This window comes from Uloborus diversus, chromosome 3 (assembly GCF_026930045.1).
Source record: "Uloborus diversus isolate 005 chromosome 3, Udiv.v.3.1, whole genome shotgun sequence".
NCBI lineage: Eukaryota > Metazoa > Arthropoda > Arachnida > Araneae > Uloboridae > Uloborus > Uloborus diversus.
In genome coordinates this window covers 204,408,034-204,520,869 of record NC_072733.1, presented here as the reverse complement: position 1 = coordinate 204,520,869, position 112,836 = coordinate 204,408,034, and the positions used below count along the sequence as shown (strand labels likewise).

At 33.0% G+C, this 112,836-nt stretch overlaps 2 protein-coding genes across 2 annotated transcripts; one reads left to right on the top strand and one right to left on the bottom strand.

The window, feature by feature from the left end:
• The first annotated feature begins 17,054 nt into the window (after window positions 1-17,054).
• LOC129218523 (protein CREBRF homolog) lies at window positions 17,055-51,908 on the top strand. Its single transcript, XM_054852812.1, has 5 exons — window positions 17,055-17,289; window positions 19,872-20,244; window positions 29,922-29,995; window positions 40,413-40,532; window positions 49,692-51,908. Exons 1-5 carry the CDS (start codon window positions 17,091-17,093, stop codon window positions 49,796-49,798), a joined length of 873 nt encoding a protein of 290 aa, XP_054708787.1. The 5' UTR covers window positions 17,055-17,090; the 3' UTR covers window positions 49,799-51,908.
• Window positions 51,909-61,200: 9,292 nt separating this feature from the next.
• On the bottom strand, window positions 61,201-103,911 carry LOC129219181 (microtubule-associated protein 9-like). The gene is made up of 7 exons (XM_054853500.1): window positions 103,268-103,911; window positions 91,795-91,855; window positions 90,910-90,970; window positions 78,788-78,974; window positions 73,047-73,196; window positions 67,583-67,728; window positions 61,201-62,284 (listed from the first exon to the last, which is right to left on the bottom strand). The coding sequence occupies exons 1-7, from the start codon at window positions 103,736-103,738 to the stop codon at window positions 62,065-62,067; spliced, it is 1,296 nt and encodes a 431-aa protein (XP_054709475.1). The 5' UTR covers window positions 103,739-103,911; the 3' UTR covers window positions 61,201-62,064.
• Window positions 103,912-112,836: the final 8,925 nt, after the last annotated feature.

The window sequence follows — 112,836 nt, the reverse complement described above, 5'->3', positions numbered from 1 at the left end:
CCAACATAATGTAGGTATTTGTCAGTATCACGCAAAAGTATCATTTCTTGATTGTATGCTTCAGGCCTAACAGTGTGAAGAGAATTCATAGAACTAGACTTACCTGACTGGCATGGCATCTTTAGTAGAGTTGTAATTACAAACTTTACTGACGTGTCCAATTTTTTTACACGATCCACATTTTAATTTCTGTTTATCGGTTTTACATTCTTTCACTTTATGGTTATTCCTGCCACATCTTATACAAAGATTTTCTATGCCTAGAGCTTTATAATCTGGTTTTTGCCTTTGATAGTTAAAGAACTAAAATGATTTTATTGACGTGTATGTGCAGAAGAATCGGAAATTTTATTAGTACAGTGAAACCTCTCCGAGTGGCCACCCCTCTCAACAGCCACTTTTTTGCTGCACGGATATTTTATCCCATAGACTTAATATTAAAAACACCCCCTAGCAATGGCCACTTAACCATTCAGAACGGCCGCCGATTGGATGCGTCCATTCCATTTTTCAGGAAAATCTATTCACTTTCTGTTTCTAATCTGCAGCTTTCCAGTTCAAAGAGGAGAATTCTTATTGACCTTTAATGAATTCCAATAATTTTGGAGTAAAAATGTCATTCATGTTTATTTTATTAGTTGGTCAGTGTGTACATGTAATCTGGGTTGCAAATAACACTGTGGGAAATCAGTTTATGAATCTCAAACTACATATTGAAATTCTGAGCAATATGAACATGGAAAATTCACGAGAGAATTAATAGAATACGATTTTGAATTCTTTCCAGCGCGAAATAGCAATGTAATGATTTAATAATTACAGTGCTGACTACAATAGATTCTTGTGCTTAACAAATCAGTGAAAATAAGGGTTTTTCAATCAAATCTAATATTAATTTGGGATTGGTTTAATTAACTAGGTCACTCTTTTGAGCAAATACATTTTTATGCCTTTCAGGCATTAATTCGGCCTCTGACAATCAATTTGCATTTTGTAATCATGAGTACACTAAACTTTCAACTGAAGTGATTTTGGGGATGAAAAATAAAGTCATCGGAAATTCAGATGCAATGACAAATAAATTGCATAGAGCAGTTTATTTATCATTTTGAATTGCAACAAGCAACATCTTGATTTCGATTTTAAATACAACTGTTGGGGAAGATTAAAAACTTAAGTCCCAAATTGTATCCTCTCTTCGAAAAATGTAAACAATAATTAAATTGTATTCTATTTCCCTTTTAGAATGATCTCAAACTTCATTGTGTGTATTAGACTTGCTTATATTGTGTATTATAGAATTAAATTGACACTGTAACGACCCCCCCCCCCCCCCCCCGAAATTTTGCAGAACAGTGGGGTGGCCGCTCAGAGAGGTTTCACTATATCACATGTCGTTTGACGTGAAGAATTTTTGTGCCTAAGTTCTTTACTTTCAATTTTTGAAGCTTCGAGCGCAATTGCTTTTAACAGAATATCCTTGAAGGTTATCCGACTGTGATATTTGTTCACACAACCAGTCCTCACATAGGCCACGAGTGAACGTAGGAACACATCTGCAATTTGGACAGGTTTTTCACATTCACATTTTACTGAGAATTCACAGTCGGCTGCATTGCGCTATAAAGCGGTGACAAATTTTGCAATCGATTGCCACTCTTCTTGGTAAATACACTGCTCGACATTGAAAATGCAACACCAAGAAGGAGTGGTCAGAAAGTGATGAAATTTGGAAAAAAGACAGACACAGCAAGGAATAATAAATGATCTTAATATCAAAATGATAGGCAAAATACAGAGCGAGAACGGAGTCGACTCAGTAGGATGTAGAACCACCGTGGACAACGATACATGAAGAAACACGTCTAGGCATAAAGTCAATAAGGGTGCGGATGGTGTCCAGAGAGATGGCTCTCCATTCCCTTTAAACCATTTGCCACAATTCGTCTTCTGAACGAGGCAAGGACAAAGAGAGTATGTTGGCCAGAGAAGCATCTGTGTGCCTTGGAGAGCATGTTGGCAGATGCAAGCACTGTGTAGTTGGGCATTATCCTGCTGTAAAATTGCATTAGGTAGCCCTTGAAGGTAAGGGATGGCCACTGGCTGCAGCACGTTATCCAAGCATCGTTGGGCCGTCCTACTGCCCTGAATACGAACTAGAGGTGATATGGAATGTACGCAATTGTGCCCCAAACCATTATGCCACGTTGTCGTGCGGTGGGACGTTCCACGGTTACTGCCGGATTAGATGTCTCCACGTCAATGCGCCACACGTATGCGGCGACTATCACTGGATAAACAGGAGTGGGATTTATCTGAGAACATGACATTTCGCCATTCTGTCATACACGTCGCTCTAGTCCTGCAGTATACTAAACGTTGCTGTCTATGTTGTGGGGTCAATGGCAGTCTTCTTAGCGGACGCCATGATTGCAGACCACGTGAGACCAAACGACGGGAAATAGTTCTGGTTGACATGGGAACGTTCAGGGTATCTTGCACCTGCTGCAGAATCGAAGAACAAGTGACTTGTGGGTCTGCTACAGCTTACCGGTGGATGCGGCGATCCACGCGTTCTGACGCCACTCTGGCTGCCCCTGCACTCCTCAATCTTGCCACATTTCGCTGTTCCAACCATCTTCGGCACAGCCGATGCACCGTGCTCACATCCATGTGGGTGTCAGTTGTGATTTGACGTACGGACCAACCTCCCCTTCTCAGTCTGATCACCATACCCCTCATAAAATCATCTATCTGCTGGAAGTGCCTTCATTGACCTCCGCCTGACATTTTCTCATGTTACACGTATCCTCCAACACAAAAACAAAATTTCTTCAATAATTCTCCAGTCAGAAATAACGACACGAATATTGCCCATTCTGCAAATTCCTTCTCTTATATCTTACTTCACGTGCGTCGGAGAGCTGCGCATTTCACAAAATTTACATAACTCAGTGATGTACGTCTACTATATATAAAATTGGTATAAATTTCTGAACACTCCCTCTTGGTGTTGCAGTTTCAATGTCGAGCAGTGTATTGAAAATATAATGCAACAACATTTCGTTTAGGTATCAACATTAGTTTAAATGTTTTGACTAAATTCTTTATTCAAGCTGTTTGACTGGCTTTTCTGGTCCAAGAAAAGCTGCTAAGTTGTTGTAGTGTGTCAAAATTATGGAGACGCATAGAAGTTGTGAGATTTTTTTTCATTGTCATTTACGCCTTTCACTGTGCAGAAATCATCAAAATGTTCCAAATAACATGAAAATTTTTCATGCTTAGAATCAAAAATCTCTAATGCAGATACATTTGCTAAATTTATTGAAGTTTAATTCAAATGCTCTTTCGACAAGTGCTTTTCGATTTGTGCTAACATTGCCTGTTGCTGCTGGTTAAATGCTGCCATGAATATATTGAACTGTTCAGCATCCATATTTTGAAAATAATGTCACAGTTTGAAATGAAAAAACCAATAAGAGTACCTGGATAATCTTCAATGTTGAAATGAATTGATGGTTGCTTTCAATTTCGCCCAATCGTAAAACTTTAACCATTCTTCGGTCATTTGTTCTTTATTTTCTTCCATTGTCGCCAACTAACTGTGGTGAACATCATAGAATTGAAGAGGCAATGTTACTTGATTGCACAAATGTGATAGAAACACTTAATTAATTTATTAGAATATACACGTATTTACAGTATTTAACATGGCGCTGCTCTGCGTTCCGGAAGCACAACATAGAAGTTACAGTACATAGAGAAGGGGGAACACTAGCGCCGCCAAATAGAGGAGAGTCCTCCTCCTCACATTAGATATACTTAACAATTTGAGCATTAATATTTGACATCTCGAGGATAAGCTTTTGTGACTAAAATACGGATTTGTGCTGCTTATGTCAATGTCAGACTTCAACTCTTTATACTCTCTTTAACGATGGTCAAGGGACTGGAAGAAATTATCATTAAATCAAGGAGTATAGACATTCAATACAGTCAAATCCTGACCAATGAAATGTATTGTTAAATTGAGGAAGTCATTAAATCGAATATGGTTAAATCGAAGTGATACTGTAATAACATGAGAAAAATATAAAAAACACAATTGTTACTTCAATTCATCATTCTTTAAAACCATATACTGATTCATGGTTCTTTAGAACCATGTACTGATCCTATTTTATCATTTTTCGATCAGTTAATTTTTAAGTAGAAAAAGAGAAGGGTCAAAGCCTCTTCCCTTTTGAAAATGAGGGGACATTTGCTTTCCTTTCCACCTGGTACGAGCCGCCTATGTTACCCAGGTTCATTCCATGGAACTATTTTCTTGGTAACAGAGTTGAATTTGTTCAGGACATTTTCTCAAATCAATGTCTTGAGTATTGCTTCTAGAGAAATTTAAACTGTTTCAAATGTTAGTTGTATACTTTTACTTGGTTCCGGAACAGAGCCGGTAATCTCAGATGAATCACAAATGTCTCTCCCGCATATGCACCTCGTATCTAAAGGCCACAGTTCACAATGCCGCTTCCCTTCATAGGCGTCGGAACGGGGGGAGCTGAGGGAGCTTGAGCTTTCCCTGGAATATTTCAGACCGGCTTAGCTCCCCCGGAAAATTCTTGCACTGCTGCTTTTTGCCGTACATTGTTTACCTCAAACCTGATTTCAAAAATGTGATGTGCCTTTTTTGGGAATTTCGGAATTTCTACCAATGAGCAGCAAAAGCAGTGAGCAGGCGGAGTGGTTAAGTGCACTTGAATTCACCTTCACCTTTTTTTTCACTGTTTAAACACTCTTGATTGTCGAAATGCGGGAAAGTGGACTCTACTCCGCGGCCTGCGAAAATCATTACCAGTCAGAGGCGTAGCATAACCAAACATTTTTTTGGGGGGGGGGAGGGCACCAGAGCCATCACCAAGAAAGGTTTTGCTACCCCCCCCCCCCCCCCGCCCAGTTTTTCAGAAATGGCGTCACCAATTTCATATTAGTAATGAAAAAAAAAGCAGAAAGGAAACCTTTACGATTTTAAGAACATGTAATAGAAATGATAAGTGAACAAATAGAATAAAAGTGTTGAAAAGAGCTTTTTCTGCAAAATTTGAAAGCAAATGCAATCTCTGAATATTATTTAGGAACATCCAAGCAAGGTTATGCATTATGATTTACCTCTGAGGAGAGCTGAAACGAACGTTTCGAACATTTTTTAACGAAAAGAAAGTATTCAGTGTTTAGTACAAATCTATGACAAGCGTCAGTCAAGTAAAAAATGAAAACGTAAATAAACATAACTTCATAGGGGCTGCCGGCATTTTTAAATTTCTTTTTTTCTTTTTCTTTTCTTTTCTTTTCTTTTTTTTTTTTGTAAAAATATCATCATGAAAATAGTGATTAAGTAGAGAAAAATATATGTGCCACCAAAATACATTTTAATTAGAGAAAAAGTTGAAACAGAGTAAGGCGAGATTTAAAAATGTCATGACTAGTCACACCACTGCTAGTGTGCCAGTTCTAAGTTTTTAAATACAAAAGGCGAAATTAAACGAAAATTTTATCGCGATGTTCTGGAGACATGACATCTAAAACAAAAGAAAGTGTAAAAACTAAGATAAGTCTGAACTACCAGAAAATTCATTTTTTTATTATTATTATTATTGACGTGGGCCGCAAATGCTTGTATTTCAAACAAATAAAAATATAAGGCTAGAAATTGAAAATTTCATTATGGAAAAACCAAACCACTCAAATAATTTTGGAAATGAATAGCACCTGAGAGCGAAGACACATTGGCTTGGTTGGATAAAGCAGCGTGCTAATGAGGGAAAGGGTGGGGGTTCAAATCTGGGCCGAAAAATATCGTTTTAATGGGTTTTTGTTTTTTAGCAGAATTTTAATCCAAGTTTCTACTAATACGCAAAATTCTAAGCTATATATCTGTTGTTGTTAAAATCAGGAAACAAAACATTGATTTTAAGAGGGTAAATCAAAGTTTGACTTTGCAGAAGGATAAATTTCAATTTATTTTGCTGCTTTACTACGAATTGCTTTGGTATACAGCATCTCGAGGTTGTATTGAAGTCAGGAAATTCTTCCTTTGTACTCGAATGCTTCGCGTGGGTCAACTAGTCATCTAAAATTGCGTTTCTGGAATTTCACTATCGGAAAATTGCTGAAGATGGATCCTGAACCTCTCCTCCCAGTAACATAGCCAACTATCATCTAAAACTGCGTTTTGATAACTAACTTCGAAAATTTTATTAATGAGCTTCAGCCCCTCCACCTCCGCCAATATAATTTAAAATAATCTTAAATTTCGTTTAAGGTCTTACCTTTCAAATAATTACTGGGGTAAAGCACCCGAAAACTCACCCCTAACATCATTAAAAGTCAAATAAAATTGTTTTTGGAGCTCCAATTTGGAAAAATTTCCAGTCTTCATAATGATATCAAAGATGGCACACAGCTGCGTTTCTTAGATTGTTCATTTTCGACAAATTTCTGGGAGGGAGGCCCGGATTTCTCCTCTAATTATCATCTCCGAATAATGTCTAAAACTGCGTTTTCTGAACTACGATTTTGAAAAATTTCCAGGAAGAACCCTAAAATACCAACCTCCTTAATGTAATTAGAGAAAAAATATAAAATTTTTCAAGTTTCAATTTCGAAAAATGCCGAGGAAAACGCTCCCAGGCCACTTTCCACATTAGCATTAACAAAGATCATCTAGAATACATTTTTAAGACCACACAAATTAGAAAAAACATCCTATTTTTGATTTTTGGGCTAATTTCTTTATAATTCTGGAACAAAAGATTAAGTGTTCTAGCAAACTGGGGGTGATGAGTCAGTTTGGCATTTAAATATGAATAGCATGGGTGCTCCAGACATAACTAAAAAAGATTGCTAAGGTTGTTTGTACTTGTTCAAATAATTTCAACTTTCCAAAAACTTATCTCATTTTAAATTATCTGACGCCTCAGATTACACTTTACGAAGTTACAATTATTCTTGTTTTTTTGCTTTCTAAATTACGGTTTTTTTCGTCACTTACAGCTATATTTTCATGACAAAATTGTTACTTTTCATCTACTATTGCAGAAAAAAAATCCCAACAATATTATTATATTAATATTTTATAGTTTCTATCAAAGACTTTTACAAAAACTTATCTGAACAATATAATATATAACGAACACTTCATTTTAACACATTTTCAACGTTCTGTTTCTCCGCCCATCTGTTTCATCTATTCCCCTTTTTCTAGTTCTCAGAAAATAAGAAATTCTTCTAAATGCTACGCTGTCAAAGCCTCCCCTTTCCTCCAAAATTATTACAGAGCACCTCAAATTTTGTTTTCAAGACTCCGACTCCCTGAAAATTACTGGAAGGGAGTCCCTCGATATCTTGCCATCCAACAACATGGGAGATTATGTAATGTTCCGTTTTTGGAACTTCAATTAAAAAAAAATTGCTGGGCCCCTAACGCCAACAAATATGATCCACAGTCGCATGTTTTAGCGCGATTACAATTTCGAAAAAAATAACGAGAAGGAATCTCTGAACTTTTTCTGATAACACCATTGAAAAACGCTCTCTAGTAGAACTTCAAGTTTAAAAGTTTCCAAAGTAGAGCCCTAGTACAGTCTTTTCCTCTGACATCTTTGAAGGTTGTCTACAATTACGTTTAAGACTTCAAAATCGAAATATTGGGCGGGAGATGTAAATCGATTCGAAAAATCAATCGAGGACAATCCTTTGTGTCATATTTTCACTAAAGTCAACAAATATGGTATACAATCGGGTTTTTAAAACATTAATTTCGAAAAATTTTCAGGGAAGGTATTCAAAACTTTTCTCCCCTTAACATTACCAAAGATCGCCTAAAAATTCATTTTTAGAACAAGAATTCTGAAAAATTTCCGGGGGAGGATCCCCGAAACTCCTCTATTTCTACGTGCTCAAGATCGAGTACTGACTGACCTTCTTTCTAAACCAGAAGTTTTATCACCTCATTCTCTCCACAAACAATTGATACAAGATAAAAAAGAGATGGAAGCTTCGAAGCTAATTTCATATGTAGAAAAAAAAAATTAAAGTCCCCCCCCCCAATTATTTTAAGGAGCCACTGCTTCTGCCCCTTACATACCAGACACTTCTCATAATGTGTCCCAGCTCCCCCTACTTCTACAAAGTTCCTACGGCTCTGCTTCCCTTGCACCCTCCAGGGAACTTAGAACAGAAACAAATGTAAATTTAAATTATTGGTTTCTGACGACATTCTTAAAATTAAACTTTCTAGTTTGTATTATGTTTTTTGACAGTTAAATGAAGAATATTGTGTGTACATATTTTACTGAGATAGGGCTTAAATTAGTTCTGAAAAAATGTTTAGTTATTTCTTATTTGTGAGCTTATTTTTAATTCAAAAAAATTGCAGCACTAAGCCCCGGTGTCTCATGCCTAAATTCGGAAATATTGACTTCTGTGTTGTTTAAGATAATATTTTATGATTAAAATTTTATAACTTTCAACTGTGACCAAGTTGTAGTTTTTTGACAAGATCTTTAATTTGCTTTTAAATACCTGCAAGCAGTGGCATTTACAAGAGAGGGGTGTTGCATTATATTCCTTCTGAAACGCTTATAAAATTTCAGAGTTTTTACCTTTAGTATGAGTCAATTTTTTCGTTCTATTATTATTTTTCAATGTTTCCCTAAATATAATTATGAGGAACTAGAGGCCATATGAAAAGTTAGATCTCATTTTTTTTTTTTTTTACAATTTTTCTGCTTTGCTTCAAACTTTAAATGTCCTTGCTGTCCATCTTATTTTGACTATTTTTGCATTTCAAAGTATGCATCTAGGACTAACAGTTCAGAAAATAGAGGCTGTGTCAGTTAAACAGGGATACACTTCAGGGGTCTGGCCAGAGCAAATTTGAGTCCGTTAACGGACCCTTCACAAAAATCCGATCAACCAAAACGGACCCTTCACAAAATTCTGGTAAACAAAAGCGGATCTTTCACAAATTGTTTATTGAAAGAGCAAATCTCAAATTAGAGGAATCAACTTATACAAAATCAGCTAATTTTGCAAAAGGAAAAAAAATCGGCACCCTTGTGATGCTCCTGCAAGCCATAAATAATTACTACCGCCAAATAAATATAATGCCTGTTGTTGGTTTCTTTGAAAGAAATTAACAGCTGAAAGTCGTTTTTTTTTTTATAATTTTGCTTGTTTGTTTTATGTTGTTGTAAACTTTTTTGGAAAAGCGTCAACATTCTCTGAATAGGCGTAGTAAGCACTTTTCTCCCCACTCATGATTTAATCATCAATAATATACAGCAAAATGAATTTAGAACTGCAAAGGATAGTATGGGTGGGGCGGATGTGATCGCTTCAGATAGGGTTACAAAATGTAAACTTATCGCCACTTAGTGTCTGGTGGTGCGATGTTAAACTGTTATTTTGGGAGAAAGCTATATGGGTTTGGTTTTTCGATACTAAAAAGGATAATTAACTTTAAATAAACTTTTACTTACCGTTATTTTTTTCTATAGATGTCTACATTTTGAAAAACGCAATCTTTTTACATCCAATATGAGAATCATATTTTATTCTTTTTTTCAAGCTAACTTCGCTTTATTAGGATGCAGATAAAAGAAAAGTCTCTTTATTTTTGTAGCAAAGCTTATTTCAAGTTTTTAAAGGGGAATTCCATTTTCTTTTATGAGTCAATAATTAAAATGCTGAATCGATGGTTTATTTTTTATTTTATTTATTTATTTTTGCTTCAACTGTGTCCAGATATTAATGATATGTTTATCATAGGACACTAAAATGCAATTCAAAAGTAATTTTATCAAAAATATTTATTTTACAAGCCGTTTTTATACTTTTGATTCCTTCACTTTGAGGATTGCAATCCCTTTGCATCCGCTGTGGAAATCTGATTTTTCGAGTTTTCGATGTTTAGTACGCTTATTTAAGAGGTAAACAAATAAAATATTTTTCTATTTTTGTGAAAATCACGGAGTTTATAAGGTTTGAACGAAACTCTGTGCTCTTAAACAGTGTCTTGGGTTAAAAAGTTAAATGCTGAACCCCGGCCTAATTTTTTTTTCTTACAGTTATTTTAAATACTATACAAAAAACATTTCTAGTATAATTTAACATGATGTAGAATGGTGGATAAATATTGATACTTGAGGGGTGCCCATCTCCCAGGGAGCGATGCCTAACCCCTCTCTTCAAATACTAGAAAAACACTCAAGAATGATATTCTCAACAGAAAAGAGAGAAAACACTCAACGTTCAGTGTCAATGATGCAGTTTCCACCATCTCAAGAGTCTAAACTTTTGTTTTTACAGTGAAAAAAAAATTTTAATTATTTGATTTTTCTCAAAAATAATTGGTTTTTTCACAAAATTATTTTATTTTTCACAAAAAACGGACCCTGTGAAAAATCCTGGACAGACCCCTGCACTTTATATCTGCTGTTATTAAGTCGGAGGCAATAAAATAATTTATTTTAAAAAATGAGGCAATTTAATTTGAAAGAATATGGAATATAGTTTTATTTTAATTGATGACTAACTGCAGGTTTCACATCCCACATGTGCTGACTGCATAGGCCCAAATTCTTGCAATACCTTTTTGCCCAAAACACATAAACAAATATGTTATTTAAGAAACTATGTACTTACTATATATGTTTAGGAATGATCTTAATGTATATTTTAATTATTTAATTTTATGCTCAAATATAGGCAAAAAGCAATTGTGGACCAATCTATTACTGAAGCTACGGAACAGGAATATAATTCCCTGTTCCATGGATGCAATATGGTTGAAGAAAACTCTTACAGTAAGTTCTTTTATCCCTTTAAACTCTGCTCAATGTTCCAAGCATAAAAAATTTCGTTGCATCATAAAAATAAGACTATTTAGAGGTCAGGCTAGAGGAAATTTGTGTCCGTTAATAGACCCTTCCCAAAAATCCGATCAACCAAAACAGATCGGTCATAAAATTCTGTTCAACCAAAACGGACTTTCCACAAGTTATTTATTGCAAAAACGAATCTGAAATCAAAGTAACATATATTTCCCGATATTAGCCGATAATTTTTGGAGCCTTTTTTGAAGCTAAATTAGGAGGATCAGCTAATACCCTGATCTGTTAATTTTGACAAAAAACATGTTTTTACGTTTCATATAACATTCCAGTTGATATTTCCAGTATAATTTAAAATATTGTGGGATGGTACTTATACATAATCCCAGTAAGCAAAATATCTTGCCTCCTTATTGCATAAAGGTTGACATGCAAGAAAAATCATCTTGCATTAATGCTGCCTCAATATTGTTATGTTACTCCATTTATGCGGTCAGCAGGCTGCCACAATATTGACTAACAAAGTGTATGTAGCATAATATCAGGAAAATATCAAGGTAAGCTGCTTTTGTAATCCTGCATATGTATTGATATGACAGGATAATATCAAGATGTTGTCATGACAGCATGAAATCGAGGTCTAGGCAAGATGATCTTGCTTTTGTAATCTTGCATATGTATTGATATGACAAGAAAATGTCAGGATACATTGACATGACAGTATGAAATCAGTACGTTTGCAAGGTGTTTTATCTATTTATTTATTTGTATTATTTTTCATTTCAAACTCGAGAATTAAAGTTCATTTTTTAATTATTTCTGTTATTCTTCAAGACTTCAAGAGCTTTCTAGCCTAAGAATATTTTCTTAAAGCTGACATCTGATTGGAAATTCATACAAAGACATTAACAGGGGTCTGGCCAGAGGAAATTTGGGTCCATTAACGGACCCTTCACAAAAATCCGATCAACCAAAACGGACCTTTCACAAAATCCCGACCAACCAAAACGGACCCTTCACAAAATTCTGATAAACAAAAACGGATCTTTCACAAATTGTTTTTTGGAAGAGCAAATCTCTAATCAAAATAACGAGATAATGTTTGGAACCTTTTTTAAAGTTAAATTAGAGGGATCAACTTATACAAAATCTGCTAATTTTTCTAAAGAAAAAAAAATCGCACTCTTGTGATGCTCCTGCAAGCTATAAATAACAACTAAGACCAAATAAATATAATGCTTGTTGGTTTCTTTTAAAGAAATTAACAGCTGAAAGTGAGTTTGGTTTATAATTTTGCTTGTTTGTTTTATGCAGCGGTGTTGTAAGCTCCTCTGAAAAAGCATCAACCTTCAGTCAATCCAGTCGTGTAAGCACTTTTCTCCCCGCTCATGATTTAATAAACAATAATATAAAGCAAAATGAACTTAGAACTGCAAAGGATAGTAGGGATGGGGGGAAAATGTGATCGCTTCTGATAGGGTTACCATTTTTAAACTTAACGCCACTGAGCGTTTGGTGGGAGCGATGTTTAACTGTTTATCGCCACTTAGCATCTGGCGGGGCGATGTTTAATTGTTATTTTAGGGAGAAAGTTATATGGGTTTGATTTTTCGATGCTAAAAAGGATAATTAATTTTAAATAAACTCTTTTATTTCTCGTTTTTATCTTTATATGTCTACATTTTGAAAAGCGCAATCTTTTAACACTCGATATGAGAATCATATTTTATTCTTTTTTCAAGCTAAATGCGCTTTATTAGGATGCAAATAAATGAAATCTCTTTATTTTTATAACAACGCTTATTTTAAGTTTTTAAAGCGGAATTCTATTTTCTTTTATAAGTCAAAAATTTAAATGCTGAATCAAAGGTTCATTTTTTATTTTATTTATTTATTTATTTTTATTTATTTATTTTTTTTTTTTTTTTTCTTTTTGATTCAACTGTGTCCAGACATTAATGATATGTTTATCATAGGACTCTAAAATGCAATTCTAAAATAACTTTGTCAAAAATATTTATTTTACGAGCTATTTTTATACTTTTGATGTCACTTGATATCACTTGAGGATTGCAATCTCTTTGCATCTGCTATGGGAATCTGATTTTTCGAATTTTCGATGTTTAGTACACTTTGTTAAGAGGTAAACAAATAAAATATTTTTTTATTTTTGTAAAAATCACAGAGTTTATAAACTAAATTCTGTGTTCTTTAACAATGTCTTGGTTCAAAAAGTTAAATGCTAAACCTCTGCCTGAATTTCTTTGTTGCAATTATTTTAAATACTATAAATATAACATTTCTAGAAAAATGTAACATAATGTAGAATAGTAAATAAATATTGATACTTGAGGGGTGCCCATCTCCCAGAGAGCGATGCCACCCTCCCGTACCCCAATACTCGAAAAACACGCAAGAATGATATTCTCAACAGAAAAGAGGGAAAACACTCAACTTTAAGTGGCAATGATGCAGTTTGTGCCATCTCAGAATTCAAAAATTTCGTTTTTTTTTTTTTTTTTTTTTTGCAAAATTTGATTTTTCACAAAATTAATTAATTTTTCACAAAAATAATTGATTTTTCACAAAAATAATTGATTTTTCACAAAAAACGGACCCTGGGAAAAATCCTGGACAGACCCCTGATTAATAGTACTCACAATTTAATTTAAAAAATGAAAATTTCTTCATTTTGCGTAATACTTGACTTATTTTTTTTTAATTCATGCTTCTAATTGTGTTATAAAGGTATAAAATGCTTTGTTAGGAATAATTTCGGAAGTTTTTATAGCACATAAAAGAGTAAAGATAGCAATAAATAAATAGATTCAATAAAGTACATTTCCGAATGAACGTCAGAATTAAAAATATAAATATCCCCTGGACAAAACATATGAATTTGTCTTAAAGAATAACATAAATAATCACAGCATAAAATTAATCTTACTCGTGAGACTGAAGTGATAATACGAAATTCTGGGCTGTGTATGTCCTTTGTTTCAAAGTCTAGAGACTGTCTCGGCCATTTCTGTCATTGATCACACATCGTCTGTGATATGGCTTGTCTAGTACTATATTAATAAACAAATGCAGTTATCAGTTATTCATAAGTTATTCCTAAAACAATACTATTCCACACTAATAACTAAGGAACCAACTTAGCGAAGCCTAAAGAGTGAAAAGGCCATGTGCAGCATGGCTGTTGCACAGCTTAAGCAAGTTTTACATAGCTTAAACAAGTTTTACATAGCTTAAACATGTTTTACATAGCTTAAACAAGTTTTGAAACGTTATTCCCAATCTGTTTAGAGTTTTTGTTCCAGAATTATTAAAAATTGTTTTTCTTATCAAATTAATATTAATAAAATTTCTAATTAATATTCTGATTTAAGTCTCAGTTCTATTATTTAAAAAATTATATTGTTTTTAGCATATTTTTGAAATCCAGCCAATTTTCCTCGTTTTTGCTGGCAAAATGACCAATCCTAGTTCCAGTCCCTCCGAAATATAGCTTACTATAACATCTCGTGTAAAATGCAGCAATAACTAATACATTTTTTTATTTATCGTTTGCCAAATTGAACTTCTTTTTTTTTCAATCAATCTTATTTTCCAACTACTGTATTACAGTTGACGCTCATTATAACGACCACACATTATAAAGACCGTCCCATTATAACGACCAGTGGTAAAAGTCCCAACTTTGTTCCTATGAACTCTATGTTGATTTGCCTTCGTTATAACGACTGTTCTGTATCGTCTAATCCAATACAACGACCGAATTCAGCGAACGCTATTTCTGGTGTTCTTTCCAATAAAACAAATCTGTAGCTTGAAATGACCTTGATTATTTTTTACGGACATTTGCCTGAAGTTTTCAATGTAAAATCCAACTTTGAGAGGGGGTGGGGGGCGGGAGAATTACCATTCACCACAGCTAGCAAAAAAAAAAAAGGGGAGGAAACATCGAGAATTTTCCAGATTGCTAAGAAAAGGGAGTTGACAGATGTGTTGGTAGTTTTGTGTTTGAATCTAGTGGTTTTTAAGATTTGGGGTCACCGAGGGACTTTTAAATGTTTCTTTGAAAAGCAAGAAAAACATAATTTATCACCTATATCTGAAACGGAAAATAAGGTTTTGCAAAAATCACGTCTGCTAAAAAGGCAAACATCTGTTTCTGGTCAGAAAATGTAGTGGTAGCAATAGTAGTAGCAGATTTGTAAGTGTGTAACATTTTCCTCCCTATATTTTCTACTTTAAAATTTGTTTAATATTCTGTCATAGTATTTTGCACACGATTTTTCTAAAAATTCCTATTAAAAAAATAATTTGAGCATTTAACTGGAATGTTTGAAAAAGTACCATTTTTTTTTTTTTTTGGAACAGGGCATGCATGATGACTGTGTATATATTTTTTAAATTATACCTCTTATAACGACCACTCGTTATAAAGACCTTTTTTTCTGGGACGGAGATGGTCGTTATATCGAGCGTCGACTGTATAAATAAATCCTTCTATTCTACGGGATGCATTACCAGTGCTTGAGAACTAATACTAGGAAAGTGATTTTTTTAGGACAGGAATATGACACTTTTTTTAGGACAGGAGTATGATATTTTCTGTACAATTTGCCTGTTGCGAAAGCCCAGGATTATAATTAAGGCAACTTATGTTATTTTTCGGTTCTAACCTCTTAATTCAACCACACACTATGAGTGAAATTATTATTTTTCTTTTATTTAACATAGAAATTTTTTCCAGGAGACTGACAGCAAAAATGTTTCATACCCATTGTTGAACTTCTAAGTTTTAGTAAAAACAGCAGACAAATTATATGAACTTAATACTCAAGGAGTCTAACAAAATGGTTATAATAAACAGTGTTGTTGCACAGCAAATCAAAAATTCCTTTTTTTAATCGATAATAATTGAACTCATTTCTAGGACAGGAGAATGACATTAAACCTGGGGACAAAGTTTAAAACAATGTACGTTGATGATTTAAATAATTTAATTTATTTAAAGAATGCTATTTTACACCTTTAAGTATGCTTAATTTTGTACTGCAAGTTGAATTTGTAGAATGTTGATACAAAATTTTTAAATAATTTAAGTTCATTCGAGAAACAAACAGGGACACGCCAAAAGTGACTTTCTGGTTATTTAAAAAGTTTTGTAAAAAAACTAAATGAGTTTTTGTTTTAATAAGAGTAGCATAACGTCAGATAAGTTATTTCTAACTATTAAAAAAATGAAAACGCTTTCTGAGTTAAACAATTTTTGTGTTAGGCTACTGGGACACAATATTGTGAGAATTTTGGAGAATCACCCATACATTGATTGAAAAAATAATCAAAAGGAAAGTTTAAATTTTGTGTGTCTTTTCTCTTCTAGCTTCTGGAGTTTTCTCAGGTTTGCCTTATACAAAAGTTGCTGGTAAAGTGGAGGATATCGTTTTAGCACTGCCGGTGAATGATTCCTCCTCTATGAAAAATTGTGATGGCTCACACAACATTTCGTTACAAGGCAAAGAACCTACCTTTAATGAAAATCAGCAGATTTATAGCATTTCTGCTGAAAACCTGGAATACACAGGATCCTGTTTATTGCATGAGGACTTATCTCCAGAATTACTTAATGTATACACTCTTACTGATATCACTTCTGATAATTTGGCTGGATCAAATGACAGACTTCCTCAACCAAAGCCTGACACGCTTTCATCAATTTTGGAGCCATATCCTGAAACCAACAGCCCACTTTCATTCTGGAGTAATTGTCCTTTGGACTTAGAGACAATGAAAATGGATGATGTTTTCCAAGTAGACAAAGATGATCTTGTCCAAAGCCCTACTTTAGCTGAGCTGAATGCCAATGATGAATCTCTATTTGATTCATTTGACAATTTTGACACTATTTTTCCATCTGAACAAATGTCTCAGAGAACCAAATGTGTGTCTTCAGCATCTGATGAACAATATGGCTCTGTTTTTGATTTTTCTGCAGTGTGTAATACTAATATACGCATCCCTTTAGATGAAAAAGAAAAATTTCAAAATGTTCCTGGAAATGTTAATCTTTCTTATTGCAAAGAACTTGAAACAGCAGAACTGGATATTAAATACAAATCTGAATCTAGTCTTCAAGGGGGGGAAGTGAAACTCCAAACTGTACCTACTTCAGCACAGTCTTATGAAATGCAATCAACTACCGACTTAAATGACCTGTCTGATGTTCATGACCATTGTAAAGTTAAGATGGAAACAAGTAGTGAGGAATCAAAAACCATAGCAGCATTAACAAAAGAGCATGAGCTAGAGCAGCAAATTTTGGTTCAAGATGATCCGGAAAGTGATGAAGAATCAGAACTTGATTGTGATTACTCTACAGAAGCTGGTATGTTTTTCATTTTGTCATATCTCTGTCGTCTCTAAAATTTTAGTAATTTAACTTGAATGTTTTGTTATATATTGAGCCAAAACTGTGATTACTCACACTTGACTCATTTGAGTTTTTGCCATATCTATAAGGACTTCAAATGATATTGACGATTCCAATTTTATGAATGCCCTCAAAGCCCGGAGTCGGTCTTAGCTCATTTCCTCAGGAGAGAGATGCCTTCCTGGAAAACTTCTATATGGAGTAAAACTTTTTATGTGGTCCCTCCCTTTTTTTCTGGGCTCTAAAAATCATTTTTCTCTTCAAATAGATGTATAATGCTCTTTTGTTTTTATTTAAAGAATCCAGGTTTTTAAACAACAAAAGGATACTTGATAGTTGTCCATAAAACATACTTCAAATCATAAATTATTTGTATCTCCCCGCCCCAAATCAAAGTAAAACAGTAGTTATTCTAGTCCTTGATTATTTAATTGAATCAGTGATCCAAAAATGTTGTGATTCCTGTCTTGAAGCAAGAAGTTTATATGCTGGTTGTCTGGGCACCTGGAAAGTCATGGATTTCGACTATGATCAAAAATGGTCATGGAAAGTCATGGTTTTCAACAAAAAATGCTCAAAAATCATGGAAAGGGACAAGTGGTCATTTATTTTGAGTTCAAGAACATGTATTTTTATGTTTATGATTATTAACTTTTTCTGTTTTGGAAAATATTCTACAAACTGATTTTTTTTTTTTTTTTTCAAATTAGACTAATCCTGGTGTAAATGTAACTGTGCTTGATTAAAGACTGGTTGTGATGAGTGTTAGTAATTATATTCCTTAGTTAAGTTTGAATTTTATTCCTTAGAATGAAAAACAATTTAAATTTTTTAATAAAAACGAGAGACTTGTAGAGTTTCGGCATAAGGAAATTTTTTTAAAAAAAATAAATGATTCATTAAAATAGCTACAAAGACAAGCATTAAATTTTAAACAAGTTAAGAAATTAGTATTTCGAAAAATAGCAGCTATGAGCAAATATGAACAGTAATAAATTTATGATGAAGTGAAGTTCTATATAAAAATAAACAATAGTTACCATAAAATATCCATAACATTTCAGAAGGATGTCCAAAGTTTAATTCAGTCCTTTGGGATACCACTACTGCATTGAAGAACATGCAAAAATTTATGCATGTCTGACCAATGATTTTGATGAAGCAGACATTGGGCAAAATGCATGAAAAACTAGGATTGGGAATGGTGGGGACTACCAGCTTGACACTAGGTACAAGCAAGTAGTTCACTGGAGACTTGATCTACAAAATTCCAATATCCTGATGTTGCAATTGAAACTTCCGAGTTGCAATTGTTGTAGTATGGTGACTTGCAATTCACTCATCTGGAACAAAACTTTCCTTAATATATCCTAGGGCTGGTCGATATAGGAATTTCTACATTGTGATGTATTGCCAATCTTACCTCATGATGTTGCAATGCATAGCAATGTAATTCAAGCTGTTTGAATTTGAAAAGTAATATTGCTACATACTCAGTCATTGTTACTATAAAAAAACTGAATTTGTTTTTTAAATAAAGTCATACAGTTGGTTCTCTGTTTAACGACTTTCAAGGGACCACAAAAAATCGTCCTTAAGCAGAAAACATCTTTAAACAGAATGCTTTTAACACTACGGTGGACCATCTAAAACCGTGAAAAGCCGTCGTTAAACAGAGAGCCAACTGTATATTGAAAAATTAAATGGGTAATATAAAAAATATTTTTGTATTTTCTTATGAATCAAAATAAAATTTATTTACAGTAGCAAAAATTCTTTCTAGATATTAAACATTTTAGTTGTACTTAAAAATGGCTTGATTTTTTTTACAAAATATATACAAGATGAATATTACAATATGGTTCAAGATACTTACCAAAAGATTCTAGTAGAGCAAAGTAATAGACCTTAAAATTAGCGTTTTTGTGTATATAACATCACAACGCTTCGCCAAGTGATGAGCAGACGACAAATGCCAAGTCATAATGAGCTGCGTTGTTCCTCCAACGCATCGCTGTGTTTCAGGGAAGACGGTCCTTTGGTGAACCACGACGTATCCTGAATTACATTACACCGGGAACTGAGACTTATGACCTCAGTTCGAAAGGGTTACCGTGATTAATCATTGTTTGATACCAGAGCTGTAAAACGCAGTTGATTTGACTCGTTGAATATCCAATTGCCTTACCTTAATTTTCTCAGTAAAAAGTTTTGGAAAATTATCACACCATCATAAATGGTCGATATACTGGATTTGGTTTGTCTCGCTGCCAAGAAAGAAATTCAGCATTAAAACATGCCAAATGAACCAAGCCATGTGGCTATTGACACCAGAAAGCTGCATATGTTGCTTTTGTAAGTTTTCTGTCTCTTCTTCTCTTGAGATCAGCTGTGGCATTTTTTCCCCTTTTTAAATGAATGGATTAATGTATGTAATAGTGCATTGTTGATTTTATTATCTTATTTATAAAGAAAAATGGTGATCTTTTTTAAAAAAAAAAATACTATTTGAAGAGGAAAGTCTTTTTTCTTTATAGAATCGGAGGATGAAGGGGGGAAAAGGGACGAAAATGCAGATGAGGTGTTATTGGAGAAGAAGAAAAAACGCTATTTTTGGCAATATAATGTTCAATCTAAAGGACCAAAGACTATGAAACTAAGTATCAATGGAAAATGTGGAACATCTGATCCTGTTTTTAATGCTGAATGCTCTGACAAGGGTGTGAAGCACGCTGGCAAGGCACGCCGAGGAGATGGAAATGACCTGACCCCAAATCCAAAGAAACTTTATCACATTGGATTAGAGCTGAAGAAGTTGAATTCGGTAATTGACGAGTTGATTCCAGCAAATGAGTTGCCCCTTAATGCAAGGATAAACTCTAGAAAGGAAAAGAACAAACTGGCTTCAAGGTAGGTAGCTGTTTTGCTGTTTATATTTTCAGTAGTTTATCTATAAGAATCATAATCTGTGACATCTTTCCCTTTAAAAAAATGTCAAGTTATAGACAAAAAATTAAATAAAAATATGTTATTTCAATGAATAAGTTTTCAATCAATGTGTAGTTATTTCTCATTAAACTGTAAAAAGGGATTTGAAACTTTATAGGGGAAAGGTTGGCACATGTGAGCATGGGGCACATGTGAACATGGTATGTTTTACTAGGATAACATCAAGCAAAAAATCTAAAATTCTCAAGTAATGGAAGTACCAATGCTACCCCTTGGCCAAACTTTTAGGGAAAATAGCCAGTTTATGTTTATGTGGTGACAACTTCTTTGTTTTAGCAGGTGTTGTATTATGATTTTATCGCTGTCATCTTCACGTGAAAACATATTTTAAACTTACTAATAAGTTAAACTTGATTGTTACAAAAAATTATATAAACGTAAAAGTAAATTTAGGACAATTTAAATTTTTTGATTAAATTAAGAATTCTGTATTTTTGAAAGTTAGTTCTAAGGTAAATGATGGAGCACTTGTGAACATAACATGTAGAGGCACATGTGAATAGTTCCCATTAGTGTAGAGTTATAAGTATTGAAAAAGTGTAATGATTTATAATTATTTTGCTACAGTCAATTTAAATTTATTGTTAATATATTACATCATTATTAATTACTTAATTATTTATTTTATTATTAATTTTTTTAATTCTTTCATTACTAAATAGTTGGCCCACAATTTAGTGTTACATAATTTGCACATGAAAAAAAAAATTCCGTTAACTAAAAACTGAAGTTTAAAATGAATCATCATATTATGTATGAAGATTAAACGCACTATACAACAAGAATAACTTTACATGGTAAAATATTCTTTGTATTGTGTTGTCTTATAAGTTTTTTTTCTTGTAGATCCAGTGATTAGAACATGTTACAAAACTTTTAAAATATGACAGTTAGCAGAGTTTTATAGTTCAGAAAAAATATTTTCTTATTGACGGTTACCGTACAACTTAAACTAACACAGTATAGGTTACAAATCAAATTGGTCTCAACCAATGGCAATTTTTGGCTGATGGGCTGATGGCAGATTGTTTTTTGTTTCAAATGGCCGATGGCCAATGGAAGCACTTTCCTAATGACGACAGAAATGTAGGTTTCAAACATTTTGCAAGGAACAAAACAGTATTCATTATGTTGTAGAAACCAATGGCAAGTCATGTTTAAGAAAATGAATGAATAAATAAATATAATAGTTAAATAAGGTCTCTGACATTTCTCATTCTTTAATGAAAATATTTTGTCGAAAATCATAGCAAAGTAGAGAAAATTATGTCTGCTGCAAAAATATATCTCTAACAGAAAAGATGAAAGAGAGGAATTTAAAGAATTGTTACGAAAAGTCACACCAATATGCTAGTAGTTAGATGTTTGAAGGTAAAAACGAAAGTAAACCAAACTTTTACCAATGATTTCTTGTATTTCAACAAATAAAAGGGTAAAAATCTAGAATATTACTAAAAAGGGTAAGTGCTCCAATATTCGGCCAGTCTCCAGTAGTCGACCACAAGGACATAAAACTGCTTATGAATAGAATATATATAACTCAAAATCTGATATAATGCATTCCCACATTCCTTTACATATCCTCAATTATCATTGAATAACAGTGAAGTTGTAATTGCTTTTCATTAAGTAGTAATGAGTCATTTTATTTTAAATGGTGTGCCCATCATCCTAGTTTACGATTCTGCTTATTTTTTTGCTAAGAAGACACATCATCTTTAAATATTAAGTGCCCTTCTTTTTTTCGTTCTACTGTAAATTTGCTTTTACATATGTTTTAATGGATTGTATAACATAACGTTTCAATAAAAAAAATAAACTCCTTTTCAAACTCGATTATTTTTAGAGGTGTGGCCGACCACTGGGTTCTGAATTCATATGCATTTCCAATTGTCGGTCATGGCAGATTGATCACTGGTTCTATACTGTTTGACTGATGTACCCATTAGTTGACTATGTACTTAATATGGATTTTCTAAAGTTCATCAAATGGTAAATAAAATAAGGTATTGACGCAGTGGCAATTCGGCTGTTTTGAGTAAAAATTTCTTTTCTAACATCATTTCTTCAAAAGAAAATGTTTTAATTTTGTGCCTTAACTTTTTTCGACAAATAATCGTTTCATCATTTTACTGCTTCTAATGTTGATTTTAGTGAAGACTTCTTGTAAACAGGGTAGAAAACAGGTTGTAAATTCAGTTCGTCTTTGCGTTCAGAATATAAATTCTAGTACTCAACTTGTCAATATGAAATGGTAATTTATTGGGTTTTTTTAATCAAATCATGATGTGCTGATGAAAGTGATAAAAGAAATCATTTGACTTCAATTAGCATTTCATTGGCAATAAAAAAAAATATTCCCATTGCAAAGAATTATGAAGTAATACTTCAATAGTTACGTTAGCTCAAATTGTTTCAATGAGGGTTAAGCATATGATTATTCTTTCTATTGCTCATTTTGCTAAACTATTTGCATCACCAAAAGTTCAAAAATCTTATATTCTATTCAGACTAATTATTCCAAGTATTGGTAACACTTCTTATTACTGCTTCTGACCAAATATTTAATTCATTGGGTTTTCTTCACAAGGAAATCAAAATCTACTTCTTGTTTAAAAGTATACCGAATTTGCGCATTTGTTTTAAAATAACATAGTTTCAAAGTTGCATTAGGTTGTTACCCACTCCATTTTAGTTTATTCATTATTTACTAATGCTCTTGTTCAATGCTGTAAGTGTACCTTCATGATGTCCCCCATTTCTCAATTTCAATTTACCCACATACAGGCCCGTCATTTGAGCAATTTAGGGTGAGGGGGGGGAATTGACCCTCTGTATTTTCAAAGCATAACTTAAATGCAAATTCTTGTTTGTATTTTGATGCTTTTTTTCCTATAAAATGCAATGAATTCATATCCTTTGCCCCCCCCCCCCCCCCCCGAAACCAGAAAATATGGACCTGCCGACATAATTCGTATTACTCCAGTTTGCTCACAATAAAAGTACCCCCATTTTTACGATAAATTTTGTTTTAGATGTGCCTACGATGGCCAATATTTTAAGTGCTTTTTGAGCAGATTTTTACTTGCTTTGTTTCGAAGTGAAATTTTTTCCAAAACTACAATTTTAATTTTATGTAGCATATGTTGAAGATTCGTTCTAATGAACATAGACTAGTCTAGTGTCAATGGTATTCATCATTAACTCACTCATTATTGATTATGAATTCTATCGACTCTTTTATTCAGTCAGTATCTTAGTATACACACAGTTAAAACTTTTGCTCCATGGGTGGGTGGTTGGGGATAGAATCTACATTCTCATGCTTTCAAAATTCCTTTCCTGAAAAATCCGGGTCTTTTCCATTCTTTAATTTCTATTTTTGCAATATATGATACTACTTTAGTAAGTGATGTAGAATATAAATAATAAAAATTTATTGCATGGGTGATGCATATCCAAACTGATTAAAAATTGAAAAACAATACAAAGATGGATGTTACGAAGATATCAAGAATACAGAATTCTTTTGAAATTGTCATAATTAATTTTGTTTAGTACAACGCTGTGCTGTAAGTTTCCCATTAAATTTTGTTTAAATTTATTCACTCATGCCCAATAAGAGTAATGAAAATGAAATGGCGGACTACTGGGCTCATACATGGCGAGAACAGGATCTCTGTGGCTGACTACTGGAGCATTTTCTCGTGTTAACAATAGGATAGGTTTTTAAACAAAAATATTTTTATTTTTCTCACAAATTAGTGAATCATTATCAGAAAGATATAGCCTAAAGCGTTACGATGATTTTGTTGTATTGATTGCTGAAATTTATTGGTTAACAAAAAACAGCAATCGTTGTCTTAAATGGCAGACTACTGGAGCTCTTACTCTATCTTAGTTCAATTTTGAAAAATTACTGGTAAAGAGCACCCCACTCCCTAACATCTTCGGATGCCGTCTAAATTGCATTTAGAATATTCCAATTTGAAAGATTGTTACGGGAGAGTCATTGAACTCAATCCCTTTCTTTAGCGTTGCTAAAACAGCTAAGAGTCGCATTTTAAGAAATTTTGTTTTGGAAATTACTTCTTATATTAAGTTTCTGTCGAAGAGTGCCTAAATCCTAAAACTTCCCCTAACGCTTTCAAAGATGGTTTGTGATCGTTGTTTGAAGACAAACTGAATATTAAATACTAATAATAGTAGTAAATCTAAGTTTCTAAGAAAACTTTCAGTTATCAATATCTCTATAACTAATATTCATTTCAGAGCAAAATCCAGTTCTATATACACACTATAACACAACAACCGTTACACCAAGTCTAGAGCTTTTTTAACATACAGAACGTGAATATACTTACTAAGTATCTGAGCTGGCCTTAGGCGGATTAGAGCAAAAGAGTCCAATCGGGCCCCGCACCTCCCGCGTCAAAAGAAAAAAAACCTTTTTTTTTTTAATCTTTTTTTTCTCTTTTAGATAAACAAGAGAAAAAATTTATGAAAATAAAAAGTTCAAATGTAATATTTAACTGATGATTAATCTGGAAGTGTCGAGCTATTTTTAGTCCAATCAATGGAGTAAAGGAGGTTCCTTAAACCTTTAGCTAATTTTAAATTCGCTAAAAGCATTGAGAGTTAAAGTTAGCAAAATATTGTTCCAATACTACTTGTGTCAAGTAAATTTCCGGAAAAAAGTTAATTACAAATACAACAAATACAAATAGGATTACAAATTACTATTTTCATCTAGGTCTTATCTACAGTTACTGCTTATTTATTTTCTGAGTTTGAAGGTTATTTCACTAAATGAAGCATTTCCTATGAAAAGAAATCAATATCAATGTGCAATATTATTACTTTTGATTCTCTATAATACCAGGTGTGCCCAACCTTTTCTGACTGAGGGTCAAACCTCATATTAATATGATTCTCGTGGGCTGGAGCACATATAAAAATGTAAAAATATTTTCCTCCCTAGATTGAAAAAAAAAATTGTGGAAGAGAAAGCAGAATTACAGAGAAGGTTGTCATTGTTACTAATATTGTTAAGGCAAAGTTTGAATCTGCTTTCTAGAAAACTTTTTCTGCTTCTGCTGCTGAAAACATTTCGCTCCAAATTTGTAGCATTGTGACTAATAGTGGTTTTCTTTTTGTAACCTTAAAGAAAACAGCGGGCCACGTTCAGCTTTGCAAGCCGTATGTTGACACTACTGCTTTATACGGCGCAACATACAAGAATTGTGTTTTGAGTGCTCTTTCATTACTTTATTTTCGAAATGAGACAAACAATATTTTCAGCAGTATATTATTACTATGAGGCCAAATAATATGATGGGAGTAAAATTTTTGAGTCCAATCTAAAAGTTAAACGTTTTAGCCTAGAATTAGTCGAGAGAGACAAGTGACTGATTGAGGACGACTTTTTAGTCCTGATGAGGCACCATATCTCCAAGGTGGGACTTGCCATCCCATCCGTCTCCTCGCAGTGAAGGAGGACTGTTAGATCACAGCCCTACTTAGAATATAAGTTGTTACATCGCAATAAATAAGTTTTTAGAACTTCAATAAAGAACATTTCTGAGCAATGGGGGTTCAAAATATCCATCCCTCTCGCTAAGTCTAGATTTCGGATTTTAAAAGTTCAATGTCAAAACATTGATACTGGCAGCCTCCAAACTCTGCTTTTTCATCTAACCTGATTGTCAGGAGTTCTCTAAAGATTACCTCAAATTGAGCCTTAAAGTTTTCTATTTCGAAACATTTCCAAGTGGACATTTCTAAAGTGGGAGATTCCGTCTAAAATTTTGTTTTTAGGTCTTGTAGCTTTTCTGCCAAAGCACTAGTTTAACACTTCTCAGTGTTCAACTTGTCTAACATTTTTTAAATTCACTCATTCTTTTTCTGTATCTCAAATTAAATTCATTCATTCTGTAAATGGCTCCTCCAGAATTCCCCATTGATGCCCAACATTTGTTGAGGCCGGCTCTGCTGGGTATGTTACGTACTGTTAAACATTATTAAAAGCTGACTTATTTTTTGGCTAAATGAGTTGGAGTTGTTTGAAGATATAATTGGTTTGAAAGAATAAAAGCATTTATGTAAGTTTTCAATCATTTTTTTTTTTTACATTCAATAATATTAAAATTCATTAAGTTGAATTTCTTAATTTTTTCTTTCTTTAGCCATTCACCTTAATAGCTATGGAGAAATGATTTTCTTAATTAGTTATACTAGGTTCGAGGAAAAGTTAAATATAATATTTACAGGAATGTATTTTTTTTTTTTTTTTTCATTTTTCATTCCTAAAAATTATGTTCAAAAGCTGCAGTGAAAATAAAATTACAGCATGCAACCATTTTTTAAGGCAACAAGCCAACAAAAGTATAAATAAGGATCTTAGTGAAAAAAACTATTCTATTTTTTAGGCCTCAAAAGTAAAAAAAAAATAATTTGGGATTTTACTCACCATACATACCCTGAACTTGGCATTTCCCGCACTATTCTTATGATTGAGTGTTTACTGCAGTTAGTCTTCAATTATTAAGGGTCAGAAATATTGAGGTTTTTGATTTCTGTTCTGGAAAACAAATTCCAGCTATATTGCCCCATGACATTGGTTGATCCCCCAAATTTGACCCTCGTTTTTGTACTAAACTTCTCCACTAATATGCTAATACATACTGTAATTATTTCAACAAAAGAGCATAAAATTCTTAACTCAAAGTGAGTGTTTGATAAGTGTCTGCTGTGTTGTCAAAATTTCGGTAGTGATCTGACCTCGGCAATCCAAAACTGGTGTTGGTACTGTTGCTGCCCTATTTCGGGCCCTATGCTGTACTTACTTTTAACTATGAAGATCTATTAATAGATCAATAAAAGTTAGATTTTTTCCTTTTGAATTTTCGAAAAACATCAGCATTTAGATGTGTTCCAAGGTTGATGGGCCGGTATGATGAGCCGCGGATGCCGATTTCTAAAATTTTGAACTATCGGCCTTGGTGCATTGGTCGAAGGTTAAAAACCTTCAATGTAATTGGTACATATGTGTATGTTTTATATTCAAGAGTTTCGTTTAAATATGATGCTTATCCTGCCTTTTTCAAGTAAAAAAATATTTTTTAAAAATCTGGAAAAATTCTAGGGCACAAAGAAAAGACTTCAATCAGGACATTTTTGCTTTGAGAAACTGATTTTAAACACAGAATCTAAACTTATTTAACAGATATATATTTAATTTCTTATCAAGAAAATTTATTGCATTACATTTGAGAGCTTTTGCTATGCATTATTTTTGTAAGTTATTATACAATAATGATGGTACAATCCAATTAACAAGCACCCAACAAGAACGTTTTTTTGATCAGTTAAAATTCATCATAAAAATTTTTGTTATCAAATTTTCCATTACGTGAGTCCGGATTAACTTGACTCAACTTGTGAACAGAGCCGCCTTCTTTTTAGGGTGGGGTGAAAAAAAAATGAATTGTCAAATTTTTAAAACATATAAATGATTTTCTTTGCAAGTGAAAAAGACCAAAAAGCATATTTTAAACTCCTGTCAGATATTATTATACTCTGGTGTGAGAACCAGAATCAAAATACACAGGACACATAGCAATTCCGTGCAGAGAAGTTGAAACTATAGAGTATAACATTATTAATTTCTTACCATTAGCAGCCACTTGACAACATGGTTGTTGTTGGTTGCGATGGTACAAATACTGGTGTGGCAGGTGTCATTCATCATCTAAAGTTAAAACTAAACCAACCAATTTGGTTGTTTGTTTTTGGCTCTGTATGCAAATGAAAAGGGACCGCAAAAAGCTTCGAAGAGAAAAAACGTTTCTAAAATATTAGGTAACATTTAAATAATTATTTTGCATTTGAAAACGAGATTTCTTTTTCTTCTAAGTTTGGAGTTGTCCATTGAACACTACTTACTGAGATTAGGAGACACTATGTTGCAAGATCATAATGCATAGGTCGTCAAGCCGTTTTCTTTTTCGACAATATCCACTGCCTGTCATCATATGAATGAATGAATGTTTGATAGACAAAACTTCAGACAGAGAGAGCAAATTGAAATCTACCTTCCAGGATACTTATCCCATTTTTAGCTCTGTCTATAAAATAAAAAATATCGACTGCTCGTTTTCAAAGCAAAGTGCGTTCTTATATTTTCCACAACCTACGCCTACAAATCCGAATTTTCAAACTAATGCTAAAACTAAATATGGAAGCTGTATAGATGCTGAACCTGATATTCAACTTAAGCCATAAAAAATTAAATCCAACATATTAAATTATGCCAGCAAAAACAAATTCACTATTCCCATTAATTCAAAGTTCAATTTTGAACTTAAATACATGTGTGACCCTATTGATTTCTGTCTGTGCAATTTGATTTTTTTTTACTCCAGAATTTGTAAGTAAAGTTAAGCAGTGTGAAGCTCTCATCTAATTGGAACTGGTTAATATTATGCAGGCTAATTAAACTAGAAACTACAAGTATGTATACACTTTGATGGCACTGGTCTGCCCTGAATATTGGTCCATGAAAGGGGTCCACTGGCACTAAAAATTGGGAAGTCCTGATGTAGAGTATATATAGGGGAAGTATGATGAGATTTTTTTTCAATTTATTTTTGTAACTTACAAAAAAAGTTTTTGAAGAACTTAGTCATGCATTCTTATTTAGTCATCTTTTATTTTTATGTTTTAAATAAAGATTATAAAAAATTATTGAAAAACATTTGCCCAGTTATTCTGAATGTTTACAAGTATATCAAACCTAACTGGGAAGGATTGATGCTCTTGCAAGGTAGGTTTGATGCAATGCCATGCAAGTTGAAAAAAAAAAAAAACACACACACACAGAAAATTTATGTTTGAAGCAATTCAGGGCTCGAAAATTATATTGTCCGACATGCCCGGGACTTGTAAAAATTCCGATTGGGTGGGAATCTTGTACCCTTACATGCCTGGCTGGGCATGTAATTATTATAATTTTTTAACTGAGTATTGGTAACTTTAATGGCAACTTACTATGTACTATTTATTTAAATTTCTATTTCTGTTTTATGCTGGAATTATTCTTGATTCAGATAATAAAGCTGTTAAATTTTTGTCTGATTAATGCTATATGACAAATTCAAATATTTTTGTATGCAATAAAAAGAACTGAGCATGTAAAATTTTTATATTTCGAGCATGTATTTTTTAGACAAACATACCCGGGAGGGCATGTAAAATTTTTATGATTTTTCTAGCCCTGAAATTAGGAAAAAATTCACACATTGGTGTATGTTTCAAAAAGTTTTATTACAAAAAATTTATAATCCGCCACACACTCAAATATAAGGGGAGGAAAAACTAGCTATGCTAGCTAGAAGCTTACGCATCAACACTAGAAACTATGCATTGTTTTTTCATGTTTACTGCACATTACTGTCCTAAAAAGGTTGGCAGCTCTGATCTTTTATGCCTGTGATGAAACAATTTGATTTATAGCACTTTTTACATTTGTTTTGATTATATGAATATATTTATTTGTCATATGTATTTAATATGTTTAGAGCGTGCCGACTGAAAAAAAAGGCCCAGCATGAAGCCAATAAACTCAAATTATTTGGACTGCAGCAAGAACGAAGTACGTTTACCTTTTCCTTAGTTTTAATCTCATCAAATATGAAAATTAAATCTTTAAGTGACTTAGTTTTTCATTCAAATAACAAAACAGTCATGTCATGAGTATGTCATAGATTTTACTATTTATTTATTTATTATTTTGTATTCTAACAAAATTGTAAAATAGCTCATGGTGTAAAAAAAAAATGTTCGATATTTTAATATCCTTGCTTTTTATTAAATTTGTTGCAATATTTCTTAGCCTCATATACTAGGAAGTCTAAACTAATCTCAAGATTCTGAAACACTGTTGTAGTGCATTAAAATCATAAAAGAAAGCTTTATTTTAGCATGGTAAATCTCAATATATTTCTTAAGAGTTGTTGTTTGTGGGTGCTTCCTTAAATACTTCATAAAACTACAAAAATAAGGCTTCATTTTAATTTATTTTTTCATCGCCGTTGACAAAAATAAACTTACATTGTGATTGTTATTTGAAAATTGAATTTACAAAAATGTTTTTTCAATTACCGTTATCAACCACCAATGCTTTGCACCGGTCAGCTAGTATATAGGGGAGAAGTGGGTACATGGAGAACAGTGAGACAACAGCAATTTATTTTTTGTTTGGATATTTCCAGCCTGATAAAACTTTTTGAAGGTCAAACTGACATGTAGGTTGGCAAGTTTTTGCTATGGGTGGAGAAACCATGGGAAAAACTTTTTTTTTCCCACCTGGCGAAAATAGGTTCTTGTCAAAGTAGCAAAAATAGAAATTCGACTACTAACTTACAAACATGTTTTTTAACTCAGCAAGTTAATAAAAAACATTAAATGCGCTTTAATAAAATTTTAATTTTGATTTATTTGTTCTCTAGTTTAAAATCAGTGCTAAATTTAATTTGCTTTAAAAGTTACGGTTTTAAAACTTTTATGTTGAAATTTTAACATCGAAACTATGTATACTTTGTATTTAGGACAGAGGAAAATAATTGTTTATTTACAATATAAAGGTGATTTATTGTCTTATAAGACTAGAAATATACGGGTACCATATATACTCACTTATAAGTCGACCCCCCTACTTTTAGGAGAAAAAGAAAAACATATGAGTAGAGTCCCTACTTTTAGAAAAAAACTGGAGCGTTTTGCCGCTAATTTTAAATTTAAATGTTATGAAAAGGAGGAAAATGAAATGTAATGAACATTTTTATGTTAAAAAACGTTAGATTATTCTTTTGCTTCAAAAGGGTTCACTTTTGCAATCACGACTTTTGTAAAGAGTTTGATTTCGCTGTTATGACTTTTTTAATTGTTGCTTTTATTTTGTCAATAAAATTTTATGCTGTAGCCATATTACATTATTTTTAAAAAATGAGCATTACTTCGCAACTATCGGGAAAATTCGCGAATACTGCGATAACCCTCACATTTCGCCTAGTCGGTCGTTTACTGTAATTATTTATTCTTTATTTCACATCACCCCCAAGAACCCCCTATTTCTGTCACTTGTCGTGACTTGCCCAGATGGGAAACCTCGGGATCTTTATTTCAAAGTCAACTTACTGAATAAAGGTGATGGTGTTTTTTTCTTTATTTTTTGTTTGTATCCGATGACCAGAAGACTCTATAGCACCTACAGCCCTGAAACTTGGCACAAAATTCAAACCTACTAGGCTAATTTTTGATTAATTTCAAATTGATTTTTCTGTAGTGAAGTCAACTTCGGCAGACGGCGTGTTGACCTAAATCAACCGGGGGGGGGGGGGTTCTCGATTTGGTTTTAACGCTTTTTAACCAGTGGGTGATGAGTCTAGACATTTTGGAAGGAACAAACCTTGGAGACCTTTTTTTTTTCTTTTTTGTTTAAATCATTGTGTTTCCTTTTTTTTTTTTTTTTAGAAAAGCAAAACTGCACATGGAGGGGGAAACTAAACCTTTGTAAATGCTTTCCAAGTAAAGCAGAAAATGTTATCCTTCTTTTTTTGGAGGGAGTGGCAAATGAAGAGGATCGGAAAATTTTCAGGTGAAGGGGGGGGGGTATATTCAGGATTTTAAAGTGATTTCACTTTCCACAAAAAAAGGGGGGGGGCTATAATCGATAGGGGGTTACTTTCGGAATTTTACCATATATATATATATATAAAATAATTAAACTCATTCCTAGGACAGGAAAATGACATGAAAACCTGGGGACAAACTTAAAAAATATGTACCTTGATTGTTTAAATAATAAAATTTATTTAAAGAACAGTATTTTTCACCTTTAAGTATGCATAATTTTGTACTACAAATTAAATTTGTGGAATGTTGATGTAAATTTTTTTAACAACTTAAGTATATTTGAGAAACGAATGGGGACGTGCCAAAAGAGTGACTTCGTGGTTCAAAAAATTATGTAGGAAAAAATAAATGAGTTATTGTTTTAATCAGAATGAAATAATATCGGGAAAAGTTATTTCTAAAAAAAAAAGATAAAAAAAATCTAGGTCAAACAATTCTTGTGTTAGACTCCTGGGACATAATATTGTTAGGATTTTGGAGAATCACACATGAGACTTTTTCTTATGTCTGACGATGATTTTCAAATGTTCCACGTCCCGCGCGTTTTTTTTTTTTTTTTTTTGTCTTTTTCCCAAAAGATGGCTTTTTGGACATTTTTTTTTACTTTTTTTAAAAAAACATTTTGGGGAAGCTGTCATTATTTTTTACAGGTCTTTTACTGTTATTACTTAAGGTTAAATTCATTAGGTGAATGTTAATTGATTTTCCTTGAAAGGGGCTTGGTGAATTTGGCGATAAACAATTTAGTTGCGGAACTATTTTACATTTGAAAGCTACTATTAATATAATTTTGATGTATTTCTTTATTTGGCAAAATATATTAAATTGCAAAGGATTGTATTTAGGTTTTTGAAGTGTGTTTAATCATTTTGGTTAAAGAATATGGTTATTAATTATTCTATATCAGAAGGAGGGGGTGGGATATTCTTTTTCCTAGATGTACCATGTTTTTTTATTTACGTTGTTTTTCTGCTGGGGAATTTTCATTTAAACATTTTCGTTAGAAAGATTGGATTGCTTATCAGCCTGAATTCACTTGGGTTATTGGGTGGGTTTTTATAGTGCGGTCGCTTGGCGAGTTTGCCGATAAACAATAAAGTTGCAGGATTATTTTACAATTTGAAAGCTACTGTCAATTTAATTTATTGTCTTTTTTGTTTATTTGGCGAAACATTTTGAATTGCAAAGAGTTATTTGAAGGTTTTTTAGCTCTCCAATGGTTTTGCATGTCTTATCATGCCATAGTGAGAACATTTCAAAAGTGTTTTGCTCATTTTTTTAATGCTAAATGTTTGTTGTCAAATGGACCAAGGCGCAGGGCCATAGCTAATCATTGATATAATTGCAGGTTACTCCAAAAAAAAAAATTTCACTCTTCTTACTCATGGCCTAGGACCATCAAAGGGTTAAGGGTGTTGTCACATTTTAGTGAAAGAAAATGATTATTTTGCATCAGAGGGGGGGGGGCGATTTCCTTTTGATCATTCAACTTTATTTTTCTTTGATCAGATCGCTAATTGATCAGAGTTCGCTTCCCTCGCTAATCAGCTGAGTTGACTTTATTCAACAGACTTCCTTTAAATTCTTAGCACGGGCATAACTGTGCGGGTACTGCTAGCTAATAATAAAATTGAACAAAAGTATTTATTTACAGTGCATCATTTATATAATTCCCATTCCTTAATTTACTGAATTCAATGCAACTTTATTTGTGGTTAGGTTTTTGCCATTTTCTCCCATTTTTGCCATGGTTGTGTTTCTACTGTCCTGGCAAAAATGCATTTTTTACCGGCAAAATTACCAATTCTTTTTAGAAATATACAGGTAGTTTGTCTGTCCTTGACTGCTTTACTCAGATATTAATTCCCTGGTAAATGAAAAAAATGGTATGTTCCTTTTGTGAGGAAAAAATCGTAATATTTCTTTGTATTATTCTGCTACTTTAATCAAAATTAACTATCTTAAAAACCTTAATAGAATTAGAACAACAATCGAAACAATTTCACAATTTTTAGTAAATTTACTGTTCTCAAAGATACAATTTCTTTGAAGATTAAAAGAATGAGACTTATATAAAAGTATTTAATGTGTTGCAATATATTGTATAGTGGAGATTTAATATCACTTGCTATTATTATTATGATATTTTTATATACATAATTTAATATATATAATAAAGAAATTGATAATTGAAATATTTATTTACAGTGTATTATTTATATTATTGCAATTCCTTAACAAACAGAGTTCAATGCAGTTTTATTTGTAATTAGATTTTTGCCATTTTTGTAGTTTTTTTCTGTTCTTGCAATAGTTTTTTTCCACTGTCCCAGCAAAAAATACCCTTTTTTTGTCCTCAAAATTACCAACCTTGATGTGAACAATATTATCGAAAAGAGGTTGTTTTCAAGTCTGATGTGCGAAAAATCAACTGTGTTATCCTAGTTTTACCCCACCGTACTAAAATATCTGCATTGTTAGTTGCATTATCTCTTAGCTGTTTGATAAACTAAGCTAAGATATTGGGTGTTATTGATCTTACATTAGCCTATTAATTAACATCATTTTAGCAGTAGAATGGTGCTGTTAATTTTCTTTGAGAATGGCAGCCATTGAGTTTTTATTTTGCAATAAACGACATTAGACACCATAAGTAACCATTAATTTGTTGCCCATAGCTTCCATGGCAATTTTATAATTAAAAGTGGAGAAATTATACATTGAATTTAATTACACTGCTCGACATTGAAAATGCAACACCAAGAAGAAGTGGTCAGAAAGGGATGAAATTTGGAAAAAAGACAGACAACAAGGAATAATAAATGATCTTAATTTCAAAATGATAGGCAGAATACAGAGCAAGAACGGCATCGGCTCAGTAGGGTGTAGGAGCACCACGGACAGCGATACACGAAGAAACACGTCTAGGCATAGAGTCAATAAGGGTGTGAATGGTGTCCAGAGGGATGGCTCTCCTTCCCTTTCAACCGTTTGCCACAGTTTGTCTTCTGAACGAGGCAGGGACAGAATCTACAAATGGTGTCCAATCACATCCCACACATGTTCGATTGCTGATAGGTCACAAGAGTATGGTGACCAGGGAAGCATCTGTGTGCCTTGGAGAGCATGTTGGCAGATGCAAGCACTGTGTGGTTGGACGTTATCTTACTGAAAAATTGCATTAGGTAGTCCTTGAAGATAAGGGATTGCTACCGGCTACAGCACATTATCCAAGTATCATTGGGCCCTCATAGTGCCCTGAATATGAACAGGAGGTGATATGGAATTGTATGCAATTGCGCCCCAAACCATTATGCCACATTGTCATATGGTGGGACGTTCCACAGTTACTGCCGGATTAGATCTGTCTCCACGTCGATGCCACACACGTATGCGCCGACTATCATTGGATAAACAGAAGCGGGATTCATCTGAGAACACAACACTTCGCCATTCTGTCATCCACGTTGCTCTAGTCTGGCACCATACTAAACTTTGCTGTCTATGTTGTGGGATCAATGGCAGTCTTCTTAGCAGATGACGTGATTGCAGACCACATGCGACCAAACGATGGGAAATGGTTCTGGTTGACACGGGAACATTCAGGGTATCTTGCACCAGCTGCAGAATCAAGGAACAAGTGACTTGTGGGTCTGCTACAGCTTGTCGGTGGATGCCTCGATCTACGCATTCTGCTGTCACTCTGCTTTATTATTCATTGCAATATGCTAAATGTAAAAATATGTATCCACATTTCATAATTTCAACATGTCTAGAAAAAAGGAAGTCAGATAAGCTATTTGAGATTTTCTGAAACAGACAGGAAAGAAGCTATTGTACTAGCGGTAGAAAAAGGTTACAGTGAAAGCATTCCATTACTATCAAGTGCTATGTCACAAGACAAAACTTTAAGCCAATTTACTAATCCAGAATCATATCAATTTATCTCAGTCTTAAACAAATATGCATTAGGTGTCACTACTGTGTGTCAAGACGACATGAAATTTACCTTTGCTAAAGGCAATAGCTCGTACCAAAATCACACAACAACAATCATTCATATTTTTCCATGTATATTTAGATTGTATCAAAGTTCACTAATTCAAAAAGTATGTCTCATTGTTCCCACTTACTGAGGAACAGTGAGATAAAATTACGTTTTTTTTTTTCTTTTTTTCTTATATGTGAATTCATAGTTTTTCTAGATCCACTTTTATGATACTCATTACAGTGATGAACATTGTATCATTTGAAAGAAATTTATTTCTGTGCTTTTCAATAGTAAAAAATGCACTTGAATTTTTGTGCCTCACTGTACCCACTCTTTTCTTATTAATGAAGATGCTGTCTATAGTTGACGGCATTATTAAATGACTATATATTAAAAACTGGAATGATTATAATTGAGTGAATTGACCCAAAGAACTCAAAGAAAATTTTAATGAATTAAAAAATATAAAAAAAAGCCACTGCTGCTTCATTAAATTCAGCTGCATTTTCATCACATGCTGAAGTTGCTGATTTTGAAAATATTTTTCAAATATAAATGCATCTTTTTATCTTGTAAAACGTAAATAGTAGTATACCTTACTATATGGGTCATTTTCCCTAAACAGCGCAATTTGGACAGGGCAAGGAATGGCATTCACTGTGCCAGGGGAATGACACTTAGAGGGAATAATGCGTTTTACTGACGATATTATAATTTATGTGGGAAAAGGAAACACTACTTTTATGAAATTGAAAAAGATCCAATGTCGAGGTGTCCAAAAAGTAGTTATTGTGGTTATTTGTTTCCTTTACATTTTACAGGGGAAGGACGACAGGGGAATGACAAAAATTAAAGTTAACTTATATATTGTCATAACTGCAAACAACAAATATCAATGTCACTTAAAGTAAGGGGGGAAACTCGATACAAACAAGAGTCAATCATTCATTGAGCGATTATTACAAAATTAAATGAATTATCAGAGACAGGGTAATGACAGTCATTAAAAATACTTATCAACATTTAACTTGAGATCATCCGAATATACTTGACACTATGTATTTATTCAAAAAGAACTAATTAAGATTATTTCTATGATGAGACCAGAATTCAAAGATTAAATTATGAGTTAATACAACTATTACCAGGTGTGAGAAACATTCATTCCATTCCTCGACAGGGGAAGGACAAAAAATCAAAGGACATGTTTTACTATTTTTTTAAGTAGTGCAAACCTTGAAAAGTTTTTATTTTTCTATTTTACAACATTGCATAACACTTGTTAAGAGGTTAAACAACAATTTCTGTACAAATATGCATGGCTTCCTGAATCTTTAGAGCTGATTTTGCTTTACGGTGGAGGTAGGGACACACAGGGGAATGACATTTATCATGTCAAAAAATTATTTAAATGTATAATAATAATAGAGCGTTTGTTTTAACTTATTTTACAAGCATAAAAACATGTTGTTAAAGCATTCTAGCGTCAGTTTTATTTCTATACTAGTTAGTTTGTTATTTTTGGAGCAAGGACAAGAATTTAGTAGTTTAGAGAAAATGACCCATATTTGTCTTCTTTTTTTTTTTTAAATTTGAAGCATCATCTAACATCAGCATTTGTTTCATAAAAATTTGCACAACAGAGTAAATTGATATGTGGTTTCTTTATTTGATGCATTATTGATTGGACTTGAGCTTCTAAAACATTTTTACTCCCAATGGACTTATGAGAGATTGAAAAATTAAATATCATTCCGAGAAAGGGAAACTGTTTCAGGTTATTATTATACACTTCAAAAAGATTACTACAGTCGAGTCCCGACTTATGCGAGGAATGCGTTCCAAGACTCCTCGCGTAAGTTTAAATTTCGCGTTGTGGAAAAATATATCTATACAATTTTTTTAAGCATACCACACTCTTTTAGACTTTTATAAACACCCCTCTATGCTTTAAAGCATTCCTTAACTATACACTACAGTTTTTTACATAAAGAACTAAACTTTTAATGAGTTTACAAAATAAAAAACTGTTTTATTCATGTTGGGACTCGCGTACTACCGTGGATGAAATACTCGAAGTTCGAGGAACTAAAACGGGTTGTTGCAAGCCCAACAGAAATTGTGGTGTGATCTGCTCGGGGGGAAAAATGGAATTGAAAAACACATTTAACAGTCAAAAACAATTTTATTCAATAACGATAAATATATCTTAAAATTTGTAATATCAACATGGGTAAATAAACTACTTTTAAAACCCACAAACATTTTGACTGAAAATAAAACCCCCCACAAGAACATTTATAGGAACACATTATATAATACTGTATCGTTCGATTCCAAAACTTAACGGACTAGTCAACGCTAGTCCACCTTGAGTCCATTGCCTAAAATGGAATAGTCCTGATAATATTCAAGATGAAAGTTCATACCGTTCAGGATATTCACTCTTTAATACTTAGCATATCAAAACTTGAAGGCCTGATCCTTCCATAGGATCCTACGTGAAAGTTGATTGCAGCCCGTACCACTCGTGGCCAGCCGCCATGCTGGACCTTCCATAGACTTGACCTCTCGGACACCAAGAACCGCCACATCCGGTGAAGAACCCTTACACGCGGACATCCAGTCCAGCCAGACTCCAGGACATATTTTAATACAATCCAGCGTGAACCTTCGACGGTCTTGTGAAGCCTACGTCCAACAACATCAACTTCCGTGAAAGAAACTCCACAATCTTTCACCTTTTCATCCTTCACCACCAAAATGCCTCAAGGTGACCAATGGAACCTGCCCGCTCTTTTAGCCAGGCACAACGAACTTATTTTCTACATTTTTCTAAAAATAAAGTCCACTCGACAACATGGAACTGATGAGAAACTGGAGCACACCGCTCCCAGTAACACACTGAACTGCAGTTACGGCGACATCAAAACTGATAAGAATAATAAGAGTAAGAGATTGATTGATTGGGTGCACTCACTTAAATACATTTCCCAATTCCACCACGTGATGATGTGTCGTTTATCGAATCACATGCATAAATTATCGCTGTGAAACAACACAACACCTTTTATTTTCTAACTGTGAAACCTTTTAAAATAGTTGTTCACCTGCACTCAGCAAAACGTTACTCAACTCGGTAACAGTGACGTCACATCATCGCGTTGTGTCAACAAATGCATGATTCTGTTGGAGTTTCTACTGTGGGGAACAATTCGTCCGCCGGTTAGGTAGTGGGATAATTTTCAATGTTTGTAATACAATAAATTAAGTTACTAGAACTTCTTAAACCTTTGGGAATTGTCTTCAAGAACTAAAATTTCATATTTTCATACAATTCAACATGAAATACTTTAAGATGCACAAAATGAATGATCAACGGGAGAGAATGACATAAAATAAAACAAACACCGTACGCTCAGTATGTATAGTAATAGTAAAATGCTGCAATATAGTAGTACTGTATGGTAGATACAGTAACATATTTATGAGTTAAATAATGAAGATAATGGTGATTTTTGCTCTATGATCAGATCGTCATTCTTATGTTATATATTTCTAAATACGGTTGCTTCGCCTTTTCTTTTATGAAGTTTCAATTTGTGGCAACAGATCCTCTTCCTAAACTCTTAAATCCGTAATACAAGAGCAGCTTCCCTTCTCATAATATTTACTTTGTTAGACTGCTCTGCAAGCTTAAATATTGAAAATAAGTTCTGAACCTTTACGAATATCTCTTTGTTTTGACTTTTAATTGTACGCATGAAAGATTCAATCATATTTATTGTCGCAGGCCGTCGACGTTTTGTAGTTAAAGCATCTCGAGAATCTTAGCTTTTTTTTAATCAGAAACTTTCATTTTCTTCCTATTTTCACAAAGTTTAAATGAAGATACCACCAAGATACCAATATATTTCATCAATATTTAGAATGAAAAAAATTAATTAAGGATGCTGATGGTTATTTAGTGCACTAACAACTCGATGCGTGTGGCAACTTTCACTCTCAGTGATGCTCAAAGGGATGTAATAACATTCTCGAAATCAATATTTAGTAGGCAATAACAAAGCCAATACTTCCTTCTAAAAAATTCGTTTTGTGACCGAAAAATTCGCGTGAACTCTAAAACTCGTAACTTCACGTTATAGCCATTTCGCGTAAGTCAAATCGCATTGCAGCAGAAGTCGACTGTATTGCCAATTTAAATATTGCAATTACATAATAAATTTTATCATATTCTTATATTGGCATTACACCTGCATAATCTAATGTTATATTACATCGATTAATTTTTCTTGGTTCGAGAAAACTTTTACTGATTCTAGTTTTGAGAAGTTGGCAAGTCTGATATGTTTTTATATGTACATTTATTTTTCCTTTATAGAACACTTGTTGCTGGCAGTAACAAAAGCCAAGAAATTAATAAAGAAACGAATACAAAATGGGATGCAAAAGGACAATTTATTGCTTGCAGATGTTCTTGAATCTTTCATCATAAGCGGAGGTGAGTCATGCTTTTGAATGTTTTGAAATGTTTTTGAATAGTTTAAAAAAAGGTATTCTGATGTTGTCTATTTCTCTTCATTCCTATAATGAGTTTCTCCTATTCGCTTTTAATGTGAAAATTCATTATGGAATAAAATTTAAAAAGGTGATGAAACTTGCCAGTATTAAAAATAGTACCATATATTTTGTTTTTGTTTTTTTGAAAAACAGTGATATATACATAATGTATTTGTAGAAGTTTTACATAATTGAAACAGCTTTTCTTTGATTGTTTCCTAGTACAGTATACTCTCGATATCTCGAAAACCTTCATATGATGAAAAATTATTTTTCTCCTTGATTTTGTGTTTTTATCTAATGTTATTTTTCATTCTAATGTCGAAAAGTTTTTGATCAAAACCTTTTTATGACAAATATTTCTCAAAGTCAAATATATTTTTTTCTAAAAAAACCGCAGTTTATAGTCTTGAAGTGTTGAAGCAACGCGAGGAATGTTTCCAAAAATTTCTCACACCCTTCATTATTTCTCACAGGGGTTAAGAATGATTTGGAGAAATTTAACTACTGTCACTTTCATTCTAAAGCCCGGTGGTGTCAGAAAATCTTAGTCCTGAGGCAGGGAGGGATTGTGCCGCAAATTGCGTCATCAAAATTTTTGGGGGGAGTTTTTTTTTCCTAAAGTTTTTTCATCTTTTTTTTGAACATGAAATATTTGGAAGGAAAAAAAAGAAACTTATCCAATAAGAAATGTATACATCTATTATCGTTTTTTTGTACTTCCTAAATTTAGTAGCGGTGTCTCTTTTTCAATAAAGATAACCTCAAAGACGGGATGGAGTCAGTGTCCGTTACATAAGAGTCAGATGATTTGATTTCTTTTTAATATATTATGAATTTTCTCGAAGTACATATAGCACGCTTCTATGTAATGAATACGTGTGGCAGCGGTGAGATGGAGAAGTGAGAGGGGGAGAATAACTAAAATAAAAAAATTCTTATTGTTTATTGTTTTTTCTTTATGAATTGTTTGTAAGAACTGTCTACTATGCTCTAGTCTTTCTTGGATTTATTTCCACTGAGAAAATTGTTACGAACTGAATTTGAAGTTTGCAAATAACATATTTTTTAACTCTTTACATGAAAATTAATATACTTTTTTCATAAAATAGCTTTCGTTCGATTAGAACTTTTAATTTCATTTTATTGTCATATTTTCTACCACTTTTAAATTGACTTCTTTCAATAATTCATTAGATGATTTGTATCAAACTTTCAATGATATCGGATTCTGTTAATGGAAGAAGGACAGTCTGTTCTTAAGGAATTTTAATTATTTTTCTCAAATCGGTTTTACTTTCTTCTATATTTGAATACGTACAGGAGAAAGTTTTAGATTCATGAAAATTCTTTAATTTTGAATTTCCAATGTTCTTGACTATTCCGCAAACTATCTGTCTCTGGTGGCTTCTCATGTTTATTGGCTAAGCGATTTAAATTTCAAAAAACTTCCAGAAGAGCTCCCCCCCCCCACCTCCCTATCATTAAGACATTAAGAGTCATCTAAAACTGCTTTAAAATCTACAATTTTCAAAAAATTACCCCTCTCCCTAACATATTCAAAGACAGTCTACAATAGCTTTTTTTGAGTTTTAATTTAGAAAAATTGTTTGGGAAGGGGCACCGAACCTCTCCTCCCACTAACATTAACTAAAGATCTTACTCTTGCCAAATAATTGGAGATCGTTTTAAACTTGGTTTTCATGGACAAAATTTTGAAAAACTTCTGGAAGAGAACTTCCAAAAACTTTTTCCCCCTAACATCATCGAAAGTCAGCTACAATTGCAATTTTAAATCTTCAATTCCGGAAACCGCTTCCTGTCCCTAATGTGTACCAAAAATAGCCTACAATCACGTTTATAAGACTTAAATAAAAATATTTAAAGTTTCCAGTGGCTAGCTCTTGAATCTCTTCTTTCCCGAACATCAACAAAAGTGGTATAAAACCGCGCTTTTAGAACTACAATTTTGAACAAATTTTGAAAAAGAGCCCTTTAACCTTCTCCTCTTTCCATAACATAATCAAAGACTAAAATTGCGTTTTTAGAGTTTCAATTTCGAAACACTACCGGGGGAAGGACACCGAGACTCTCCATACCCTAACATTACCAAAGAGTGCCTAAAACTTTGTTTTAAAACTACAATGTCGAAAAATTTCCCGGGGGAGAAATGATCCCCCCTTTCAAAGTGAATATACTTACTACAAATGGCATATTGCTAAGATCTAGTAATAACATTCTGTATTTATTTATTCATACACTTAAAAATATATACAATAAAGTGTCACATGAAATTGAGGGTCGTCTCCAATCAGTGGCGGATCCACAGGGAAAGAGGCGATTAAAGCGATCCCCCCCCCCCGAAAAAAAGGTTTTTAATTAGAAAAACTTGCAGGAAAAGGTCACCAAACTCTCCCCTTCAACCCATCACAAAAAATCATCTACAACTGTATTTTTATGACTTTAATTCCAAATATTTTCCAGGGGAGAGTACCTCAACCCCCTCTCTCCATTGTTATCGAAGATCGCCGAAATTTTGAATTTTTAGAGCTTCAATTTCAAAAATATCAGCAGTATTGGAAGCTTTTTCAAAGATGTCATTAATAAAGGCCTTCAATTACATTTTTAGAACTTAGCCCTTCCACTAACATCGATGAAGATCCACTAACATTTCAGTTGTGAAGCTTCATTGTCGAAAAGTTCGGGGACAGCTTCTGACCCCAGCCGTTCCCTTAAAGCTACCAAAGATAGCCAACCATCGCATTTCAAGGCTTCAATTTCCGATGGAAAGTTCCAAGCCCCGTTCCTCCCCCCTACGTAATATAGATGGCTTACAACTGCGTTTTCAGGACTTCAATTTCAAAAAATTTCTGGAGAGGAGCCCCCATGTCCTTCTGCCCTGATTTTTCAACATCATTTAAAGATCATCTAAAACAGCGTTTTTGGATATCCTGCATTGAAAAATTTCTGGGGAAAAGTACTGAACCCCCAATTTCAAAAAATTTGCGGAGAGGAGCCCAATATCCTTCTTTCCTGATCTTTCGACATCATTGAAAGATCGTCTAATACAGCATTTTCAGATCTCATGCATTGAAAAGTTTCTGGGGAAAAGTTCTGAACCCCATGCCTTCTGCTATGTCTTCAAAGGTGGCCTACAATTGGATTTTAGCATCACTAAAGACATCTAAAATTGTATTTTTGAAGCTCTAATATCAAAAATCGACTGTGAGAGAATTCCTGAATCTCACCCTTTCCCTTCAAGGAAATAAAGATAGCAAACAATTGTTTTTTTGAAAATATACCCATAAAATTTTTAAAATGTTCCGGAGGGGCACCTGCAGGCCTCCCCTTTTCTTATTAACCACCAAATAGTCTAAATCTTCTTCTATAATTTCAAATCTTCTTCCTTTTTGAATCAAGGAACCCCGTAAAATTTGAATGGGCCCCGACTGTTGATCCTTCTATTCTGTTTTTGAATTTATGATATGTCTTATCTGTGTACGAATATAAAACTATTTCAATGGTGCAGTTATTCAGTAATACTTAATAGCATTCTAAACTACTGGGCTTATACATTTTTCTTTTTAGTTTTTACGCAGTCGGGTATTTTGTTTTTATTTCATAATTATTTTTATGTTTTTATTCTTTTATTTCCCATTTTTTAAATCATGCTTTTCATGTTTTGGAAGTGTTTTATGATTAATCTCATCTCTTTGCATCATTTTACTACCAGGGTTTTTGAGATTTGAGACTCTTCCTCCTCCCTTCCCAGTTCAAAGCATTAACCAAACTTTTAATGCTTTACAAGATTTGTCTTAAACAATGAAATCTCGTAAATTTGGTCGATTTATAGAATTGACAACTACTTAAAACCTCCATACTTCCTCTCCATTGCTTTTTAAACCTTACAGTGCTAAAACAAAAGTAAAAATTAACTATTGATGCATTGAAAAATGATTTTTAACGAATTAAACAAATTTGTATGGAAATTACTTCATTTAAATTTGTTTTGGTGTAAAAATTATGATACAATTATGATTACAATTATTTTCATGAATTTTAAAGATCTCAAATGTTTAAGTTGGATAAATTAATTTTGAATTTTACTTTCTACCTTGTGTTACTAGAAACCTGTGTTTTGGAAACTTGACAAAATTGAAAAGATGCTTCACTGAAAATTGCATGCTTCTGTTTCGGGTTTCAATATTTCTACTTCCTGCAAATATTTCAATTGTTTTGGAAATTGGAAGTTATTTTGACCTATGCTTCTTCAAATTAGCTTATTTTATTTTTTTTTATTTAATTGCTTTGATTTCAGTTATTTTTCAATTATTTGTATATTTACTTTTTTTGGGGAGAACTAAATTTAAAAAATTAAGGTCTTAATTTTTCATTTGTTTTCAAACCAAGAACATTTTATTCAGCTAGTAGAGTTTTTTTATTATTATTATTCATTTTTTTAATTTGTTGTTTGACATTATTCCTTTTTTTTGCTTCTAAAGGGGGTGCATATTGACTGTATGCCATTGATAGACCTAGAGCACCCATCCATTCTTTCTTGTGGCACCACTGTCAGCAGATTGCAAATAATCACTTGAGAATTTCGACACCTTGTTTCCTGCCAGTTAGAGACAAGAACAGGCTTTCATAATGGAGTAGTTAGACTAGAAATTTAGCCAAGAGTGGCTCACCTTACCCACCTGCTGCGGGTTGGTGTACACCACCTGCTGCAGTGTATGTACACCACCTGCGGATGTTTGGGCCCTATCTTGCCATGTGGCATAGAACACTAATGTCTCACTTAATCTACTTTTGCTCCAAGCAGGAGTCCTGGCATGCAGCCAACTGCTTCACCTCACACTCAAGCCATTTTCGCTCAAACTAGAAGAATTATTGCCAACATGCCAGCTGCTTACCTAGATTTTGTTTGAGCTAAAAGGCAGCCAAAAAGCAATGTTTTTAATTAATGTCTCTGCTATCTAAAGTCACACACATATCAGAGTAGCCAATCAAGTTTTCCTGAAAAATCAAGAACCTTTCAGTGTCCAGTCCCTGAGCCCTAGTTTACAGCCGGTCTCCCTGAGATGAGGTTACAAGCGAACAGATGCCAACAGGTTTTAATAATAAAGAGAATACACTTGTTCATTATGGGAATTGGATACAGAATAAGAGCCTATATTTTTCGGTAGAATATTGCATTATATTACGATCAACTACGGATGCACCAGATAGTATTTTTGCTGGATACCAGGTTCTGGATATCCTGCATCTCTTCATTTGTTGGATTCAGATATTCATACCAGATATCCTGTAGGTTTCCGGCTTTACAGTTGCTTTTAGTTACATTGCTTGTTCACGTAATTTTATGTAATGCTGCATCAAAGTAATAAATCAAACTTGTTTCACACATCATTTCTTTAAAAACGTATTATTGAATTATTACTCACACTTATCTTAACAATAAGTCATAATTATAATTAAACTTGCATGATGTAGAAAAACAATAGTAGAAACAAAATAACCTTGTTATAAAGTAATACAGTTTTTTGTTTCTAGTTTTTTATGACATAAAAAAAATTTTGCTTTGAAATTCTTTTTATTAAGAAAAGTACACATGTAAAATTTTCTAACATACAAGTAGAAAAAGAAAATACTAAAACAGGCCATCTTCACTTTTTTAAAAACACATAATAAACTTATACTTAAGCAATCTGCTTAAAATTTTATTTTAATCCCAGAAAATGAAGTTTCACATTCATTAAAGGTGCAAATCAGTATATTAAGCTTATAATTAAGATTTATGATAAGCAAAAAACTCACTTTCTAAAAAACAAATTAATAAATTTATACTTAAATAATAATTTTTAAATGTTACTTTAATTCCAAAAAATAGAGACACACAGTTTTAAAAGAAGCAAATTAACATCTTAAAATTATTGAGAGCTAATATGCTTAACAAGTTCACTTCATAAAAAACAAATTTCAAAACCTTATACTTTAATGTATTAAATCAACTTAATATTTTTCTTTTGCTCCAAAGAAAATACTGTTATGTATATTGGAAAGATGTGAAATAATATCTGAAACATATTATTAAGAGTTATGCTAAACATTTTTCCTTTTTTAACAAATTAGTATTAGTAAACTCATACTTAAATAATCAACCTGCAAATTTCCTTTAATTCCAAAAAAAAATCCTGTACACATTCTTAAAAGGTCCAAACTAACACCTAAATATTATTTAAAGTAATGCTAAACAAGTTCACTTTTTAAAAACAGATTATTGAACTTATACCTTGATAATTATCTAAAAACTTCCCTTTGATTCCATCCAAAAAATACAAATACATAGTCTTAAAAGATTATAATTAATTATCAAGGGTTATGCCAAACGCGTTTACTTTTTTAAAACAAATTAATTAATTTAAACAGTAAACTTAAAATTTTATTTAAATTCCAGAAAATAAAGTGCCAACAAATTGGTAGCTACCATTTTGATGGAGTTCTCAGCTTCAATGAGATGACATATATTTCCAGCTTGGTTATTCACTATTCCAGATTGATGAGTCCATAAGGAGGATCAAACTGCAATTGCTGGATGTGACAACCGGTCTGTCAGTATATTGCATGTGTCGCTAATGCTATTCAGCATTAACGAATTGTCAATGAGCTCAAGCTAGGATCAAAATTGAATATGGCAGTTAGAATTTCATGCAGGGTTGCCACGCACCGGGAAAACCTGGAATTGTCAGGGAAAATGAAAATGACCGAATGGTCAGGGGAGATCAAAAATAACTTAAATTACTGGAAATGTCGGGGGGAATTTCTTTCATTTTCCGATTGCTCTTATTTGCCCACTTAGCGCAACGCTATGTGACGCTAAAAATAATTTCTTTTTGATGCCCTCCCTTCCCCTCGGCGCCATCCATTCGGATTTTATTTTATTTTTCTTCTTCCCCCTGAAGTTCTTTCTTTCAGCTCTCTGGCACTTGGGGTGCGGGGTCCCCCTTGAAAAAAATTCAAAGCTGAAGCGTTCAGAACTCAGCTTTAGATAATCTTTGAGGGACTTAAGAAGAAGGAATTCAAAGACTTTCTCTCAATTAATTTTAGATGTTAAATTCTTAAAAATTTGGTGATGAAAAGGGGGAACTGCAAATTTAAGTCAAATTTAGTGAACTTCGGGGAAGGAGTTGGGGAGGAGGGGGGGGGCTCTCTCCCCCGAAAATTTTTCCATGCTGAAGTATTGGAAGGCTATTTTGGCATTTTTTGAGTGAGTTAAGAGTTGGGGAATTCGGGGGTTTTTCTCGGAACATTTTCGAAATTTAAGTATTAAAACTTTGGGTTGTCTTTGGTGATATGAGGAGGGGAGTTATGCTCTTCAATAGAAAAATAAATCTCAAACACAAACTTACACTGCCCTTAATAAACACAAAGAGAGGGGGGCGCGGGTATTCCGCCGCCCAACCGGAAATATTTCCGTTTCTGAAATTTTAATACATAGCTCTGTTTTGGACTATCTTTAGATGACTTAAGGGGGAAGGGAGTAGGAAGCTTCTTTCAAAAAGTTTCCGAAATTATAGTATTAAAACTTTTAGGCGGTCATAAGTCATGTTTATAGGTAAGGAGGGTACCGTTCCTAGAAAAAAAAATTTTTAGAAACTAAAGCCTTAAAACTCAAATTTAGGATACTTGTGGTGAATTCAGAAAAAGGGGTTCGGGAGTTCTCTTCCAAAAATTTTTTGATGCTGAAATATTTAAAACGCCACTTTAGACTATATTTGAGTGCCTTAAGAGGGATGTGATTCGGGGGCCCTCCCTGGAGTGAGGATTCAGTTCCCCTATTGCTTTTTTTAATTAATGAATATTGGAAACTGTACCTCGTTTAAAAAATGTATCTACTTTACTGAAGTGGTTTTTTATGGCTAATTTCACCTCCTGCTATTTTATAAAAGAATTCGTTTTCAAATGAAGACTATTGGGGAATGATGCCAGTTTATAATAATTAGTCACGCATACCCTTCCCCCACCTTTCCTTCTTTTCTGGTTTGTTGGCGCTACCTTGGGTAGACTCTCCGATCATAACTGATGTTATGTTGGAAAAATGAAAATCTTATGTCCCAAGCAATTTTATTGCTGCAACAAAAATGTTTACGATCGGCAAAAAACTAATGGCGGGTAGCCCCGAACGCTTTTACCCTTAACATTATCCAACATTATCCAATTGCGTTTTTGGAACTTCAATTTCGACACATTGCCGAAGGAGACCTCCTGAACTCCATTCCTTCGATAATGCATTCAAAAAGCGTATAAACGTTATGAAAGGTGGAGTACAATTTCGTTTTTAAAACTTTAATTTCGGGGGGAGTCCGGAGCGCCCCCCCCCCCCATCCTTTCTCTAATGTTTTTGAATGTCGCCCAGTATTGTGATTTTGGGACCATCGGCTTGAAAAAATGGATGTTGGAGTCCCTGAACCCCTCCTTTCTCTGAACTTTACCAAAATAGCCTACCATTGCGTTTTTTGGACTTCAATTTAAAAAAAATTCTGGGGGAGTACCCACAGACCCCCCGTTATTGGCGGTTTTTTAGGTTTTGGAATTACGATATCAAAACGCTTAAATATTACAATTTTAAACTAAGTTTATGTTGTTAGAAAAGTCAAAAGCTTAAAATTCAAATCAAACAGATTCCAAAACTGGCATATTCAAAATCTTTAACATTTATACACATAAATTTTTCTTTAAGTACACATGCTTGGGGGGGGGAGCTGAAAATATTTTCCGTCTTGAACACATCACCAAACTTGCACCCATGATCCCCACATCAACACCAGATAACCACCCTAACAGTACCAGATAACTGGCTGGATATCCTGTCCAGAGGGTAGCGGTAGGATCAGATATCTCCGGATACTGGATAGTAAAAAAATGGCCAGATACTGGATAGCTACCGGATATCTGGTGCATCCCTACCATCAACTGTTATTAAGGAATATTATCTTTCATTGGCTAAATTTTAAATTATTGCATCACAGTGCTGCATATAGATATTAGCATTATTTTTACCGTAAGAATAATCATTCTCCCTTTTTCCCGCTCATAGATACTCCAAAAGTTGCTGGATGCTCTGCTGATTTTGTAAACAATGCATTGAAGAAAGTGGGCACTGGTGATGAAACTGGAGGATTAAACCTAGTTGAGTCAAGTTAGTTCTATCTTCAATATTAGTGTATATAGATCTTAGATCTATATATACACTGAAGCATCTTGATGTATCTCTGATTCTTTTGCGTCTAGCAAGTATGCATTTCATCAGTACTATTGTTCCCCATTACCATGTTCTATACATTCATACTTTTCATATGTAAATGTTAGTTCATCCACCAGTGTGAATATAGTGTATATTCTAAGTTAGTTTTCATATTTGAATTTGAAAATTGAGGTCTTGCAAATTATATTCTTTAAAAAAAGTCAATAATAAGAAAAAAAAATGATAAAGTGAAATATGAGTGAACTTTTATGTGTCATAGCTTTCACATGCACCTTTGTTGTTAAGAGATATTTTTTGTGCATAAATTTCCCTTTTTCCCCTCTATTTTTCTTTTTTTCATAAGATGCAGTATATGAATTTTTTTTCCTCAAATGTTAAGGTTAAACCATTCAAAAAGGCATGAATTTGCTATAGCTTTGTAAATATTTGATTTATTATTATTATTTATTTATTTATTTATTTTTTTGAAGGTCAGATGATAAAAAATAATTTTATACATAATGCTGAAAAAGGGTATTACATCATTAACACTGGAGAAACTGAAAATTGCCATGAACCTACATAGTCAAAAAGGACCACCATGGCTCCTTTGTATCTTTTGAGGGAAATTCTTTTAACATTTCTTCATAATAAGTGGATGTGCCTAACACATCTCGGATACCTCATTAAAAGTTAAGCGATAATAGTGTCTAACACTGCTATCTGTATGCCAAAATTTAAAATTTATTTATTTATCAAAGAGCAATTATTGCTCAGCTGGTCAAAGGTCTCCAGTTTGTAGCATTTTGAAACTCATACTGGCTGTAAAAAGGAAAATGTCAAGGTGCAACTAGACTAAATGTTGTATTCACCAGCTAATTGGAACTTTAACCAGACACCTAAACCGCCAATTGAAACCTTCCTCTGCTAAGAATTCAATAGGCAGATTTGATGCATGATAGATGTTCAAATCAGCTTTTGAATGCAATCATAAAGACCCTTATTATGTTACAGTAATTAAGAGAAGATTATCATGATTTTTTTCATCAAAAGATTACATTTTTCCAGTGTTAATGTATAAATGACTCAATGATTCAAATAAATTCTGATGATTACAGAAAAACAACAAATAAAAGTTTTTGAATTTTATAATTTGTACAGTATGGTAGCACTACTGTAACAATTCCTTCAATTTAAGATACTTTTCAGAGACATAGTTTTCAATATCTTATTTTACCTTAGTTCTGCAAAACAAAGTGACTCCATTGAATACTATTTTCTAAGCATTTGACTGGTTCACAATAGAATGTTAAATCTTTTGGATGCTCTAGTTAATTTAGAGCATATGTAAACCATGCTTTACAAAATTAAAATTATTTGATGAAAAAGTTTTAAAAGATCTTGTCCGTTGAAATCAGTTGACCAATTTTTCTCAACATTGAAATTTTAAATTTTTTCTTATCTTTTATTGCTTCTCTAATTAAGAGATGTACCCTGTATTATTTAAGCTCTTGTACTGCTAATACTATATTAGCTATATACTTAAAAATGCAATTAAGATATAATTCATACATGATTTTCTCTACAAAAAAGATATTTTATCCTGTTTTTCATAGGAGTAACCTATAATTTCCTTCCTTTTTTTTTATAAAAATAAGAGCCAGGTTTATTTCGAAAATAGATGTAGCAATTTTTGAACATTCTCCAAAGAAAAAGAAGTAAGATGCTTTTTTTTTTTTTTGCTAAAGCACTTGATATTTACATCATGTGCATTCTTGTATTGCAGATACTTGAGATTGGAGCTAAAAATTAAGCTAAAGAAACTATGATAAAAAATTTGAAACTGTATAAAACAGCAAAATTATCAGCAATAAAAAAATTTAAAAAATATACAAAAATTCAAAAGTGAAAAATTATTTACAAATACATGAAATACAAAATAATTCAGACAATAAATGTCATAATCTCCTCTCTGGCATGCCAATATCAGTCGCCAAGATTTTCTTCTGTCAAAGAATATTTGAATAGATGTTCTTTGTCTTTCTCTATGTTTTCATTGCATAAAGTATAGTCGAGACTGTTATATACGCCAATGCAGGTTAATTAAAACATTTAATATAACTCTGATTATTGCTTATATTTTTTATGGAAGACTTATTTTATTTTCTCTGATAATGAAAATACTTTCATGCATACAATTTATTTAAGTAAATGAGTGAATTTCAGCAATGTAGAAAGAAGTAGTTAGTATTTTCGTAACTAGAGATACAATATTACTTTTTCGGTGTCACAGATTTTAAATGTATGATCTAATGTTTCCCAATCATGATGAATTCTGATCCAAATTTTGTTTTTTTTTCTATAATAAACAAGAACTATGAGAAATAAAGAAAAATTTGTAGGTGGTTATGTTATAAACAAAGCTGTTGAGGTGAACTAATTTTGGGGTAAAGGAATCGGAGGTTAAATTCCATGAGTTAGTTGGATTGAATTTGAGGCAAAGGAGTCAGAGACTAAAATTCAAGGAGTATAAGTCTTTTTTTTTTCCTCGTGGACCCTGCAGCCCTAGTTCTAAATGCACTCTAAAGTTTCGACTTTAAGAATATGTAAGCAATTGAAATTAAATTTATCCATGAATGTTTCACTAAAATGATCTTTTCACCAATAAAGACATGCTCTTCCTCTGTTAAATATTGATAAGTTAATTTATATTTTTATTTCTGCACTGGAAGTTATTTGACCTATTAAATTATCTCGATGAGTATACCTGTAGTTTGTTAAATTTTAAATTACTATTCAAATGTTAATATTATAAGTATGCAAAAGCTATGGTCATTTGTTCCTACTTGGCAAAAATTATATTATAGCTTTACAATTTCAATCATTTAAATTTAGTTATTGTACATTGGATGAAAGCAGCAAAAATCTCCTCTGTCAATGGCCAAACTTTTTATCACCCTTTCATTAAACTTCAATAATGTTATTGCTATTAATCACTGCAATTTATTTTATAATGGATAATATCTTTAAAAATCCACGATTTGTAAAAATAAAACAAAAAAGAATGAACTGGGAATGAAGTTGAGAACGCCTAAGAAATTTTTTCAAGTTTAAAATCCAGCATAATTGTTAAATGTTAGCAATCAGATAAAATAATGCTGTCGAAAAAGATTGCATTCTCATGATGGGAGTTATTCTGCATTCCTTACTTTTATGTAGATAAAAATCACTTTTTTTCTGCAACACGATTTTATTAGTATACAATAGTTATTAGTTCACTAATTAGGAAATGTTTCCTATTGAAATTACTCGTAAAATCTAAAATTGAGCATGATATTTTGCTATTCCAATTGAATGGCATCCTTTTATTACAGTCAAACTCGCTTATAACAAGCCCTGATTTAAGGAGAACCTGGATTTATCGAGGAAAGCAGACAGGTTTGGTTGGTACAATGTTAAGTCTGTGAGAGCAAAATTTGCTTTTAATGAGCAAACTCTGCTTCAAACAAATGATATTCAGTGATTCACAAAATTTACATTGGCTTCCAGCTGACCTCATCTTTTCTTGGAAGAATCCTTTGAATATTCCAAAGTCAACGGAAAGTTAGCGATGAGTCATATATCCTGCGGACAAGTGATTTAAGGGTTCTTTTTAAAAATTTGTGGATTAAAGAAGCATTAGAAAATTACATATCTGTTGACGCTTAAGTTATTGCTTCTGAGTTCGAGGTAACCACTTCAAAAAATATTGTTGTTTAAATTCAAGCTAAGGCAGGTGAAAAAAATAGACGATAACGACAAATGTTAAGGATTTGAAGTTGGACTACCCTCAACATGGCTTTTGATAAAGAGAAAAAAAATCAAAACTTTTCTCGAAGTGCAAATAATGATGTTTTTTTGGGTTATAAGTATTCCTAGGAGGAAAAGTAGAAAAAAATACTAGAAGAAGACAATCAAATTCATACACATTAACCAACTTTTTTGATACTGTATAAAAAAAATAAAGCAAATACTTACAAATTTTTATAATTTTTTCTACAAACTCGATTTTTAAGCGCACTCGGTTTTAGCGATGAAATATTGTGGTCCCTTCGCTCTCATTATCAGCGAGTTCGACTGTATTATTATAGTTTTCACAGTATAGAAGACCCTTATAATTTTTAAGAAGTGCCTTTAGTTTTTAGGATGTACTGCGTTCATATGATTTAATCTATAGTAGAGTCTCAAAAATCCGAGCTAATTGGGGCTCACACCACCTCAGATTACTAAAAGCTTGGAGTATCCGGAAAGCTCTGCATACAATATAAGAATGTGCACTTTTTACTTCCTTGTGCAATGAAAAAGAAGTATTGACGTCACAAAATATTTACGACTCGTTTTTCAACATAATTTTGCATTCTAATTACCCCTAAACAAATGTGAATTAGTTTTTTCATCTGAATGTATCTATGTGTGTAAACTTGGCAGCCAATTAAAAAATGCATTTTGAGTGTCCTCGAATCCATTTTGATAAGTTTTTCACAACATTTGAGTCCATGTGTGCGCGGTATGTACCTTACATATCACAAAAAAATAATCATAAAAGGTTCAAATTTTGTCCATAGGATTTGTTTAGCATCAACTTGTGCACTTCTGTTTTTCGTTGCAATCTGATGTTCCAAAAGAGCTATTCTTTGTGACAAAACAACTTAATAATAGTTTTAAGTTTTTTTTTCTCCACATATCAATTTATTGTCTGCAAAGCATCTCCTAATCCATCTCTCGTACTTCATGAATATTTCATGCTACTTGGCAAGTGTTGTTGACATTGGCCTTTCATAGCTTTTTATTACTTATATGTAGTTCAAGAAATTTGAGCGTTGCAAAAGATTTCAATTTTCAGATTTTAATGCCAATCATTTTTTGCTATAAGAAACATACTTTAAAATAAAGCAACTCTAATTAAAGGGAATCTATGACTTTCGAGGCTTGGATTTTTGAGACCCTACTCGATGTTAAAGTTAAACGTGTTTAGTTAAGAATTCATGTATAGAGTTTTTGTTAATGCACAATGAGAGAATTTTTGTTAATGCACATAGAGCTTGCAATAATCTATCAAAACTAAATGTTTTATCACCATGTTACTTAAAACTTGGAAAACATTTTTGCTTGGTCTGCATAATCTAGTTTAGAATGAGCTTCTGTGTTTGAATTAGCTTAAAAGTTCTGTGTATAAACATTTCAGAATTTTTATTCAACATATCAGTATTCACTCTCTTGTTAGCAAATGAGGGGAAGAATAGTTTTTGACTTGATCTTTTGGGGGCTCATTATGAAAGGAAATGTATGTCAAACTGTGAGTACACTTTAAAAACAAATATATTTTAGATACAAATAATGGCACAATATTCTATTTTCATTAAAAAAATATTTTAAACAAAAGTACTTTTGCAGAAAAAAGGCTTTAATTCGTTTTTTTACTTAAATTATTTTTTATGAAAATGTAAATGCATTTTTTTTCTTTCTGTAAATATAAATTATCGAACTGTGATACTTTATTTCTGGTAAACTTTGCATTTTTTTTTTTTTTTTTTTTTTTTTTTTTTTTTTTTTGTACATTTTCAGTAGCCCCATGCAATTTAAAATTTCTGTATCCTATGAAAAGATGAAATTATTTTATTTGTTTAACCTCAGATATTCCACTTTTTTAGTAAATTTCACTCCTACTTATGATAATCTTGTTTTGCTTTTCTTATACATTTGTTCTCGGATTCAAATTGGTAGTGCATTAAATGTCATGATTTTTTTTTTTTTTTTGCTGTTCCTTTGAAAAGTTATTTTGCATGTGGAAATGTACATTTGTAAAGAATGTAAATATGTATAAAAGCAGAGGCATCTGCAGGAGCAAGCAGGTGTTGTAGTTAGTTGATTTTTCTCAAAATTGGAGAAAAAAAAATTTCTTAACTGAAATTTGTAACAGGAAATTAGAAATTATGTTTTGGTTATAACTGTAGAAAAGTAAATGTTTAGCTTAAAAAGATAGGCAATGGAAAAAAGGCATGAAATGGATCATTATTAATTATACATTGTACACTAAATATTAAATAAAACATTATGTACAATATTCAGAGGTTTAGAGTTCAATGCTCAATTTGTATTAACTCTTATTGTTAACTGACAAGTCATTTTCTCTTTCTGTTTGTTCATGTAACCTATGATGTCATTCTTTTTTATATTTAAGATATGCATTTCTTCAATCTAGAAAGAAGAAACTGATAGGTACTTAACATACAATCTTTGAATGCTAAATTTATCTCTCTAAGCTTAAATCTCTGAATGGGTGGTATGTTGGGGTTATTCTTACTAACAGGCCAGAAATAAAATATATAGTGAAATTGGGTTTTCAATTTATCCTTTCTTTCATTGCCTTAATTTTGCTTTTCTGTAATTTACTTTTCTTGCGAGACTTCTTAATGCTTCATATGCATGTTACAGGTTTTTTCCCAAGTAATGTATTTTCCCTCAATTTTCTAACCTGTATTATTTTTTCATCATTATTCCTTGTGAAATATTTAGCACACTTTAAGCATTCAGTGAGTATGACTTAACAAGATCGTCCTAGTCAACAGCTGAGCAATATCTTTTTTACAAGCTATTAGTTACATATAAAAAATCCTATTTTCATTTTTGAGAGTAAGAGCTATTAATACTTGTCTCCAGCTCCCTACCTTTTAGTCCTGGGATTGGTTATAGTGCTGGAGAAACCTGGGTATAGTTGGGGTAAACCTAATGTGGCAGCATCATAATTCTGTGATTAGGATCTCTGTAGCCTTCACAGTACTGCCAGGTTAGGTTTGCCCCAACTATAGTTAAAAGTCAATGTCCCAAACCAATAGACCACATGGGACTGCAGACGCATCAATTCTAGACCAAGTTCAGTAATATAGAGCAAAAAACAAATCAAAACATTGTGTTTATAATGCATATTTCTTGTAGCAGGATTTTAGTAACCAATTACAGGAAATAATATAGCTGTAAGAAGTAGTTTACAATCATATGTTAAGTTTTATTAAGTTTAGTGGTCTTAAACGTTATAATAATGTACCAATGGAAGCATTTGTTACTGTGTTACTTTCAAGTAGGCAGCATTGTAATCAAGTACAGCAAAAGCTTTTGTGTTAATTTAGTGATATTTATTTTTCTGTTTTGCCATTAAAATGCGTCTCCCCCCCCCCCCCCAGATGCGGTTCAAGTGTCCATAAAAAAAGTGATGAGAAGCAGCAACTGTATAGTTGTCATCAAAATGTCAAACGTTTTTACAAAACTTCTGAAAGGTTAGGAAATGCTGAGTTACCTAATTCTGAAGTAGTATCAGGTTCTATGGCTTGAATATCGTTGATATAATGTCGACAAAATACATTTGCTCATCATATATCTACAAAAGTTTTCACATATTTCAAGTTATAAACAATATGATGACATTTTCATGTTAGTCACGTAAAATTTTCTGATGTGGTAGAAATGGAAAGAAAGTATATTATTTAACTCAAACTTTTAACTTTATCCCTCAGTTTTATCATGCTTTTAGCATATTATTGTTATTTTACACTTGTTATTATTTTTTTTTCTCATATTCTAATTTCATATGTATTTTTTAATCATTGAGAGATTTTCACACTGTAGAACCTATTATACATCTAGTGTTAAAGCTGTATTTTGTTAAATATGCATTTAATTTATTTAATAATGCATTTTCAAATGTAAAATGTTTTGTAATGTGATGCATAATATTTTGTAATTGTTTTATGTATATCAGTTTCTAAATGTAATTAAGCTGTACAATTAATTTGGTATACTACAAGTTCCTACATGGCTTTTAAATTGTTGTTAAGATCAAAATGAATATTGTTCAAATTTGACATGAACCAGGATTTTATGCAAGGAAGCACAATAAAAACGAATTAGTGCCAAGAATTGGCTTGTATCAGTTCTGTGTGAATGACATTTAATAAAAGGCGATTATTTTTTCTTTTTGTGTATCCCACTTAAAGAGCATTCTTCCATATATGCTGGAATCTTGGATTTTGTTGTAGGGAGTTTATATTCTGGTAGCATGTTAGATAAAATGTCAGTTAACAGTAGATGAGTTCTGTGCATCAAACACATAACGCATTTATACCCTTTCTTCCCCACGCTTAATGTAAGACATTTCAGCTGAGCAGTGGATGGACCTTAGTTTCCTAAACTAATTTCATGTCTATGACTTAGAATCTTTCATTCAAATTTTAAAAAGTAGTTTTCCCCAAACAAAAAACTTGGTTCATGATACAAATTTAATGCAAATAAGTCAATCATTACTTTTCATTTATATGTTACTTCAAAAAGTCTAGTGAGATTTGATGCATATTGTATGCTGAATAACTTGTTAAAAATGTTTTTGAAATGTTGAATATTTTACAAGTTTTAATCTTTTTATGTTAATGTGCTTTTCATGTGTTTATACTTTTAAAGCATTTTTAATTTTTATTAAAAATCACAAACATGTTTCAAGATTTGTTTTCCTTCCATGTTGAACTTGATTATTGTTTAATAACATCAAATACAAATATTTTCAGAAATATTGTGAGAAGTAGATTTACAAAATTGTTGATATGTAATTTCTAGTTGTAAAATGACTGGTCTGTGATATGTTGAAACAGGTTTGTTTCTGATGAAAAGTGAATATGAAACATGTACATAGAACATTTTTCTTAGTGTTTTAAGGTGAAGATGCTTGTTTATTTTATGTAATATTTTAAAGAAAAAAAGATTTTCTTACAACTGTTATAGTTGAAGATGCCCTTTTGTATATTGATTCTTCCTAAGCTAAAAAAATCATAATAAAATATTTAAACCAAATGACTTTTGATTGTATGTTTCTTTTCTTCTTTTAGTTAAAGGCATTGTAGTAAATGCTTACCTTTGTGCAGAGGCTGAATCGCTGAATGTGAGATAATGATGCAATGCCTTGCATTTGAGAGTTGGATCGAATGCTTATTAACCCAAAAAGTGAGCTGAAGCACCTACTTGTCTTACTTTCACTATGTTTACTTAAGAAATTGCCCTTTACAGGGCCGGATTTAGGGGAGGGCAGGTAGGGCTACTGCCCCGGGGCCTCCACAATAAAATTTTTACAAAATATCCGAACTTTCACAGGTCAGCAAATTAAGTTTTTTTCTCCCCTATGAATAATAATAATATTTAAAAAAAAAAACTAGCAGTAACTACAGGATGTATTTACTATTAAAGTGCTGATCGAAAATATGGGATATATATCAAAATATTCGGATATATATCAAAGTATCTGATATTTTCGAAAATATGATGATCTTTTCGAACCCTGATTAGGGGCTTCCACTCCTTCGTTGCCCCAGGGCTTCCACACTTCCAAATCCGGCCCTGAATAAATCACTGCCAGTCAGCAAATGAACATTTTCATAAATTCACATTTTTACGCATTTCTTGAGAAATAAATAACAGATTGCTCTGTAATTTTTTTCGCATAAAAGGTATACTCCAGCTGCCATTTTCCAACAAAAGTTAAGTCTACTATTTATTTAGGGGACAAGCAACAAATTGAGGGGGAAAAAGGTTTTTGATCATTTTTCATTGTAAATAGCAGGGAATAAGCTATAAATTTCAGAAATGAATTAAAACACTATCTAGAATTTATTTTTATACTTTCATGAAAGTATCTCTTACAGCCATGGAGTTATAAGCATTTCTTTCCAAAATGCAATTTTATAATTTTTTTTTTTTTTTTTTTTTTTTTTTTTGAGCAATCACAATTGCTTATTACTTTTATTTGACTGTTTTGATGTGCTATCATTTTATTTTCCCACCAGCAGCCTCACCGTCGACCGGATCCTCATGATGCTGCTCATATAGCGAAAACAGTCTCCAGGTTGCATCCATATACTACACACACACACATATATATATACATCTACACACACACACGCATACATAGACACCTACACACAACTACCCACACACTCATGCCTGCACACAGACACACATATCCCCCACACACACACACTTATGATTGCGAAAAACATAATTTGAATTCAAGATGTCAAAATTCAAATTAATTTTTTTTTTTTTTTGAAGGTTTTTGGCTCATATCACAAAGAGTTTTTCGTCAAATATTACTAAACTTTAAGAATATTTGACAGCATACTAGAAAAACATAATAAAATTTTAAGTTAAAATATTGAAAATTTAATGAAATATGAGCGTTTAAAGCGATTAATTTTTCACTGCACATGCGCAAAAGATAGCAATTAATAATCTTCATAATCAGAAGTCCAGATATATTCTACAACTTATGAAAAAATTCGATCTCGATATCTTTAAAATGTAAAAAGTTATCAGCAATTTAATAAGCTGCATTTTAATTAATTTTGGCTAGACGACGAATCGTGAGGCATTGTTCGCAAATAATCGGTTCTTCTTATGAATCTCTCTGCAGCGAATAAGACATTTCTATTCAGTAAGTTACCGCCAGGGTTAAGGCAGAAATACATGAAATACACTGCCGCTGGAATTGACTGAGCTGGCGTTGCATTTCATGTAAGACATTTCTAGTTCATTTTATGCAGCCAGTCTTTTACTGTTGTCTTTAGTTAAGTCTGACAATGAGAAATGATACCAGAATGTGTCAGTCTTTCAAAAGGGTTGGAAAATCTGGATTTTTTTTTTTAATGGTTGTTTAGGGAAAAATTTCAGAAAAATATCCTTGTATAGGTTTAGCCCCTCCAGCGAACTGTCATGTTTACATACTACACAGCCAAGATATGTCTATTTATTGAAGTACTGTCACATTAATATGAGAAAAATGTGATTAAAAAAAGGGGAAGACTATTTTCTGCACCTGGTGACTACTTTGAGACTATTTTTCTTATTACAGGCTACTACAGCAACCAATTTGAATATCGGAACTCATTGGCTACCCTGAGTACTCGTTAAACTTATTTTTAAAATACTGCAAAAAAACCACAAATTGGTACTTTTCACCATATGTAACCATCTTCTATCAAATCCTAAACATAATGTATGTTCTGCTTAAGGTCTTTAAAAAGCTTGTGACATTTTTAATTCAAATTTTAAAAAAATAATTTCTGCTAAAGACTTACAATGACACATAAATTGAAAAGCAAGTGTGAAATGTTATAAAATTTTGTCCCATTTATTTTCTACTACACTGAAACCAAATGGGAGGTAGGAACTCAAAAAAAATATTGCCTTCGGATTTTTGAACCACGCTAGTACACATGTTTTGGATTTTGCTTTAATTTTTCTTCAATGGATAAATAAATTAATATATTTATTAAATACTGTTAAGGCTTTCACGGCTGACGTCAATATGAGGAGATAACATTTCCGTGCTTATTGGCCGTGGTCTAATTGGAGTAGAAATTCCAGACGTTTCGGCTGCTTTGCTGCAGCCATCATCAGTGGTTTGAGTTTGGTGAGACGGATTCCTTGCTTTGGTGGCTCCGATATTTAAGCAAACTGCTGCTGCGCTACTGGTCCTGATTGGGAGGCGTTCTCAACGTCTGGAATTAGGCCGAAACATCTGGAATTTCTACTCCAATTAGACCACGGCCAATAAGCCCGGAAATGTTATCTCCTCATAATATATTCATGTTTACAATATTCATTTTTTTTTTTTTTTTTTGGAAAACTTCAAAAGAGCAATCTTTAAAATTCTGGTGCTTACTAAGTAAATTATTAAAGTAATTATTATTTTTTAATTTCTATTTTGTTAGTAGGATCCTGAATTTAAATATATTCTGTTAAACATATTTGTAGGGATATTTTTACTGGGAGAATGATTCAAAGCTTTTACAATGTTAACTAAAAATAAATTGTTTACCATACGAAGTCCTTTTTTTAACTATAAATGATCCTCTTCTACCCCCCCCCTTTTTTTTTGCTTAATATATCTTGGAAGTCCCGATTATCCTCCATTATGAATTATAAAATCATCATTCTATTTCAAAAACCTCAACATCCATCCCATTGATTCAGATCGAACTTGAAAAAAATCCTTTGGTCATATCAGGGCATTACAAATACAGTAAAACACAATGTCTCAAAAAGTAAATCGATATAGCAATTTTTACAAACAAATACAAAATTGACAATCAGTAGCAGCACCCAGCTAGACTGATCCTGGTAACACTCTAAATTTGAAATACGTTTTTTAAATTTTATAAGGAGGATACCATGGAACCTTCTGTTTTGGATCTTCAGCAAATGTTTCCTCTTGTGTATAAGTGTCTAAATAATTCTTTTTCTCTAACCATTTTAAATAGGCTTCTTCATTTCTTTTCTGTTGTATCAAGTTCTTTTCTCTTTCTTTTAATTGCATCCAAGCTTGTTTCTGCTTTTCCCTCTTTAGAAGTTCATATTTATGGTATTTCCTGTAACAATAAAAGGAGGGATACAAAGGAAATGCTTTTATGTATAAATATTAATCCTGCATAACTATAACAATAATAATTATTAAGAGTTGCTGTTGTCCCTGAGTGAATTTTGTCATTAACCACAAAGCTTACTTCAAATATTCTAAGACGGACAGAAACACATAGATAAGCTCCTTTCAAAAATCATATGTCATTGTTTTCTTTCTATTTTTTTATTTTACTTGTAGTTTTAGATTGCTTCAAATACATTAATTATTGAATTAAAAAGGTTTGTTTCAGAGAGTCTGCTGCTAGGCTTGATTTTAAGAACGTTAAAAGAGGATTGTGAAACCAACAAAAACGAAATTCTTCTCTCTAATTGCAAAACTTTTATAATTAATAGTGACAAAGCTTCAGTGAATGCCAACACAAATTAGTTGTTAGTAAATTAGCTAGATAGATGATGCATATTTATGGAGAGAATAAAGCAGCATTCATTGAACAGGTAGTTTTTCTTTCAGTTTTCTGACATTATATGAACCATTTATTTTGAAAGTGGCGTAAATCCATTTTTTGCTTTATGAGATATTTACGGGTTAGGGTTTCAATATTTATAAACAGGGCCGTTTTTATGGGAGGGCAGGCGGGGCTACTGCCCCGGGGCCTCCACAACAAAGGGGCCCCCACAATAATTTTTTACAAAATATCCCAACTTTCACTGGTCGAAAATATCGGACATACATATATATATATATCAAAATATTCGGCTATATATCAAAGTATCGGATATTTTCGAAAATATGATGATCTTTTCGAACCCTGATTAGGGGCCTCCACTCCTTCGTTGCCCCGGGGCCTTCACACTTCCAAATCCAGCCCTGTTTATAAATATTGGTAAGTATTATTTTTTGTATCTTGTGGCATTAGATAATTTAAGTTTATAACACAATAGAGCTTATAGTCCTGGCTTAAAAAACAAAGGTTTCATAATTACTGAAATGGGATTGAATCACAAATTAATGAATTATTGTAATTGTTAATTTAAGTGGATGATGTTTCAGTTATATTAGAATTTTTTATCAGCGAAAACAAAATACAGTCAACTCCCACTACAACAGGATTTAACTTGCGCGAAACGGCTGTAATGTGAGTTTTTCCATGAGTAAAGAGTTTTGGAGCTAATGCCAATTTCTCGATGCAACTCAAAAATTTTCGTTAAGGAATTGCTGGGTATTGTCTTTGATTCTGGCAACTAGATATTGGTTTCGTGAATTTACGTCATCCCTTTAGCATCACTTAAGCCCAGAAGCTCCCACACCGAACTAGTCGAATCATCACTTTGCTAGTCTATATTAGGGGTGCAACATCAATGTCGATGTTTTGGAAGCATCGATGTTTTACTCTCGATGTTTTTAACATTGATGTTTTACTCTCAATGTTTTGGTTTTGATGTTTTTCCGATGTTGATGTTTTTGCATTTTAATTGAAAATTATCATAAAATTTGCTCCAATTTTCTCCCTAGGTAATTAAGTTTACTTATGGAGTTGCCAAAAAAACAATCCTTTTTTTGCACCCATTTTATAAGATTAATTTTTCTGTGTAGAGGATGATTTTTGGGAAGAGATCACTACAAGATAGTAGAAGATTAACTAGAGAATGAGGAAGAGGACAAAGCTAATGGAAGAACCTGACACTGGTAGTCTGGTGCCAGAACTTGCAGTCTGTTTCAAGACTCCTGTTCTTAAACTAAAGGAAAATCGTACGGTGAAAATTATAACTTTAAAAATTCAGAGCTGGTAAAAGTTGCTTTAAAGTATTTGATAGTGATGGCAACTTCTATTTCATCGGAAAGAGATGTTTCTCTGACTGGTGGGATAGTCTGAGAAAAGAGAAATGTGCTTGTGAAGGGACAAAGTAAACAAACTTCTTTTTCTTCAAACTGTCAAACACCAATATTCGGGGTTATTTATCGATTTCCCCCAACAAGTCGTCCCTCTATTACTTACGATTTGTGTTTAATTATTAACTAACAGTACAACACATATTTCTTTCTCTTAAAAATAATTGTTAGAATTAATTTTGCATTTTTAAAATAATTAGCACAACTTTTTCTCATCATTCAACTAACGGTAAGTGTTGGTACATTTTTTCTAAGATTCTTTTTTGATGTAAATTTACTTTTAGTTTCATTCAGTTTGAAAATATTTCCTCATTACTATAGCTAGTTTTTATTAATCGGTGCTTGTCTTACTATCAATTTTTGTCCCACTATAATACCAAGATATTGCGAAATTATTCTTATTAAATTATATTTATTATTTCAGGTTCAGTATTTTCACTATATTTGTGGGGTACGCATTCTTTTGTATTGCTTAAATTAGTGTAGTATATTCAAAAATGTATGTTATACATTGATAAAAAGATCGATGTTTTAAAACATTGATGTTTGGAAACATTGATGTTTTTTGGTTCGATGTTTTAATACTATTGATGTTTTAATTTCTAACATCGATGTTTTGCCATTGATGTCACACTTCTAGTCTATACAAATAACCATTCTGTATTTTCCACTCTAAAAGTGCAAGTTCATTTAACATAGTAATATTCAAATGTGCTTAAGCTAGGGAAGGAAAGTTCCTTAAAACTAAATAAAAGAATTATTATATTTCTTTTACTACTGTAGAGTAAGTGTAATAGGGTTGCATTTCACTATTATTATCAATGTATACCGTACAAATAGTACTACACTCAGCCTTACTCTCCCATTGATCATTGGTTTTTGCATCATACAAGTATCTATTTTATATTGAATAACATAGGTTTTCTTAAAATGCAGTATAAATTCAGTCCTTTATGTGGAAAACATTGACAAATACTTAAGGAATGGATCAAAGCAGTTTGAAGGGCGTTTACAAGTGTCTAGAACAATTGTTTATGTTTATCAAAAAGTTGTGTATACGTACCCTATTCCACAACGCGAAATTTCGATTTACGCGAGGGGTCTTGGAACGCATCCCTCGCGTAAGTCGGGATTCGACTGTGCTATTTAAATTTATATAAATATTTGTTCATTTAATAAAAAGTAAAATAAAACAAAACAGTTTTGAATGTTATAGGAGAAAATATAACATAATAAATGTACTTATTATTTATGAAATGGTACTAACTATTTATAAAATAATGCACAATAGGGTGTCCAAAAAAAATGTAAGTTGATTTTTATAGTCGCACAGCCTCTTAAATATTTTTCCTTTTGTGTCAAAACGATTCTTAAAAAAAGTTTCATATTATTTGAACTACAGCAACCAGTGCCGACTTGCATCTGAAAGTGTGAACCAGCATTTGTGTGCTATGCCAAATTGAAAAAAAAAAAAAAAAAACTTTTTTCAGAAAATTGAAATTTCCTGTTGATAAAATGTAGTCAGCCCCACATGTACCACAAAAACATTCATTCAAATTAAAAAATATTTAGGTATCCGTCACTAGCCATAAAAAATTAGCGAATGCATTTTGAAATCAACATTTGCAATAATAAAATTATAACGTATTTAAAATGAAAATTTTAACTTAAACTTGAAAAAAAAATCCATATTTGTGAGTACTATGAGGGATACTTAATTATTGCATGAGAGTAGAAACTTCAATTTAATGCTAATCATCTACTTTATTGTTTATATTTTTTGGCTTGAAGATTTCTTAAAATCTGTTTTCTACTTTTAAAAAAATGTATAGAAAAAAAATCTATTTTTGAAGTAAATTATATTTTGGCTTAGTGTGGGATGCCTTAATATTTTTTTTTTTTTTTTTGGATAAACACTCTTCCGGTACATCAGTCTATTCCGATTTATCTTAGTATACACACAAGTGCTACGTTCACACTTTCAGACGCAAATTGGCACGGGTTGCCATTGTTCAAATAATATCATACTCTTCTTACAATTGTTTTAACATGAAAGAAAAAATATAAGAAAGTAAGCAACATGAAAATGTGATTTTTTTGGGGGGAGAGGGGAGGACACCCTAGTGTACAATTACTAATATCTAAGACCGATAGGTAAAAACAACTTACATTTTAGATATGATGTTAATCCCTTGAGGTCATTTTAAAAAAAAAAAGGTTTTCCTCCTGGTAAATCCAAAAAATTAAGGATAAAATGTAACTGGAAAATGTTATAAGTCATACACATACCCTAAGACTGTGCTTAGGACTAGAATGGCAAATTTTTACCGTCAGACTGAGTCTGACATAGGACTGCAAATGGTTAAACCATTGCATTTGCTTCACCATACAGCAACTGGATTAAAATTTTGCCTTATGCATTAATGATTTCAACCTAAGATGGGCCTGCATCACTTTCAAATTTAACATATTTACAATACTGCCCAAATATTAGGATAATGGATTTTTGTGGGGGGGGGGGGTCAAAATTATTTACAGATCAAAAATCATTATATAAGTTTCATCTATAAATACCATTTTTTTCATTTTTTGAAATATTGAACTTGTTGTACTTTCCAAATATAGGGTTGAGGCAAGTCGAACATCCGTCGGAGAAGTCGCAATTCAACCAGTTTCGTGCAGCCGATTCCAGAGTCGGTGAATTCGAAATTCGAAGACATTGGTTTCGTTTACGATATACCGCCGGCTGTGATATATCATGGGTTCAATTTTGAAAAAACCGGTTTTTATGATGTGGCTATGAAGCCGGTGTTCAGTGGTATATTGATATATCGTCCAGCACTCGTGGTGGCGCTTTATAACCTTCAACCCCTGCCTTGTAAATACCATCTGGCTCATAACCTTCACTTTGATGACAGTAGATGGTTGCACTGTATTCATGAGCCACAACAACATCAGTTTTACCCGTCTAAAATTCTTATTATTTAAATCCCTGTTACTGGACTCTTGTCTGTTAGTGGTGTCATTACCCTATTAAATGTAAATCGACTCTTTTTCTAGTTTGGTCATATGAGAAATAGTCTATCACAAACTCTTGCCATTAGTTGCTTGAACCAGGGTATGAAATTCCTCAAAAATTGGTGCAAGGATAACTGGGAAAGCTTACTATGCAATATAGTTCCAATGATAAACCTTAATAGCCAACATAAGAATTTTAAACAAACATGATCATTTCCAAAAATATCTCAATGGGGTTGCTGTGAAAGGCATACCCAATTCCCCCTGAACTGAATTTAAATAACTTGATAATTTGGGCTACTTTGGCCTGTTTTACTTGAAAACGATATTTCAAAGGCTGGTTTATACTTGGCTGCAGGAAAGAAAATCATCAATGCAAGCCAAATATAATTCTTACCAAGCAGCATAAGCCAGCTCTGCTTCTTCTTTTCGTAGTTCTGCACTCATCAGTGAATTTACATTTTGTTCTTGTTTTAAGCGACTTTCCTCAAATTTTCTTTTCATCAGTATTGCATCTTTGTTTTTCTTCCACATTTTAAAAACCTTCAAAAGAAAATTTAGAAATCAATGAAGATAATACTAAAAATTTGATATGCTTTACTAACTCAAAACTGCTCTGCTGTTAGTTTATTTTGAAATAAATGCCCGCACACAAAACATCAAAAAACAATTTTACACTAACTTTGCATGGTATAAAATAGGTTAGTAAAATTTTCAAATCTCTTTCATATGTGAGCAACAATGATTCTCATCAGTACACTTCACTTATGTGTCAAAATTATAGCCTTTCTTCTCCCATTAATCAATGAGTATTGGTTTGACCTCTGAAGATGAGACAGTGTTTGCAATATTCAAATAAGGAGCACAGAAATAGCATCTATTGTCAGTTTTAAATTAATACATGACTTGCTCAGAAGCCAATGAGGTAGAGCTTATTTTTTGATATCCCTGTTCTACATGATTTTTGGCCCACAAACAAAAATATTAGCTTCTAATAACATTTTTGATGCTGAACTCAAATATGCAGTTAGAATTTTTCTATCACCCACCAATTTTTTTTTTAATGGGCGTTTTTTTATTAGGTATATTACACAATTTGGCCAAAATTGCTTACATATTAGCAATATAAATTAATTTGTTAAAAAATCAAAAATACCTCTTTCTTTATATATTTAATAATGAAAAGTTTTCTTTTTTTTTTTTTTTTTTTTTTGTCAAGTCACCAGTCAGTCTAGACAGGGTGGCGCCACAACGCTTAAGCAGACGTTGTGATTATGTTTTTTGGATACTTTAGTTTGAATGCAGATCTTGCTCGAAGTGGATGCAAAATAAGTTCGTTTAGTTTTAATTGTAACCAAATATTTGTTTGTTAACATTTTTCACAAAAGTTAGTTCGAAAAAGCCGTGGACGTGCTCCCCAATTATCCAGATAACTTTTGTTATGTATGTGGTGAAGTTACGTTTAAAGCACAACGACGAAATTTTACTACGCTTTTTGAAAAGTATTACAAACTATATTTCGGATGTCAAATTGGTGATGAAGATAAAAAGTGGGCGGCTCATATTTGCTGTTGTACCTGTCTAAGATGACTCACCGAGTGGGAAAAAAGAAAACGTCATATGAAATTTGCAATACTGAAGGTGTGGCGGGAACCAGCGAATCATATCACAGATTGTTACTTCTGTTTAACGAACATCAAAAAGCGTAAGTCCTTTATTCCTGGAGAAAAGAATGTACAAAAAGTTCCACTTGTAAAATCGGATCAAATTTTATTACCACTGTTGCACATCAAGTTGGGGCTTTTTTAAAATTTTGTTAAGGCTATGGATAAAGAAGATCCTTCATTTGCTTTTTTAATGAAAAAGTTTCCTCAAATTAGTCATGCCAAAATTAAAGAAGGAATTTTTGTTGGTCCTCAAATTAGAAATTTAATCAAAGGTGCAAGCTTTGACAATGTGTTAACTCCAATTGAAAAAGAAGCATGGTCATCATTTCAAAGTGTGACCAGTCTTGCATAATATAGACAAACGTGCGAAAAGGCATTCTCAGAAAGTTTTTGGATATGCAGAATTTTTTTTCAAACTGCTAATGTTAATAATATCTTTTTTTAATCCCAGTTCATTACTGTTAAAACCTTTTTCCAAAAGCCTTCTATAGCGCATGTGTGAAAAAAATAATGGTTTTGGCAGTTTTCTTCAGTTGGTGAAAAATAAGCACAAACTATGTTATTGTTTTAAAAAAGTTAAATGATTTGGAGCATTTTTTTTTTTTTTTTGTCTCTTTCATATTTGAATATAAATACAATTCTTTATTCAAGGGTGGGTTAGGCAAAATAATTATTTGCAGAAAAATTTCCAGTTAGGATTTGTGTTCGCAGAAAGCTTTCTATTTTATCTAAGTCCGAGTGCGACAAAAAACTTTTTGGGAAATTATAAATCTGAAAATTACGAGGAAATAGTCAGTGTTCTCCTTCGCTCATTTAAAACGATGGGATGTAACATGTCCTTAAAAATTCCTTTTATGCATTCTCATCTCAACTTCTTTCCTGAAAACCTTGGTTCCGTCAGTGAACATTTTCACCAAGACATTTCAGTTCTAGAAAAAAAGGTACCAAGGAAAATGGAATGTGAGTATAGTGGCTGATTATTGCTGGTCATTTAAGAGAGATGTTCCAGAAGCCAAATATTCCAGAAAATTGTCATCCGCACCTATCTTTTAATCAAGGGAATTTATGATACAGGTAATAGCTTTATAAATAAATATGTGCATATCTGTAATGTAGGGCATGTGTGTCACAAAAAACTGTGGGTGATAGAAAAATTCTGATTGCAGATTCGAGATCGGCGTCGAGAATACTTCTAGGATCACATATTTTTGTTTGTGGGCCAAAAAAAAAATTGTACTTGTAGATCAGTGTATTTTGTGACTTTAATAAATTTTATTGGACAAAATAGTACTTCCTAGTTAGTTACTCGTATCAACAGATTTCCTCATAACTTTATTTCTTTCAGTTGAGCAGCCATTTTTTCCTTTTTAGCTACAACAGCTGCTCATAGATGAGGCGCCACATTTGCAGTGAGTCACTTGCAATGGGTGTCTTGGGATGGAGAAAGTCTAATGTAAGAAACAGTAGAAAGATCTCAGCAGTGAAAAGGTTAAATGCTTCTGAACACATTCTACAATAAAAGCATGGGCGGAATTATGGGGGCCAGAGGGGGGCAATGCACCCCTCCCCCAAATTTGAGAGGACTTTATGTAGTAACAACACATCTTCCAAAAAATAAAAAATATATAAATTATTATTTTTTCTTTTTGAATAGTTCAGAAGGGCATGGGTGGATTGATAGGGGGGAGGGGGGATAGGGGGCTATGCCCCCCAGTTTTGAGAGGACTTTATATAGTAACAACACATTTTCCAAAATCTTAAAACAAAAAAATCATGACTTTTTCTTTTTTGAATAGTTCAATGAAAATGAAGAGAAAAGCGAATGTTCTTTTCTGATGGGAGAAAAGAAAAGGGGGAAAAACGAACATTAAATACAAATAGTACAGCTGTCACTGGGGTGCTGAAAATGTGTCTAAATTCACCATTTTGGACTGAAAACCATTTGGGCAAGTATATGAATGAAAATATAGGCTAAACGAGCTATACATAATAGCTGCAACACTTATAATAATTGACACTTATTTTAACAAATTAGAACCTAAAGCAAAGGGGAAACCCCCCCCCCCCCCCATTCACGCTAACAGAACGATCTACTCGTTATGATTTGTGTCCACATTTCAAGTATATTTGTGCATAATATTTATATTCTTAGTATAGATTAATTGGTCTTTTGAGAAATTCTAAAAAACATAGTTTTTTTTCCTTCTCTCTCTCTCTCTTTTAAAGAGAGAGAAAATAAATACTACCGCAAATTGAATAAATTTCAGATATCTGAGTGTTCTGATTAAATGAATCTTTTTACTTGGAGAGTACAATTTTACTTACTTTAGAAATACTGTTTAAAAAGTAAGGTAAGTCATAATCATCTAAGTCTAAGTGAGTCAGTCGTCATTATTGAAATCTAAATAATTGAGTCATCAAAATTTTTGCAAAAAATTGCTGAAATTTTATAGAAGTCTATAAAAATATAAAAAAGATTGGAAAAATCGTAAAAATCCTTTAACTGTAAAAACTGACGAATTTTCGTAAAAATTACAAAAAAAATCAAGCAAAAATTTGCAGGTAAGAGTGAATTACAAACAGGGTCAAATTTGTCTATAAGTTAAACAAGCTATTGCTTAGGGCCCTTGCTTTAAAGTGGGTCCCTAACTCCCAAAAAAAAATTCATGATTCGTTTCTTAAAAAATGGAAATTGCTTGAAAAAATTAATTTCATTTTTAAGTGCTTGAAAACCTTGAATATTTGGAAACGTGTGGCTACAAACCTTAAATTTTAAAATTTCTAACTAATGGTAGAGGGGGAGGAGTGCCAAAATATGTAAAATTCAGCTCCTTGCCACATCCTGTACTAAAAATGTAAAAATCATGATTCTCACGTTTGTAACATATTATTTGAAATAAATTTTTGTGACTCACATGTTTCATCATATCTTGTTATTTATTCATTCCCGAATGCAGTATTTTGGAAATTCTTTTGTATTGATTGCTTTTATCTTACTGCTTCTGCATATTGTCTATCTGTTTAGCACAGAAAAAAATATACACTGCTTCTATTTCTTTTCATTTTCTGCCCCACTTGCAACTGAAGAAAACTTGTTGTCATGAGAAATCTATGGTTTTGTTTTTCTTTTAAATTTAAAATAGCTATTTCTCACAAAGTTAGAACAGGACTGTAAAAGTTTACAATCAAGTACTAAAATATCAGAGACTGGAAAGTACAAATGAAGTGCGTTAAATAATTTTATTTATTCTAGAGTCCTTGAAAATAATTAGATAAGTCTTTGAAAATTCTAAGCAAAGTGGGCCCCAATTACTCTACTGCATATTGTTAATCTGTTTAGCCAGAGAAAAAAATGATACACTACCTCTATTCCTTTTCGTTTTCTGCACTACTTATAATTAAAAAAAGGATGTTGTTAATGAGAAATCTATAGTTTATTTTTTCTTTCAAACTTAAAATGGCTGTTTCTTACAAAGTTAGAACAATACTGTACAACTGTATAATCTAGTTATCAATTTCTATGTCTGTCCAATTAACCTTTATAAGGTTTCAAAATGTAGAATTTTATATTCATTTTACAAAATTTCCTCCGGGGGAGAAACCCCCAGCCACCTAAAATTGGAGATATTCTATTTCCCACTTTAAAGGGAGCCCTGCGTCACTCTCGATACCAGCTCCCTCTCTTAAGTTAAATTCAAAAAGGGACAGCATGAAAACACACATTAATGAAAACGACACACAAAAAAGTAAACATGGACTTATACTTCACAGGAAACACACAAAAACATGGGAGTGGGGGCAATAAAAATGTTGCTAAAAAAAACCTGCCCCCCTAGGAACTCAGTCCTAAATCCGCCTATGAATAAAAGTCCATTAAAACACCAATTTTCTTTATTGAATTTATGGATTTTTCCATGTGCAAAATTTTAAGGGGCGGGGGAGACTCAGATATTTTCCCCATATAAACTGATTTCAGTACAGATTAGAGTTATTAAAAAATTAGACATTTTTAATAACTTATTCATTAACTGCTGGAGAAGAAATATTTTTACATTTTTGCAAAGAAAAAAGAACTAAACGCAAGAAAGTTCTAATTTCAAAGGGAGGGGCTTGAGCCCCTATTTGCCCCCTTTCCCATATTACTTTCTAAGCGACTCATCTTTAAAAAAGATATATACAAACTATTAAACATACTGCCTCAGATTCTTCTTTATCTTTCTGAGTAGTTGCATCTGAACAAGACTCTGGATCTGTTTTCTTCGGCATATTTTTTCTCTTTTGCACTCTTTTGGATTTTTCCCACTTCTTATAAGCAGAATCAGTATCAGGTTTTTCTTCTGTTTCCTAAGGAATATATATGTACATTATATATGTATTATCAGTAATGTTACTAGAAGCCTGTAGGGGGCGCGGAGAATGGTCTGCTTAGGATGACATCCTTTTGGGTGATGACATACAAAATGTACTAAACAGAGTATGCAAAATATATTTTCTTTCTTCTATAACTCCTTCCAATGGAAGCATTTTACCTTTCGAAACATAAAATTGTTAATTAGTTCTCGAAAAGATAATCATTAGAATTTAAAAAGAAATTGAAACAATGTTGGATTTTATATTGGAAAGAACAACCCCCGGTTGGCTTTTAATTTTTTGACTCCCACTACATCTCTTAGCAACGTGGTTTTTAACGAATTTTGGTTTTTACTAAACAAAATGAGCACCCAGATTTGTTGCATCAACTGGCTCTTGAAGTCATTGTCAATATCCAACAGGGAACAGTTATTATTTATTATATGGATTGAAGCAAATCAGATTTTAGAAGAACTGGAAGTGGTGTTTTCATGAGAATTGGAGATAGATCCTTTGAATATAGTTTAGAAATCCTGACTTTAGTTCTGTTTTTCACTCGGAGCTCATTGCCATAAATGAGGTCTTGGGCCTCACCTTGGACTCTAGTATTCATGATGTATGGATCCTGACTTATAGCAGTAGTTCCATTTAATACTTGAGAGGCTGGCCATGTATTTATGATCAACTAGGGCAAGATATTGTAGCCAAATTGGCTACATGGTCCCAGACAGGCTCGGTGTGTTTACAGTGGATTCCCTCTCATGTTGGTATCCATGCTGCTGACAGACTCCCCGTGGAAGGTAGTAGCCTCTCCACTCCCCTAACATCAGTTTTAAGAGTCTTGGAGGTTCATTCCATGTTTATTGACAAAGTAAAGTCAACTTGGAGGATTCCCCCTGAACACGATTGGTGTGCCACAGAGTATCCTGAATTGTCTTTGCAGATCACCCGCTCCAGACTTGCCCAAACTGCTTTAGCAATGCTAAGGTCTGGCCACATTAGAAGTCTGGTCTTTGACGGTTTCACAAGGGCCTAGTCTACATACCCTTGGGTGATTCCATGTCAAATCATCCAGCAAAAACGTGATTTGACACCCGAGGTTGTTAGATTTTGATGAAACTTCCTGATGCTGTTTTATACATGGATATAAGAATAACTGGAAATTTTTATCATAATATAACAATTACTTTTTGAATGACAGCATTTTAAAATTTTCCCAAAAATTTGTTTAGCAAAAATCACATGTCCAGCGCACAATCGTACATACATTTTCACTATAAAAGATTTATTTTTTAGATAGAGAGTTAATTTTTCTTGCATTTTGATCGATATTGTACTGTAAAGTCAAATTTATAATTAGATTTAAGATTTAAATCAGTTAAAATAACTAAAAAAATCATTAAACAGCAAAATTGAGTTCAATTTCAGACATTGACTTGTGCTCAGAAAGTGCTAAATAGTATTTTTAGCCCTTCAAAACTTCCAAAACGCAATATATTCTCTGAAACTAGATTAAAAATGGTACAAACTTATACAATAAAATTGGTGGGGTTTGGAATTTTATTCAAGTTAGAGATGATCAAAAGTGTACTTTTGAAATGCACAAAAATCAACCAAAGGTGTTCTCTACTAGATCAAAGAATAAACTAATACATAAAATCAGGCATTCGGCACCTTCAGGGCATGATAGTTAGATAAACTAAAGTGAAGAAAATATATTAATATTAATATATGAGCTTTGTTTTGATAATATTTAAGAACGACTGCTGAAGTTGAGAACTCTCAACTTTTGAGGTTGAGCTCTTCTATCACTCAAAAGATATGCAGGGAAATAGCCAGTTTTTAGGGTGAAGAGGATGCATTTATTAGCTCTTAGAGATGCCAGCTGCGTCTTCACAAGCTTTAATCATGTTATGTGTTAAAACTTACAATTATTTCACAGTGTTTTTTTTTTTTTTTTTTTTTGGAAGTCCAAGCTCAAATCACCACTCAAAATCTGAACGAGTGTTAAATTTATATTTTTATTTTAGTAATATACTTTAACTCGCTCATATGGAATTCTGAAATCAGAAACTCCTTTAATCTACGTTGGTTTCCTTTTTTTCTCTTTTGTTAAGCAAGTAATATCAGTTTAACGTCACAATTATCAGTCAATCGTTCTGCAGGTGCCAAGTTATAAATGCAATTATTTCACTTCGAATAATTTTCGCCTAAAACCACTGGTAATTTTTTGGGACCCTAAAAAATTCTGTTTATGAAAATGCCAGGCATTAAATTCGAAAATTATCTAAAACTACGTATCAGGTACTTGTATTTAAAGTCCAAAAAAGGAGAAAAAACAAAAAACAAAAAAAAACGTGTATTATTTTGCAAATTAAACTATTATGATAAAGTGTACAAAATTGTGTTAAACTAATTTTACTACATATTTTCTGACTTGTATTTCATTGTATATTTTTTAAAACTTAATTATAATAATACAGTAGAAAACATCATATGTAGAAGTCTATTTGTGAATGTAAACATTTTTAAGGCCTGAAATAGTTTCTGTGGTTTTCTGACAAAACATTTTAAGAACTCTTTTTCACCCGGAATTTTAATTTTCGATTTACAGTAGCAAATGAAAGATCACCTAAAACTGGCTGTCCGAAGGCCTCAGAAACTTATTTCAAGTCTTAAACTTACTTTGTTTTTCAACCTGTATCATGTTTTTAATTAAACTACTGTAATACTGTAACAATAAAAACTACTCAATGAATGTCATACGAGTCAGAAAATGCAAGAACAAATCAAAAAGACGAAATTTTGAAAACATGAACCTTCATAGTTTTATTAATGATACAATCCACAGCATATTTTCCTTTTCAGCTTTAAACATGAATACATAGTTACAAAATAATCACTAACTAAAATAATTTTATTTTCACTTTTGGTCTTTTTCTAATTTATCAGCACTTTAAAAATTAGATTTCTTACCGACGACGTTAACTTTTAAGTGATATTGTACGCTTGGCAAAAAATAAAGTTTCGGTAAACCGTCACAGATGAAATAAATTTTCCATTGAAGATTCAAGTGTATTAAAAAACAAAAACATAAATCTGACAACCAGTCACATTTTGTGTTGTAACTATAGAGTCCAAAAAAAAAATATATATAATAGAAGAAAACAAGGGTCAAGCAGACAGTAATAAAGATACAGCTTTAGTCTGGCTTTTCACGTGGACAATTGGCAAGCAACCAGTGAAGACAAAACCAAGTGACTGAGTCCAGTAGAGGGAGAAAATGTTCTTAGTTCATAAGATAAAATATGGTTCTGAAATTTGTGAGTTGGTTTTATGACAATAAATTTCTAAAATAAAAAAACAAAGTAGTTGGGACTAACAAAAACCGTTGTGAAAAAATTGTAAAAATTTAATTTATAACAAGATTAAAACTTGTGAAGATGAAGTTTTATCATCTCTAAGAGCTAATAAATGCATAGACTTTGCCCTAGAAACTGGTATTTATTTGTATACCTGATGAGTGATAGAAGAGTCCACCCTGCTGAAGTTGAGAGTTCTTAACTTCAGCAGTCGTTCAATAAATATTATCAAAAAAAAAAAAAGCTCATATATTAATATTAATATTTTTTCTGCACTTTAGTTTATCTAACTATCATGCCCTGAACGTGCTGAATGAATGATTTTATTTATTAGTGTATTCTTTTATCTAGTACAGAACACTTTTGGTTGATTTTTGTGCAATTTAAAAGTACACTTTTGATCATCTCTAACTTAAATAAAACTCCAAACACCACCAATTTTATTGCATATGTTTCTACCATTTTTACTCTAGTTTCCGAGAATATGTTGGATTTTGAAAGTTTTTGAGCGATAAAAATGTTATTTAGCACTTTCTGAGAACAAGTCAATGTCCGAAATTAAACTCAATTTTGCTGTTTGAAGATTTTTTTAGTTATTTTAACTGATTTAAATCCTAAATCTAATTATAAATTTAACTTTACAGTACAAATCCGATCCAAATGCAATAAAAATTAATTCTATCTCAAAAAATAAATCTTCTATAGTGAAAACTGTATATGTATGTACGGTTGCTGGATATCTGATTTTTGCTAAATGGCAAGTTTTGGGGGAAAATTTTAAGTACGGTCATTCAAAAAGTAATTGTCGTATTAAGATACAAATTTCCAGTTATTCTTATATATATTTATAGAACAGCATCACGAAGTTTCATCAAGATCTGAGAACCTCAGGTGTCCACCCCTGAATGATTTGACATGGAATTACCCCCTTGCTCGGCTTTTGCTTCTCCCTCTTATATTATCTCTTGTATTGGTGCATCTGTGGGGCAACTGTTGGATGAGAGTGGGAGTGTGTTTGACCTTTTAGTGTGACATGATCTGCTGGACTTGGTCGAATGGTCTGGACCAAGGGGATCAGCAACAACAACACAATCCAGTTTGGAGGTTATAACAGACATTAAAATAGCCTTACATCTATTGGATAGCAAACGGACTTCATGCACTGGTGACTATAATGGAAGGATCACAATAATGGGAGGTCTTTCTCAAAGGTTGTTGACTGAGATTTGAAAAAAAAGTTTATACTTTGGACGAAAAGTTTATCAACTATTTGGTCTGAATTGCTTTGCATAAAAAACTTTAAAGGACGCATAATTAAGCATTTTGAAAATTCAGCACAGAAAAATGTATAATCAATTAGCAATGCAATAATTTTAATTATTAAAAGAATGATCAACTTATTACAGTCGGACCTCGATATAAGGTCACCCCTCGGGACTACGAGAATGTGACCTTATAACCGGTTCATAAACTTTTATCAAAAAGCAAATTCTGAAATATTATGTTTTCAAAACTATATCACTTGATGAAGTTATGATGTTTTCATTAAGGTGAGTCAATTAAAATTAATGCAATTAGTTAGAAATTAGGAAATTATTTGTTAAAACCTTAATTCAAAAATTAATACAAGCAAAAAACCAGCTGGAATGAGATAATTTCTAGTGATTTGCTGGTCGAAAGTGGACTTGTGCTTACAATGGACATGTGACATTATGGAGCACCGGCCTTTGAAATTTATGCATTGCTAAAAGCCTCAAGGCAGTAAGGCCCCCATAGGGATTCTAACAGTAAGCAGCCAGGGGAAACAAAACTCTTATTTTACCTGCATTTAGGGGAGTGAATATCCCTCCTACTCACTCCAGTCATCTTTTCTCTACAGCATTCCAGTGTCTCTTTTGCCTAGAATTTGAGGGGATAAAGGGTTTCGTGGAAAAGTTTTCTTAGCATTCGTTGGGTCGATGGCATTTTGTCGATAAAAGATCGTGTACTAGGGAAAATTCATGGAACTGAATAAGTAAGACATTGAATCACTCAAAGAAAGTCAGACAAAAATGACCTTACAAACGATGGCGGTATTTGGGACCTGACCATATATCCGATAATCCATAACACAGAATCCCTATTCAATGAGTCTGGACTTTAGGAAAGTGACTTTATATGCGGGGTGACCTTATAACGAGGTCTGACTGTAATTGCATGTATGATATATAGAAAAAAACTTACATTATTTTTATTTGTCAAAGGGTTATTTTTTTCTGTTTTTTTCATTTTCTGCTCATTTTTCACTTCACACCAAGCTTGGAAAACTGCTTTTTGAAAATCAGCAGCCCGAGGACAGATGAAGTTATATTTTCCCAATAAAGAATTAATTTTTGACGATTGCTTTTCAATTATAGACTTCTTCAATGCCCTATGCAAATAGTTAGGAATTAATGTTCATGAACATCATTAATATTTTGAAAAAGTTTATAATGTTTCAATAAACATGCTAGTTCAAAAAGATAGCTATTAATCATTTAACAAAATGAGCAGGATAATGTTTTGCATTGGATATGAAATGTTCAGGAACATTTGAAATGTGAGGAATATTCTTTCATATTTTTTTTTAAATGTAATTATTATTAGATTAGTTTTAAATTAATAAATATTTCAAATCAAAATTGTATTAAACATCTAAATTAAGCTTTAATGAAATTTAACTTCATAGCTCATAGCTAACAACAGATTCATCAACAGTTAAGGTGTTTCGCATAATGTTTTCAATAGAAAAACCAGATTTTGACTTCAGACCTCATGCTGACTGAAACTTTAAGTTCAACTGTTGATTCAGCCATGTTGTTGACATATGTTGGTCAAATTTGTATGTTGGTCAAATAGTATGATGCAAGTAACACCTTGCTTTCTTTATATTTTTTCATTAAATAAAAGCACATTTATCTTTACTGAAAGTACTTCTCTTCGTAATGCAAAAATTTTAACGAAATAGAGTAGAGTACAGCAAAACAAAGAAATTTTGAATTTTCGACATGCTTTTCCCAATCACAAGTGTGTGTGTGTGTAGGCACTGGCCCCGGGTGACCCTCCGATCCCCCCCCCCCCCACCCTACACACACACACACGAAATTTTCGTTATCGATGTTGTAATATTCCATGTAAAAATGACTTTGTTTTAAGTCTTTGTGTGGCGGTATAGTCAGGAGGGGGAGGGGCACAAAATGTTCATTCTCCGTATAGTAATACTTCATGTGGAAATGAGATTGTTTTTGAACTTTTAACCTTTTGTATAAAAGCAATGGCATAGTCAGGGAGGGGGGCACGAAATTTTTGTTATCAATGTAATACTTTATGCGGATATTAAGTTTTTTTCATTTTTAGTCTTTGTGTGACAATGTAGGTGTAACCAGGCAAGAAGCACGAAGTTTTCATTATCAATGTGTAGTAATACTTCATGTGTAAACAACATTTTTTTTTTTTTCAGTCTTAATATGTGTTTCCAAGTTTTACGCCTACTTATTCCAAGAACAAAGGAGACAAAAGCACGGTATCCTTGAAAAATAGAGGCCCCAATAACATAACAAAAATTGAAATTGGTTTGTGAAATCAACCTCTTTTTTTTATTTCCCGTCCTACGGCGACAAGATCGCCAGCTTTTACCCAGCCACACAACAAGGAAGGGGCATTTTGATTTTAGGGCATCCTATGATAACAGTGATTTTGGGGGCATAAAGCAAGAACGACATTTCAGGCTTTTCAAGGGGTTGGCAAAGGCTAAAGCCCAAAATATGTTCTCAGTATACTCAGAAAATATATTTTTAAAATATAAATGAACAAAAAAAAACTAATAGCAGACACACACAAAAGTACATTATATTTCGATAACTCAAAGGGGAAAGGAGGCAATTATTCCCACCTAAAATCCGCCCTCCAGTCTCTGAGAAACCAAGGCTTCGACTTTGTCATTGATTAGCAGGAACATGTGATACAGTTCCTTAAATGGAAAACTTTTGCTCTCACTAGAACGGATTCTTCGGTCTGCTATTGTGAACAGCGTGGCCCTTACGCAATGTGAGCTCCAGGAATGGAGACGTCAAAATTGATAATGGCCAAAAGACAGTTTTACTGCTCAGTTATCAGTCAGGTAGATTGCCCTTAGTTCTGTTTCGGGCCACCGGCACTCTGCAACACAACTCCTACCTTCGGGCAGGACACTACTACTAAACCGATCACCAGGGACATCCAAAGAAGGAAGCTAGTGGCGCAATTGCCCAGGCCGCCAAGATATGAAGGGGCGTCATAAATTAAGATTTTTCTGCATTGCCAGATTTTTAAATATTTTTTTTAATGGTTTTTAAAACCTAACACATTAGATTTCAGATTACAGGTATCCCTTGTATAGCATGGTTAATTCGTACAGTGCTATATGGAAACCGTGTTATGTGAGATTTTTATATTTACTTATTTAAATTATTTTTATGTATTTACATAGCATAAATCAGGGCAACATTTATCATGTTGTATCGAAACTGTGTTTGTGTTACATCGAAAATGTATAATACAAAACTTTGAAATAATGTAAATCAATGCAATGTGTACCGAGTTACATCAAAATCAAATCTTTTGGTGTTAAATTTGATGATAACTGAAATTTCGTTTCAGTAAAACCTACAAAGCACACTATTAACAGAAGGACATGTTTGTGATATGATTTTCAAGCTATCATGTTCTAATCAAAAGTTCAGCTAAACTATAAAAGGGGAAATTTTACAAAAAGTAGAGCACATACGGGAGTGTTCAATCATTACAATTTCACCTCTAGTTTTAAAAAATAATTATTTTAAGCATATAAATTATGTATTTGTTAAGGGTAATAGAAGGACAGTAACGGAAGGACAAGAAGTCCAAAGCAATTAAACTCGGTAAATTTCAACTAAAAAACATTTATTCAGCTAATACATCAGTCTGAAACAATGATATCTAATGAAATGAGCCCCATCTGTTACAATTATGAATTCTTTAAAAACTCGATATTTTTACCAGAATCCATAGAACATTTATCTTCTTTCTCAGGAAATACAAAGATCATCCCCACTTATGCATTCTCAAACAAGCTATTTCTATTCCTTTATCTTCTATATGAAGTACCTGTCCAATATTGCTCTTTGTTAGTTTCTTTCCCTTCCATCCAGCTAACAAAACTTGTCCAAATGTTAATGAACCAGTTGGCTTCATGATTTGGTGTTTTTTTTTAAGTTGTATCTTCATTTTTAACATTATTTGCAACCGTCCTCAATCTGTTGACTTTAAAGTGAAATCTCCTTTGATTTGTTGAAGCAGATTTGTTGAAGCACTTATTATATTCAATAACATAACTTGTTACAAGGTTCAAATAGTGCATATTTTGTGTGTCAGGATGAGAATGGATATTTCTTCCATCATCTTTGAGAAAGTTGATCTTTGAATTTACTGATCTCTTCGTAGTATCTTTAGCAGGTAAACCAGTGCTCTCACAGGGTGGCGACAGGAACTGTGAAAAAAAGTTCCCTGACTTTTCCCTGATTAAGTTCACCAAATTTCCCTGATTTACGTTACCAATGATAATGGCTTTCTTTCTTTGCTCTACTTGAAATCCATTGTATGTTTGTATAAAATGCAGTATTTTAAATGTTTTAAGTTGTGTAAAGTTGTTGAACTAAAGATATATTTTAAAAAGATGCTACCTTTTTAATAAAATGGTTAAAAAATACATATCAAGTCAATTTTTTTGGAAAAAAACCCCTACAAAACAGTATATCAAATTTTTCTACATGGAAAGATTATAGAAAATTTAAAAAAAAAATTACTTTATTTCCAGAAACCACTTAGCATAAGAAGTTTAAGAAACTATTAAAATTACTCTTAAAAACATATGTGTATTTATGATAGAACTAAAAAGCAATTGAAATTATTTTGAACTAAGTTTTCAAACAGTATAATAATTGTTGCAAGAATAACAAGTAATAGTGAGATAATAGAAGTAATGTAGTTATTCTTATATAACTAATTGACATATTTATGCAAAACAGATGAAACCATTTGACATCCATTCATAGGGAGCTTTTCTCTAATCAAGAACATAGGTTTTAATGAATGAATACAGCATTTCAACAATAAAAAAATAAAGATATTTACTTAAGAGCACAAGTTAACTCTATTTCAAATGATTTCAGTATGTAACGAAAAAAAATCTTAGATTCCTTTTATAACAAACAACTTTAAAATGCAAGGAAAAAAAAGACAAAAGCAATTAGTTAATTTCAAAATATATAAAAGAAGAATACAACTTGGTTATAAAATTAAAGAATCAGTCTGAAGAAAAGAAAACCTTTATAATCTGCAGTGACAACAAATATTATAACGGCAAAAAACAAAGTTTTTTACTGAAAGTTCAATTTTAGCAATTAAATTTAAAATGCGAAGAAGTACTAACTTTTAAGCTTTTATAGTATTAATTCAAAAACCAAAGATTTCTTCTTGAAATCGTGATTACAGTATGCTAATTACTTCGAGACAATGGAATAAAGGCAAAGGAGCTAAGGCATTAATGAAGGCTTCCTCTTTGCCTGTATGGTTGTTTATTTTACGCAGCATTGAAAGTGTAAAAGGAAATTTCAAGCTAGGTAAAATAAACAACCTCACAGACACAGAAGCAATCTTAGGAAGTTCATCCTGTGGTTAATAAGTGAGATTCAATACTTTGACGTTGAGGAAAAAAGATGCACAAATATGCGGCAGCGTATAATTGCACCTCATTAATTTTACTTTTTTTTTTGAACAGATAATTGGCGGAAAATGCGTAGGGAATTAGAGTACTTAATTTTGTAAAGCAAAAAAAAAATTTTTTTTCTGCATAAAATCAATATTCCCTTATTTTTTGTTATTTTTTCAAAATTCCCTGATGTTTCCCTGACTTTTCCCTGATTAATAAAGTTCCTTGACTTTTCCTGATCTCCCTGACTTCCCTGATCTGTCGCCACCCTGTCTCAACAGTCCTTTCCTGTAAATTGTGGCAACAGATCTGAAAGCAGTTTCAAAATATTGTATTGCTCCAATATAAATTTCAAGTTTGTAAGCAAATGTTTCTGCTTGAATTGGCTTGTCATATCACGAACTTTCACATGCTTAGGAATTTTTAAGTGTAGTTTTCATGGTTTTCATCACATAACATAGGAAATATAAAATCACAAAACATTTTTTTAAAAAATTTAACAAAAGTTTATTTTTTAAATAAAAGCACTTATAATCTTTGTTCAAATATTGCTTATATATGTTTTAAATGTGACTACTAACTTTAAACAATAGTTTGTTTTCTGCTAGCATTCTTAAATTTTACCCTGTATCAGCTCATAGATAAATGTCCTTCCATTACCGTATTTTTTGTCCTTCCGTTACCATTAAACACCATTTCAATTAAATATCTATTAAAATTTTAACTACGCCTCCTTGACAAGGGACAAAATTCTGCTTTGCATAAAAAAACATTAGTTTCTACACCCTATAGGTTCTTGGTGAACTAATTGAGTTGTAGTATTTCGGTAACGGAAGGACATCAAATTGTCAATTCACTAATGGACAAATTTCATGGTTGAAATAAAAGAAATTTGAAATTACTTACCAAAAGTTTAACTAGACATTCAAAAGATAAAAGTTAATCTAAATATTATTTGCTGATAATAAGTTTATTCAAATTACAGTATGTAACAAAACAGAAATTTTTTGCTCTGTATAAATAAAAAGAGAAAACTTGATTTTGCACTTGATTTTCTGAAAGTCATCAAACTATTTGGGAAAAACAGGTCAAGATTCAAGAAATTCATTTATTTCTGAAGATAATGGTATATGGCAAGTGGCAGAATATTAATTTTTAAAATTCAAGTGTCATGTCTCCTTTTTCCTGGAACTCACCACTTACAAAGAGCAAAACGCATATCAAAAACGAAATCAGAAAATTTCTGCATCAATCAAATTTTTCTGAGAAACAACAACAAAAAAATAAAATAGAATTATTCTATTGCTACATTATGTTTATTTATCATTTGACAAATTTCAATTTTTTTAAATCCCGCGATAAACCAAAACCGTTTAATATTCAATTCATTTTCACTTCCTTTTACGAAAAAGGAAGTATTTATTGTATTGGCGAAAAAAAATTTCACTAAAAAATCGACCTTCATTTCCATTTTTTTCACCCCCGAATGAATGTTGAGTTTTTTTTTCGACCCGACCACACATGGATAGATGCCTAGAAACCTACAGACACCCGAAATATCCATTTTGACGACCGCCGAGTTAATTATACCACGAATTTTCTCGTGATGTCCGTACGTACGTATGTATGTGCGTATGTATCTTGCATAACTCAACAACGGTATGTCCTAGAAAGTTGAAATTTGGTACGTAGACTCCTAGTGGGGCCTAGTTCTGCACCTTCTTTTTGGTTGCATTCGGATGTTCCTAAGGGGGTCTTGTGCCCCTTTTTGGGGGGAAATCATTGTTAATTTCAAAGTAAACTCAAGTGGTGTTATAATTTGTCGGACACTTGGCGATATATCGCCAGTATTTTGGTCGTCAAGTTTTTTCGCCAATTTGGCGACAAATTTCGCGATTTTTTTTTTTTTTTTTAATTTGGTTTCAATTTGGCCACTGTTGGTGATATTTAGAGAGTAAACTATTGAATCCCATTAAAAATGCCAATAATGGGGAAATGACATTAAATTGGAGTAAAAGGAAGTCATGTGATGCACACATCAGCTCATTTATGCCGCGTTTTTCGAATCCGTGTTATGAAAATCGCAAATTATGTTCCCTGTAAAATGAAAACCGTGTAGTACAAGTCCCATGTTATACGAGGGATACTTGTACGTGTTTAAGTATGTAATAATCATTACTAATAATAAAGTGGAAAGTCTCTACGTCTGGATGTCTGTAGGATGTCCTTGAAGCGCATAGCGCCTAGACCGTTCGGCCGATTTTCATGAAACTTTTTCACAAAGTTAGTTTGTAGCATGGGGTGTGAACCCATCAAGATGATTTTTCGAAAATTCGATTTTATTCTCTTCCTATTTCAATTTTAGGAACATTTTCCGGAGCAAAATTATCATAAGTAATTAGACGAGTAAATTATGAAATTATCATGCCGTGGAATAGGAGAGCGAATGAATGTAGCCAATTGGCGAGAAATTCGTCATCCATTACTTGTAAATATACACGCCAATCGAATGACTTTTTAATTTTCAACTACGGGCAAAGCTGTGCGGGTACCACTAGTTGATATATAACGATGTTCCGTACTTTTCCATCATACGCCCACTATTCTGTTGAGGGGGGGCACCAGAAAATATTCGCCCCGGGCGCCGTCCTCTCTTGGGACAACCCTGGGGATAACCCAAATCAATAGACCATGGAAGTATACTTTGAATTTTCGGCTCTTGTGAAAGCGCAAATCACCCAAGACAACAACACTTTTCAAAGAAATTTATTGACACTTTCTCTTGAAGATTGATGAATGAAAGCTTTTAAATTGTTTCTTCTTGGTTCATAGTCCAAGTAATATATGGTTGAACCCAGGCAAAATTGCAACAGAAGCTTTTTCGACGGCTGTCGGGGCTAGTAGTTGATACTGAATAACAGATCCAAAATAGGACAAAATCGAGTCAGGGGAACATCCCCAAAACCAGATTTGAAAATGGGGGGGGGCTAGTGACAATCATCTTCAAAACAGGTAAGCAAGTATTCGTCTTTAAAGCATAGTAAAAACATATTTAGCATTCTCAACTGTAATAACTATAAGTTAAAAGCATCGGTTAATGGTTGCATTCCAAAAAATTAGATAGCACCTTGATAACATGACCATCCTGGTAACCCGAAGCATTCGTTTCCCTCTCTACTACACTGCTATATTTATACGAGTTGAAAAAACAGTTGCTCTCTTCATGTTAACAGAAATTCATCAAGTAGACTACTATTTAAACAAGAGTCTACAACTTAAGGCCTGCAATCCGTATGCGGCACATATTGTAAACCCATCAGGCCTTTTAAAAGGGAATACAAAATGGCTTAAAAGCTTATCTCAAAATACGACGATAATCGTATCTGTCTTCGGATAAATATTTTTGTGGTATCTGTGAAACTATAGGGGCAACATTTTATCAACATGAAATTTTGAACATCTAAAAAAAAAATTTTCTTCTGCCTAGTATACAGTGCTGTTTCACACCTTTAGGCGCAAGTCGGCACAGGTTGCCATTGTTCAAATTACATGAAACTTTTTTTTACAATTGTTTTGACCTGAAAGGGGAAATAAAAGAGGATGTGAGACTCGAAACATCGACTTTAATTTTTATTTGTGCGTTTATTATTTTCGTTATTATATTTACCCTAATGAACAGTTCCCATTTTTATTTAAGTTAAATCAATTTTCAGTGACAGTAATGATTCATATAAAAAAATTAGCCTAACTCCTGATAAATGTACTTGAAAAAATTCTCAAGCTTAAAAAATATTTCTTTTTTTGTAATTTAATTCAAATAATTTTCAATAAATATGATTTTTCAGCTTATTCACACAGTAAAATGAATGCAACTCATTTTTATCTTTTCGGCTAAATTTTTTATACAAAAGACAAAGCATGAACTTACCAATCTATATCTTTGTGTCCTCTTAATAATCTGTAGCAAAGTACAAGTTTTGTGTGTATGTGCATGTACAGTGTGTTTACAATAATAAGACTGTGATCTAGATCAGGGTTTCTTAAATTGTGTTCTGCAGAACCGTAGGGTAGGGTTCCACTCAAGGGTTCCACGAGACTTGCATGTGCTAAATGGGATTCTCAACTTATGTGAACAAATAATAACCGCTGCAGACTTGATGCTGAAACTGGGGGGGGGGGGGGGGAGAATGACTATTTAACTTTCAGTCATAAAGCCTCCAACAACACAAGTATTATGTTTATGTGTGACAAGCTAAATAAGTGCCATTCATATGATTTACATTTCAACTTTAAAACTTTGTTTGACTATACAACATAACGTTAATTTAAGACAAGTTATATTGTTTTTCTTTTAAATTATTTTTTGAATGCGGTTGTTTCCATCCGTCAAAAGTACTACTTTTAGTCACTGATAGATAGAACAAAACTAATAACATTGATTGAGGAAAATTTTTTACTTTCAAAACATTTAATTTTTAATTAATTTTTTTTAAATGTCTGATTTTTCAAATAAGGCGTGATTTTTATGACATCACAAGAGATGAACTTTGGCACGCTACATCAGTGGCATGCTGAATGCTTATGCTTGTTGTCTACCTCGTTTCAAGATTATGATAATTAAGAAGCGAATTAAATATTGTGCTCTTTGCTTGTGTGCTATCAATAGTGATGTAAAATACCCGGGTATTTATTTTTAGGGGTAAATACCCAGGGTATATACCCGGGTAAATACCCAAAATGGGTATTTACCAGGGTATTTATTTCAAAAATGTATATTCAACTAAAATACTTTTCTGTATGAATTCCACTATGTATAACCAACCACATACAAAATAATAAATTTTTGCTCAAAAATTGTATTTTGATCACATATTTAAAGAATCATTGTGTGAAACAACTTAGCTATCTAATATGATATTCACATTAAATCTGTTGTACATGCCTAATCAATGTTGATAGCCAAATTTCAGATATAAAAAGCCATTCTACAAAAAGTAAAAAGCTTAACTGGCTACAAAAAAAAAAGCAAACACCAATTTTTTTATTACCCAGTAATATGTCCCTGCATGACATCAAAATGTAACAAAATGTCAATAAAAATAGTTTGAATAAATTTTCATCATGAAGTACCGTGGAGCAAATGCAAATGAGCAAGGAAACAGAAAACAATATTTTGATTTTTTTTTTTTTTGCTTATTAATGTGAAAACTGTTTCTATATTTGCCACGTTATCACTTAAACAGCAATAAAATAAATAACATCTCATAGTCTTAATAACTTCGCAGTTTATTCTTCCAAACATCCCTCATGCTTCCTTTTTTTTTTTTTTTTTTTTTTCATTTTGGCTAACCTAGTAACTCATGATTAAACCCCCTGACTAACTCATATGACTAACCTAGATTGTGATTTTGAAATCCTGAAGTTCATAATGAATTGCTTATACTTCTCCAATTATGACATTGAAAAGAAAGATTTTTTGGTTCACGATATGTTTCTTTCATAATTTCATCAAGTCTTTCAATAAAAAATATTATAAACTATGTGGTACATATATGTGTAACAGTTTTACCAATTATTTCATATTTAGATTTTTTAAAAAAATTCCCACTTACTTTTTGCATTTTTTTTGCAAAATACCCAGTTTTTGGGTATTTACCCAGGCCTTGGGTAAATACCCAAAAAATATTTACCTACCCAATGGGTATTTACCCGATCCACATCACTAGCTATCAACCATATCGTTGCCAGTACATGTGATTAAAGAAGCAAATTAAATGTTGTGCTCTGTGCTATTAGCATGAGTGAATGGCAATTCATCACTTGTGATGTCATTCGCGGAAGACTAAAAATGAAATTGAATCTGCACACCAAATAAAATAATTGTTAACAAATATTGAAGTTTGTCAAATTATTTAAAACATGGTCAAATCCTGTATTTTTAAGCATGCTCTTTCAGAAAAAAATACCATCAAAATTTCAGAAACAACCCCATTTAATTTCATCTCAAACAACTGTCATTTTACTTCAAATAAGCCATTACCAGATTGTTGCATCAAAACTAGACTACTGAAGAAGGAGTTCCACTTGAAAACTGGATTGTAATAAAAAAAATTTTGAAAAAAAAAAATAGAACCGACTTCAAAATTGCTCTAAAAAGTAAAAAATAATTTTATTCTTTAAACACCATCGATAATACTTTTAAACAACTTTTTTGAAGTTGGCGCAAAAAACAAAAAGTGAAATCCAGTGTAACGATGCTTCGTTCATACTTTTTTCAGAAAATCATTCAAAGTTAGGAACGAAACTTTTATATCGTTACTCAAACAAGCTGTTATCAATGCATAATGTATGTGGTAGTGAAGAAACTAGGCCTGGTTAAATTCATAGTTGTAGTTGAGTTATGGCTGTGAATGATCTTATCTATCGTTTTTGCGCCAACTTCAAAAATTTTGTTTAAAAGTATTATCGATGGTGTTTAAAGAATAAAATTATTTTTTACTTTTTAGAGCAATTTTGAAGTCGGTTCTATTTTTTTTTTCAAAATTTTTTTATTTCATTCTTTTTAGTGTAAATGTAGATATTTCAGTAAAAGTAAGAAGTTACCTAGTAAGAAGTTTGGCTCTATATCACTGTTTTGCTTCAGAGAAGTCTTCATTTAAAATTATCATTACAATTACAATTAATGTTACTGTTATATGGCACCAAACTTTTATAACAATGGGTTTTATATTTAATCATTTAATAGGGAAATTACATGAAATTTACTGTTTTTCGCCTATAACTTTTTGTCTTAGGAACAAATATGGTCAAACAAAGTAATGGGACCTAAGTTGAGCCATCCTCTATCCATTAAAAAAAGAATCATCAAAATCGGTTCACTAGGTGAGACGCTGTGAGTGGACAAACAAAAAAAACATACATACGGTATGAACTGATAACCGCCTCCTTTTTGAAGTCGGTTAAAAAGGGTTTGACTTATTAAAGAAATTAAGAAACACTGATCTAGATTTATATAATAGACACGTAGCAGAAATGAATTGCAACATTATATCAGCATTAAAGTAATAAATACTGACAAACTTAGAAAATTTAATAGAATTATCAATTTAAAATTTCAATAGCACCAAGCTTGTCCTACTCCCTTTCCTTTATTTTGAAAATATTTATCTAAATTCAAAACTCACGAAATAACTATCATCTTATTACTTCTCAAACAGTGCAATGGTTACCTGCTAATGTGTAATAATATATTTGTAGAAAAGGATACATAATAATAAACTATAATAAATGTAGAGGCTTTTAAGTAAAAATAATAAATCACTGCCAGTCAGCCAATGAACAGGGGCTAATAGTATTTCCTAGAATTTTACTGGTACCCCTCCCCCTTCCTGATTCCCACCAGCTGGAATTAGCTAGGAATCAGCTTGAAAGTCTTTAAAATATAGCTATGTCCCAATAAATTCAACCACTGTATTAAATATTTTTTTAAAAATGTAAAATTACCAATAGTCTTCTGAACCAATTAATCTTGGCCGCAATATAAATTCATTAAAATGCTTAGAAAACTAATGCAATATCTATTAAAGAAAACATAACATACATTTTGGACAGCTGAGTCTGTTCATTATTCTCATGCATTCTCCAACTCTTAGAATCAGCATCTGTGAAAATATTGAATTCCACATCAAAAGTGTGTTTAAAAAAAAAAAATAGAAAGTCTATTTTGTTCTGGTGTTTGAATATTAATTAATTTTTTTTAATGTATTTTCTATTTAATGAGAATTTGCTAGTAAGGATAATTTGATATATAAAAAGCATATTTTTAATATTTTTTTTAACAACACTGTTGAGGTATATTTATTTCAATAACTACTACATAACAAAGAAATATTTGAAGAATATTCTACTGCAGGGACTCTTTGAGAACATCTTTAAAAAAAAAAAAGCTCATTGTGATGCTGCTCATAGCACATCACTGGATCATCTGAAATCAAAACTTCACCAAAGTGGATGTACAGTCGAACCTCGTTGATTCAAACACGTTAAAATCAATTACCGCTAAGACAAACTACATTTGCAATCCCTGTCCTATTATTTGTTGTTCAAATGAGACAAACTAGTGTTACGACGGATTGCTTTTAAAGGTCACTTTGGGTTCATTTCAACGAGGTTCAACTGTATTCGTTAATAACATTCTGCAAGGAGCAACGTCAATTTTTTTATTCATTAATTTTTGATTTTTTTTTTATTCATAAATTTTTCAATTATTTATAGCATTTAAAAATTGAAAATAACTGATTTTGCATCAAAAAATTTTTAATTTCGCTACTTTTAAATATGTAAAAATTTAAAAATGATATTATTGCCATCAGAAAATTTAATGACAATGATATTTTGTTTAATACATTTCCAACTGAGAAAAACTATTGCCATGAGAGAATTTATAGCAAAATTTGTTTTAAATAAAATGCAAAACTTTACTTACTGATGGTGTCGACATATGCAGAATTAAGGTCCAAATTTTTGCCAATAGTTGCAGATTCATTCTAAAAAATTAAATAAAGCTTATTAACTGTGAAAAGTAAAATATCAATAGGTTAAGTTCTTTGTAAAAATTAATTTATTATGCATGCAAAAATTATGCAACAAGAAGGGATAGCAGGATAAACAACGAAACTTGGCATGCACTGGCGGTAAAAATGCGAACAGAGTGTACAATAGGGTAGCACACGATTTTTTTATTTCATTTTTATCATTGATATAATTATATATATGTGATCATTTGTGAAAATATTCTTGAGATAGGAGAAGTAGTTTCCTTTCAAGTAATTTTTTTTTTTAACTCATGTGATGGTGACGTTGCATTGCTTGAGACATTATCTTTCTTTGACCCAACAATAGCAAATGAAACGAACCTTTTTTTTCAGCCTGTTTCCGCGTCGCAAGGGCTGCCATCTGGCGATACATTAGCAAGTTCAATTATAGAAATATATCATGAAAATGGAAACAATTACATTTTAGATTGTTCGTACAATCAGATCGTACGTCAGAAATATAAATAAATAAATAAGTTTTACTGCAAAGCATAGCTTTTAGAAATGTAAATATTGTCACACTAATAATGTAAAGCTGCAGAGTTTGTTGTTTGAATGCGCTAATTTCAGGAACTACTGGTTCGGATTGAAAAATTATTTTTGTGTTAAAGTCCAATTTATTGAGGAAGGCTAACGGTTATATAACATCACACTATGACTTATAGGAGTGGAGCAGCTATAAATTGCAATAAAATCGATAATATTTTATGATGCATTATTTATTGCTTAATAAGCTGTTCTATATATACGATCGTAGCTCAATCGGTTAGGCGCCGGGCTAGTGATACAATAATCTCGGGTTTGCATCCGGCTGCCAGCGGGAAGAGTTTTAGCATTCTGTTTTATTAAAGTTACCGATAGTGTCATGTAAATTTTTAAATCAAGGTTTTTCAATTATTTTTAAAAAAAACATTTCGGTTTTCTAATTTGTCGGAAAATACCAATGGACAAGGGAGTAATTTTATGTCATAGCATGACATACATAAAATAGTTTTTTAATATATTGTTGTCTTATTAACACGGGTGAAACCGCGATGCATAGCTAAAAATAAATAAAGGAAAGTGTGCTAAAATGTGTTTCAGAGTTACAAGGAACCCCTTTTTCCTTTCAAAAAAGATGTGAGCTTGCAGATTTAAAAACTCCAATGCAGTCGATTGTCTCTGCTCATATTTTTCCTGTATTAAAAAGAAAGACTTCTCCGCGACTTCAAAACACCGGTCACTTTTATTACAATTATATATATATATAGGTTTATAGAAAGTGTGGACGGGGGGGGGGGGGAGAAGGGACACCTGTTGGCCCAGGCCTGAGCCAGAAGGGGGCCCAAAATTTTTTAAACTAGGCATGAGATCAGGGGTCTGGCCAGAGGATATTTGGGTCCGTTAACGTAGCCTTCACAAAAATCCGATCAACCAAAACGGACCTTTCACAAAATCCTGATCAAACACAACGGACCTTTCACAAAATCCCGATCAACCAAAACGGACCCTTCACAAAATTCTGATAAACAAGAACGGATCTTTCACAAATTGTTTATTGAAAGAGTCAATTAGAGGTAGTCAATAGAGGAAGTCAAATTAGAGGGATCAGCTTATACAAAATCTGCTAATTTTGCAAAGAAAAAAAATCGGCACTCTTGTGATGCTCCTGCAAGCGATTAAATTGCAACTGCCAAATAAATATAATGCTTGTTGTTTGTGTCTTGGAAAGAAATTAACAGCTGAAAATAAGTTTGGTTTTAAATAATTTTGTTTGTTTCATCAGAGCTGATTAACAGCGGTGTTGTTGTAAACTTTTCTGAAAAGGCGTTGGCAAGCATTTTTCTCCCCCCCCCCCACTAAGGATTTAATAAACAATAATAATATATAGAAGCGAAATGAACTTAGAACTGCAAAGGGGTAGTAAGGGTGGGGAAAAAATATGATCGCTTCAGATAGGGTTACCAACTTCAAAATTATCGCCATTTAGCGTCTGGTGTTAAACCTTTATAATGACTTGATTAGAAAATATTCTCATCATTTTACCAGCTTGTGAGTATTTGCGTTTTTATGGTGCAATGCGGTGTTTAAATGTTATTTTGGAAGAAAATTATATCGGTTTGATTTTTCGATGCTAACAAGGATGATTAACTTTAAATAAACTGTTTTGCTTGCCTTTTTTTCTTTTTTTTTTATTTTTTTGTTTTCTTTAGATGTCTACATTTTGAAAAATACAATCTTTTAACATCTGATATAAGAATCATATTATGTTCTTTTTTCAAGCTAACTTCACTTTATTAGGTTTATTAGGATGCAAATAAATGAAAAGTTTATTTTTGTTAGAACACGCACTTTAAGTTTTTAAAGCAAAATTCCATTTTCATTTACGAGTCAAAAATTAAAATGCTGAAACAATGGTTTAATTTTATTTTTGCTTTAACTGTGTCCACAGATATTAATGATATGTTTATCATAGGACTGTAAAATGCAATTTAAAAATAATTTTATCAAAAATATTTCTTTTACAAGCCTTTTTTATACCTTTGATGCCTTCACTTTGAGAATTGCAATCTCTTTGCATCTGCTATGGGATTCTGATTTTTTGAATTTTTGTTGTTTAGTACCCTTTGTTAAGAAGTAAACAAATAAAATCTCTTTTTACTTTTGTTAAAATCACGGAATTTATAAGTTTTAAACGAAATTCTGTGCTTTCTTAAGAGTGTCTTGGATCAAAAAGTTAAATGCTGAACCCTCGTCTGAATTTTATTTATTTATTATTATTTTTTTGTTACAATTATTTTAAATGCTGTACAGAAATATTTCTAGTATAATTTAACATAATGTAGAATGGTAGATAAATATTGCTACTTGAGGGAACGATGCCGCCCCCCCTCCCCCCCCTCCCACACCAAATACTAGAAAAACACCCTAGAATGATATTCTCAACATAGAAGAGGAAAACACACTACTTTAAGTTTAAATGATGCAGTTTGTACCCGCTCTAAATTCTAAAATTTCGATTTAACAATTTTTTTTTTTTTTTTTTTGCGAAATTATTTGATTTTTCACAAAATTAATTCATTTTTCACAAAATCATTTGATTTTTCACAAAAAATGGACCTTGTGAAAAATCCTGGACAGACCCCTGGAGATATAGGGGGACACTATGGAGAGCCCAGAAAAGTCATTTGTGACAGGCCCTAAAATTTCTGTGCATGCCCCTGTATATATATATATACAAGGACGTATATAAGGGAGGGGCTGAAGGGGCCCGGGCCCCCTCCAAAATCTGGAAAAAAAATAAATAAAGGAGTTAATTTTGGTTTTAATTGCTCACAAATAATTTTTAAACTCTTAGCTACAAAAAAGAAAAAATAATAATACCGTATTTTCGGGAATAAGCGCCGCATCGTAATATATTCTCAAAGAAAAAAGTTTTTTAATGTGTGTGTCACACTTGGTGTAAGCGCCGCACCTTCCATATGCGTGCACCCAGCATTAAACAACTTAAAAGCACAACAGTAGAAAAGAAAACTGGATTAAATGTAAATAAAAAATATTTTTTATTTCTCGTTAGTATTTTCATTTAACGATAATGAAATATTTTAAAAAGTCCCCATTTTGCCTTTTTAATGTACAGCATCCCTCGATTGATCATCACTTTCTATGGTTAATTTATCTGATTTCCTACCGCTAACGCATCTCTCGTCAGTGCCAAACTCTGGCAGCAAAACGATTTCCAATAGCTTCTGCCTTTATTACCTTAACTTAAAGGCTGCAGTATAAGTTTTCAATTGCTTAGGAGCCATTTCAAAAGCAACTCTAAAAAAAATTCGTAAAAAAAGATAAGCCAAGAATGCACGAACGGCAGCAAAAGATGCAACACGACGATGTGAGTGAATAATAAAATTAGAGCTAGGAGACAAGTTTCCCATTAGGTTGCTTGACCAAGCAACCTATTTTTGTGAGGGAGGTGGTAAATTGTCTTTACACACTGGACATCCATCACTCTCTCTTACTAGTACTTTTGTTACCTCCTCTCCCTGACCCCTTCGCTCTGATGCGATAAGGCTTGCTTGTCCACGTATATCAACTCTCCTCAGTGAAACACGTGCAATCGCTGACTCACGTTCCCTCCCCCCTCTTTACTTTACTTGTCGTTCAAGGTCGAAGGATTTCCTGACCCCTTCCCTCCGCCGGGATAAGACTTGCTCGCGCTAGTGGATCAGCATTTATTTCTCTCCTCAGTGAAACACGTGCAATCGCTGATTCGCCTTCCCTCCCCCCTCTTTGCTTTACTTGTCGCTCAAGGGCGAAGGATTTCCGCAAAATGAAAGCAAACGATGTGGTGCCATCTGTTGGCAGCATTTTCTATCTTTTTTTAAACTTGAAAAAAAAACACTGTATCCGCCGCACCTGTTATATGCACCGCACCGGCAATTTTTTTACTTTTTTTCTTGTATGCGCCACGGCGCTTATTCCCGAAAATACGGTAATGAATAAATAACTATGATAGTGGTAATAATAATTATAATACGTTAGATCAGAGATTTCTGAACTGGGTGCCACAGGAAGAGGTGAGGGGTGCAGCGAAGTGTCCTTGGTAACAATGTACATAAAACTAGACGAGGATGTAGTGAGAAAATTTTAGTTCTTTAAAGGGTGCCGGTGCCGCGAATCGTTAAAGTTTGGTAACCCTGCATTTAATGGCACCAAGCAATGGTGTTCAGAAAGGGTTAGGGGATCCGTACCCCTTACGAAAAGAACATGTCTTGGGGAAGCGAAGTTATTTTAACAACAAGTCAGTTTGAAAAGAAAGGTCTTCAAAATGTTCCTCTCGTTAACTCTTGTCCCTGCAAGAAATTTAAAATACGTTTTAGTTGGGTTGAATGACAATGGAAATTGATGTCCTAAAAAGGCATTTATTTAGGCCTTTTTCGGACATCAATTTCAAAACATTTCTAGAAGAGGGTCCCCGAACCAACACCCTTTAACTAAGGTGACTACCAAAAATATTCTGAAATTGTGCCGTTAAGATTTCTCTGTTTTGAAAAGTATTGGAGGAAGATTCCTAAAACTGTTCCTTATGTTTAAAAGACTCCAAAGATGACTTGAAGTTGCGTTTTACATTTCAGGTGAGGATTCTCGAACTTCTCCTTTCTGAAAATTGCCTGATGTTGGGAAAAAAAATCTGAATAGATTTTTAAAGTAATATTAAAATTAAAAAAATCAAAAGGTACTGACTATTGATCTGGTAATGACCCCTATTTATTTATCGGTCTCCGCCCCATTTTTTTTTTCCTTTTTCCCTATCGGTCTAAAAATAAGAAAGTCTTCAAAATGCTATACTTCGCAAGCCCCATCCAACCACTAAAACCATTAAAGAGCTTCTCAAACCTCGTTTTCAGGGCTTCAATGTCGAAAAATTTCTAACGGACAATTATCTAACGCCTTGCCTTCTGAAAGCATCGAAAATCGTTTAAGATTGCTTCAATTTTGAAAAACGGCTGAACTCCTAACGTTACCAAATATGGTCCACAGTCGCGCTTTTAAGATTTCAATTACGAAAAAATTTCGTATGAGGGTTCGACTGTCCCGTATGAAATCGAAAAAGGAAAAGCTACAATTTCGAAAAACTTTTAAGGTGGAGAGCGTTTACATCTCTCCACCTAGTATTATAGAATATCTCTTTAAAACTGAGGTATTTTAGGATTTTAATTTCAAAATAGGGCTCTCCTCTGATATGCCCCCCTCTTGGCGAGATTTTAATTTTTCGCTCGATACGAAAATCGCCAGTAAGGCGATAACTTGGCTACCCTGGTTTTGCAACTTGAACGCTGGAAAGTAGTTTCTCGAAGTCTGTCTTTTTGCACGTGTCTGTGTGGTAGGAGGTAGGTGCTCATATGTTCCGCTCTTAGGGAGATTTTAAGTTGAATACTCTAAAATAAAGTTTCAATTCAAACTTTATTTTAGAGTATTCTTTTTCTTGTTGTTTTTTAATGTTAATTTAGTTGAATTTTCTATTTTAATTATGAGTTCGGTTTGTGATGTTGTCCAAATGTATCAATTGAAATTTTTGAATGAATCTTCTTTTTCTTTTTCGTCAGGTCGTCCAACGTTTGGACGTACCGGAGTCCTCAATAGATTTTTTATATTTAAACTAATTGAAAATAAAGAGGTTTTTTTAGAATTTTTAAGGGAAATTGGTTTACTTAAGAATGAAATGTTATGTTCTAGATGTAATTCTGTTATGAAAATTAAAAAAACTAAAAAATGTTCAGATGGGTTAATTTTTTTTTGTAGAAAGGTTATTGGGGGTGTTGTTTGTGGAAAAGAAGCAACGATCAGGAGTGGGTCATGGTTTAGTTCTAGCAAGTTGAAAATAGAGGAGATTTTTTTGATAACATATGAGATTTTAATTGGGACCAAAACTGCTGATATTGAAAGTCAATATTTTTTTTCATCACAAACTTTAGCCGATTGGCGAAATTATATTAATGAAGAAATATTAAATTACATTGATTTAAAATCCGAACAAATAGGGGGGGGGGGGGGTTGGGAAAGTTATTGAAGTTGATGAATCTAAATTTGGGAAAAGAAAATATAATCGGGGACATGCAGTTGAGGGACAATGGGTTTTTGGGGGGGTTGAACGGGGTTCGGGGAAAACTTTTTTGGTTGCTGTTGGGGATAGGGGTAGGGAAACTCTATTTTTGGCAATTAAGCAGTGGATACTACCAGGCACGACGGTGCACTCCGATTGTTGGAGGGCATATGATAAATTGGGGGAGGAGGGGTATGAGCATTTAACAGTCAACCATAAACTTAATTTTGTAGATCCAGAAACTAAATGTCACACTAACACAATTGAATCCACATGGAGACACGTTAAAAGTACTCTACCAACATATAATAGATTAGGGGATTTTAAATTTTATTTAGCTTATTATTTATACAAAAAAAATTGTGAATACAAAAATGAGGATATGTTTGTAAAGTTTTTGGAAATAATTCGCGAAATTAATTGGGTGGAGTACAAAATACAAGTAAAATAAGGTTGTTTTTTTTGGAATTTTTTTTGTCAAAACAAACATAATTTAAATATTTTTGTAAAGTAATGATAATAAAAAATGGGATAATTTCCCTAAGAGCGGAACATATGTGCACTGCCTCACGTGAGGAAGTAAAAGAAAAGTAAAAAAGGTAAGTGAACATATTTTGAATTATTGTGTTTTTAGTGTGTTTCTGGTAGTTTGTATTTTGGTCTGGTTGGCATTTTTGTAGCACAAAAATGGTGTTAATTTCACATAAAATCTGTGACTTTATTGTATACTGAACGGAGGAGATCTGTGACTTATATCCGACTGTGATGTATATTAAAAGTCGGAGGGATAACGGACCGAGCGGCAGCGAGGTCCTGGCGAGCCCGAGGTCTCATAGTACTTTCGTAATGAGACCGAGGCAGAGGTCTCATTACGAAAGTACTATGAGACCGAGGGCTCGTATCCCGGAGAAACAACGGAAAAAAATTAATGCATTAATTTCATTAAATAATTAATGACATAATTTGAATTTTTCCTGTTGGCGCTAAAAAAGCATCGCTAAGAACGATGTATGACATATGACGTCATACATAGTTTTCTTGGCGACGCTTTTTTGGCGCCAACAGGAAAAAGTCGCCAAGAGGGGGGTATATCAGATTTGTTCCCAAAATAGTTTTTGCGGAGAGTCCCGGAACCTCCCTGCCCATAACATCATTGAAGTTAGTCTAAAACTGCGTTTTTAGAACTTCAATTTCGAAAAATTGGGCGGAGGGGGTGACGGATTTCGCTCTATTTTTTTAAAAAAGGTCATCAGGGGCAACTTCAAAAGGTCCTTTCCTTTCATTCCACTAATGTCAACAAATATAGCTTATAATGGCGTTTTTAAGATTTTAATTTCGGAACTAATGTCATATACACCACCCTTGGCGATTTTTTCCTGTCGGCGCCAAGAAAGCGTCGCCAAGAAAACGATGCATGACGACATATGTCATACATCATTCTTAGCGATGCTTTTTTAGCGCCAACAGGAAAAATTCAGATTTAAAAACATGATCTAAGCACTTCAGAAGACAATATATATAAAAACAACATAAAACCACAGTAAAAAAAACATCGCAAATATTTACTTCAAAAATACCAGAAACTAGGAAGTTTTTGTACGCAAAGAAAAACAGGCCCGTGTCCAGGATTTCATAAAGGGAGGGGTTGAAACTTTTTCCCTTTGTAACTTACGTTGTCAAAGGAAAACTATCTACGCGTGTTGAATAGTTCATTTTAGTTCGCTAACTAGACTTTTTTTTTAAATACGTTTTGCGTTTTTTTTTTTTTTAATGAAATAATTCGTACAGTTGAACATTTTGTAAAAGCACACATATTTCTTTTATGCCACCTCACTTTCCTTCTTTTTTTTTGAGCAATCACGATTGCTTATTGTTCTCCCTGGACCGTCTTTGATGTTTAGTTCCTTTTTCAGCTTGGACCAGGTGCACCAGCACCACCGGCCTCTGCAGGCGCAGCTCCGAGCATTGCGTCCTGGAATCCGTTTTTCCTGGTCGGTGGCGTCCATGTCCTACACACACGCTCATACACACAAGCCTTTACACACATACACACACGCCTACGTGCATACACACAGGTCTACGCACACACACACAAGCCAACACATGCACGCACGCACACCTACACATACCCCTGCACACACACAACTATACACACGTAACCGCCCAGGAGGAAGAGTAGGCTTGAGGGGACAGGAGCTGTTTCTAGAAACAATAGCCCCCAATGAGCAGGGCCCTGTTGCAACTCGTGATTGCGAAAAACATAATTTGAATTCAGAACTCAAATTAATTATCAATTTTTTTTCTTTTTTTTTCCATCAAATAACATTGAACAGGAATTAAATGAAAATAAAAATTTTATTAAAAAAAATTGCTGTTTCGCATAAAAACATTTTTCTACTGTGTGAAACGACTAATTCATCCAACACTAAAGGAGTACCATACAAAAACAGTAAGCAAAGTAACCATTTTCCCTGCCCCAAAGTTCTTTTTTTTGGGGGGGAGGGGGGCTACGTCATTGTCTAATATTTTTTTAAATAGTTTTCCCCTGCATGCTTACCGCATTGCCGGACTCTCCAACCATTCCATTTTTTCAAGCACTTAGAAGCGAAGGTGCTTGGGAATCCTACAATTGAGGAAAATGTTAATTGTTAAAGTTGGGGAAATATTAAAGAGGGTGAATACTGTATCCGAGTTTAACTCTAAAATTAATTAAAACCTAAAATACGTTTTGGAAAATCGTTTAATGATTCATTGATTTTTTTTTTTCAATGGGAGGGGTTTAACCCCTAAAACCCTCCCCTTGGACACGGCTCTGAAGAAAAATTACTAGTAGGTACTTAAAATGCTTAAATTAACAAATTACTATCACAGCTCACAAAGAAATATGTACCAATAGAAATAAAAGCTATTTTCCAACATGTACTTTGTCAAACAAAAACAATTCTCATACTCTACTAAAAAAGAGCAAAGCGATTCAATATACGGTGTTTAAAGCAGAAAACATCCCCAAAATAAACCTATTTCAGCCAAAAAAATAAACAGTTATTCAAATTTTGATGTGTGAAATGTAAAAATGTCTCGACAGAACATCCTAGACATAAACAGTACAAAAATACATACATTAATTTGCTATCCAAAAATGCTTTCAAAATACCTACCAAAAATAATCTACTATATTTTACATAAAATAACACCTTCGTATTTTTTATAAAATCGTAGAGTCAACTTATTTTCAGAAATTCAGTACCTAAAGGAGGCACTACAGAATATGCTGGAATAGTTCTTGGCATCGATAAAAATTAACTTTCAGAATAAAATAACTGTACATTTTTTTTTAAATAAATTAACATGCAGTAAATATAAAGTTAAAAACTACAAGAAACCCTCAAGATTTTGTAAAAACAAAGAATTTCCGAAGTGAGAGTTTTCTTTTAAATTCTAAAATAAAAACTTACATTTTTGCTGTATAAATCCTCATACTCAATCTGAAACACAACATATGAAACAAAGCACCTTACAGAGACACACCCCAGGTTGGATTTTACTCTTAATTAACGGTCAAGTTTAAAGAAACTGGCATTTTCCAATATTTATTCATCAAAACACAACTACTGAATCTAAACCAACACAAAATAAGCTTTCCTATAAGGTGTATTGCACGAAAAAATAATCTATCCAACATCTATCCAACATGGACCGCTAACAAGTAAACAACGTTGAAATAGATTGCCTTTGGGTTGCCAAACACAGGTTAGTTTAGCCAGGAATGCCATGCTTAAAAAGTCATAGCCTCATTGGCGAGAAAAATGTTTCAATTTTGTGTAAAAAATCGGATGTCGCCAAATGGGGGGGTATATCACATCTGTACCTCAATTTCTAAAAATTTCCGCAGAAGGCTTTCCGAATTTTCCCCCGTAACATCACCAGAGACCACCTAAAACTGCGTTCTTTGGACTACAATTCCAAAAAATTTCCGGGGAGAAACCCGTACCCCCCCCCTCTTCCACCAACCAAAAGTGAGAACATTTTGAGTACCCTCCTAAAACTATTTTTTGGTTGGGCCCCTGGGTGACAGTATGAAGTCCTTGCTCTACTTCGAAAAAAAAAAATGAAAAGGTCAAGGCACTGTTGCTTCCCCCCAAAAAAAAGTGGTGGGGGAGGCTAATCTTGGTTATATGGGCCCCTTCTAAAATAAAAACATATATACGCCACTGTATATATATATGTGTGTGTGTGTTTTTATAATGCTTATAACATCTCTGCTCATTTGGTGTAGAGTGACAAAGATGCTTGTATTTTATCATTCAGTGAATTTTGAAGCTTCATTTGACAAAATAAGAATCTCCCCCCCCCCCATCAAAAAAATTTCTCGGGGTGCCCCTCATCAGGTAGAATTTCATATTGTTTCAATGCATCTACAAAGTTAGCATCATGGAGCATATGAGGCAGTGACAAGCAGAGATGTAAGTGGACATTTTCAAGGTTTTAGTAAAACGACTTTAAAGGTAAGGTCTTAGATAGGCTTTCATTGAATTTTATTTCTAAATAATGCTATACACAGCAGCACCTACCAGGGCTACTAGTACTGTCTCATGCCCCAAGACAGAGGAGGGGTTCACCTACCAATTGGACGGGTTATCTCCACATTTTTAATTTTGCCATATACATCCCTTTGCTCCTCCCTGCCTCATATAAGCAAATCAGAGCTATTAGAAACACACTGAACTTATCTAAAACTGAGACAACAGTGGAGTAATAAACTAACAAGATTTCTTACCAACCTGATTTTCCAAAGGAAACCCTGGTTTTGACACTTCATTGTACCCATCTATGCTGGAGTTTTGAGACGCACTAACAGATATATTGGTGAATTGTTCACAAATTCCAGAGATCATGCCAGCTTCACTTTCCTCTTCATGATCAATCTGATTTAAAGAAATTTCATTCTCATTTTCGAACTGCAATAAGTTCTCCGAAATTGGAATTTCATTTTCACTTAGGGTCTCAAAAGATGTTTCATAGTCCTCCTTGCATTGATCAGCATCACTTTCTTGAGAATCATCAAAATCAATATATATTAATTGTTCTAGTTCATCTGCAAATCTCACTTTTTTGCATTGCTTATGATTTTTATGTACTTGATTGCTGGCACTTTCAGGTTGAATATCGACAGCATTTTCCCAATCAATCGATAACAAATGTTTCAATGGGCCACTCACTCCAGTTTCTTCTATTTGAGTTTCAGAATCCATGAGAATGCGATTTCGAAAATAAGCAGTCCTAAAAGTTTCTATAGTTCAGATGCACAGAATACAATTTTTTTACATCTTCAAAGGTATCAAGCTTGTTTTTAGAGGTATGGAAAAACCCGAGATGAGAGAGGAAAAAAAAAACAACTTTTTTGTTTTTAAGTTGTGAGCTTTCAAAAATTCCTCCAAGCATTTTTGATTGATTGATTGATTGGGATTATTAAGTGGTTTCTGCCTATCCTACAAGGGTTGCGTTCGACGAGCACGACCGAGAGCGACCGGTTAGTTAATCACGTGACAACTAGTGATCACTCGCTCCAATCAACCAATCAACTGCTTAGAATGGTAACCGCTGCGGTAACCGGTTGATCATAGAACGCCGCGGTTAGAAACTGGTATGTGTATGTGTGTGTAGGCATGTGTGTTTGTCTGGTTGCTGGCATAAGTGTGTGGGTAGTTGTGTATATGAATGTGTATGTATGTGTGTGTGAGGGGGTATGTGTATGTGTGTGTAGGCATATGTGTTTGTGTCAGTGTGCAGGCATGAATGTGTGGGTAGTTGTGTGTATGTGTGTGTGCGTGCGTGTGTGTGTGTGTAGCTGCGTATGTATGCGCGTGTGTGTAGGACGTGGATGCAACCTGGAGACGGCTTTCGCTATAGGAGCAGCATCGTGAGGAGCCGGTCGACGGTGACAGGGTGCGGAGGGTGGCGGTGGGAAAATAAAAAGATAGGACATCAAAACAGTCAAATGAGAACAATAAGCAATCGTGATTGCTCAAAAAAAAACACCTTCAAAGGCGATTAGAAGCAATAGAGACACTGCACTTGAAACGATGGAGAGTCTTGTTGACAGGGAGAGTCTAGTGAGGATAACTCCAAGTTTTCTGTTAGGGGTCCAGTTGATGTAGTCTTTGATGGATCCAAGGTAGGGTTTGTGGTTGAAGTATTTGCAATTAATCCAGTCGCTGTTGATTTTGGATTTGAATTCTTTTTTGTTCACGGTAATGATATTTTCAGAGGCGATATCGTACGTGGAGCGGCTTGAGAAGGGCCCCGTTTCTGGCAAGGAGATCGGCTTTTTCGTTGACTGGAATACCAAGGTGACTTGGGACCCAAATAATGGTGATAGATTTAACTTTGTGCAGGGCTTCAACAATTGCTTCAATGGCGTAAAAAATAGCTGAATGAGATTTCATGTTGAACGAAGACGATACCATAATTGCAGTCCATTTCCGCGACAAATACTCGTGCTGCCATCTAGTAATAGAACAAGTTAACTTCTAATTTATTACAGTTGATTGCAAAATTAGCGGAAAAAATATCGACTGGAATTTTGTTAAAACTATTTTTCGAGTACGAAAGTGATTAATTAAGGATTAAAACTTTTTATCCTTTCTTCAGCGAAGAGAAGATTAATTCTGTTTAAATCAATGAAATTTGCTAACTGCACAAGTTCGTTAGAGATTTTTATAAGTCACTACAAAAGTAAAGTAAAAAATATGACATAATGCAGTTGTATGGATCATTTTCATTTGAAGAGCCCTAAAAAGATGTAATAGATAAAATAAAGTTTGCAATCCAAGTTATTTTGTTTTCAGCGGAGGCAGGAGGGGGGAATAACGAGACTGAAAAGAAATGTAAAATGAAAATTAGTAAAGGATTTTTTTTTTTTCACTTCTCTTTTACAATTAGAAATTTTTGAAACAAATCATTAAAATGAAAACAATTATATTTTAGATTGTTCGTGGACTGGAATTAAAACATTGACACAGGTATGAAAAATATCAAACGGTGTAAAATGATCAAAAAAAAAAAAAAAAACAATAGCACAACAAAAATTAATTTCATGATAATTCAAAATTTTCTCACTACAGTGATCCAAAAATTAATATTAATAACCCTATAAGGAAGATACGGCAAAAATTTAAATGAACAAATAAGTTTTACTAAAAAGAATAACTTTTAGTAATGAAAATATCATTAGAAAATAAAAAGTTTGATATTTTTCCTGAAAGCAAAACAGAAAATTGATGAATTAAATATAAAATAGCAAATTTGCTAAACTCGTACTTAAGTGTTTCGGGGTTACAAGTAACTCCTTTTTCCTTTCAAGAAAAATGTCAGCTTGCAGATTAAAAAACTGTACCTTAGTCCATTGTCTCTGCTCACGTCTTTTCTACAGTAAAATAATAATAAAAAAGGGTTCCCCATGACTTCAATACATGTGTCAGCGAGTTTTTACCAATTTATACTTGAAAAAAAAATCTTTTGTTGGTACATTTTAGTAGTTCTTATTTTCTACTAAACCATCAGTGAGCACAAAATAATGCCTCAGTATCAAAAATAAATAATAGAAATTATAGCACACCGAAATGAAAAAAATGCCTGAAACATAATTAAATAAATACGTTTTGCTAATAAGTATTACTTTTAGACATGTAAATATCATAACGAAGCAAAGTTTCAAAATTTTCTGAAAAGTAAAAATAATTAAGCAAAGTAAGAGAAAAACCATAAATCTACTAAAACTCTCGGGCACGTGTTTCGGGGTTACAAGGAACCGCTTTTTCCTTGCAAAATAGATATGAGCCCATGAATTTAAAGACTCGTGGCCAAAAAGCGACCCCCCCCCCCCTTTCTTTTGTCGATAGTGTGGCACTACCTTTATTCTCTTTGAGCTCACTAATAGTTTAGTGGAAATAAAGACTTAAAAGTACCAAGTTTTTTTTTTTCCAAGTATAAATTTGCAAAATCACGCTGACACGTGTTTTGGAGTCATAGGGAGCTCTTTTTTCAATGTAGAAAAGACGTTAGCTTGTTTATGTACAGACAATCGACTGGGGCGAAGTTTTTAAATCCTCAAGCTCACATCTGTTTTGAAAGGAAAAAGGAGTTCCTTGTAACCCCAAAACAGGTGCCAACGAGTTTTTGCAATGTTTCGTCATTTTGTATTTATTTATTCATTTGTTTTCGTTTTTGCTTCAAGGCTAATTTTCAAACTTTTTATTTTTCATGACACATTACTAAAAGTTACGCTTTTTAGCAAAATTTATTTGTTTAGTTACATTTCAGGTATTTTTCTTCTTTTCATTGAGTTATTATTTCTATTATTTATTTTGATACTGAGACATTTTCATTCACTTTCAGCTCACTAATAGTTAAGTAGAAAATAAGGACTAAAGTGTACATGTAAAAGCTTTTTTTTTTTTCCAGAATAAATTTGTAAAAACTCGTTGACTCACGGGGAATACTTTTTTTTATTATTTCATTGCAGAAAAGATGTGAACTGAGACAATCGACTGATGTAGAGTTTTAAAATCCGCAAGCTCACAAGGGGTTCCTTGTAAGTTGTAACCCCGAAATACGTCCGTACAAGCTTTTGCAAATTTATATCTTTTTATATTTACTTATTTATTCATTTTCGCTTTCAGGAAAAAATTTCAACCTTTTTATTTTTCATGATAAAAGCATAACATTACTAAAAGTTATGCTTTTTAGTAAAACTGATTCATTTATATTTCCATCGTCTTTTCCTAAATAAAAAGGGAGTGTTACTAATGTCAATTTTTGAGTAGTGTAGTAAGAAATTTCTGAATTATCAAGAAATAAATTCTTATTGTGTTATGGATTTTTGTTGATCATTTACAACGTTTGATATTTTTTCATCACAGAGTCATTATTTTTATTCTAGCTTATAAACAACCTAAAATATGATTATTTTCATTTAATGTATAAGGTGTTTTCTTCGCGTACGATTTATTTCTGTAATTGTTAAATACAAAAATTAGTAAAAAGGTGAAAAATTTGCATTCGCTTTTCAAAACGCTTTTCTCTGGAGCGATTGTTTCAATTTTGGGTCCACTGGGTGATATGGGAAAGGGTTTTCTTGATTTTAAGCTTGGCGTTTTCTGAAGTATCTGCTTGAGAAAAAATGATTATGTCGTCCACGTATATGATAATTTCGGCTCCAAAAGGGATATCTACAAATATATCTTGCATGTAGGTCATGAAAAGCAGGGGTGCCAGAACGGATCATTGAGCGACTCCAGCAGAGAGGGTGTGGGAGGAAGAGGTGGCTGCTCTCCTCTCCACCGAACTTTAATTATCCTGGCTGAGAGGAATTTATTGATCCAGCACGCTATTTTGCCGCTGATGCTACATTTCAAAAGTTTCCATGAAAGGCCGTCAATCCCGAAATGGGAAGATTGGGCGCCGGGAACTTTGGGCGCCGAGCATTTTGGGCGCCGGGGACTTTGGGCGCCGGGAACTTTCGGCGTCGAGCACTTTGGGCGCCGGGAACTTTGGACGCCGAGCATATTGTGCCCAGTATTCCCGGGGCCTAAAATGCTCGGCGCCCAATGTTTCCGGCGTCCAAAATGCTCGGCGCCCAAGGTTCCCGGCTGCGAATTTTGAAACGCTCTCAATGCTTACGTTACGGTAGCTACCGGTTAGTTAACCACGTGTGACAGCGAGTGATCACGTGCTCCAATCAACTGCTTAGAACGGTAGCCGGTTGATCATAGAACACTGCGGTTAGTAACCGGTCGACCGGTGAGGTTCGTCGAACGCAAGGAATGCTTGCGTTCGCCGAGCTCAACTGGTAGCTACCGGTTAATCGATCACGTGACATCTAATGATCACGCAGCGGTTAGCAACCGGTTACTCAGTGGTCGACCGGTTAGAATCGCCGAACAAATCCAATTACAGTACATTGGCGAAATGAGAAATAAAAACGAGCGCGTTCTATTAAACAGCATGGTGACCTGGATACATTAAAGCCGAGTAAAATGTAAACAGAGCCGCCCCTTTAAATTGTGAGGTAGAAATTGCAATGCAAAATATTGCTGTTTAAAGTTTTAGTTCGTTTTAATTTCACGATTTACTGCTTTTTGTGTTGTGAAATATTTCCGTTTTCGTAGGGTTTTTTCTGAATCTTAATTTACGTCTGTATTGTTGTTATGTTTGGAACCCTTTCCCCCAACTACCAATCACTTCTGAAGTGTGCTCCAAATTCAGAGTTAATTACAATACAATATGAATAGCAACCCCATCTGCAAGTTTTCCGAATTTTTCGCATGCCATGAATGTGAGGGAAAAAAACGGAAACGAACAAGTTCAAAGGGTGCAAGAATGCACTAGCCAAGGGCACTCACTTTGGCTCCCCTCCCCCCTCTAACTTAACTATCACAGGTGCTATGAATTCAAAGTCAATTATACAATATTTGCTGTAAACTTCTTTGATAGGGAACATTTTAATACAATTAAGATTTTGGTGCAATCTGCAAGTTGTTATCAAATATCAGTTCATTCAGGCAAAATTAACAAGGCCAAAAAAAAAAAAATTTTTTTTTAGAGCTCTGAATATATTATTATCATTAGCATACAAATGAACTCACACCTATTCGACTATAATGATTTAGTACAGTTAAGGAGTGACACAAGCTCGGAGCATAAAACAATCGAAATGGAAAAGCTTACTGTTCCTCGGGCCATCAATGACTACTGATTGCGAGTAGTTGGTGGTAGCCAAACGTGTCATTTTAATTTTTTCTAGGAAATGAGGGGGGAGGGGAGTGTGCAAAGACTGACACTGGTCGCTCAAATTCTCACGAGCCCCACAGAGCATAGGAGCAGTGACTCAACATCTTCCCACCCATCCTTTCCCCTTTTTATTTTTTTTTTATAAAACTAAAAACTGAGACAGATGAAGGAGATATTAAATTAAATGAAAAGGATTATAGTTCTTTCCTGAGATAAAATGTATTTCTTAGATCATTAAATGGTAGTATTTTTTACAGATTTTCTCACGACATTTTTATTGTTAAAAAACTTTATGAAATAACCAAAATCTTCAACATATTGTTCAGAGAAAACCAATAAATTAAAACATCAACAACATAAGAGAAGCGCACTCAGATTGTATTTCAGTTACTTTTCTCAAGTATATAAAAAAAAATCAACTGTCAAAGAAACTCATTTTGAAACAGCATGTATTATCTACCATGTTAAAATCTGTTCTGCGTCTCTTTCAATGTGAGTTTATTGCGAATGTTTACAGCAAGCAGAATTTTCCAAACATAACAACAATACAGACGTAAATTAAGATTCAGAAGAAACCCTACAAAACCGGAAATATTTCACAACACAAAAAACAGTAAATCGTGAAATTAAAACGAACTAAAACTTAAACAGCAATATTTCGCATTGCAATTTCTACCTCACAATTTAAAGGGGCGGCTCTGTTTACATTTTACTCGGGGTTGCTTTAATGTATCCAGGTTACCATGCTGTTTAATAGAACGCGTTCGTTTTCATTTCTCGTTTCGCCAATGTACTGTAATTCGGAACTCCAGCGCTCGAATACGCTACCTTGCGGTGATTTATAAAACTGCGAATGCAACTAAAACATTGCCACGTTGCGCTCCACGTGTATCTGTTGACGTAAACGCGGTCAGTTTGTTCTGAGTAACGCATTCAACATGTCTAAGAACGCCTTCAACAATAGAAATTAATTCGTCCCTTAGTAGTATTCTCGAGCTTCTCAAAATAATGTTAGTTTTCCTTATTTCTTTCAAAAAAGTATTAAATGGTGGAAGCGTAAACAAGAAAACTCTGGATTAACAAAATTGGATAACGTTATACCAGGTAAAATTTTTTATTGTTTTGTATGAATTTGTAAGAATATGAGTTTTTTTAATCTTAAATTAATTTAACTAATCATATTTTACAGCAGCATTTAGTTGGAATGGACAGTATGCAAAATATTTTCTTGAATTTATTATCGTAGAACAAAATGGAAAATGTTTAACCGAGAAAGAATTTACTTTATTCCTTTTATTCTCAGCTGAAAGGTTTCGCCAAATTTGTTTAGGGTTATAGTTTTGGAATTGTGCGAGCAAAGTAGCCTTGGCGAGATTTCGCGTTTTTAGTTAAACCATTTTTAATTTTTATCATGAGTGGAATAAAATGATAGTAAGATTACAGAATTCGATAAGTAAAAAGAAATAATGGTCAATCAACTGAAAAGAAAACTACCACCATATATAAACTGTGAGTACACATTTTATTTATTTTGTTCTGAGTGAATTTGAATAAATATCAGTTCTTCAATTCGATGAAGAAAAAAAAAAACGAACTTAACAACATTGACTGGACACTTTTCCTTAACCTAATTCCACATAAATGATTTAAATAACATTTGTTACTACAGTATCCTACTGAAATAGAAAATATGCAAATAAATTTTCTTGAAAATATTTATCACAGAACAGATTGAAAAATCCAGAAAGAACGTTAAGAATTTGAACAATAAAAAATAAAAGTTCGCCAAAAATCTGTTTATAAGGTTATGGTTTTAAAATTGTGTGAAAGAATAATGTATCTTGACAAGATTTCGCATATCAGGTAAATCATTTCCATGACGAATGAATTAAATGCATGATTTCTTTAGATATCCAATCATATAGTCATAGAAATAAATTATTTAGTGTTAAACGTTACTCTTGACAGTCTGCCACGTATGTGCACTATGTGACAAAAATGTCAACAAATGCCGGAAATGTCACGAAACTGAACTTAATATGTACTAATGTATAGAAAAAACGGTACAAAATGAAAATGCCTTCGAAACGAACCAAAAATTTATGAATTCCGAATTCAACATCGTGAAAATGGCTGCTTCAGAACAACTTACTGTGTGTTCTGCATTAATTGTTTACTTTCGTAATACTTTTTGGTTTCTAATCTCTTTCTATATGGGTCAGAATAACCAAAAGACTTTGAAAAATCTTTTCAAATGAATAAAGCGAAAAAATCATACATAACAACAAAAATCACAACACTTTTAGCATTTTCTTCGTTACCACATGCGTTTGTTTTAGTTTTCAATTCCGCCATTAGACAGTGACTGCAGTGCCCCCTATAGTTCGTTGGAGTTGCGAATTGGTTTTGTTCGACGATCCTAACCGATCGACCACTGAGTAACCGATTGCTAACAGCTGCATTCTATCATGGTTACCGCAATAATCTGTTGATTAGTTGATTGAAGCACGTGATCACTAGATGTCACGTTATCGGTTAACCGGTAGCTACCGGTTGAGCTCGTCGAGCGCAAGCATTGAGAACGTTTCAAAATTCGCCGCCGGGAACATTGGGCGCCGAGCATTTTGACCCGGGAATATTTGGCACAATATGCTCGGCACCCAAAGTGCTCGACGCCCCAAATGCTCGGCGCCCAAAGTTCCCGGCGCCCAATATGCGGCGCCCAATTTACGGCGCCCAATCTGCGGCGCCCAATCTTTCTAGACCGCCAGGGAGGGTATTTGGATTTCTGATCTGAATGAGTTCTTTTTGTTGGTGTTGAGAGCAGTAATAAAGAGAATGAAGATCATGAAAGTCAGAATTGTCCTGGAAGTTGCTTTTGGTGGTTTACTACGAGTTTCCAATTATGGCTTTTCTTCTGGTGAGTTGTTGGAGGTAAAAATCTGGGAGAGATCGATAATGATCAGAATCAAAAAGGTCCGGGTGGACGTAAAAGTTTCAGAGGGGGAAGAAGTCCATTGAACAAAGTGAAATATCAATAAGGGAGTGAGCGCCGGAGGGGGCCCTATGAGTAGGGGAGCTATTGTTGATAATGCATATATTGTTGTTGATATACAAATACAAATACAAATGTGATGACCAGCAACAGGCTCTGGGCCCAGCTAGGCTGGTCCTAGTCAATTAATTAGTCCCCAATGAAGATCAATGGCCCTCTTAAAGCTATCCACTCCCTTGCTCATTACCGCCTCTTCCGGTAAGCTATTCCAAGTGCCCACGACCCGGCTAAAGTAATAGTTTTTCCTGATTTCCAAGTTAGCCTGAGATTTAAATAGCTTAAAACAATGACCCCTTGTCCTGCTTTCCCCGCAAAAATTTAATCCGTTTACATCTTTCATTTTGATAAATTTAAATAACTGAATCATGTCCCCTCTGACTCTCCTTTGCTCCAGTCTATACATGTTAAGCCTATTAAGTCTGGTATCATAATCTAAATCTGAGAGTCCCGTTACTAATTTAGTTACCCTTCTTTGAACCCTTTCCAATACAAAAATATCTTTCT

What these genes read in the sequence shown, in the direction of transcription:
- LOC129219181 (XM_054853500.1), bottom strand. Translation starts at nt 103,738, where the DNA reads ATGGATTCTGAAACTCAAATAGAAGAAACTGGAGTGAGTGGCCCATTG. An exon ending in GGTTTCCTTTGGAAAATCAG is followed by an intron (nt 91,856 to 103,267) that starts GTTGGTAAGAAA and finishes TTAATTTTTTAG; the next exon opens with AATGAATCTGCAACTATTGG. An exon ending in GAGCTGGCTTATGCTGCTTG is followed by an intron (nt 62,285 to 67,582) that starts GTAAGAATTATA and finishes TTATTGTTACAG; the next exon opens with GAAATACCATAAATATGAAC.
- LOC129218523 (XM_054852812.1), top strand. Translation starts at nt 17,091, where the DNA reads ATGCAATCAACTACCGACTTAAATGACCTGTCTGATGTTCATGACCAT. An exon ending in AAGAACAAACTGGCTTCAAG is followed by an intron (nt 20,245 to 29,921) that starts GTAGGTAGCTGT and finishes TAATATGTTTAG; the next exon opens with AGCGTGCCGACTGAAAAAAA. An exon ending in TGGACTGCAGCAAGAACGAA is followed by an intron (nt 29,996 to 40,412) that starts GTACGTTTACCT and finishes TTTCCTTTATAG; the next exon opens with AACACTTGTTGCTGGCAGTA.